Below are 125,345 nucleotides of genomic sequence, written 5' to 3' on the forward strand. Positions count from 1 at the left end.
TTAAAGAGTATATTCGACTAGTCCCAAAGTGAAATAGATTTTGCACACGTCTCATTTTTTATCACATCTGTTGCAAAGTTTGATTTGAATCTGTAGACCGTCCAATTACGACTAATGGAAATTTTTGTGATTTTCAAAATACAATATCGCCTTCCTATAACTCTAGACTAAAATAGTAATAAAATACTATTATAATGGAAGAGAAACTCTGAAAATAATTCTGAGTCAAATAACAGGTTTGGGTTTGAAGTACTATAAGTTAATACTTCGGATTAGAGTTTTGTATGCATCAACGATGAAATTCGGAGCTATATGATAAATAGTTCGCTTTGTTGTTTTTCTTTTTACAGAACTATTATATTTTAAGGATTTCAATTTTCGTTTGTGACATAAATCTAACTGTTGACAAAAATGTTTGACATACAGACAATGAAACCTCATTACCTCCCCCAGATCGACTAATTTAGACCAATTTGAGTTGGGTATGTATTTTTCAATAATGCTTAATTGCACGTGAAGAGGATTTAGAGGATGCCAAAGACCCGTCAGTATTTCTCATATCACTGTGGGCTCTCTTTATTTGGTGGGTAAACCTTGATTAAAAATTGGTCCTGTAAATTGACTGTTAAATCCCCTTCGGAATGGGCTATCAAAGAAAATTCAGCGCTTTAATTGTTTGCAATTAGGTCCAAATATACGCCATGGTCCACCAAAACTATTAACTTTTTTATTCTTCAATTGTTAACGAACTTGACATGTTCGGAATTTGCAAGTTATGAAATGTGAAAAAAGCTTGAATGGAAGAAACTGCTTCCTTTTTATATCTTATTAGATTTTTATCAGATAAATTGAAGCTACTCAAACATGTCAAGGGAAAGGAAAGGGGACAAGGATAGAGTTAAGAGAGAGAGAGAGAAGGTGGGAGGGGTGGGGGGGGGGTCATTATTTTGATTCCCATCCTCTGCTTTCATCCAATCAAGTTCATGTTACCTCTTACATGTTTTGCTATAGATATAAGACTACGGTCGTTGCCATTAGGAGGCTCACGACTTTGAAATGTCATAACTTTCGTATATTTCAAATCGGATTCTGATGAAACTTTCATTATTTTAAATGTCTGTATATATTGTCGTTGTTTTCACATTTTTAAAGGCGATGTAATAAAATCAAGTTGTTGTTAGGAAGAGAATATTTAATTAGTAACAGTACAACAAAAGACAAAAAGTTATTTAAAAAAATTAAAAATGGGGGAAACTCTCCACTATTAATTATTCTTTAGATAAGTAAATTAAAAATCAATATGGATGGAATTCAATTTACAAATAATGAATACAGATCATTTCATTTTATTTTGTTTACAATTTGAGCTAAAACGTTTCAAACATACTACGTTCATATTATCTACAAACAAGGCTAGCTGGAAATTATCCTCTCAAACATATAAAATCAATTTGAATCAAACTAATGGTATATTAAAATGGAAATACAAATAAATGCACAAAATGTACAATTTAAATAAAATGGAATGAAGGATTGAAGGAAACATGAACTTTATTTAAAGAAAATACTCTTTTTAGATCATTGCATTATTTTGATGAATACTATGTATTTGTGTTTGAGATATTGTGTCTTACTATATAGGAGATGGGGAGATTGTTCCATATAATCGAGCCTTTATAAAATGGAAGATTATGTTATTGAGATACGATGAAAAGGATGGTGAATATCATGGACATTTCTAGTATTGTATTACGGATGGGATTATTCATGGTATCAAATATGCAAATATATTCACTGAATGTAGTTCTTGAAAAATACATTTCTCTACCATAAGTCTTGCCTTCTTTGCAAGATTTAAAGTGAAGTAAGACACCCCAACTGAAAGTTTTTTTTTATCAGAAGAATAAAAAAAGGATTTAATTCGGCCTCACGTTAAACTACCAAAGCCGGTAGCAGTTATGATTCAGCACAAAGTAGTAACATGCTCATCCTAAAGCCCGTAACACAAAGTTTAGCAATGATCGTAGAACAAGTTTCCACGATCATTCACTACAATGTACAATACAATCGTAAAGATCAAGCATACGATCAATTGCTAACCTTTGTTCTACGGGACCCTGGAGCCCATAACACAAAGCTTAGCAACGATCGTAAAACAAATTTTCACGATTGATTGTATTGACTACAATGTACGATCAATCGTAAAAATCAAGCGTACGATCAATCGTTATGCTTTGTGATTCGGAGCTCTAGCTGCGATTAGATAAACGGTATCATTACCATGATTACTGTCATATGCAAAGAAACAAACATTGTACAGATCAAACAATGTAAAACAAAAGATATGTCTATATCAACGTGTTGTGAAAATAACTGGTGTGTGAAAGAAAAAATAAGCGTAATTTTTAAAATCTTTCTTAATTTACATTCAGTTGTGAAGAGATTTTCAGCGTTTTATTTCATTTTCATTATTTTAATTTAAATCAACTTTTAGTTGCTTTTTGAGTCTATTGTTCTTAAAAAGTAATTTGGCTCATCCTTGCAGTTGGTTCTACGTTTAGACAACAAAGTAATATTTTTAAATATATCTTCTATTTTTTACTATCGGTCGGACTATGAATTGGGATTACGCCCTCATTATGTACCTACATGTGTATGCGTGTTTGATTGGCTGAGATGTAGTATATCACGTGATTAATGCCGAGACGCCACATTTGTCATGGTCAGGGAAGAACGTTACACAGAACGATATGTATGACTGTGAAATACAATTATATCTCGTCATTCCGTTGATACCCACAATAATATAAAATGAATATTATTGCAAATCAAATAAGTTAGTTAAGATAACACGTGTCCTCCAATGTTTCAAGCCATATCCCTCTTTCTGCTTTCTTTCTTCCTCTTTATTGTTTTCAAGTTATCAAATCTTTAAAAGATTTTTGATGTCATCACAACATTATGTGAGAGTTGGTTCCAGTATTTTATGATACGTCATGGCTGTAACATCAGATATTCCTTCAAAAGTGAATCTTAATATGTTGATGAATTTCAACTTTATATACTTTATAACTTTTTAAAATACTTTTTTAATCATCCATTTTTCCCCATCCAGAAGCAAACTGATTTGATCAAAATAATATTCGAAGTAAAACGATGACACTTTCACCAAAAACAGATAATCAGTATAAATAAGGAAATGATTGAACTTAATGTGCATAGGTTTTACTGAGTTTTACAGAAGAGTTATGTAAATGAAAACTGTTGATATGCAAGAAAAGAGTTAATGTCACACAATTTCATATTTGGAATATTTGGAATATCTGATGATTTATGATACCAATAACATGCTCAAGGGAATCTACATAGTTCATATTTGATATACCAAAATATATTTTTAAAATTGCTCTTGATTTTGAATATATTAGCTTTAGGAAAGATGATGGAACTTCATTGAAGCGATTTAAAAATTGTTCAACCCCCTTAGAAAAAAAGGATCTTTGTGATCATTTAAAATCATTCCAAATTGAAAGCTTCAAATTCAAAGCTTTAAATTATTGATTTGTCTTTCCAGATATAAACTGTGCTAAAATAACAATAGATGAACATTATGAAATCTATGACATATAATTACTTTTAATGTCATATGAAGATGATGAAGACATTTATTTTATATCAGCTCCACCCTACACGGGAAAGAACGCCGTACTTCGTAGTGTGTTTATAATTTGTACACATGTGGACTCTTTGAAGACGTGATTCCCACTGCTCTATTAATGATGTCACATTCTACACTGATAAGACCACCTGATAGGACTCTTTTCCTTCCAGCAAAGAATCTCATTCTTTTGTTTTTATGTCTGTTGTAGAGGAAGAGGGTTAGATTTCAACCTTTATTATGGTTATAGGTTGAGCCCCACTTTGAGCCCCGTTTTGTATCAAAGTAGCCATGGATATAATAAGTGACATTTCTTCGGCAAATATTATGATGCGACCGGAGCTATGGTATTGAATGATTTAATCCATTGCTTCATCCAACTAAGGTTTCGATTTGTTAGACATTCGACTCATTTCCTTTACATCATCCGATTTACATTATATCAAATTTCAAAACTAATACCGCTTTCAAGAAAAACAAAATGGAATATGCCTAATCTCAAATATATGTGAGAGTGGGGGGGGGGGGGGTAACGGTATTTGATAAAGAACAGAAATGTTGCCGATAATACAGAAGTATAAACGAATAGTCAAAGTGGACAGATAACATAGAAAATGTAGACCTTATTCTTTGCCCCGTTACACAGAAGTCAGTTAACAATATCAAACGATAATTCAAAATAGTATTATAATGGGCTTGTAAGAGATATGAAACCTTTAATGATCCCTGGTAAAAATATTGGACGATACGATGCACCTACTATGTATCAAATGTTAACTTAATGAATTAATTATCAATTTTACAACAGATAAAGAAAACGGGGTTCAGTTTATCATTTTTTTGTTGCGTTTAACAGATCAGTATGCCTGGATAGGCCCATGGTAGCGCGGTGGCCTCGCAATCCTAAAGACCCGGCACGACTCGGAGAAAGTTGGTTCGCCATGATAAGTCCCATGGTTAGGCATGTCTTCATTTATGTCCCTTGGATACTATCCCAAGCCAGTGATTGTTTACTCATAAGACAAACATTCCTGATTATTTCTTAGAGGTCAGGAAAAATTACCATGACCCTTAAAATTGAAATTGGGAAGATTTGACCAAAAATAATTCAAAGGTGGCGACTTTATATGTAGTGTGTGTGTGTGGGAGGGGGTGTATATCTATATATATTCTACACTGTAAAAAATGAAGAGCTAATTTAGCACTTACAGGGCTTGTATATTGACTGCACTACGAGTGCTGATTTTTTAGTTTAAATTTGAACTAGAAAATCAGCACTCGTAGTGCAGTCACTACAAGCACCGTATCATTTTTTTACAGTGTATATATTTCAGGGGTATCTCATGACATACACAATTTTGTTTTAAATTATCTTATGTAGATTCATAAAAGGAATTAAGTTTGTAATTAGCTTTGCTTTTGATTATTAATATGATGACGCCCATATTCCATTTTCCCCTGAAATTGCTGCAATTCGGTAATTAGGTAATTTTAAAAATCTATCAGATACAGTAGGTTTGAAAAAAAAGTTAAATGAAGTACAAAAGTTTAGTTCTTTTGTTTTATTTTGTTTTGCTATAAAATCAGATAGCTTGATATGAGTCTTGGCATTGATTTCTTCAATTGTTAGAAAATGTTTAATGTGTCTACAGCACTGTTACAACATTTGTTGCGTGACACGATTGTCTATGCAGTAGCCGCGGATCGATTATGAAAATGTCGAGTTGAGCCAAGGGGGCAGGGGCGGTCTGAAGATGCATAAAAACACAATTTGATGGTAATATATACGTTTTTCTACAGGTTTTCTAATAAGTGGGGGCTCGCCCCCATTTCGCGGCCGAATTATATGGAAATGTTGTGATTATCATCATTTGGATGTGTAACTGAGATTGTCAACGATAGATACCAAAACCCAAGATCAACCCCTTCCTTCTTTAACCATGTTACACCTCTTGTTAAGGGTAATTGAAAGGAAAACTATACAATTTGATTTGGAGACGAAGAGGGGAAAACAAGTTTGAAAACACGAGTCCGGGAGGTTCAAGTTCGCTCGGGGGAGGAAAAGTGTAAGTCATCAGGGAATGATAGGAGCTGACATCGGAAAAGCTTTGATTGCTAGGCCTGTAGCCCCGGGGTGATGATACCCACCAGGCAGCCCAAACTAAGAAAGAGTCACTGCACTGTAAGACATTAATTTCTTAGCCTACCCCCTCTATCGTCGTCAATGTGCATTCGCTTCTATTTTACGAGATATAACAGCCTTCACGTTGGGCACAAGTTCAATTTCGAAAGTTCATTGTTTTGAATGCGTTGATTAAATTTAGTTGAATTTTGAAGAGTGGATGACGTCGTCTTCGCTGTGCAAGATGGTCCTTAGTGCTACTATATATTATCAGTTGAAACAAGGACCTTCTTCCACTATGTTTTTTGTCCGAATCCATGTCTCGCCAGAGTGTTTTGGGACTGTCTATATTCATTTGAATAGATGAGGATGTATTTAACAGATCTTATTTTATTCGCATGGCGCCATGATGCTTTCTTCAGTAATGGGTCACTTCTTCTCTAGCTCGAATACCTCGCTCTCTCACTTTCTCTCTCTCCCGTTTCTCTGTATTTTCTTGTAGCTTCAACTCATAACTTTAAATTTTGTTTTATGTCTATTGTCTAGTTTTCATTACAATATATATTTTGTTTAACAATGTTCTTTTCTGTTGGCAATTATGTTTATAATACAATTTTATCTATTTTATTATGTTCTGGACCTCTAGGCAAAACAGAGTGGTAATAATTACCACTGTGAATGGGCAATCCAGCCATTCATATGTATTCATTTTATTTTGTATTTATATCTGATGTATTTTGTTAGTATTTTTCATGTTTTTTATGAATGGAAAGTAAATACAATACAAAATAATACAATACAATACAGTTCCATTTCATTTACCAATTCAATAATATATTTTATGTATCTATCGTTCTTCTTCTTCTTCTTCCATTTCTACTTCTTTTTCTTCTTCCTCTTCTTCTTCTTCTTCGTCTCCGTATTGTCTCTTTCCCGTGACACGTCAGTCACTCACAATGATACTGGTTAATAATAATAATGATAATAATAATGATAATGATGATAATAATGATAATAATAATGATAAATAACGTTTTATTTACCCCCCAGGGTAGCCACTTCAATCATAAGACTGCTCTTCCAGTGGGCCCTGCCCCTGCATGTATTATTAACCTTCTCCAATCTAAATGCTGAGCGCCAAGCAAGAAGGCAGAAGGTCCCATTTTTACAAGTCTTTGGTATGACTCGGCCGGGGATCGAACCCACGACCTCCCGTTCATATGAGGCGGACGCTCTACCATTGAGCCAACATGCCCTGGTTCAATTTTGATTTTAGTATGCGCAGGAGTGGTTTATACGGTAGTATTTATTTGAAAACTATATTTTGATTGATTTCCTAATAAAAATGTGTCAAAGGTTTGAAATCTGAAATTTGCTGATATCTCAATGAAAAGATTTAACAATAGAACAGATCGAATTGACGCCACATTATGCAGATGATTAAATGATTAATTTGGAGTACTCTTTGTTTTGCTCTCCGAGCGTCTATCTTTTAAAATATGAATATAAAATGCAGCTGTATAGAGCCTCTTATCGGTATTTCTACCTCTTTCTCAGACGCCCCCTGTCGGATTAAAACTTCATAAGTTGGTTTGATGTTTATCGAAGAAAAATTTGTTCGATCAAATTTTTATGAGCGTGTGTGCCTTTCTAACCCCCCTCAATTAGTCGGGAAAGGGAAGTCTGAGAAATTAGTCAAATGATTGGAGGTTGTGATTAACCATGGAAAGCTTGTATAGGCTCTCTTCCATACTCATAACGCCTCCAGTCTTATATACAAAAATATTATGATGCTTAGTCTTGATTCTTTTCCTTGCAGATGGGAGGGATTTTTATCCTGAAAGCGGGAGGAGAAAAAAAGTACGAGTTATGTGGGTCCGACCCTGTCGCGAAAACAGGCCCACGGGTTTTGAACTGTTACAGACGGCAGAGGTCTCCGCACCGTACATCAGCCTTGATAAAGTGTAATGACAAAAGGAAAGAAATGTCGTTGTTCTCGTAACAAAAATGCGCGAGAAATGGCGCATTTGTACGGTGCCGTTCAAGCGGAAGATATGATATTCTGGAGTCGATTGTGTGAGCGATAAAAAGCACGCCTTGTTTGGCTTGAAAAGGAGGTTTGATAAAGCAAACCTCAAAATGGGACCAACGAGAAAGAAAATATAGAACAAAAAGTCCCGCGTACCTATAAGATTGTGGAATGGAAACATTCTGTGACTGAATTGAGAAACAATTGGTTGAAAATAAATGGGTAAAAGAAGGCCAGGAAAATAATGGTATATAGAGCAATGACACGAAGTAAAGTGTGTGGTGTTAAGCTAGTGGTATTTGACACATTGCTAGAGTGTAAAGAGTCGAGGTCTGTTTGCTAACTTCACAAACAACTAAAACCAGACAGACGCCCTGAAATATTTTGGAAGAATTTTCATATGAGACAAAAGTGCAAGGCAAAAGGCAAGTTAGATTTATAGAAATTTGATAGGAGAAAAGGGAAGATACCAAGAGCGGAGAGATAAAAAAAGAGAGAGCGAGGGTTAGGGGGTTGGAATGGGTTTATATTTTAACGTCTTGTCTAAAATAAAACAATATTGTGTTTTAAAATCAAAGCAGTACAAACTAAAAAGTAGTACAAACTAAGATTGGATATAAAGTGTATACAAAAAAGAGAAGGAAATGCAAATTAAAAACAATAATTGCAATATCTCATTCACTGACTCATTTATTGTATAGGTTCAAGTGAATAAAAGAAAAACACGCTACTTACTCAGATTCAATTTTATATCATATGAATTAGAATTATCAAGCAAACAATACAAATAAACGTTTTATTTATTTAAATTTATCAAATTTTCAGGAATACATAAAACAACACTACCAAGGACCTAGAAGCATAACGCAACAATTTTCAAGACAAGTGCACACATGTGACCAAGAAATGACATTAACAAATGCTTTGGGAATAAAAAGTTCTGTCGCGAGGCTCTCCTTTTTATCAAGATTTGATTGAGATATAGGATTTTTCTTATATTGGATTTGTAAAGCTAAACAAAAGAGACAGGCGACAAATCTTGCCTTAATAAACATTTAGGATATTGGGAGGCCAGCGCCTTTGAATGGTTCTAATAGATGAATGGCGCTATGCTCATCATCATCTCCATCATCATCATCATCATCATCATCATCAACATCATCATCATCATCATCATCGCTATCATCATCATCATCATCTTCTTCTTCTTCATCATCATCTTCATCATCATCATCATTGTCTTTGTCGTCATCATTATCATCATATCTGGCCACGAGAATTGGCGTAATTTCAGTATTATTTCAAATAAAGGAAAATATCATTTTAAACTGTAATATGTACACCATTAAAGTGAAAACAAATCTAAAATCGGATCTATTGTCAATTGCAAAGTAAATTCAATTTTTCACCTTTTAGTGTGAAAAACGATTTTTATGAATGTGAATATAAAGTTATAATATCTGTAGAATGTAGCATGTAAAACTATGTAATTTTGTGACAGTTTCGATACCATCCTTACAAGTTTTACAAACCTTCTTTTAGTTTTCATTTCTTTCATTACTTTTGATTTTAAACCTCGGTTAAACTACATACATTGCTCATTTCTGTTTTTTATGATTGAAATGGAATAGAATAAAACTGAAATTTGATGAAAATATTTTTTTAATGTTATCAGAAAACAATTAATTTAATAAGTCTACATCTTATGAAGACATAAAACTATATGTTAGTATACTTGGAAATTTGAGCGTTTAAATGGCTTCATGAAATCAAAGGGACACGGTGTTCGATTTTAAACCATATAATATCTCACTTTTACACAATAGCAACACTAAATTCGTGGAGCAATGGTTGGGGTTGAATAAAAAAAATATCCGATGTAAATCTATTTGCATATGAAATGCATTTACCAAATATATTTTTGTACTCGTCTCTAACTCTTTGTAAAGTTAATACACTATTCAAAGTGGAAGCCATTTTCTGTCCCCATATTTCTGAATGGTTCTGGTCAGACTTGTGTTTTTTGGTCAACCATAATGGTTGACTTTGCCTTCACCTCTATAGCGATCATTGCACTTTCCGGTTTATATACTGACTGTTATCTATCTGCCTGACAGTTAGCATCAACTTAATCTTTCAAGTGAGATTTACTCTCTTTAACCATCCTCAGAATTAAACACTACTCAACAATACCTATTTCCACCGATTAATCCTGCCTCCTCTTCACACAATAATCATTCATCATTTTAATTTTTGTATTGAATTATGGATCCTCTGCAGGCATCCACGCCCGTAAGCGCTTAACAGAGCGGCATCGATAAAATATTATCCTACTTTTGAATAAGATATTTTCCCGGGTTTATTCGGCTTTGCGTCTGTTTTGTTGCTCCTGTATTCCTCAAGGCTGTTCGAAAAAGCTCATGAACCTCAAATTTTTTTGTTAGGATTGGCCTTGTATCGGTCGTGTTCCCCCATTTGTACATTTATTCTTATTGAATTGCTTTCTGTAAATAGTTCGAAAGAGTCCAGAAGCAACAATGACTCGAGTCGGGTATTGTCATATAGGGCTCAGGAAACTATTGGTTGTCAAACCAATAAACCATCCCTATTTTCCTCTCTTTCTATACTAGAGCCTTTTTTTCTTTTGAAAAGAGGGTGGAATAAGAGAATCAATTGCTTTGCACTTCTGAGCTGGAAGTTACTAATAGATGATCATAATAGATGACATTGAGTTCGAATCACTATCCATTTATCATGTCATGTCGTGTCAAACAACACCAACAAATAATGAACTTGAATAGAAATTTAGTCTATCTCAGTCAGACCATAGCTCTAGCTTACTGTTACACATCTATTGTGGTGTATATATGTTTAATTAACTGTGATGTCTTTTTAGTGAGGGCGGTGTAGTATTTAATAAACAGAATGAATGGAAGTTGTATGCCTTTTTAGTAACCGGTGTCATTGACTTGTATGAATGATTCTTATCTGGTTCGAACACGACCGTTCTTAATGTTTTCTAAAATATGGCATAAGGAACTATATCCATGATCATGATGATAGCAGAGAAACATTGTGAAAATTCATCGCAAAAGGCTGTAAGGTTGTCTGAGAAGTTATATCAATTTTGCCATTTCATCTGACTTTATTTCCCTTATGGTGATGATCATGAATGAAATCAGTAGAACCTGAGAACATTTTCATTCCATTCTACAAAAAGTATAATTTTATATCTAAAATAGACCTCCGTTGGTGATAATTCTAATGGAGATTTATATCACAAACTATAAATGAAGTTAAACATTTCCTTTTCTGGAGTAACAGTTTGTCTATCTGGCCAGATCGTATACATTGAAAAGTCATCTCATTCCTTGCTGATGTTGTTTTTTAGGCAGCTTTACTCATTCAGGAATGCTATAAGCTGATCTCTTACAACAACAGTCATAATAGGTTGACCACTCAGCACAGAATGCAGAGACGACCGGGTTCTTCATCGCTATACTTTAGTCGCCAGCGACCAAGGTCTACTGCGGCTACATACGGCAGTACTACGGTCTAGAACGGTCAAGACGGTCACCCACTGACCTTCTTGACCGACACTCGTCTGTTATGTGAAAGAACCTATAGGGACACGGATGACTAGGATTCAAGGTTAAATGGACCACAGCTCATACACTCTGTCACAGCCAATATTTTGTTTTTCTTACTTTACCTCGTCAGTAACTCACGGAAAAGGAATGAAGACTTTTTACCGATATAAATTTATAAATTTTGCGGTCATAATAACTCCCAGGTCAGTTGGAATGGTTTATCTTTTTAATATACACAAAATAAATGAGAGAAGATTTTTTTCCTATCACGATTAAGAAAAAATAATATTACCCTATGAGACTTCTGCATAGTTTTACATATTTAAGAGTTCTATAATGTTCCCTAATCTCATCGTCTTAGCTTGTCATGTTTTACAATCTTGTCTAATCGATATACAGATGGCAGTAAATACCTAACTCTGTACATATTTATGAAAGTACTTTGAAATTATCCTAGTTTGATACATCGTGTGTTTCTTGTTTCTATAGAGCCAATTATTATTAGAAGTGCTTTTCTTGCTGTTTTGGTATTATTATTATCATTATCAATGATATTAATATTTTTAAATTGAATTATCAATGGATGAATACTGAATTTTTAACATATGTGCACATTCATTTTTACTGTCTAAGGTTTATCCATCTTGAACATCTGGAATATGTGCATTTGAGTTGGTCACATGATTATGGTCTTGGTGTTTAGAGTCTTGAGGTTTTTGGTATCGGAGACCCTGGATTTGAACTTTAGTTTGAACAAGATCTAGTTGGGTCTTAACATGAGACTGAATGCGGTTTATGTGGCCGATAGAGGGCACCATCATCATCAATCATATTTGACGATAGCCTGAGGGATAGATGTCAGAACTCGGCTTTTTGGACTCCCAAACCTCTGTTGAATGGGAGTTCCGTAACAATAGCCAGTATGCCTACTCAACAAATGCTTTCTTCTTACCAGCTCGCTTACTTCAGCTCCCCGAGAGAAACGATTCATGCGACTGTAACCATGAAACACACAAAAAGAGAGATAGAGGGAGAGAAAGAGGAAAGAATAAAAAGAGAGAAAAATAGGCAGGAATTTATTGCTTGAAAAAAGGGTAAACGTTCGGTCGTTTTATGCCCGATTCGGTGCTTTTTGTTGGCTGCAACTGCTTGTTGATCCCACTTCTTTGGAACAGTTGTGAAAACTATTGGGGCAAAGTGGGGCATGGAGCGCACTGGATTAGAGCAAGCATTGTGGCGGGTTACTTTGATGCTATAGTCAACCTCCAGAGTTACGGCCGTAGGGCATCCCTCAAAAAAGGGCCTATATAGTTGGACTAGCGAACTTGCATCGCCACCATACACGTACTCCAAGCTACTCATGATCAAACTACCAAAAGTACTTTAGAGGCATTTTGCCCCCTTCTCTTCTCCCTCTTTTATCTTTTAGTTGATGTAAGAAACTGGGAGACGATTAGCGGGGAGGTAACATGGTTCCAGGGCTTTAAAAATACAAACTTTCCGAAAATAATCCGCAACTTTTGAATCTTTTGTGCCCCTTTGAAATCATAAGTGTTTAGATGTTTAATACTTCCGCACTTGGTGCAACTGACGAGTAGATAAGAAGCTTTGAATGTATGATAGAGATCAAATTTCAACAAAAAGTGCAATTTTTTTTGGAATCTGTGATTTGTTTATTATTTCTCTGTTAGTGTATGTGTTGATAAGTCTTATCGGAGTACAAATTGAATTACAGTTTAGTGACTCATGTGGCACAGCCCTCTTTCATTTTGATCGAAAAATACAAAACAAAATAGAAAAAAGTAAGACTAAAAACTTTTGGACTAAATAAGTGCATATAGATCTTTGACAATATTTTTTATTTCCATATCAAACCATGGAATGAACATTTGTGTAAGTTGTGCATCTCAAGAACATTATAATAATAATCATAATAATAGCCAATTTTTAAAAAGCGCTTTTCCCAGAATGGCTCAAAGTGCATATCATTACCCCGGTCATTGGATTCATTTCAATCCCGCACGAAAAGTGCACAATTTCCACTCCCTGGGGAGCATTCCTTGCACTCATCGCAGCCTCATTATGGCGCTGGCAAAATCAAACATACAATACCTTTGGCATCCTACCGGGTACCCATTTAGCACCTGGGTCGAGAGTGGCAAAGTGTGGATTAACGCCTTGCCAAAGGACGCTAGACCGCGATGGGATTTGAACACACGACCCTCTGTTTTCAAGGCGAGAGTCAGGACCACTACATCACGGCTCTTCCACATTATACATGTATTTTGAATAGTAATGATGAAGACAGCTACGATGATGATCCTGATGCTAATATCAATACTAATAATGATAACAATTACATTATAGTCAAGATAATATTTTGATCACCGTATATGCAACGGATATACGGATAATAAACAATGATTTCAATTCTCATTAATAAAGCATGATTTACAAAGTCCTTCGGATATGGAATGTGTAAGCTATGTATTCATAATAATCTCAAACGGATCGCAAATCAGATTTGATGGAAATATCACATCATTGTTGTACCTGTCTTTTGAAACCTAAATTTTGAGTGTTTTTTAAGTTTTCCAAAGAGCAAAGCACTTATAAAAAAAAGCCGTGTGTCCAGGATCTGTTACCATGGCTCCTTTAGGATTCAGCTCTTAATACTTCTCATTATCCACATATCATTTTGTGTGGAATTTGAATCAGAAAACTTACATTTGAGTCAATTGTTATGTATGCTACTTGAATGAGGGTAGGTAACGAGCAACTGATCTTCGAAGATCTAATTCTAAAGAATATTTTAAAGAGCAGGAAAAAGGAAGAAGTGGTAAAAAGACGTAAAGGACCATATTAAAAAGAGAGTGATGAATCGTGTACCTTTGAAAACATTAATATATGATTAAGATTGATTGATTGAATGGTTTATTTATTTCAATACAGAAAAAAATCACCTTTAGGTTGCTCTGCCCCCTAACTCCAGTGGTGGATCCATGGGGAGGGGGTACGTCCGGCCAGTGCCGCCCCCCCCTTGAGAGCAATAATCAATATTTGTAATGTAAATATGTCGTTTAGTCAAGTGTGCCCCCCTTTAGAGAGTCCTAGGAAACATTTTAATGGGAAGATATCGTTCAAACACGAGTGATTTTTTTTTTTTTTTGGGGGGGGGGCTTTTCAAATTTGAGAAGGGACAAAATGACCTTCATTTTTTGTATTGAAACCTTTTTTTGGGGCGCTTGTAAAATTTTCATAGGGGAAATGTGCCCCCCCCCTCCTCTTTGGATGGATCCGTCCCTGCCTAGACCTGACACCAAAAGAATTTACAATTATTCCATTTCTATTAATTGTGAAGGATACACAACAAAATTTGTTTTTATGCATGTTCTGTGAAAATAATGGAGACATTAAAAAAAATGATCGCATTCATTTTATGCCTTTTATTGTTGATTCTATCATCATCATGTCTATGAGTAGCCGACCCAGCAAAGATATAAAATATATTCATGTATCAAAGTTTGTTTTCCTCTTTAGGTACAATAAGAAGCCAACAAACTGTTAATTTATTGAGCTACCCCGATACCAACAACGTCGTTGTTAGTTCAGTCACACTAACAGATTCTATTGTCTGTCATTTTCAAGGGATCAAACACCAAACTCTTTGTGCTTTTAATGTTTGCTTATTTGTCACACGAGAATGATACATGTACTTCATTAAAGCCATACAACATACATTACCCATGTATGATTCCATGCAGTCAAGTCCCGTACATTAAAATATCGTCAATATAATAATACAGTAGTCTTGAGGCAACCTTGATCAAATTACATTAGAATGTTTTGATTTATAAATGTTTTCTTTTTGTCGATTTCACAGAATTGAATGTATGGAAAACAATCTCTATAATATTGATATCATAATATATAAGGCACACGAAAATGAATATCTGGCTCCTGTTATAACATGATTAAGGTGTGAATGATCAGATCAAGAATTGAAAACCATCGTTTACTATGGTGAGGTGAGTAGCCTGTTATAGGCAACCTTATTTTGATACAGAGTAATTAGGCTCGATAGATCCACACATATATACCCTTCCTACACACACATTCATGCATCCCCACACAAACTAAAATTGAACGTAAATCTACACAAGTCATGACCAAATGAACATTACATGTTAGTACTGTAAACTTTTAGCAACATAGTAAATAAACTTCTGAAGGCATTTCTACAGCAACAAACACATTTAATGTATGCAGATTTTTGCAAATTAATATTTTTTTGGGTAATATTTAAGCAAACGGATATGTGTAAATACTTTAAACATTAAACCACAAGCGTATAGAAGCGAGGAAGGTCTCTACGCGGTCATGGTATTATATTTACAACTGCATGTTCAGGGTGCGACTATATAGAATTGACTTTTAAAAAGACAAAAGTCTTTGCCAAACAAAGTAAGCCACTATCTGTTTGATGATGGTAGGTTGTTTGAATACATGATCGTCAAGGCTCGTTGATTGATGGCGGTTTTTCAAATGACCTAGCACAGGTGTTAGTCCCATCCGGTTACATCTATCTAAACTAAGTTTTAACTTTAATATGATAAGGAACGAGAAGAGGTCACGTGATTACTGACCCGGTAAGCTCCCCCATATAGCTTGCTATTACACAGTGAGATATACAATGGCTTGTTTTGTGAGCCTTTTGTAAGGGATCAATTCAAAACTTCAATTAATCTAAACGGTAATCAATAAGTCTATGAAAATTATGGTTGTTTATACATAAACATTATTTTCCCATAATCTAATTCTTGTGAAAAATGGCATTCAAAACGCATTCAATTGAGATCATGAAATGTGTATACGATCCAACGCCATCTTGGTGAAATCATAAAAATGATATCATACATGTAGCTCATTAGTGACACAGTGACCCAGTAACAGTTTGCGATACACATGTAGCTACAGCATGTGAATTTCTCAAAGAGCCATTTGAAACTTAAATTGTATTCATCAATGGACAAAAAAATATTTAAGAGCATAGTAAGATAAGAAGGAAGGTTTCGCTTAGTTGTGCCATCGAAGCACTGCTATTCTATGGAAGGTTCTAGCTACGGATAAAATACATTCAAATCCACCAATTTATTACATTATTAGTAGCACTACTAATACACGGAATCAATTTTTTATCGGTTGAACTCGGTACATGTCTGATTTACACATATTGGGAAACAGTGCTCCATGAGAGTAATTATGTGTCCATCCAACATTGGGCATTTCTTTTGGGGCATTTTTATTTATCCAGTGGGATTAAAATTTTGCCCACTCGATAAAAGTAATTGATGCTTATTTTTATTAGCCTTACTGGACAATATGCTTCCCGCATCGTGTAAAATACATGCCCCAAATTGGTTGGACACATAATTACCTTCGTGGTGATAAAAATTTCACCCAATATTTTGTAGAATAATCTACTGTAGATTTGAAACTAGTGGATGATAAATGTTTACAATCGAGGAAGATTAAACATCATACTTACACTTTTAGAATAGAGTATTAATTATGTTATTTTAGTATTGGTCGAATAAGATTACAAAAGTATAATACATTAAGTTTATTGATGTAAGACATTATTCAGTTAATGTAACTTGAGGAAACTGAAAATGGTTATTTGATTCTTATTATTTGTTTTACAAAAATATATACCACCGATTGTGGACTAAACGAGTGAACCGGGTAATTCAAAGGGTCATATTTGTGAGTGAGTCAATGTTCAACATCTATAAAGAAAAGTTGAATTTGATGGACATGAGCATCCAAACCAAGTCTATACGAAGCTAATTTTGACAGTGTATTACAGTAACAAAACTCTTTGCAATGTGTGACGAAAGAAACAGATTATTTTCGAATGGCATTATAACAACATAATACAGTTAAAACACTGTTGTCTGATTTTGTGTGTATGGGTGAGTCGATGTGGGCGAGAAGAAAGCTAACAATGGCGGTACCATGAAAGGATTCAACATGAGACAAATAGTCTGCATAGAAAAGGTGAAAAATATTTGGTCTGGTTATGGTTTACTGGCCTGTGTTCGTCAACGAGACCCGATTGCTATTATGTGTTATTTTCTGCTCGGTGGATCACAACCAATCCATAACTTTAGAAGGTAGCTTGCTTTATTTTTACATTCACTCTTGCTTGATCAATTCACAGACAAAAAAATCATGCAAAGACTTGAAAATAATAACGTCGGAGAAAGAGAATGAAAGGTATAGATAGAGAATGAAAAAGAGATTCATGAATTTTCTGATGGAAAAGATCGCGCTTAAAATGAATCAGATTGAACGTGTATTGAATCATATTCATTGTTATCTCTGATTTTATCGTATGCCCAATGAGATGTGACTTTGTATTTTCATTGTGAATAAAATTTGTCAACTCTTGTATGATATTTGAAACCCTGATTGTATAGCTCAAGATTGAATGATGTTCTATAAGATGATCAATAGCCAGCTGATGGTTTGATTTTCGTTTCCTGGTTACTGTGAATGCACCACAATCACAACAAAATGATGTCAATCTGTAACAAGGATGGGGAGCTATAGGGGGGTGGGATCTTAACGTTCCTGGGGGGGGGCGAGGGGGAGGAATGGGGGTGGACTGGTTGTATCCTAGATATGTTGAAATGTGTCCAGTGACAAATAGATGGCTGTATTGCCCCCCCCCCGCTGAAATGATACATTGACAGCAAATTATTTCACAGTCTCAGACTTTGAGATATAATGGCTTCAGGTAAATAAGTTTGAAGACTGCTAAAGTTCAACGGTTATAGAACAAGACTCAATATAGATAAATTTTATAGATTTAAAATAGATGGGTATTAAGATTAACCTTTAATTGATCGTGATAAAAAGTTTGGTTGAATTCTGGCTCTTCTTGTTGTTCTATTATATTTGATTTCGTCATTGGAGATAACGAGTGGTATTATTATTTATTTTCCATATAACAATATTCAAAACAGGGTAAAGGTATGTACCAAGAGTATATTGAAATGGCTGGATAAACTCATCCAGTTTTGTTAATATATCATTGATGTTCTTCCCTGGGGTCAAGAACATTTATAATAAAAGTAAGATTCTTGACATAAACAATAATGATGAAAAAGAACAACAATGCAATAAAATAACCCACCCTCGCCCATCCCTGACATCAGCCCTCCACGATGATCTATACATGCACCCCCGCATTGTCACACTATTCCTTTTACATGATATGTGATCATAATATTACATTACTAACACAAAGAAAACAGGAAAAACTGGGGGGAAAAATGACTTAAAATAGTGAATGACAAATTCACTCTGTTTACATGGTTTATGCTTGCAAGAGCCATGGTGATACACATTCCAAAAATTCTTTTGAGCATGCCGCCATGATTTGTTTTTAATCTTTCATCTTTTTTGTATGAAATGTATTTGCAGGGTTTTATTGATGAAGATAGTGTATTTTAACTAGCTCCTGTACACACTTTAATTCAAGTAGCTGATATCTTGTATTTCAGACATTTTGTGACGGTAAAATACAATCTTAATCGATTAAAGATAAGCCACATCGACTGTGTTAGTGATCAGCCGAATTCAAATCATTATGAATTTGAAATAAATCTTTATTATTCGAATCAAACCCAGTGTTCGGCTGGTCATTAACATTATTAACTACTGAAGATCTGATGTTGTTTGAAGGCGGACAGTCAACCTGTCTGAAGACGGACAGTCAACCTGTCCGAAACGTCGAGTCTCTCTATACTACTCATCATTTCTACTAGCCGACTCAAGCCAGCATCTCCTCATCAGCTATACTATTCAAGCTATTCTCACTCAACATTCCTTCCGGTTTACAGTCCTTTTCAGGACTATTTTCAAGAAAGAATACTCTACTCTCAAATCTCCACTTTCTCGCCTATCCACTTCTCTTCTTCTATCCACTATTTCTATAACACTCCACATGTTGTACCGTAAACCAAATCAGCAATTGTACTGAAGATCTGCATTTATTCTAAATCCCGGTAAGTTAAAGTGTAAAACATTTATGTGAACTAGAGTCCTTATTATCATTTTCTTTCACGTATCACTATGAAAATATGAAATTCATAATGAGTTATATTGAGTTTGACGCAAGTGTATCATTATTTCGAGCTTTCTTCTGATCAATGCATACTGACCCTGATCAAGAATGTGTCTATTTTTGTCTTCCATTGAATTACTGCACGGCTGATTGAGGGAAAGTTGGTTGACTGTTGTTTGGGGGTCATGAAGGGTCGTTGACAATGACCACCCTTGGTTCTCCTAACGTCGGAGACTGGGTGAAGTTGACAACTTGATGTGGTGGTAAAATAAGGTTCACTGTAACATAGGGTGTATATTGGAGTGTGTACTATAGGGGTAAGCGGTTATGTATTTCATTAACATCCATGTTGCATTTGGCATATTTAAAGTCGAATATTTATAAATCAAATTGTTGTCATTGATTAAGTTTAATGAATATTGTTGAGAATATGGAGTACTAATATTGGACAGGAATACCTTGATCAGTATTTAATTACTGGCCATATCAAATAAATTGGTCCTAGCTTATTAGTAGTGAAATACCATTTTGTGTAAAAATAGAGATTGTAGACCTATATTCCTTATAGATTTAGTGTAAAGCTCAAATTCACCCCAGAAAGATGTTGATTTGAATCAATAGACAAAAATCAAACAAGCATAACGTTGAAAATCGGATGTTAAATAAGAAAGTTATGACATTATAAAGTTTCGCTTATTTTTCGGAAAATAGTTGTATGCACAACTCAGTGATTCAATTGTTTGAATTATGCAATGTTTCAAGTTTTACAGATTTGACGACAATAATGACCATCTCGACTGGACCAGAAAATGTTGATGCAACTCCACATGTCCGTGAAAAAAACCAAAACTTTGTTTCACATTACAATGGGGGAGAAAATTGAAATATTTCATATTTCATATAATGAAATATAATTGAAATAGTGAGTGGGTGATGTCATGCATGTTTGCATAACGACCAGGAGGTGCATCCAACTGTTTTGTGAAGCTAAACTTTAAAATAGTTATAACTTTCTTGTTTAACATCCGACTTTGATTAGATGAGTGTTATGCTTGTTGGATTTGTTTTTTTTTAATTCAAATCAACTCTCTGCTGGGGTGGATTTGTCCCTTTAATAATTAGATAGTCTGATCTAGCTTTGAAAGAAAAAAAATGTATGATCTCTTAATAATCTTTCATCATTTATCCCATCTTCTGCATATTTTCATGATGAATTTTGTTAGATGAGGGATGAGGTTGGTATATAGACGGAGGCTACTAGACCCACAAACCTAATTATTATCCCACCCCATCCTACAGACTTTCACCTATCGACCTCACTCTACGGGGCGGTCGGTCCCCCATCCTAGCACCTGTTTTCAACCGATCCTACTCGCGTGGCAGATTAAAACCGACGCGCTCGCATAGTTTCTCTCATATCCCGTACATGACCGAACAACTATTTGCACTTTGATTCACCGCTCGGTCGTTGAAGTCTGACCCCAAACTTGGTCACTTTCTTCAGCCTTCTTGACCCATTTTATGTACATTTCGTTCACTCAATACATTTTATATGACACATTATCAATGTATGCATTTTATTTAGTTGAGTGTACATTGTTTCCATCATGATTAATGTTTCATGTGTCTATTTTCAATGTAATTATCTTATTAATGTTATGTTGATATTTGTTCTAATTCGTACTATTCTCTGTATAAAGGAAGTACCTTGCTCGACAAACACAGGGGCGGATCCAGCTTTCGTTAATGGGGGGGGGGGCGATTTTTTAAAAACCTATATATTTTCCCCGATCAGCCGCTCAAAGTTGAGTTTTATTTGTTTCTTTAAAGGGGTAATCCTAACAGTCACTTCTTAGCTTTATTCTCACAAAACATAAATAAATAACAATCTCATATAAGCCCTAATTGAATTGTACGAGTGCGGAGCGTGAGTTATTTTTTTAAAGGGAAATTTCATGTATTTTGTCCTGAAAATTGAACATTCTGAGCAAATGATAATAATAACGGTATATTTACCCAGGGTAGCCACTTCAGTTCCGAAAACTGTTCCCCCAGCGGGCCCTGCTATTATTATGATCCGGCTAACTACCTAGTCAGGTGCACACAGCTTTTTTGAAGAATTACTTGCCGGTAACCTTTTACCTCACCTGGGTCGAGTGCAGCACACTCAGCAAATTCAGCATTGATTGTGAACAAGATGTGTGTGTATCTAAATCGTTACTGCGAGCGAGAATCGCGAGCAGTAAACAGACATTAAGGACTGTTTGCAGTTACCTATGAAATCGATAGATATTTCAACAATCAAATAATGCTCGCGCGAAGCGCGAGCTGAACATTTTTTGACATTTTGACCTAAAAATTTGACATTCTAAGCACTTTTTGTAATCATAAACAGGATAAGTAACTAAACATTTCATGCGAGCATGAAGCGCGAGCTAAAAGGATGACTAATTGGGTATCTTTCTATATTAATAATGCGAGCGCGAAGCACACGAATAACATTTTTTTTGTATTCTGGTATTAAACTAGATATTCAAGCACGTTTTGAATAAAGAACAAACCTTGTATCTTTGAGATGTAGACATAGAATCAGCATGGGCATTCTAAATACATTTATTTCATTAATCAAAAATGCTCGAGCTGAAAAAAATGATGGCGATCTGAAGAGGGACAATCACTATTTTAAGCATCGTAGGAAAATTGTAAAGTGAATATGAATCGCATTTCACAAATGATGCGAGCGCGAAGCGCGAGCCGATTTAAAAAAAATATTTAGACCAAGCACCCGGAGAAATTGTAAGAACGTTTTGCCATCATATGAAAATGACTATTTTCTCATTCCTCTTCCTAAGCGCGAGATGAGACTGGTCGATATCGATGTACCATTTTGAAAAAGGGAAAATTTTATTTTTAGGAACTTGAATCATGAAACTTTTCAACGTTTCTCTCAAGTTAAAAGGAACTTTTTGGTAGCCAAATAATAGGGGGCGGGGCGGCTCGACCCCTCCTTGGATACGTTCCTGAAGCGCAATCTTTTTTAATTGCTACCTGTTTTTTACCTTTATACATCTTTTTATTGTAACATCTGAAAAAATAAATAAATTAAACGTCGAACATATTACCACACGTCACATCAAGTTCTTACTTTCAAACGATTTGGATCCATCGCAACTCTTCATAGGTTTATATTTAACATAATACTAGCACACAAACAAAACACTTCTCGGTTGTCGAATGTACACGACGGGCATGTTTTCTAAAATTACTCTTCATTCCTTATTCCTCGAACATTATAGTTTTTAACTTTTCTTGTACAAGTTGTCTGTATGTATAGAGACTCTAAGAATGCTTTGTTTTATCCTCAATTCTTCTAGAACTCACGTCCCCTAACCATCGGCCATCCCCTCTGAAAGAGACCAAATCGTCATCCCTCCCCTCTGATCATGCCCATAGAGAGCTAACCATCGCCCCTCCCACAGGAACCTAACCATCGCCCCTCCCAGAGAGACCTTTCCATTCCACCTGCCCTCCCACAGAGACCCAGCCATCGCCCCTTCCCCTATCATTCTGACCTAACCATCGCCCCTCCCCTCCCACAGAGACCTTACCATTCCACCTGCCCTCCCACAGAGACCCAGCCATCGCCCCTTCCCCTATCATTCTGACCTAATCATCGCCCCTCCCCTCCAACAGAGACCTTACCATTCCACCTGCCCTCCCACAGAGACCCAGCCATCGCCCCTTCCCCTATCATTCTGACCTAATCATCGCCCCTCCCCTCCTATAGAGACATCACCATCGCCCATCCCCTCCCCTCCCACAGAACCTAACCATCGTATCCTCTCCTCCCACACAGACCTTAACCATCACCCCCTTTCTCTCTTACCATTGCCCCTCCCCTTAGTGACCTATCCATCGCCCCTCCCCTTTTATAGAGACCTAACCATCGCCCCATCCCCTCGGCCTCCCATTGAGACCGTTGTTTACACTATAACTTCCTGTCAATACTTTTTTTTATATTTATGTATACCTGTTAGAGATTCGGTTTGGATTCGAGGTTGTGTGGTTACCAGAAGTGAGAAAAACAAATTTTGAGCAAACATACCGTATTCATGGATAAAATATATGTAGGTTATATTTTAATGTTACACGGGTGTCTATAACTGTGAAGAATCTTCTATACAGAGAAAGACGGGAGAAAGACAAGAAGTTCAACATTGTTTTCTAAGGTAAAAGAATTTAATACTTGCAAAACATTGGAGGTAGCAACTGAGTAAGCAAAGCTTTGACGAGTGCAACGTGACATATAGACAATTGACAAAGTACATTACATTACAAGGGGGAAAACCGAAAACAAAACAGAGCAACTTTATACGCATTACATCAAATGAAGCAGCAAATAAATCGTCAAACCAATCACCCCACAACTGGAAGTTTTAAATGATAATATATTGATATAATAATGTAATTATACACATTTGCTGAGGTAGTTGGTACTCTTTATTTCATATCACAATTAAATGTTATTGATCCCGAGCCTCGAAGTTTTTATTTAAAAGAGAAAGATAATGTTTTTATTAATAAAAACCTTCTCTTCTCTGTATACCTTAATATAAATGCAAATACCAAATAATCACACATGAAGGAATTATTTGATAATGATTTTTATTAACTCCATGATGACACTTTTCCCTAAGCCTATATTCTGCAAATTGACAAAAGACGCACTTGATCATTGATCATCCAGGCTACATAGTAGGCCTAATCCACGTAGAATTTGCATCAAAATTGTTCTATTTAAATAAGAATAATAATAAGACATTGCTTATATAGCGCATGCAATGTTGATATAATCATGTCTATGCGCTTTAGAAAGAAGAATAGAAATACTGGAGAAGAAAGAAAAGCCTGTTCACAGAGGAGCAAAATATAATCAATAAATAGGTACATGTATATCTTATTTTACAAAAAGGAATGTCTTCAAAATGGACTTAAAGGATTAGAAAAAAACAACATGGCTTTCACATGCTTCTTTGTAACTAGGTCGCTTTGCTCCCTCGCTAACTTATGTTTTGAAAAATTTACATAATCTTGATCCTTCTCCCCGGAAAAAAAATGCGTTTGGCTACGAAGCCCCATGCTGAGGAAAAGACCCTTTTCTGATCCTTTTTTTCTGCAGTCACGTCACATTCACGCACACCAAAAACAACGACTGTAGCGTTTCAGAAACCATGAACGTGCGTGCATCTAGACCATGGTATATAGTGAGTGATGGAGGTGGAGAGGAAAAGAAAGAAATACATATCTTCTTCCTTCCGATTCCTTGATAAATATCACATGTAGTAATAATCCCAGAGCTTTAGTCGGCCTTGCCATGGGTTAGCCCGCCCTATGGAAGCAGGAGACCGTCAAAAACACGGATATACGTCGTGTCGTAATTCAATTTACTACACGACGTAAATAATTACGTAGTGTAGTAATTCGAATTACTACACGACGTAAATAATTACGTAGTGTAGTAATTCGAATTACTACACGACGCAATTCCGAATTACTGCCCAACGATTTAATGTCATGACGTTAAATGAATTAGTGTCGCTACATCAAATAATTAAGGTCGTGTAGTAATTCGAATTACTACACGACGTAAATAATTACGTAGTGTAGTAATTCCAATTACTACACTACCTAAAGAATTACGTCGTGTAGCAAATAATTACTACACGACGTAATTCCGAATTACTGCTCAACGATTTAACGTCATGACGTTAAATCAACCAATGAGACCGTTCGTTATATGAGCGCAATGCGAAGAGCTGAGACTACAGAGTATTGTACAGGAACGTACCGGTAGGAAGTTAGTTGGATGTCCTGACTAATCTCTTGGTGCCGCCAGTGGATAGAGTAAAAAAAAAACAAGGAGAGAGAGATTACATAATAGGAGAGAGAGAAGCGAAAGGGGGAGATTGGAAAGAAAAGAAGGGGGAACGGGAGAGAAAGAGAAGGGAAGTTAGTTGGATGTTCGATATTCGATATTCAAACTGTGAAGTTGGTTTGATATTCAGGTTCGATATGCAAACGCCTGTGAAGCTGGACCATTTTTTTTTTGGTGTGAAATCGCCATTTTGTTTCCGCTCAAGCGCGATCGCATCAATTGTATAGGTGTATACCCATCGTGTTCATGATTACAAAAAGTGCTTAGAACGTCCAGATATCATCCCCGGATATCAAAGCTCTTCGGCTCGTGAGATATCATTTTCATGGACCAATTAATTATGCAAACTGCTAGTCCTTAACAGGTCCCTTTTCAAGTCACTGATTAGAGACTACATTTAAAATAAAATTTAGCTTGCGCCCCACGCTCTGTTTTTTTAAAAAAATGTGTGTCACCCTCCCCCTAGCTGGCCCCAAAATGTTACTTTGTCTCCTCCTAGGTTAAAAACCTTGGTGCCGTCACATGCCACGGACCCGATCCGCATAGCACTGCCCCCCAAAAAAAGTTCTACAACCGAGAATAGGAAATGATAATAGGAAAGAAAGGAAAGAAAGATGAAAGATACGTCATTTTATGCATACCATGTCAAAATCAATCTCAAAGTTAAAGTTTTTTTCTCTCGCTGGCTCGAGACTTATTATTAAGCAAATTTTTGCTGCATGCGCCATTGTGTGCCCCCTCTTTTTGTTCTTATAACGCACTGAGCTTGGGGCTTCGCCCTATTGCTCGGGGCACAATCATAAAACATCCTGTTCATACAATGATATGGCCCTCCGTTCTCCCTTCTCTTTCTCTCCCGTTCCCCCTCCTTTTCTTTCCAATCTCCCCCTTTCGCTTCTCTCTCTCCTATTATATATTCTCTCTTTCCTTGTTTTTTTTTTACTCTATCCACTGGCGGCACCAAGAGATTAGTCAGGACATCCAACTAACTTCCTGCCGGTACGTTCCTGTACAATACTCTGTAGTCTCAGCTCTTCGCATTGCGCTCATATAACGAACGGTCTCATTGGTTGATTTAACGTCATGACGTTAAATCGTTGAGCAGTAATTCGGAATTACGTCGTGTAGTAATTATTTGCTACACGACGTAATTCTTTAGGTAGTGTAGTAATTGGAATTACTACACTACGTAATTATTTACGTCGTGTAGTAATTCGAATTACTACACGACCTTAATTATTTGATGTAGCGACACTCATTCATTTAACGTCATGACATTAAATCGTTGGGCAGTAATTCGGAATTGCGTCGTGTAGTAATTCGAATTACTACACTACGTAATTATTTACGTCGTGTAGTAATTCGAATTACTACACTACGTAATTATTTACGTCGTGTAGTAAATTGAATTACGACACGACGTATATACGTGTTTTTGACGGTCTCCTGCTTCCATTGGGTTAGCCCGCCCGTCTCACCGGGCGATGATACCCTTACAACACCGCTTCAGGTGGGCTCCATATGTTGGTCACAATGGTTTTCCAAAAGGAATGGTGTTCTAACTGAGCATGGTTTATATATCGTATCATTCTCTTAGTATGGATGCAAACATCCTATTCTTCCAGAAAATTGGAATAGGATTGTGGGTATATTTAGTTGACCGTTTTCGAAAGAACCCCCCCCCTAAACATACAATATGGTCCTTAAAAAGAACGCTGAACATGGTTGATTTCTGGTATTTGATTTTGAAAATGGACTATTCAGATTTATATCCATAATTTATTCATACTTAAACAATTCAAACATTACAGTGTGTATCAAAAAATGTAAAATTATATATTTGTTATATCCTGAAAATTTTTCCACATTTTATCATTGTTACAGATCTTTTCAAGCAAATGACGATAACTGTCGAAAAATATCTCCGCTTGAGTGAGCACTACTTACTTTTGAAAAGTTAGTAAAAAAGTGATTTGCGTAGAACTTTGAAATAGTTATGCTAATAAAAGTAGACTATGATCATGAAGAACACATGGAGTTTAGCAAGTAAAATTGATTTGAAGATATCTTTTACCCTTTTTAACTTGTTTCTTTGCCCAAAACAATTCGAAGAGTGCCATTGCTCCCCACTCCACCCCACACACTGAGGCCATCGTGACGGTATTTGCTTTACACTGAGCTGTGATTTACATGAAATGGCTAAGACTTGATTTTCATTTTGTTAATCATCGTCAAGCTTGGGAAAAGTGTGGAGTAACAAGTATTAAATGAAAAATGAAATGTAAACCCACTATACATGATAAAAAACTTGGTGAAAAATGTTAGAGATGTCTGATATAAGCTTTTGTTTTATGTCCTCAGATCCAGCTGGCACAAAAAGGTAAAGGTTGTGCTTACTAAGTGTTCAAATTTTAAGTTGGGTGGCAAAATGGTTACAAAATGCTTGAATGTATCTGTTTTATTTCAATTGACTCAAAGTGCAAGGGAAATGTATGAAAAATGTTTCGCAAGGTAAGTTTGATTTCGCCCTTTCCCCATGACACAGCATGAAAACGAGCATTTCTGCGCAAACAGATTTCTGCGAGCTTTACAAAAATATATAGACAGTGCTCACTTAAGTATAATATTCTGCCAAAATTTTTACTTTCATCGGATAGATGAGACCCAAACCCAAGAATATATGTGAAAAAATTACCCACATGTTGTATATATATTTTTAATTCCCAGGGCTTTTATAAAATGTAAACCTTTTTTTGATACGCATTGTAGACAAACATCGACCTGTATACGATTTCATGCATATTAATTACAGGTGTACATAAATGTTCTGAAAACTGTATGAAGACAAGTGGTAGCATATAATGCCAAAGATGTAAAATTGATGAGTAGTGAGAAATTATTCTAAGCACCTTGTTTCAACATGTAACCAGCTTGGTTGTTAAGACTGAGGGGTGCATGAGTCACTCTTCATGTACAAACGTGCAGATCTAAAATTAATAGGTTAAGTCAAATTGAGATAGTTTCATGTAATGATTTTTTTCTGGAAATGTTTATCTCCTTTATAACTATAAACACAAAAACGCGTATAAACACTTATGATAATAGCCATAACTAACCATACGCGTATCTTCCATATGTTTTGTTTGTTTCAATGGTCACGCACAAACAGTGTTTCTTCCTGTGACATTTAGAAGTGTGTTTTAATCAGAACTTAAACTTCTTAATCAATTATGATGGGGGTGGGGAAAGGCGGCGGACACCCCATATACTCCTCTATCGCGATATCAAACATGCATGGATCCGCTTATTCCATGCATGGTGAAAATTTCAGTTCCAATGTTAGCCAAAGTCAACAAATAAACAAAAAGATCACGAAATTTATTCATTTATGTAAAAAAAAATCAACAAAATGTTTGATATGATCGAAATTTTATTTTAAGATTCCGATTTCTCAGTATGTTTACGCGCAGCTTTTCAATCTCATCGTTAGCAATTCAAATCAAATCTGATAATCAGGATAATGTGATTTGAATAAAAAAAATATTGCCGATATCATTTTCGAATTATTTTTACATGAATGTAGGCTAGATAATGGAGATTTGTATATGTCGTTAATGATCTAGGACTATAGTTGCCATAGAAACCAGACATCTAAAAGTAATTATTTTTCCACCATCGTTTCATATAATACGTTTCAGTCTTACTTTCAAAGGCTTAGATTTAATGTTCTCAGTTTGGAATAAAATGTAAACTGCAAAAGACTTGGCTTTAATCCTTCAGTGAAATGGTAAGGCACATCTAATCCATTTCTACTCTCAAATGTGAAATTTGCCTAGTGTGTGATTTTCTTTAAGATTTTAAAGTTCCTGAAACATTAATGGAAATCTGTTATAATAAATTTACATTGAAAGTATAAGGGAAGAAAATTATTCTGAAAGTTTAGTCATATTTTTATGTTCAAGACTTAAGGTGGTGTCACACCTTGGCGTTTTAGACAGCGTATGCCCGACGTATCAAAATTTCTCTAAAACGTCGGCATACGCTGAACTTTGATATTTTTTTTTCAACTCTGGGCGTATACTTAGCGTATTCATAACGAGTTGGACGTATACATAACGTATTAGTAACTTATATCGAACGCTTCGTTAACTTATAAGTAACGTATTCCAACGAATGCTTAGCGATTTGCTGGCGTACACAACTTATGCCCTAACTTACGCATAGCGCGCGGCAGCGTATCGCTGACGAACACGTGTCGTAGCATATAAAAAGGCTGCCGCTCGACTCTTCAAATCATAATCGCACGATACATCACCGTATCAACACCACCGCCATGCCGAAGAAAACTCCTGTGAACCCCACCTTTATATACCAATTCCTATAAACGTTGTCAATACGCCATTATACGGTAGCTGTAAGTTATAAACACGTTCAGTAAGTTTTGTGGTCGTCCGGAGCACGTCTTCATACGTATCATACGTCAATATACGTTGGAGTTAAGTTACACATACGTTCAAAGCACGTTACTCATAGGTCAGTTTTAGGGTACGCCGGACATTATCTCGACGTACATCGACTTATGAGTAATTTACGAGTAACGTGTGTCAACGTGTATCAACGATCGCGTAACTTGCCTACAACTTATGGCCCGCGTATGCGGGACGTATGAGGCATACGCCGGCATACGTCGAAAAATTTTGAGCTTGCACAAAATTTTTCGACGACCTCGCCGTATGACTACGTATACCAGCGAGTTTTAGCGTACTCTTAACGTATGCAAAGCTTACCCGTAACGTATTCGACGTACGCCAGCGTATTCGCCAAATTCCTCATATGTCGGGCATACGCTGTCTAAAACGCCAAGGTGTGACAGCGCCTTTACTCTTAGAGGCTTTGATAATAAATCGCTCATAGGAAAAGAAGGTAGCAACAATCTACAACACACATGTCGTGAGCCTTTGTAGTTGCACTAAAATGAAAAAAAGTATTGAAAATTCTTAATACCTTTTCTACTTCAATTTGGATTTGGGATTATCATGATTTTAAAAATGGGAAGGGGTTGGGGTTAGTTAAAATAAATCCGGAAAAAAGTAAATCCTTCTAAAACTAAGTCTCATCCTCAAGTAATGAATTTAGAAAGAATATATCAACATATCTTCAAATTCATATTGCACAGGGTGAGATTTAAAAGGTTTCGAACATGGAGGAGATATACCTGGAATTGCTTTTTATTTTATGTTACTTGGGAAAGATCTCGGCCTTTGCAAAAAACTTTCTTGATCATGTTTGGTAGTATTTGGAGGACTATCATGAATTTTAATCTTGATGCTGTATATAGGTCCATGTATCATTCATGTCATTCTACTCACATGAGATTGACATGTGAAGGGTAATCCAACTATGGTCATTTATTTCTGTTTGAGAAAGGAGGAAAAAAAGTAACGCAGAACGATTAAAGTTTAAAAGAAATCGGACAAGCATTGATAAAGTAATGGCTGTTTTCAAAGTGACATTCCTATAGACACAAACTGGCAACTGGGTACGTAAATTATGAAAAGTGGTGTGGAAAATTTTCCCATAGGCCATGTATACTTAATTATTACGGATTTGGTTTTCTATTACTTATTCCACCGGGGCAGTAATCAAAATATAACACATGTAGGATATTGTTTTCTATCCTCATGAAATGAAAATATAATTTGAAGTAGAACTTAAAACAAAAATTATGACAATTTAGCCACACTGTAAAGTGACTGCACTACGAGTGCTGATTTTCTAGTTTAAATTTGAACTAGCAAATCAACACTCGTAGTGCAGTCACTATACAAGCACTATGAGTGCTAAATTAGCACTTCATTTTTTACAGTGCATGTTTTATTTATTTGAATAAATGGAAGAGTGGTCCTTGTCTTACATCACTATGACATTTTGAAAAAAATCATAACTTTCCTTTGTCAAATAAACTTTCAATTACACTCTTGTCTGATTTGGGTTTGATTACATTTGATACATTAAAATAACACACATTTATTTCTTTGCTTTATTACATTTGCATGAAAACTATAAAACTTTGGGCACATGGGTATGTAGAATTTCCATACGCATATGAGTTTTGTATGGAAGCTTAAAAGTGCCACCGAGATGTTGAGATAATTATCTCGGGAAGTCGACATCTTGATAGCAAAAGATAAGATGACGAGATCCCAGATCTCATTATGTCGACATCTTTTAGAAGAAATGATGAGATGACAAGATCCCGAATCTCATCATGTCAACATCTTTTAGAAGAGATGATGAGATGACAAGATCCCGGATCTCATCATGTCAACATCTTTTAGAAGAGATGTTGAGATGACAAGATCCCGGATCTCATCATGTCAACATCTTTTAGAAGAGATGTTGAGATGACAAGATCCCGGATCTCATCATGTCAACATCTTTTAGAAGAGATGATGAGATGACAAGATCCCGGAATTCGTCATGTCGTCATCTTTTAGAAGAGATGATGAGATGACAAGATCCCGGATCTCATCATGTCAACATCGTGTAGAAGAGATGATGAGATGACAAGATCCAGGATCTCATCATGTCAACATCGTGTAGAAGAGATGATGAGATGACAAGATCCAGGATCTCATCATGTCAACATCTTGTAGAAGAGATGATCAGATGACAAGATCTTCGATCCATGATCATGTCATCTAATCATCTCTTCTTAAAGATGTAGACATGACGAGATCCAAGATCTTGTCATCTCATCATCTCTTCTAAAAGATGTTAACATGATGAGTTCCGGGATCTTGTCATCTCATCTCTTCTACAAGATGTCAACATGATGAGATCCGGGATCTTGTCATCTCATCATCTCTTCTACATGATGTCAACATGATGAGATCCGGGATCTTGTCATCTCATCATCTCTTCTACAAGATGTCAACATGATGAGATCCGGGATCTTGTCATCTCAACATCTCTTCTAAAAGATGTTGACATGATGAGATCCGGGATCTTGTCATCTCAACATCTCTTCTAAAAGATGTTGACATGATGAGATCCGGGATCTTGTCATCTCATCATCTCTTCTAAAAGATGTTGACATGATGAGATTCGGGATCTTGTCATCTCATCATCTCTTCTACAAGATGTCAACATGATGAGATCCGGGATCTTGTCATCTCATCATCTCTCCTAAAAGATGTCGACATGATGAGATCTGGGATCTCGTCATCTTATCTTTTGCTATCAAGATGTCGACTTCCCGAGATAATTATCTCAACATCTCGGTGGCACTTTTAAGCTTCCATAGTTTTGAAAGACCTTTTTTCTGAGCATGCCAAAGATCTTGTTATATTCATATCAATGTCATTGACCTTCTACGCCATGGAATAGATGAGATTAAAATTGAATGAAATAATGAAACCACCAACGGAAAACGAAATAAAAGCATTCTCTTGTCTTTCATTTGCCGTTAGATGTCATGGATGTGAAAAAGAATTCGCGGAGACAAAATAGCGGCAAGGTTTATATAAAACTACTGTCCTTGAATTTCAATTGGTGGAATAAATTATGTTTTTTTGGCGTAACACGGTTGGGATTGACGCACGACATGTATACACCCTTAAGCAAAAGATATGATCGTGACTTCGGACTTGTCTGGGGAATTACAATCTCACCTTTCTACGAAGAAAAAAATCCGAAGGAGGTACTTATTTCAAGGTTTGCGAATCTATCTTACATTACTTAAAAAACACGGGAAGTATCACGGTACAAGTACCTTGCTGAAAAATCAACAACTTTAAATGTTTGTTTTTTCTTTCCTTTTTCAAAGTCCTCTTACTGAGTGTAAGTGACCGGAATTATAGTCACCGCGGGATAGAACGCGTGCGTTAATGGATTAATTCGTTATAACACATGCCAAAGGGTTAGCACTCGCGAGTTTCTGAGTGCTTGGTGGATGTAAGAGGGTTACAAGGGGGCATTAATATCTGGAAGTAAAATCAATCTCTGAGATTAAAGTAACGCAAATTCAGTGGTAGAGAAACATCTAAGCTCCATCACATTTAATGATAGGAAAACCCGAGGAGTGTGTAATTCTAGATGTTGTGAGCTAGGGTTGTTAGTTTAATCATGTATCTTTCCATCTCATGATTCGATTTCTATCATAACATCTCTTTCTTTGAATAGTGTACAGTTTCTTGCTCATCAAATCTAAAACCTAGGATATCATGCTCCCTCTCTTCCTCCGTCCTCTCACCATCCTTCAGTTGGTGCTTCAGACATCAACCGATACACAATCCATAAAGTCGTTTACACGTAGAACTTTATAATTAGGTATACCATTACAGAGACTAGTCCCTAATGCCTGCTAACCATACAAGGTTGACAGCGTCGATACTATAACTGATGACGGAGAATCATGTCTGGTCGTTATTTCTTTGGGTATAAAATATTGTAATACACAACTCACAAATTTGAGAGTCTACAAGCGAGTTTGTGACAGGAATATTGATCTTATGATCTGCCTGATTCTAATGATAAAGATTAAACACCACCATCAACACTCTGGAGCGTGGAGCGTCGTGGCCCAGTGGATTAGTCTTCGGAGTTTGAAACGGAGGGTCGTGGGTTCAAATCCCAGCCATGGCGTAATTTCCTTCAGCAAGGAATGCATCCACATTGTGCTGCACTCGACCCAGGTGAGGTAAATGGGTACCGGCAGGAAGTTATTCCTCAAAAAGCTGTGTGCACCTGAATAGGTAGCCTAGCTTAGCCGGGTAATAATAACAACAGGGCCCGCTGGGAGAACAGTTTTCGGAACTGAAGTGGCTACCCTGGGTAAATATACCTCTATTATTATTATTTTTATTACTCTAGCACCATCATGAGCATAGATCAGAATAATCGGGATTATAATATGATTCTAGATTGAATTACATATTACAGCTGATACTTTGCTTCTGCTATCATGATTATGACTGCTCGGAAATGAATTTTCTAGACATTGCAAAGTTTTAATATCTTGATATTGATCAATATTCTTACAAATACATTTTTACCTAAAACCAGAATGAAATTATTTTAAACAATACTGACCTTATTGGTAGATAACTTATTGGTTAAAGCATCGGAGAAAATCTTTAGTTTCACATTTAGACTTCAATAGTTTAGGTGCAAAACCATGCATAACTTCACCAAGAGTCATATGAAACATTCCGTACTTAACTATATAGGACGTGTGGTAATAAATTGATTAACATTCAATGTGTGTTATCAGGGGTAGATGTCGAACAACCGAGTGAAGTATTTCATTGTCTTTGTGTTTTTCATGTTATACGACAGATAAGAAATCACTTTAATCCAGTGCAAGATTCTTCTGCCAGTATTCTGAAGTTAGGTTTAACTTGGTCTAAGTTTGTGCTATAAAATTATGGGGAGCCAAAAAGCCAAATAAAATAATTCTACTTACATTTTTTTTTATATTTACTAGTTTGTTTCCCTTTGCTTTCGTAATGAAAAGAATATTTCGGTTATCATTCTGAGATTCATTCGGGTCATAAGAATTAATAAATTGAACATGTAGTATAGAGATTTGTGCCCCAATTGGCTCTCCGTATTTGAATGACAACTTCAAACCAGGATTTGATTTAAACCCGAGATTAGAATGCGGGCCTTTGTCCTTATTTTCAAAGCTTTATTTCATTAAATTCATTGTCAGATAAAGTGAACGGTTATTTCATAAATCATACCTCAAAGACCTTATCTAAAATATGCATGATACTAGAATGAAAAAGTGAAATGAATATGTCTGAAGTGAAACACGCGCTCTGCATTATAAAAAACGCCGGTGTTAATTCATGTCCACACCTGCAGAGAAGTGTTAAACAACACCAGTTTGGTTTTGGTCTAACACCAAGTAGGTGTTTATACAACACTAATTAGTTTCAAAACAGAAATGGTTTGATTCCAACTGTTATTGTGTCAATACTTCTCTGGTGTGGACATATAGATCCGGGCTAGTGGTTAATCAACACCGGGGTTTTGCAGTTATCATTATTTTATATGAAACCAATAAGCACGGAACTAAGGATACAGTTTAAGCATATAGTTTTCTGATATACGATATAACTTCCAAAAATACTTGAGATAACTGTTCGTATGGCTTTTTTCAAAAAGAGGTAATATCGATAAAAGACGACATGAAGGCCATTCCACTTGCAATATTTGAATACATAGGTTTAATTTTCACTCTTGAAACTTTACCAAAACTCCAATCACACTTAAAAAAGGGAAATTATAATATTCATGAGTATTTCTACTTCTCATCGATAGTAGTAATGGATTAGTTAATTTCCATATACCATTGGAGGACAGTATTTTAAAACGTGCTATCTAAGTCATTAGGGGTTTTTCAATGAAATCGTGACTGGAATCTGATAGCCTGAAGGCTTAGGTAAGATGTGACTTCTGATCAACAAGCTCAACCACCATCTTGATCACATAGTTTTAGCAACCATAGAAGATGTCCCCGAGGTGGATAAGAAGGCGAAATGCTGTAAACAAACCCAGCGTATTCTTCATATGATTGTATTCATTCTGATATCATTTAGATTAAAGTTGAGATTGGTGGCTCAGTGGTAGAGCGTCCGCATAATAAAGAGGAGGTCGTGGGTTTGATCCGCGGCCAAGTAATACCAAAGACTTATAAAAATGGGACCTTCTGCCTTCTTGCTAGGCGTTCAGCATTTAGATTGGAGAAGGGTTATTCAGGGCCCGCTGGGAGAGAAGTTTCCTAACTCAAGTGGCTACCCTGGGTAAATAAAACAACATTATTTTTAGCACACACATACTTCCGGACACCACACACAATTGACATTATGTCAAGAATTGGTGATGTCCATTTTTATATTGGTCACGGAATTAGACAAGGGTAGTGACCTAAATTGATCCAATCAGTCTTATATTCTCCCTTGTAGCAGTTCAGTACGTGTCATTTGGCCACAAAGGTTAGTGGTTTCTCAGACTATTTTTATTTTGTACTTTACGTTTTACATGAGCTTTATTGGTCAAGAAAACAGAATGTGTAGCAGGTAAATGGGGAATCAACTCCAAATCAAATCAGAACACAGTTTAGTTTTATTGACAAAATCCTATCAGATTCAAGATCACTAAAATATTTTTTTAAAGTTTGATTTTTTAATGCTAAAATGTAGATTCAGATAATATCTTACATGATAGATTATTGCGGTACCATGGCCACATTGGGGTTATCCCAATTTCTTTATTCATTTGCATGATAGTAAAAGAAGAATTTTCGTCAAGGCATTTTTCTTTCTGTTAAGATTCTGTTGTAAAAGGAAAGAAAGAAAATGAATAAACTTGCACCATTAAACATGGGTTGCCACAATAAAACAGGAAATATAAAAAAAGCAGATCAAAACAAAATTAAACAATATATATATATATATATATATATATATATATATAAATAAAGTCATACGTCAATCATATTGCATGTTGATTCAAGTACCTAGTACCTCTGTGTTTTACTGGTTGAAACTCTCATTGCCTTCAGTCAGAAATAGTACCAATAAGATGTCAATACTATCAGTCTCTTCCTCTCTCTCTCTCTGATCGACAACGATTAGGACTCCCCTCGGCAAACACTTTGATCTCAGCGATGACATCTGACCTTATCACGTGATCGATGACGTACCAAGGGTCAAATGTACCTGCCGTGAGGTAAGTTCTTCGGTAAGCAATATGGAAACGCTTCTATCAATGCAGTCTAGGAACAGTCGAAACTGAATTATTATTTTGTTATTAAAGCAAACATAGAAAAGATACTTAACAACAAGCATATAAAGTTTATTCCAAATAGATTTTAAAGAATATTTCAGATAGATGTCCAGAGTGCCACACCTATGAATAGGCAGAAATTTGCATTGGTCAGAAAGAAAGTATCATAAGAAAGATAAAAGAGAGAGAGAGGGGGGGGGGGGTGGGGGCGAGCGTGCTCTGAAAAGAAAAGAAGGAAGAAAGGAATAAAGATAAAACACTATTTATGGCAAACAACCTATCTACAAGCTAAGTCTTGAAATCCTTGTATCATGTACAAACTAGCCCCCGATGGATATCATGGAAACATTACTAATAATAGAGCTTGACAGAGAAAAGTAAAACCAACTCGAGTGAATCCCACATCGCTCGTAAGAAGTGATTTCATTTTAATAACTACATAATTGCCTTCCTTTCATTGATATCAATATTCAATATAATTCTGCTCCCCTGTCTGTTGATAGAAACTAACCCATCTTTATTAGTTGGTTGTCATGGGCGTTGTCTTCTCTAAACCTGAACGATTGTATTCACCAAGGAGATAAACCTTAGAGAATAGAGTACATTGCACTCACTTAAGTCATAAACGATGAAGATACTAGGTGTAATACCCTCGTCACACTGCAGCTACAGACCGATCATTGCTATATTTCAAAGGCTTACTCGTGGTCAGTTGGAAATTGCTTTTATTAGTATAGCTACGACATCGTTCATTTACAAAATGACGATGAAAAATAGTAATGTTAACAATATATTGACAAAGAAAAAAACAAATATAGTATCCAATCAACAAAGAAAACAGCGAGCTTGTGTCCGAGGGTGAGTGTACTCGTGTTTGGGTGTATTGGTGTGTTCGAGTACCACCTTAAATTAAACGAAAATCAAAACACTTATAAACAATATAGGTATTCTAGGATATATTGTAATTCCTTCAACTTAAAAAAAAATCGTTTTATTTTGAAACTTCTTGGAAATGAAAAACACTTACGCACACTCACACACACCTGACAGGCTCTGTAATGTTTGTTTTTGAAGAAAATGGAGGAATAATCAATTTCGAAGCAATGACGATTACTTTTAAAAATAATAATCATCTATATAGTTTGAATTACTGTATATTGATGATTTCTGTAAACACGGGTATAACTATATAAATGACTGTTATAGATAGTGAACTTTGACAGTAACATTTCTCTTTGGAATAAATTCCCTCTCGTCGCCTACAGAATATCACAGTTTGACATAAAAATGTAATTGTAAGAGGAGTATGACGGTAACATGTCTTTGACGTTGTTATGAATATACCGATACTATCCCTAAACAGAACAACATATTTTACAAATTCTCAGATGTCAAAGGTGTGATCGTTTGTCTCACCTGTATCTTGCTGTATGATCCTTGAATGTTACACATCTGGTATCTGGTTACATGGATTCAAGCTGAGATACAAAGCTAGGCCGATATGTCACCATATCACATGGTTTCAAGTGCCTCTGTTGCGATGAAGGCCCGATGAAGGTTAGAATGTGAGTGTGGGAGAGGGTGTGGGGGGGTATTATGCATAATATCTATGCACATCGATAATAGAAATTCTTCAAGAAAATCCATAATGACTCGCATACTTCATTAGCATGACGAGTATACATGTATCTAGTAGTAATAATTGAATGTGATATTCATTGAGCTTTTTGTATTATAATGAAATAAAAAAAGATTACACATCGTCAATCGAGGAAGTACATGTATTGATAATAATTACTAAGTCATGTATGTAAATACAGGAATCATTCAGTAAGCAACAAATATCCAGTCGATAGCTGTTAGGTATTCATCCAACCAATCACACTCATACAAAAGAATATGTGGACTAGTCATTTTGCATATTGTTGCATTAATAAAATGCTTGTATTTGTAACTAGGATCACTGCAACATTGATGAATATGTTTCCAGATCATTCTCATCAACATTACCATTCTTCAGTGAACAATCACTACCAAGCTACTACATATTTTATTTTAGATATAAAGGCGACTCCACATGTATTTTGCATTGAATTTGGCTTATCATTGATTTATCATTTAGTTGTTTTGTTATGTTTACAAAGTAACTTTCTCACCTTATTTTGGGCTTTTTACTTATAATTCATCTTGCAATCACAAATCAATCCAAAATCAAAATATCTAAAGAATGTGCAAACCATTAAAGAGAGAACAGAGCAAAAGACATGAAGGGGGGAAACATTTTCAAAGATGTTTACAAATGATTGGCTATAAACTGATACAAAATTGTTTGTCAGTTTACCACTTTCTATCTTTATTTTCTGTTTTTCAGACATTCGAAAAAGTCACAAGGGAAAAGAAGTTTTATTTGGTGTTTTCAGTCAAGAAGGACTTTTGATAGCCGCAATGCTCTAGAATACATACAGACATTCAGTGGAGGATAATTGGAAGTGAAAACCAACAAAGGTTGGACAATACTTAGCCAAAGCTTCTTGGGCAACTCAATCACCTATTATCAGACCTCAATAAGGTATCAGACTCATTGTGTATAAAGCAACAAATAATACCATTATCATTACACGCATCCTAGCCTTAAGCGCCCCCAATCATCGGCCAGACATTCTCAAAAGATTCGATAATTCCACGATTTCCTATAACTCATCTCATTACCCCTCACAAAATGCATTCGTTTCTTCTTTATCTCATTTATCATGATTCCTCTTACAAAATGCAAGTTATAGTATACTGCCGGTTCACATTGATTTAAATTTCACCTTTAATACTCTAGATATCGTCTTTATTCGGACGGAAATACGCAAGATAAGTTGATACTGCATACCATGGCTTGTGTTTCATAAACATGTTTTTGTGTAAATGAGAGCGGGACAAATTTAAAAGTGTGCAAGGCTGAAATTGAGGTTTTGTGAAGAATCAAGCCGAAGGATGCTCTTTGAAAGAATGCAATGTAATTCGGTTTTCTTTTTGTAGTTGTAAACTAGATATATAAGAAACAGAGATATGTCGAGAAGTTGATGATTAAGGTTTATTTGTGGAGTTAAATACCACTTATCATAATCGATGATTCATTGAAGAAGTGACCATCTCTATCCAACATGTCCATTGTGTCACGAATAGGGCCTGTTTCATAAAACTTATTATCATAATAAATAACTAACATTCAATAGTCAGGCATTCTGAGCTGCCTGAAGCTCAAGTTTATATGTCTTTGCTATACAATCCACATTACCACATTATGATCATCATGATCATCATGACCATAGTGACGAGAATAACTGCAGATCACAATCATGCACTGTTCTAACTTTCTCTTTATACAGGTATTTCTGCCAGTTTATTATGTCAAAATAAAAATAATGATAGAAACTCATCAAAATGACTCTTATCTGATTTTATAATCTGTTTATTTGCACTCATGAAAAAAAAGATAGACAGTGACAATAATAGAATCACAAGATGAAATGGCACGGAAACATTTTACTTCCATAATATATAGTGATTTCATTATACCGATATTACTTTGAGATATTTTGTTCAACCATTAAAATAAGCATAAAATATATAACAGCAACACGAGTAATGAACATTATATATGGACAGCGAAAACTTAATTTATTCATAACCTGCAGCCCCTACCACTTCTATATGATCCAGTATACATACATATTCAGGTGACAAAACATTCGCTCCTGCAACAATAGCATCAGATTGCTTACCTTAACAACGAAGTTTAAAATCATATTAAGGAAGTCAGTGATTCTTAAATTACTTAAATAAATTTGATTAATGTTTTTAGTGATAAGTCATCCGGCAATTGATGTGGAATACTTTCACGACTAAAATGAGAAACTCCCTGGCAACTTAGTAATGATAAATTTATCGGATGGTAATTATCATCGGTCAGTTGAAGGAAATAAAGAATGGTTAAATGGATTTGACCTCCTCTTCTCGTTGATCATTTGTCACCCATCAAATAATGGCAATTATTGGTACGCAATGGGATTGGTAACTTCCTAGTCGTATTAAATGGGAGGGGTACAGTGACAATGATCCTATTTGTCAGAAGCTAATGACCACCTTTAAATCACATACTTGTCAATAATCTGTGACTTGAGTGGATGATTTACATGTAAAGTATATCTGGGGTTTAAAGATACAGAAAGGAAGTTATGAGAATTACAAATCTTCATCAGTTATGATTTATATTTGTAGGTTGGTGTATATCTATTATTAAAACTGAAATTCCGGTGAAAGAGGATTTAACTTCTACGCATGTACCTTTTGATGAAACAGCGTTGGTTTTCCAAGAACTTATTTTGGAACTTAGTAATTTGTTATATTAATCATAAAAAACACACATCAATATATTATTCAAACACCTTCAAAGAATGGCTGTTCATATACATGCATACATACATATATATTATATATATATATATAAATATATATATATAAATATATATGTACATATATGTATATATATATATATATATATATATATATATATTATATAAATAGTGTACAATCTATTGTACAATATACTGGATTATATGTACGACAAATATAAAATTATCCCGAGTGCAGGTTTATTTCACCGAGGCCGAAGGCCGAGGTGAAATAGGCGGCACGAGGGATAATTTTATATTTGGAGTTCATATAGTCCAGTAATATTGTATGATAGAACGTTCACTATTTATTATAGTAAATAGATCCCTTAATCTAAGCCCCCCCATCATGGATTTTGCCATCCAAAAATCGAAAGTTATATTGTACATATGTACAATATAACTTTTTGAAGGGAGGTCACGTGGTACAAATTCAGCCAATCACAGCTCGTATTTTACTACCACTATTTACTATATATATATATTAAAAATGTTTATATTCTGATAGAGATAAAGTCATAAAATGAGGAGATATAAAGGAAGATAAAAGATTGAGAGGGGTAAAAGGGTGGTCTCCTCTGACACGGAGTAACCTCGATGACCAACCTTTGTAGTGTTACCGACAAGCCTTCAAAGAGAGAATTCACCTTTTCTCTTCTATACTATCCCTCTACAAATACCAAATATCTTTTCACTCTTCTCTTTTCTTTCTACAAGTAAGAAGAAAAACCACCATATATTATGCAGGAGCACCTACCCCTGCTCTCTTCGTTGGGCTTCTCATAAGCCGCTTTCAGAGCTATCGTTATAATGAGTTTTTGAATAGAATCCTATTGCTCTTACAATACGATTACAATAGTGTTTTGAACGCGATTATAGGCCTCATCGACAGACGGACGAGCCATACCCAGATAAACTATAGAAATACAAACTTAGCTTTTGCGTCAATAATGCAAGATCTTTAATGCCCATCTCACTTATTTTTTTTTATCGCTCACTAGTATCATTCTTATGATCTTTACAAGTATGTTACCGTTTTACATTCGTCTACTTAATATGTCCTTTTAGCTTACGTAAAGCTAATAATTACATTATCCCATTCTCATAATAATTGGAACAGGATAAGACTGATTTCGCTGCCTTGGAGGGGCTGAATAACAAAAGTCAGAGGAATTTCAGTGAAAATTTTCCTCCACATTTTCTTGGGGCAAAATGTGGGTTTATATAATCCGTAATGGAGATAAGAGCTTTGATATTAAAACATTCTTCCGATGGGATATTGCCCTAAATAGCCAGCCGTACCATAACAAGTAGTAATTTCATGTTACTGCAGATGGGAGATTTGAGAGCATCTTATAATTTGTATTCTTTATTGAATATAATTAATCTTGACTCTTGCAAGAAAAGATATTATCAATAAAGTTCATGTTTTCTCCATACCATTCATCCTTATCATTTCTAAAATTCCTTTTCAGATTAAACGTTATCTTTGAAGGTTATATAATAAAGAAAACACAATTCTGTGTTTCAACATAAACAAGAATTAGTAATTTAGATTTAAAATGGAGACAATAACCATTAAATATATTTTGATTTTTTAAAAATTAAATTACACTTTTTACATAATTTTGACAACATAAGTCTAACTATATTTTATCAATTTCTTGGCCCTCAACTAACATACAGTACAATAAATGTATTGTTAATACCCCTTGTAAATGAATACACAATTTAATATGTAGGCGGATGAATACAAAGGGTTGCATCATTGGATTGAATAGGGAAATCTCTTTTTACTTCGTGAATTAATGTTTTACAATCGATATTTTTAATTTCTCTCAGAATTTTACTAGGAAATTCACTGAATAGTACAAAAATCCACACAAGAACAAAAAATCGTGAGTTGTTGCTATTGTATTCTACCCCCATGTATCGAGGGACCATTAAGTGCTACCCCCTTCAATTACCCCCTTCTGACTCTAGATGAAGCAAGGGGGAGGGGCATGGTATCAATAGAGGTATTGATGCGCACTTAAGCGAGTTATTTTCCTCAATCGACCGATAAGTTTTCACCCATTTTCTAGCACCTTCCTCGTGTCTCATACCGACTTCTCTACTGATGATTTAAGTCGCTGGATTAGAATCATATTATTTACACATTTAATAGAGTTAAACCAATTCGTAATATCGTTGTAATGGTTGCATTGATCTGGCAGTGTCTTTCTATATACTTTACACTTTTTGCTGGACGAGATATTTTCATATTTCAGAAGTGTTAATTAACGATATAATTTTGTTGTTAGTAATTGATATTGTTAGATTTAAAAAATATATGATATGTTGATATATTAAAGTACAAGGTTATTTCCGTTCATTTTGAAAGAGTGTTAAATTTAACACCTTTTTTTAGAGTTTATAATAAAAAAGAGGGACGAATGTAAAAATAAAATATGTCCCTTTTTTCTGTTTAAGATTTGTATTTCAAATTTATCGGTTGTGCTAAATATTTCGAAGAAAGTCAGGAGCATAATTATAGGCGTTGCTCTAAAATCTCTTAAGTAGTTTGAAATGATATAAACATTTAATGATAAATAATAAGATTCATAGTGGAGGACTGGTAGTTTTATTTTTTTGTAAAATGTAAATGATCAAAGGTTTAAGGTAAAGGAACATATTACAAGACTCGAATAATAGCATATTGTCATCCATTGGTAAAAGGGTCAAATCAACTAGACACATGCAACTCAATAAAATCACTCTTTACCCCCCCCAAAAAAAAAGGAACCACCCTTTGGAAAATGTTGTTTATCATGTTTGTACCGCAAGTATTGTGGTATTTATTCAAAGTATCAAAATATCGTCGCAGTATAATGTTAAATAGGTGTTCGTCAACACTGCCTCAAGTGTCATTACTCTCTCCTTCCCAAAGGGGTATAATCATCGCTTTGAGTAAATGTTTTAATATGTGTTTGAATTGGAAGACATGTGAACGACCCTGCCTCGTCTCTTTTCTCATTATTCTTAGGTATTGGTTCTGTCCATTTTGTAAAGCGACACTTTGTGTCTATTGACTGATGCACATATCTTCATTCTATTGGATTCGTGATCGTCCTTGTTTTTTCCCTTCTCCAACCAACTTGCTCCCTCTCATCTACCGCCGATTGTCTCTGGTAGCCATAATGTCGTCACTGTTATACCAAACATTCCAAAAGTGACACTTTCCCTAATAATGTAACGTGCTTACTTGCTATTACGATATGAATACTTTCATCCCACGTCTGTCCATGCATGTATCGATTTAAACTATGTGACAATCAAAATGGAAGAAGGATAAAACATTACCGTTTATTCGATCGCCAAATGTTAATGCCCTACCCAGGGGCAGAGGTAGGATGATTTCAAAGGAATGGGTGGTGAGACAACATAACAAGAATCTTTTATATACATGTTTCATCTGTGACTTGCTATTGATCTAATTCAAGGATTTTCATATTTTAAATTAGATTATATCAATAATATGTATCTGGTGATTTATGTGATTTAAAATAACAACGTAATTATTAATGAAGAATTGTAGGTAGGTATTAAAAAAACTGTTTGTACGTATATAACTAGCCCATTGTCTACATTTTTCACGTCAAAACCCCTACAAACGTGTGGATAATTTTAAAGAAATAAATAAAAATATGAAGTTGAACAGACTTTTATCAGTAGATGTGTGGATATACAAGTTTATGAGCTTTTAAATCTTCATTTTAGGTGATGGTCCCGTCTATGGTATAAAAGTTAGTCAGAGTGAAAGTTTTTGTATTTTCGCATTCTATAACCAATGCCCTAAAAGTCCAGAAATTTGCCCAAACGTAAATCATGTTATTTTCATTTATTTCATTCATGCACATTTTAAGTCTAAGGCGGTTCCGATTTCTTAATTTTTATCGATTTAATTTCCTTATTCAGCACAAAAATATGGTTCATGGTATACGTCGTTGATTTTTAATGTAACATTAAAAATTTTTTTTATCAATTTTCCTTGATTTACTTTGTTTATTTTTTATACGAATACAAAGGTAATAAATCTCCTCGAACAAAATTGAACATGTAAACAGTAATATTTGATGTCTCTTATGTATTTTTATTGGTTTGTAAAAACGTTTGAACTAGTTTGTTAAGTAAAAACGAGTGGTAATTATCCAAATCTTAAAAAGATTTATACAACCTCTTAATTTATCATTTTCATGTTTTATTATACATGTTATACATTTTTAATCGTTTTTTTTATCGACTCATTACGTTAACACTGCATGATAACGTGCGTCTCTCCTGTGCGTTATAGGTAGGATTACACTGGTTTTACTCAGATTTCGTCCTCTCAACTCGTATACGTTGCCATTTACCCAGTCTAAACAGTAAATAAAAGAACATTAATCTTGTTACAACTATACCCTCTTTCCTTTCACCTAAATCCCAGCTCTGACCGATATGAGAGAATGAAAAGACCTCTCGACTTGGTCTAGGAATTTTAAATCTTTTCATCGATGAGGATTTCGCTTTTTAACCCTTCTCCTTTCAAATAGTAACCATCAGTGGGTTTTATTTGTTGTTTCTTCTTCTCAAAAGGCATCGAAGTCCTCTGAATCTTGCCTTATGTATTGAAGAAGATACTACCAACCGGTGCTAAGCCCAACGCTCTGGACACTCAAAAGACTAGTGAACAATACTATGATTCTACAGGAATTACTTTTCAATTGTTACTTTGATGTCGGCCGATCAACAATAGCCGACCCGAGACCAAGTGTGTTTTAAAAAGCTTCTTATAGTATCAGAACCTTTAGAATGTAGGCTTAAGTGTACCAATAGTGCTTTAGAAGCTTCACTAGCATGGAGTAAGCCAACGGCTTGCAAGGTGTAATGTAGTTATTGTAAATTGGTTAACACAAGAGAGATAATTCTTGTTGAGGGGGACTCCTTTCATACCCGTTTTTTGCAGACAGGAGAGGGAGGGATTAGAAAAGGATAGCTTGCCTTTTTTGCACGCCTTCTTTTGGCTTTCAAAGGCATAAAAATAGAATAGATCATGGTGAACTTGTTTATCAATTAGAGTGGGCAAAGTAAGCGGATGTGTACTTGAACACTCGTTGTACTTTGCTATTTTGCAGCTTTGTCGATGTTGATAATATAACAATGTAAAACATTTGTAACCATGGTTTATTTTACTAAGTTTAATGGAACTCCGTGATTTAGTCACCTTCATACCATATAGCCGGTGATCTTTATGGGATCTTCCATTTGAGTAGCAGAGATTTACTTTCCTCAAACAAAATTAATGTAACTTCATATTTTCCCCTTTTTCTTTATGTTTTAATTTAATAGATTTGTTCATATTGTATTTTGTTATAAAGAACTGTTGTTTGGCTAGTGCCATTGTTGTCTTTGAACGATGTGTGCTCTCTAAAATCTTCAATATTATTATGAAAACTGAAGCATGTTCCCAATGTTCTCAGAGGTAAAGTGATGGGCATCTTCGAATACTTGAAAAACCCCTCTAATAATGATAAATGATATTACAAGGTTAATATTCACAAAATATTGTAATCAGATAATCAGATTAAGGAATTGACTGATTTGATGCACATTGTTCAGGGGATATTTCTTAACATTTTGTAATAAATATAGTTTTTGATAGCCTGTCCGAGATAATTATGCCAATCAAAGCGTTAACATAGTATACTATATTTTTAGATATACATATTTCTCATTAAATACTTAATAATGCTGAGCATTTTATTTTCAATGTTTGCAAAGAGTGTCCTCAATGTTTGACGATGAAGTTGTCATTTTGTTGCGAGTCTGCGTTCGTAGAGCAGGAGTGGAGCGGGGATAAAGTGGGGTGGCCTTTCTGAAAACGGGGGGGGGGGGCTTTATTAAAGGCTATGTTGAGTAGTGTGCTGAACCACTTATTTATTGTGTATATATGTATTTTTTTTCGTTGGAGTGGGGTTCTAGAACTATGAACTTCATTAATTATTCGAATTAATCAAAAATCAACAAAATGGCAAGTTTTCCGTTTTTCTCCCATACTAATATCATATTATTGTTGTTATAATTATTTGATAATCATACAAACGAATGGTTCACAAAACTATTCAACAGAGTTTCGTGAAAGCTACCCCCTCCCGTTGTCTTGAAATGGTGCAACCTTCCCCACTCCACCCCCTTCTCCTCGAACGCAGACTGTTATCACAATTTCTTGGGTTGCTTCCCTTATATATTTTACGTCATTCTATGACTTTGGAAAACAGTGGATGTAATCATTGTCAGACATGATCTCATTTGCTCGAAATGTATGTTTGAGAGGTATTTGAAAAAATAAATCAAATCAAACTTAAAATTGATTCACTATAAATTTTACTTCATTCATGTGCCCTCTTTACCAGATGACATTGTAAACACGAGCAACACACAGAAGTCACAATATTTTACAATCGACGGTGGTCCTGGCTGATTCTACACAATAACGTGGCGCCACATGTTTCTAAATAAATGATAACATTGGCCAAACCATGGTAACAGGAGACTTGAATTCAGTGAATGTAAAGATTTTATGTTACTGCTCAAAGACATACACCTATCACTGATGTGGTAATGTTATACAATCATTGTTAATAATAATACAGTCTTGTACTTTTATTTTGTGAAGTAATACAGATTAAACTTGAACGGCATGAATGTTCGACATGTTATGTCTTCCTGTCGGCTAAAAAAAAAGGTGATTCGAGTGTTTCCTTTTCGTTTCCTTGAATCAATAAACCTTGTGCTTTGAATTGGGACTTGGGACCACGGTTTATAAGGGAAGTAAATTAAAGTGCAGTCTGTTTTTTTTTTGTTTAAATGTTTAAAACATGATTAGATAGCTTTTATCGATGAGTGCGCAATCTGGGTTATAACGCACTTGAAATGTTTCGCGCTCATGAAGTCGTTTTGCGTGCGCGTTGCGTTCTTCTCCGTGGTTTATTGGCTATGTAATGACCCGTCACGGAGTATCCCTTCACAAGTCAATACCTTCCTTTGTAGATCTTGGTTAATCTAATTTTCCTCTCTACCTCCTTCGCCTGAGGAATCGGATCGATACTTGTGGTAGGTGGTCATACAATACCTTAAGAAAAACCTACATGTATTCTGGTATCTCCCTTCTAACGCCCCATTGCTGAATAGAAAGCGAAAGAAAAAAGGAATGAGATACGTCAAGGAGAAGGGGTAAAGAAGCTCTGCTGAGCAAAGGATTACGAACAATCTTGACTAGTCTATGACTAGGTTTCCATGAAACAAAAGAAATCGGCAAGAGATGAAAGTTGAATTCCTTGTTTATGTCCTTGGGAAACGTATAGCCGTCTATACAGGTTGACAGAGCCAAACCGATTGAAGGTTGTTGGGATTCGGTTTATAGATATTTCATACAGTGACCAACATGTTCAATTATTTTCAAGGGAAAACGTTTTCACCAGATCGCTCCGCCCATAGATAGCTGGATGTGATGTGAACACTATGTATTAAATTAAACCAAAGATTGCAACGAATAAGAGCCGTTATTATAGCCGGTCTGTTGTGATCAGAAGAGCTTTACATTTTGAACATAAATGATAGATTAATTATTAAAGGGGGTACTCCGAGCTGAAAATGGTATAATTTGAATAGGAAAGGAAAATCTGACAAATAAAACACTGAAAATTTGAATAATCTGTCCGAAATCGGACAGATTATTATATTTTAAAGATTTGCATCATTTCTGTGAGACAGTTCTATGTATGACATGTCTTCACTAAAATTCAATGAGCAAACTAATTATGTCATATACCCACTCGTTCTTCATTTATTGAAATTGTGTTTCTTCAAATTTTGTCCTCCAAGAATTAAAAAAATATTATAAGGGAGATATATCATACACATGCATGAAAATATGAAATACTTATATAATTCCATGTAATAACATATGAAAAGGGAATGTGGGGACATCATTAACCCACCTAATGAATATTCAGGGCAATGTGCATGATTGTTTTCGAAATGTTTATCATTAAATTTAGAATTTCAATGATTGTTATTTTTTATCAGATATTGCGAAATTTTCAGCAGTTTGCTAATTTTACTCGTTTTATTTATATAAAATTATTTTCAGCCTAGAATACCCTTTTAACATTGTAAAGAATAGAGATATGCATAATGCGAAATCCCTTTTCCCTCCAGGTTTGTCTAAACATAAAGCCCCTCCCCCTTTTTCAAGATGCTACAATACTCATGGAGTACATTTCAAATATAGTTTTTTTTATAGCAAAGTCTTATCCTTTCTGTTTCTCCATGTATGATACAACCCTATTGATAACACGATCGCAATTATTTCATTCATGTTATTGATAAACAAACAAACAATATACCGTTCGGGAGTCTCATCCCAATTCTTTGTTAAGCCGATTTTCAAATGATCTCATTAAAACCACTTTTGGCCTCCAAAATTAATGGGACCATACGTAAAACGTGAACAGCTTATATATATTTAACATTCAAAATAATTTTAATTTTATTACCTCAATGTAAGATGAAAAGACAGCTTAGGTTTACGAAGGGTTAGTGACATGACGGATCTATTGTATTGATTAGAAAACAAGCTCTAAATTGACTTCAAATTTACAATTGAATTCATCAAGAAATGAATAATATCGCCTCACATCTCAATGAATACAAGTCATGGTTTTAATGAGTTAGCCAAACTAATCTACCCAAAATTAGTTTATCTTCTCTGTCGTCGGCATGTCACAAGGCTGTTTTTTTCTACGTGACTTAAGTGTTGCTTTGGATTGGTTGAAATAATGATAGTTGTAGGTTTTGACAAGTTGCCCACACATTTCTCAAATCCACACTAAAATAATTATATTAATATATATTTTTCAGATACTGTAATGTAACCTATAAGAATGTGTCAAATAGTTTTCAAATTTCAAATTGATTACGCAAGGACTATATATGCCTTCGGCTCTCTTTCTCCATGTGATACCTCTGAAATGCTTTACATTTGCCGTTATCTTATAGCCAAGAGACAATAAACACATTGAAAAGATAGAAATCTTAAGATTATAGCAAACAGCATTTTTAAATAAAATTATCACGCTGACACGCGTCCACAGACATGAAAGGGGAAGCCTGTTTTTCTTTACAGTATGAACCGCCGTATGTTAGAAGAAAGCAGATAAAACGTTCTGTAATTTATGACGTTTCTGTCTCCGGCATTCTATGATAACCCCATAGCCTATCATCTTATGAGCTCTTGTTTGAATTAAAACATGGCTGATAATAAGCTAATTTAATCACTAATTATAAGAAGTGTGTCCTGATAAGCTGCCACGCGTCTTCTGATAAACATGACAGTTTGGAATGTTCTTCCGTTTCGATGAGGTCCTCATCTATTGGACATGTCGGATGCGGAATGTGACGAGAAAGAGTGTTTTTGTAGTATGTAAACATTAACTGCATATAAATGTTAATTCAAATGTTGTATTTTAATCAGATCCTGGTATATTAGATATAAACACGATTAAATAAAAATTTTCATATCCTTTTGACATGTTTGATACGGCATCAATGCACGACATCATAAACAGGAAATCAGTGGCAACGATATGAAATTTTCTTCGGAAATGCTTGCATGCTAATGTTTTTTTTTTCCAAAATACATTTATATAACCATGGGCCTACTACAAATCATAAAACTCATGTCGTAATTATAGCTATAGATGTTCTTAGGATAATAGAAATACCAAATCTTAAGATGACATAATATTATGCGTAGATATTTTAGTTTCGGTGCCGTCAGGTTGAATAACTGGTCTAACAAGTGTATAGTCACGACAATGTTGGTTACATCGAGACCTACTAACGATTGAAAGATCCAATCCTTTGATTAAAATCAGCATTTGTATCATTTTTACTTAATTTCAATGCACATGCAACTTTGAAAAATACATTTTCTTAAATATATAATTTATGAAAAGTAGATGTCCGATGTGTTTTGTTGTTATATATTATTTGATATATATTTATATCTAAATGAATAAAGAAAATTCGCAAAGCAAAATGCTGAAAATATCATCAAAATCGGATAACAAAATAATGTTGAAATTGTTGAATTTTGAAGTGTATAAATATTTTGTGAAAACAGTTATATGCACAACGTCATGAATATTCCATTTTTCTTATGTTATTACATGAAATCTTAAATGTTTCATTTTTTCATACATGTGAAATGATGTGTCTCCGTTATGATGAAATAAATAATGCAATTAACCAGTTGTCCATTCAATTGTTTTAATTCGTGGTAGAAAAAAATGTTTAATAAACCTAATTTCATATATATGATAAAATACAAAAGAGCAAGTGGGGATATGACATCATCAGCCCAACTAATTAATATTCATGACGACATGCCTAGAACTATATTTCAAATTCACATTTTTAAATTCATTATCCAATTTTGATCAAATTTTCACCATTTTGCTTTGTGAATTTTACTCTATTTATTGAGATAGAAATACCTCCAGCCTGGACCATCCCTTTAACATGCTTACATAATTTGCATCTACTACATGTTTCACATCAATTAAATGCAGAAACGATAACACTTCCCTGGTTATGGTATACTTTAATCTCGAGTGGTAGGCCCAGGGACGTGTTCCCTGGTAGGCCTATATCCCTCTTTCCATATAGAACATGAAGAACCAATGTCATTTTCACTGGAAACTATTAAATTACTTTTCCTATTTTTAGAAATATAAAGGATATTTTCCCAATCTTTTCTTTTCTTGCAACTGACTGTGACTGCCGAGTTGCTGATCCTATTAAACATATCTTCTATCTTCTTTGTTTACAAATTTGAGAGCATTGACACCGATACAAGCTTGGTGTATTTTGGATCAATAACATCGGCTTTCAAGCGGGTCTAGTTTTTACCATCACCCTGAAACCACACCAATCCATCGACTTATGTTTGAAAATGCGATGTGGTTCACTCACTATTCCACGGTGGAAAAAAAACTAGTAACAGATTGCGAATGCCATTAAAAAATACACGGATGTTGCGTGTAAAATTTTCTCATCTCTACTTTCTCTATCCCTCGCGCGAGTAGAATCGTGCGGGAATATTATCATAAAAAGGTGGAGTTTGCCTGGATTTCATCGTCTCGCTATTGGTGCATTATTAGCACACAGAGCCAAGGCTTTCATTGTAGCACAAAGAAGAAGCAGCAGCCGTGATTGGTTGGCGTTGAAAATGACAGGCAGTCGCGCAGAGACGACCGAGCGTCGTCTCGCTGAACTTTATGCCCGTGTAATATTTCTGCATTGAGCCACGGCGACAGAATAAAAGAAAGAGAGGGAGAGAGAGAAGGAAAGACAGGAATAAAAAAAAAAGCACATCGGGATAATATTGTATCTATCGTTGAATTCTTCTGCTATAACTGTGTCCTGGCAGCACAGAGCGAACAACTTCTGAATACACGCTGTGTGTTAATCTCTAGACTTTTCTGACCGTGGCTGTTATAGGCTACTGTGCGATTACTACCACCAGATTTTCATCTCAGACTAGGGTTTGCGTGTCTGTCTGAAAGTGAAGATATAATCTTACAACTTCAGCCCATCGAACACACACAAATACCAGTCAGCTGATAACACAACACCACATATTTGGTGTCCACTTCTGCTCTTTCAACGGCCTTCATGGTATTTTGTAATTTTATCCTGCTCTTTTTTTTTCCTGGGAGTATATTGCTACACAGCATGTTTGTATGCTATAAATCGCATCTAGCTGAAAAAACATCGAATATGAAGTGATTCGTAAAACAAATCAAGGAGAAACATACCATCACATCTCTCGTAAAAGAACTCAACATTTCTCTCATATCGGAATGAATTGAATTCTCCTCGTAACCAGAGACTTTTCATCAATCTGAAAAACTTTGCAGAAGGGTTGGTTTTTACTCCAGGTTTTGTTTTGTGCATACAACCAACCCGCTTGAAGCGAGGTCGCTACATGACGAGCCCGAAAGCTACCGGTAAACGCCCGCTAACCTCTCGCCGACAAGTCACGCTGTAACAAGCGGTCACCTGCTGGGCCAATGCCGCCTTATCAAGTGCATCACACATGTTCTTGTTAAACTTGGAACTGAACCTCTGATTTGAGGCCAGCCTACATACTTGTGGACAAATTCAAATAGACGTCAAGTGGAATATTGTGGTAGTTCTCTACTCCACTTATACCACATCGTACCCTTAGCAATCTCAGCGGGCTACTGCCGGCGACAAGCCACTCTCCACAATAGGGTAGCGATCGCAGCGGAGGCGAACGAGAAGCAGCGGCCTTCATGCTTTATCACGCCGATACCAACCCGTTAATCCAACCTTCATATTACGCCTAAGGGGCGTGAGAAACACAGCAAGAAATCTCCGGAAAACAATCACTCATATTCCCCATTTTCATATTTTTTTCGTCGTCGTTCGACGATCTCAAGCGTCATCATTCCTACCCTCGTAGGAATTGGATCGGTTGACGACGGAGCAGGGTGGTCAGCAAAAATGGTCCAAGTTTGTGCGGGCTGTGAACGGCCCATTTTAGATCGTTTCTTGCTGAATGTTCTGGATAGACCGTGGCATGTTAAATGTGTCCAATGCTGTGAATGCAAGGCCAAACTCACCGAAAAATGTTTCTCGAGAGAGGGAAAGCTCTTCTGCAAGAACGACTTTTTCAGGTAAGCTCAGTCCTCAATCATTTTTATCTCACCATTAATTTTTTTAATGACACACGATTTGTTTTGTTATGAATCTCGAGACATGCATTGATCATTTCACAAAATGTGAGCAACACCAACTGACCAAGTAGCATTTCTTCTATTTCAGCAGATTAAAAATGATTTCTACGATTAGCTTTTTGAGCTCTGAAGTTTCAGCATGAATCCTAATATGGAATCGTTATCTGAATTACAGTTGGATTTTGACCACCATTAATGTTTATGGGTTTATTATTAAACTTTAACGATATGGACACAGAAATTTAGGCATAGCCTATTCAATTCTCCAGATTGCACTAATGTGCCGATTGTTTAATATACATAATGATGCACAATCCTTCATAGTCATTAAATGCAACTATTGTAAGAAGTAGTTAAGATGGAGAACGACTGCAAGAAACAAACATAAGCAAAAGATGCGTTTGATACTGTGGATCATTATTAAGCTTGTATCTCTTTGTAATAACAGATAACATTATTTTCACTATAATCAAACGTCTGCTGGAGATTGTGTAAAGCAAGATAAGTTATCAATATTCAACAAATAAAGGAAAGTTGAGGGATATAGAGAACGGAAGTGATAAAAATCCAAACACTTCCTGGTCGTACTAATAAACACAAAGTTTTATTCAAGGGCCAAAACATCACAAGATTGGACATTTCTCGATGTAAAGTAATTAATTATACCTTCGTCGCTGCTTCATCGAGATGCGGTGAAGAAGTTAATGAGAAGGGTCGCAATGTGAATACACTTTATTTTTGCTCTTGTAAGTGCTAATGGTTGAACAAAATACGAATCATAGTTTTATAAATTTAGAATTACAAACAAAATAATATCATTGTACTAATTGCACGCCTTAATAAGATGTTAACGTCATCTCAAATTAGCAGATTCACATTTAAAGTGAATTTCATAAAAGTTTAAACTCATTTACATTACACTTTTACTAGTTAAATTCTATAAGAATGGTCAGTTTAGCTCTTAGATTTTTAGAGGTTATAGAGTTTGATGCGAATGCTTCAAAGTTTGGTTAAAACCAAAGCTTTATAACTACAGTTTTCTCCCTTTTTCATCTCCCGCTTACCACTTTAGTTAACTCTGGTACACTATGCTGTTGTTGTTGTGTTGTATATTGCTTTATGTCTAAAACATAAAGCCAAAGTGATAAGGTCGCATTCATTAACCCGGATCTTGTTTCAAAGCTCCCGCTTATTTTTAAAAGTACATCAAAGCATCATTCGCGTGTTCACAAGGCGTTTTATAGTTTGTGCACAAAGATAAAAAAGTTGTGTACCCTTTCTAATCTCAAAACTGCCCTCTCTAAAGACAATTTAATGTGTTTTGTTTAAACGAATCGCAAATAAAGACTTATCATAGCAGTCAGTGATTATATTGGAATATTCTAGTCAAAAGAGGGTGATATCTGATGATATAATTGGGAGTTATTACTGGTTATTATTATAATAATGTTTACATTGGTATATAGATATGTATCACAAAATTCATTATACACTTTAGACAATAATCAATAATGATAACAGCGTGTTTTTTTAATTGGTGCATTAAAACTCTCTTTCAGACCAAATTAGATTATGCTTGTATATGCAGGGTTAATGATTCTCATAAAAAAGTATAAAACATGTAAGAAAAGCGAAATAAAATAGTAAATTAAGATCAAATCCGTACACGACGAAGGTTTAACTCCATTCTACAGTTTAAGTTTTTTTTCCAGAAAAAACAAAGATGATATTTATTTGTTTGAAATAAAATCAAATTATTATTACTGGAATGGATTATGCACACTTAAACCATGGTGTCAATTATTGATAAATGCACTCTCAAAGGGCTAAGTGTACTATATAAGAGATAATGTAATTGGTAATCAAATTTCATCTTTAAATCACATTTAAAATATGTGAATTACCTTACATTCAGTGGCCTTAGGAACCATATATGGACCGGCGTATGTATTCGAATTGAATAAATTTCTACGAATCATGGGAAGAGACAGACTGTTATTCAATAAACTGATCATGTCAGGTTAATTACTCCCATTGCGCTTTCTAAAATATTAGGAGTATATATGTAATAACCATGATAACCATGGCAATAGAGGGATACATCTTTGTTTTTCTTTTAAAGTCACTATCATTTAATTAATGTTTGTATCTTAGCCTTTAGGTATTTGTTTTATATTTTATTGATGTACAGTATTCGTGCGTTTTTGTTGTTAATCAAGATTGCTTTGTCGGTGAATGAAAAAGTTTCTGATATACAGCTCTGTAAAGAATGCAGATACTGATTTATCGGATTTCATTCCTATATTTTGACATCTCTTGATGTCGTGTAATGTTTATACAAACGTTGTATATATTATTTGATGACTGTGAATCTATAGGGGTAATCCAATTTGATTATGCGAAAGAAAGTATTTTTATCAAGTTAACATTATGAAATTGATTGTGAGATTAAATAGAAAACAAATTAATTTCTTGCAAATCATATTAATATTATAAGGAAGGAAAGGTTTGGATTATTTAATGTTTTGGATTATTTTACTTTATCCAAATTGACTGGAAGTCGGAGGGACCTGTATTCTTATCAAATTGAGTAGACATCATGATTGATGGATGGTCTTTAACTCATTAATTAGCATGCCTTTCCTCAACATCTTACATCCGATAGACATGTATCGTCATTGTCGAGATTACGTTTACAATCACTTGTCATAGTATATTCTCATTGTGTGTATAATTTACATATACAACCAGTAATAGCATTGAACGTTGAATTGTTATTGAAAAATCATGAATTTCTAAAGCAACGTTGTTAACTCAAAACTGTTATGAATTCTCGGAACTTGGAGCGGGGGGGGGGGGGTGTGAAAGTTGTCTAAAATGATACGTCATAATTATGTTGAATTAAGAACATGGTTTGCTTCTATAGTCCTTTAAACTAAACCACATGCATACAGTATATTGACAATTCTAATATTAATGCTATTTATCATAATGAATTCACCAACATACCTGTATTATTCCCCTTGCTTGTACAGTTGAAGCTCAACCACTAATACACTTGCATGCATAATAGGATTGAACTGCTGCCTCCAAATAGCACATATTTGAATCGTTGGGTATATCAAAGCAAAATATTTGGATATCCTAGTTAGGTTACATGGGAGATGTTTGACTAAAAGAACGATGTTGCAAGTTAAAACGGTGACCTGGAATTATACAATGATTTCTATTCATAAATGTGTATACATGAACAATTCTTCTGATTTCGATACTCGTCGTGTTAGGTCTATTTTGACATCTTTCTGTTGAGATGTTTCTTGAAATAGGAGGTTTTTTCTCGAGTAACACTTTTTATTCCGGGTATAATTATGAATGCAATATTATTTTGGAGAACATACATGATTGTGGTCATGACATAACAGGGAATAGAAATGAAACGTTGCTTCTTATTCAGCAACCCTGAATTATTGAACATTTTATACGTCTCCTGAATTTCAGCTTTTAAAATACCATAATATTTCGTTTTGAATTCATTTTTTCACCTGTTGCATTTAATACACATGGACATGTAACGTGACCAAAATGCAGTTGGAAATGCACGGTGTGTATTATTAATACTGGTAAACCACTCTCGACCAAGGGATTTTCCCGTGTAGATGGATACTGCATAATTTCAATTATAAATGAAAGTGGATTTGTATTGATATGAGCTCTTTTATAGCATATCTTAAACCTATGTATTTCTGACTTTGTTGCATAATGTGCAAAATATTACCGATTATCTTAAAAAACCGTTTCGATAAAGAATCAGTTACCTATAACATAAAGATATTTAATAAATTGTGACTTGTGTAGATAGTGGTATTATAGAATCATGCTTGATTGCTTATCTCTATCAAGACGTACATGTAACTTTAGTGTGATTCAGCATCCATTCTCAACACAAATATATATGTTGTGACATTTTAATCTAATATACCTAGCTGCTATTCAAATCTTAATCCATTCGTATTTTTTTATATCTTTGACGGGAAATACTCATAAAATTTATACTTATACTAATTATGGGTACTGCTTTGATTTTCTAATGCAAGGATTGTTCCACGAGGCTATAGTAGCTGTAAGGCTGACAGAAAATATTGCCGGTTGATTATCTAAGTCATTGACTTGCAGTAGTATTCATATGGTTATTAATCATTCAATTTGTTGACCAATTGTCGCTGCTCAGCCTAACCGGTTTGCGGACAAATAAACATACATCATTAAATATTTATTCCCTTTATACCTATCTGTCACCTTTAAAGAGATCAATCGACATATCAACACGTCTCGAGCTATAAGACGGACCGGGCCAGTGACACTAATGATTATAGATGGAAAATTGACTTCTTTTTCACTATTGTTATATAGACCTCCCACTGATAAGATCACGACGTCACAACAACGGAGAGATCTTACTATATTTGTGCAAAAGTATCTTAAAAAGAAATCCTGTAAATATTTTAAGTGGCAATATTATTCATAAAGTTCAAGCACAGAGCACATAAAAAATAATATTTTTGTTTGATTTAAGGTGCAATGTGCTTTGTTTTTGATGATCTATACATGGTGTTTAATGTTAACATTATTTGTGCTTTACATTACATGTAAAATACCATGTCTGGAAATATTTCCATATAAATTATTGGCTAACCGCTAGAAAATGGTGATAAACATGTTACCATTTTCCTTTCTTTATCGAAGCGTGTAATGGATGCATAATACCACTAAAGCGAAAACTATATGGCGAATAATAGTCACATTTATATTTACTCCAAGTAAACTCCACCAAAGTCAAGTTTATAGAGAGAATCAACACGACCCGAGAAGGCAACTTGTACTTTTGGAGAGGTGAAATATGTTACACTTCCATATTCCTGTTGACTTTCTGATAAAGCTCTTTATTTGTGAGGTAGGATTTACCACAATGATATTATATTTGCGCAACAGCAGAAAAAAAATCCTACCGCACGTTTTGTTCTTTGTTTCTCTTCCTCCCTCTATTTATCAGCCTCTCTTTCATCATCATATTTGAACAACTCCAACGAAACGGTTGACAAAACAGGACTATAAATATGTATCCCGCCATGGTGTATTATTATCTTCAATTGTGTCATTTTAAGGTCTATATAACGTCCAGGATGAAGAGTCATCTAACTAGTAGAGGAGAAAAACTTTTTTTTTAATATATAATAAATTATCAAGAAAGGACATGCACTGTATTGGGTAACGTTCGTCACCCGGGCATGCAATGAACGCAAATTTTCTGTACGAATATTGGCTCGACTCTTGGTGTTTTGCTTGGGTATTAAAGCGAAATTATGATTTACTTATTAAGAATCTTATTAGATAACATTTTTTAAAGCGCCATGAGCACCGAAAGGTTGACCTGTGCGCAATATGAATAGCCTCCATTATTATTATTGTTATAACTCTCCAAATGTTGTGAAATGAATGAATACTCCTTGTCATGCTTGTGTGAGAATAAGATTATTTTTCTTATTTTGTTGAATCGACAGGTGTAAATTGTCGAGAACAAAACATTCTCCCCCATTTTTAAAGCATTTTTTATGTAATCACTGTATGTCAGAAGGCCCAGTGGCCAGTTGAGTGGATGACACTTGTTCAAAACCAAGTAAAGTGGGGAGGATACTCTTGGTCATTTGCAATAACATGAATAAAGAACATTCCTGGTTGATGGATAGTTTTGTAATCAAGTTATCATGCATTGATTGGTAGAAATTGTTATTATACGATTGTGTTTCATAGCCTGTGTTGCTTTATTTACCAACATCTACCAGATGATGGGATCTACTTTAGATTGTTGGTCAGAAAATTATCAACTTGATTTCCGTTTTCCCCTCAATACCTATATGATTCTGTATCAATTTAAACAGTAAAATGTAAGTGTATTCCTATGACATATATAATACCAAAATCGGATATTACGAAATGAATTTAAAGATGTATATCAGAAATGACATATCGCTCAAGTTGTTTCGTCGAAACTTGTCGAATCTGTGTTGAGGCTTCCATAATCTCGTCCCCTTGCTCGTAAACGTTGTTTTCATATTGAATGATGTGTCAAAGGTTAAACAAGTTCAGGTGTTCGGTCGGTGCTATTGTGTAGGAGGAAAATAGGTCTAAACGAAATGAAAGAGCGAGAGGCAATGTAGGGAAGGGAAATTAATATATATATCATTGAAGATTTATGGATATTTTTTGCACATCTTTACTATCTTCATCATAAAGTCATTAAATCATCTGATAATTAGCCTCCTTCTCAATAGTATACAGGATTAAATATTGGAGATTTCAAATCAGGGGGGGGGGGGTACTTGCGGTGGTCGAAGGTCATGTAATGTCGTAGGTTCCATGACATTTTCTCCGGTGACAATTACTCTTAGCAATTTCCGCACATTAACAGAACGAACAACTTCAACCCTGCATGATTACCCTATCTTAAACCTAACCCTAAACCTAAATAAAACCCTATTACAACTTTAACCCTATAATCTTAGACGAAATAAAGCACGGGCCAATTGTCGCCGGAGCAAATTTCATGTCACCACGTCATAAAATGTGTGAAATCATTTTGAAATTATTTATAGGCCTGATATTAAAAAAAGGTTTGTGAACAAACAATATTACATTGATAAGCTTTGCAATCCTTTTGGAATTTACTTATATTTTCTCTTACTATTCTGGTAATAATAGTAAAAAAAAAATATTTTCATCAGATCCCGTCAATACATCACCAATGTGATGAATGGTATGTTGATAAAGATTCGAGCTAACACGGTTAGTTTGCTTATTCAGGGTTAAAACAATAGCAAGAAATACTATGAATGAATCTGAGCATCAGAACAGGAAAACACAACACCAGAGATGTGGAATATTCATGTTTACTTCGTCGAATCTAAACATCCGAAGGAGGAAATGGGTCGTTCTCGCGCGTGTATGTTTCTAGAAGAATATCATCTTTTCATTCATTGAAGCAAACATGTATTTGTGAAGATACTCATTATGTTTATCCCTTGATAGAGAATAACATACCATGATGTGTAGTTCTTCGTCATAGTAGACTCTTGTGGCTAAGTTCATCATCAATTTATTCTCTACAATGACAATGTGTCTTAAAGAGAGTTTGTGTTTTACTTTAAACAGGTTTTTTTTTAATACAAGAGAAGTGGAAAGAGAAAGAGAATGTTTGACACCATGGTTAGTGTCAGGTTTCGTGTTACCCTACGAAGATGGGGTATCGATATCATCCCCTGATTCGTAAGAAACCCTTATTTGCTTGTGGCCCTTTTTACTTTAGTTCTACTTTCTAATTGTCAAGATGCTTTACATGTACGGGCTTTAAACTTGTATTATTGTTCCTTTGAGAGGCTTTTAAGGACCTGTTGGCATATTTTTACCCATCTTGTTTGATTATTCTAAAATGAATGCGCTCAGATTACAACCCTATCTGGACAAGTAACCATCATGTTCGTTAATAATTAGTGCAAGCTACTAGAGTGCCAAAGGTGTTCTTCACAAAAAAGGAAAATGTTGATGTTGATACCAAGGTCGTAATTTCTCTCGATTTATATGAGAATAAGAAGGATTCATGCTGCATTTGTAAGGGAAATCACAAGGTTGTTCTGTACATTAAATCGTCATGATTATAACTTTGCTTGCATTTATTTTATATTTCATTATAGAATTATCAGTATTGTTATAGACCTGATAATGTTTCATGGATCTAGTGTAGGCATAACAAAATAACAAAAAAATATTCACCCTGTTGCAAGCATAGAGTTACATCGCCCTCTACGGGTAGTATTTTCCCAATCCTTTGCGAGGACGAAACAGATTGCAAAATTCCAAAATGATAGCATATTACCTGATCACAATATATCAAACTTTTTTTGTTAAAAAAGGTCTCACTTCTAGTCCCTTCCTATAATATTTTAAGTTTAGTATAACGCACTAGTCACACTATGTACTACTCTTTGAAAATATTTTTAATGTGCTTTGATTCAGGAATCAGAGAAGCACAAACAAGGGAGTTTTATGTAAACGGAGGATGAAATTACAACAAACAAGTTATACATACCACTAACAATAAACAAATTCTTAGGCATGATTCACGATTTCTGTAGAATTCCCGCTAGTTTTTCTAAACATGTGAAAACACGGGGGGGGGGCATTTGTTGTCTATATTAAGATGTTATACATGTTATCTTTCTGCGTTTAATATGAATAGAAGTGAGTTTTGTTAGGTGTAATCCTTAGCCTTCAACATGACAAAAGGAATCATTCCCAATGAAGTAACTCTCCTAGCAGCTTCTTTCACTTCATCTGATAAACAATTTCATTCTTTTCATTTTCCCTCACCTTTTCACGCCTGTCTTTCCTCATTTTTTTTACATTATTGTGTACCATTAAATTCTATACATTGCAATCATTTGAGTCATTTATCGTTTATGTGAAGATGGATGCCGAATCTAGAAGCCGCATAAGTCGAGGTTAGTCACACTTAAATTACATAATGATCAACGTGATAATTTTACTGATATTGCAGGCTTAACATGGAAGATTTAGCTTAATTTTCTTTTACCATAATATAGTGGTTTATGATCAAGACAATTCCTGTATTAATAAGTGTTTGGCAACACTGATTTCCAAAGGAAATCAAAAAGAGATACTTTTGTATTTGGAATTCTTATCGCATATTCTCTTTTTTTTCTCCTTCTTGTGTAATGTTATCTAATGATAAAGTTTGTATGTAACATGTGACTTAGGTAGAGGCTCATCTAATGATGAAGGTGTCCATCGCTAGCTAGATGGCTAATTTACATACCTGCCTAAAGGCGCAATCACTGCTTCATTTGTATCGAGATTAACGCTTACACCGACCAAATTCGGAAGCTCTTATTTACGGAGATATCACACCATCAATAAATCGGGATTTTTTCTCGAAGTTTTTGTTCTTCCATGGTTATACTCTTGATTTTCAAACATCATCACGTAAGGAGATCTAAAATGAGAAGAGAAATGACCGTTTTGTTAAAATCCGCTTCGTAATTGTATGCCTCCAGGCATGCTTATAAATTCATGAGGAATGGCTAGGAATCCCCAAAGATGATATCATCGAAGATATCCTACTAACACACTGTAGTCTGAAAGAGGTATACATATCGCCTATATGCCGGGAGCACGTCTTAGAAAATAGTGTACCTTATCAGACAATTCTTATCCAATCTCAAAATACCATTCTAAAGATGCCAAACTGCATATTCTCTGTCCGGCAAGGATTTCCCGCCCTTTTCTCTCGCAATTCACACTGTTTTTTTTTTTAATCTGAATACCGTTTTGAATAATGCTCTGAAGTCTTCAAAGCTGCACAAAAGTGTAATATTATTGTATGACTGATTTTGAAATTTAATGACGTAGGCCTATAAAGATTCCATTCATGGAAGAACCCCCATGGATGAACAGTGGTGTCTTCTTAATACCGCTGTAATGGGCGATCCTCCATATTTTTACATTATATGTTTTGTTAAGTTTGAACATGTATATATTTTATTATTTTATATGGAAATAAATATAAACAAAAAACAATTAAAAACTGAAAATATAATTTGTTTAACTATAAGGTGCTATATAATCATAACACGTACAGTCACAGGCAGATAGCATTTGGTTTCATGGATTTTTTTTAAAATGCGAATTGTTATGACATTACAATTCGCATTAATTAGATAATGTTCCAAATCGTATCATTTTGTCTACCGATAGCGGACAATCCTGTGCTGGAGTAGTTTTTTAAATGGCTAACTCATATTTAACTATTCCTTTATTTTGGTGATTTTATGTAGAAGTTTTATAAATAGTACTTCTCGGGTTATTTTGTACAAGCATCTATTCTATTCTATTTTTTGTTTAACCATTAAATATAAAAACAATACAAACAAGTTGACAACAAAATTAAGGGAAAGTACAAGACAATGATGGTAGGATGACCCCGGAGAAGCAAGGCTTATAAAAAGGGACCACCAAGTAACAAAATTATCAACAATTATCCAAAATACAAACATAACTATCCATAAAATTCTCGTATCTTTTCAGTATTTACGTGTGGTGGGAATTCTGTTATTGTCTGATAAACGATTCAAGTTGAAATGTACATTTCATTACATACCACCAATGCTAAATGAATAGAACGCCTTTGATTAATTCATCCATTTCAACTATTGTAGTACGTCTTTTCTTCTTTGGATGCCGTGTATAAATCATAATAGCTGATACACACCCGTCAAAGAAAAAAAAACGTGCTTTTTTTTACAGGTAAATTATGTGAGATGATGATTCTTCTTCATTATTTTTATTACTATCATTATCATCAATCATCATTATCATTATCATCATTATCATTATTATCATTATTATCATTATCATCATTATCAGTATTATTATCATCATCATCATTATTACTATCATTACTTTTATTATTTTCATTATTATTATCAGTAGTAGTAGTGGTAGTTATATAGTAGTCATAGTTATAGTTGTAAAATTATACTAATCTTGAATTAATATGTCGTCATATAAACTATATGGGCAAACAATCATGCAGTCTTAAGTTTCGCTTATTTTTCACAAAACAGTTATAGTTATGCACAACTCAGTGATATGCAAATGAGAGAGCCGGATGGTGTCCCTCACTCACTATTTTATTTTTTTATTGTTTGAATTATACAATATTTCGTTATTTACAGATTTGAAAGTAAGGACCAACTTGACTGAACCATATATTAGAATATTTCATATAATAGAAAAGAAAAGAAAGAGTGAGTGGATGAGGTCACCAGTCTCCTCATTTGCGTCATATATCTTTCTTGTTTAACATCCGATTTTGATGAAATTTCATTTTTGTGCTTGTTGGATTTTCCCCTTTTAGTAAAATCAATTTTTTGTTGGGTTGGACTAGTCCTTTAAAGCTGCCAACTTGTAGCAAGAAAGGATAATAAAGATGCGAAGGGGGAATATAGACATTTCCTGTAACCTGTACCTTCCTAACTAAAAGTTAGACCCACGGATCAACAAATAAATTGTAAGTGAAAATGAAAAGTAATTTAGGCAGGCAGCAATAGTAAAAACTGAGTAGTTAGCTTTAACAGCAACAATCACGAGAGCTTCTTGGTACACGATTAACCAAACCAATGGTCGATAGTTTAGACCATGAAAACAACTAGGATTTCATTTTACATTGATGATTTTGTTGATGCTCCTTCAAACTGTAAAGCGGTAATTGTAGGCCTCGACAAGACAATGTACCGTTTCAAAGATATTGTTAAGATATTGATATTGATGAACTTTAGCAAAATGTATATTTAGATGAAATTACAATTAACAATACAGGACATGATTTTTTTTAAAATCTCCTTGCTTTGAATAATATAAATCAGTTCTCCTGACATGTATTTTTGTATCAGTATTTTGAATCGGCCTTCTTTACATTGATGAATATCATTATGCAAAAGATAAAGAATGAATCTGACTTCCCTGGATCGTGGTTCAATATACTTCTTAAGGGTTATATACAAACCGAGTATTCCGTTTAAACTACAACGCCATTTTAAGTAAAGCATGGACCCAGATGGTTGTAAGGATAAATAATGACCAAATCCCTTGAAATCTAGAGGGATTTTGTGTTAGATACTGGTCATGTGATGTCATAAGTTGGTTACTATATTTCGGGTAGATGCTTTGAGCATGGACCTATTGCTTTGAGGGAATCCGTCTATTCGTGATTGTAGGATTTGGTCTTGTCGGTAGTAAAACAATGAAAAGTGCATCGCCATGGCTCACACTTAGTATTATGACAACCTCATCAATTTTGCACCGAACTCTTCTGAGTAATCATATAATGTGACGTAGCAGTTAATGTTCGGGTCTTATGAATTTATCTTGCATTCATGTTCTCTTTCCGTATCTGTTTCCAAGCATATATCTACACTTTGACGTCATGTGGTGGTGAAAAGTGATATACATTAAAACTGGACATGGCAATGGTCAGTGAACAGAATGAGGCCAGGTTAAAATGCAGAGATATCTTGAGAAAGAGAAATTCCAGTAGTTGCAGTAAACACTGATTTCATGAGAAAGTCTGTAAAACCAGGCTTAATTGTCAGAATATCATCGAGGATCTAGATCTGGTACAGTTACATAAGCTGAACTTTGTGAAATCTTGAAATCTACGCTGAAAAATGTTCACACTGAAGATCACCAACACATATACGCACACGTGGGACAGTGTATTAATATTGCTGGAATAAAGACCCGACGGAAGTGACGGAATCCGCGCTTATTTTGCTTATTTCTCAGCAATTACACAATTTCTTCCAGAATCCTTTGGCACATATTTTTTATTCATACAAACAGACACTTTGGTGGTCATTATACTAGATTCTGTAAAAAGTCATTTTGAGATCGTTACCAATACTGCAAGATATCTTGAGATCGCTAAAATCATGCATAGTCTCGGTTATGAAGTTTTAAATCAATGCCTTTTAGTCACTTTCTTTATAAATGGTATAACTTTCATATGCATTTAAAATAATCACTGATGCTTGTGTCATGAAGTATAATGATATTAATTAAAGGATGTAGGGGTTGTAGGTACGTCTTTATGAGATTAAAGGCTCCGTTAACCATGACAGACTCCTTACTTCAGGTCAAGCATGAAAGCAGACCAACGTGTTATTGGGCCACCGATCAGCGGCTAGGCTGTTACCATAGTAATGGCTTGGTACACCGCTGAGTTTGTAGGCCGTCACTAAAAATGGCGGGACTGGAAATCCAAGCATTTCAAATATCACTATCTGGTAATCAAGCAGACTAGATCCATATAAATTTAAAGATAGGTTGTGCATTTGTGTTTGTAAATGAAATTTTGGTAGCATTTTTTCTCAATATGATCAAGTGTTAACATGGTTACTAAAGTTAATGCATTCTTTTCTCCCTCTTTATCCAGACGATACGGGACAAAGTGTGCTGGTTGTCTTCAAGGCATCCTACCGAGTGATCTGGTGAGGAGAGCTAGGAGTAAAGTATTCCATCTCAACTGCTTCACATGTATGGTGTGTAGAAAACAATTATCTACAGGTGAAGAACTTTACGTGGTTGATGAAAATCAGTTCATCTGTAAAGAAGACTATCTCACCAAGTGCCAATGTAAGTCCTAAAATACAGTTACACCAGAGAAACAGATTCCAAACCGATCGAGGATAATCCGTTTAAAATAATTCCATGGATTTGATCGGGTTGGAGTCGGTTTCGTTAATGTTTCTGTAGCATTATTTTTATAAACTTGATTTTTTTTGGTGCACAGCAAAAACTGTGGTGTTAACCGGTGTACATAGAGGACCACACCAGTTATTTTACACCGGTGTTAAATTGGTGGTGTTAGTTTTACACCTATAGGTGTTATTACAACACCTTTTGTTGTTACATTTACACTCGTTGGTGTTATGTTTAATCTCTATAGGGTGTAATTTTAACACCTCAGGGTGTGGTCCTATATTAACACCAATTGGTGTCAGTTTCAACACCGCAGTTTTTTACAGTGTGTGTGTGTGGGGGGGGGGCGAATAGGAACATGAATTCCATGGATGTAGTACCATCTACCGATAAATTGTTATTTATCACTCAACTGTGTATGGGAGAGAACAACAAACATTTATCATGAATCAACGAAGGTGTTGTTTTTATTCATACTTTTTAATAAAAAATACACCCCCTCTGACTGTACTCTGCCTTAGTGACAGGGATCAACAAATACACAAGTTCAATGATGGCCATGTACTTCAGATAAATGAGGAAGTCGATGAGATTGATACAAAAGTCAGTACGTGCAACACTTGTCCGATGTGTATTTGTCTTTTCCAAGTTTATCGTTTCACAGATCGAGAGAACGAATAGAGAAAAAAAGTAGAAACATGGACATGATGGAAGGAGAAGAAAGAACAGGTGGGCTGTGGTCAAACATGGGTCATTGCTTTCTTACTCAAAACAACCAAAAATCCTTATGTTGGGAAATATTGATGCCAGTGTAACGGCACACTTGAATACAATTAAATATTGCCATGAGAGATGTATGAATTACTGATAGAAATGATGCATGGAGCCCAAACCTACATCTTATTGACCTTGATTCTTTGGATTCGGAGTGATTGCTTTTTTATTATACGCAGTTTGAAAAAAATTACAAAATGTGCCGGAACATATCTGTTTACGTTGCCAAAGAATTGAATATAAAGAAATTAAACCCCACCAAGGTCGATACAAAGATATTGAAATGAATCATGAATCCATCACATCATTAATTTTTCAGTGAGGCTTGAAATGAAACGAGAATTTATTGAAAAGTTTCTCAAAGTCAAGGACAATCCCATACCATCTACACTCCACCCATATTTGTCTTATTTGATTTATCCATGGACCTACCACTCTGACTGGTAGGTCCATGATTTATCATTGCTTGCGTTGAAATTAATTCATGCACATTTTGAACAGGTTCCCAAGGTTTTGAGGGACACCAATATTGGCATCTATTTTGGGTTCGGATGAAATGAGATGTAAAAGGCAAAGCTGATTGTAGTATATGGAACACTCTTCAAACAATACTTTCATGTCGATAAGAGAGATTGGTAAGATAAGGCATAAAATCGTAAAAAGAAAGTATAGGACTATATAGATGCCAAATATTTAGCCCCGCATGTACAAATTTTGCTTAGTTTGGTGTGTCTTAACATTTCGCACTTGTATGATCAACAGTTTTAATTAAATAGGATTCAAAATACTTGATTTGGAAATATATATTTACAATGTCAGGAATTAAGAAGCAAAGGGAGAGGGAGTCAATATTTATTAATTTGACATGATGGTGTGAAGCCACTCAACCACTTTGATCATCTCGAGTAAGTTCTCTGCAGATCAGAACGTTGTTCCCACCTATAAGCTCTCATGCTTGCCTTGCAAGTAAACACCTGGACCCGTTACCCCTATGGTTTAGATATGATGAAAAAGAAAGGTTGTAACATTCATCAATATAATGATGCCTGATGAAAAAGAGAGAAACTGACAGAAAGAAAAGCCAAGAGGATTGTCGATTTAAAGCGCAAATGACGGGACACGGCATATTGCCAATCTATCAACGATTTACGCCATGATTGTATCAAGTATTGGTTTGGATTGTCTGCTTATGAATGTGTCGGCTAGCTTCAGACTATACTTGGGATGATTCGTGTTTTTGAAAGGAGTTTGAATGGCTAGAAATCTCCATGCATTTGTCATGATTTCTCCTACTGTGCAGGAAGTCATAGCCAAATTGTCATAAAAGTACATTCGCCACGGTCTAAGGTTATATTGACTCGCATTCCAATCCGATTGCGTACTTAAAACAAGCATATTTTGGGATAATCAAAAGTCGACCTTTTCCTGATTTTTTTAAAAGTATACTTTAAAAACAAAATTTTACATTCGTCACATTATAAAGCAGATTTGATCTATTTCGATCGGATGTATGTATATACAAGATTATATCAGCTAATCTATTATATAGAAACAGATGTCATATGTTGCAAGGTTGGAAAAAGATGAAAACTTAAGAATTATTAAGATTTTCTCTTATTTTGTTTGCTGTTATATTAATTTTATATCCATATATCCTTGAACTATGAACAAATACATTTATTTTTCACCTTATTTGTTGTTTACAACCAGTTTATGTTTTCTGAACATTAAAATATGAACTGTGACGTTACCGCCCACCCTCCGTGAGTGAAGGCAATGAGGTTGATGTGTACTATTGATTCCTTTACCTTCTTGCTAACATACACGATTATTCAATATTAAGTCCTTTTGACACAAATATTCACAAAAACAATCTTGGAAACGAGGTGAGATATAATATACAAATGAAGAAAATGGCTTATATTTAAGCTGGTTCCTTTGAGGTTTTTATGCAATCGTGACATTGTGCTTAGTATGTATTTGTTCAGTTTCACTGTTTAAACTCGATCGTAACCAAACTCGGATAGTATTGCGAGACAGAATCGCCCCTTTCAACAAACATGTAGTGATACCAGTGGGAGCCATTGTGTTTCACAGAGGGGTTTAGTGGATGTTTCCTGACATCTTTTCTATTGTCATTGTCAAGGATAGGTTCAACTAGTTAATTATTGTATAATATCTTCATCTTTAACGATTATTAATTTTCCACCAGAGCTTGAGTCTTGTTACATCACATGGACTTGATGTTGATTTCATTCCATATTACGCATTATTTTAAACGATGGAGAAAACATAAGACTTGTCACCCTCGCTCTTTGCTCCTTATGCCTTAATATAGCAACATATAGGATATATGAAATAAAAGAGTGTGTCAAATCTCCCGAAGGAATGACTAGAAATGAATTAGGAGGTGAAGGAAAACGAAGAGGAGGGGGAGGAGGAGGAGGGAGGGAGGGAGGGAGGAGGAGGGGGTAGGTGGAGTATAGGGAGGAGTTTGGTTTGTTAAAGGGGCAGAAGTTCAGGGCTATTGATGTCCCGTTGACAATATTGTAGAGTGTTTGGCCTAGCACGTTGTCCAAACATCGGTACGCTACATCAAACGTACGCCGGTACAGCTCCTGTGACGCTCGCTGTGTCTCTGCCTCACGATATACGGAGTCTCGCTACGGAGGGGTCGCGCGCAAACATTCACTCAAAAGAAAGAAATAAGAGAAGAAGAAAAAGAAAAAAATCCCGAGAGGTAGCCTGTACTATTTTGGTATATAACATCAACGTCAAATATATTTTATATATATCTTTATATATATATATACATTTTTGCTAATATTTAATTATAAACCTAAAAAGTATCGTTAAAGTAGTGGTATTCGACATCGTGGATATGCAGGCCCGATATGAAGAAATATACCCCTTGAACATGTTGAATATATACGCAATTGTTGTTGAATATGTTAGGCAAAAAAAAGAGGTTTAATAAATAAGCGACAATTTGCTCACAATAACTGAACAATCAGTAAACAAACAAGGGTTTCATGAGGAGTCGTCTCCATATTAATTCATCCAAATCAAACGTGAATATATTGCTAAATATCCATATACATTCATTATACACAACTATGATAATAAGCTTATTTTTAGGGAAAAAAGAAAGAAATAAGACCGTACGTAGAGTGGCAAGTTCGCTTGTTTCCCCATGAAATCGAGGTATTTCATTTCATTTTCATTGATTCCTTTTGTGAAAAAAATGCATGTATAATATAGATCGCAAGTTGAAAAGTCGGAAAGCCGATCGGAAATGCGATCAATATTATTTGTTTACATTTTGAGCAATTTTAATTGAGAGGCACATCTGGAATTATCAACACCTTTTACAAATAAAGTCATTTTCGCAAAACTGACGCCTGTTCAAATAGATGAAAAATAATAGAAATAATAAGGCAATATTCCTTTTCAAAATGTTCACAGTCATGTACAGCAATTAGCTCCCTCCTCACACATTCATTCTTATTCAGATTTCAAATACATTTGCTCACTCTGCTCCTTGAAAATGTATAAACAGGCTTTACCTATAATTATTAGGAACATTAATGTATATGAACCAAATATCTACGTTCTATTGGCCTATACAGATAAATCAAACCCCCAAAACATGTCCATATTATCTTCAGAAAATATGCATGTGTTGATTCTCAATATTTTGGTTAACTCACTGTTAATCTGTATATTGATGTATGTTATCATTTAAAAAGAAACACTGTTAAAAAACCCTGATTTTACAGAAAAAAGAGAGATTTTGCAAAAAGCAATGGAAGAATATTCTGCAAATTCACAAAACAGGAATTTTTCTGCAATTTCTGTTTAAAAAGGGGAAAAGGGTGTTTTATTTAAGGAATTTTGTAAGGTTCCATACACCAAATACCAATTTCCTGTATATAATTTTACATGATATAATGTAAGATTACACAATCTGTCTCGAGACTCTGCTGCAAAATCTTCTTTTATTTTAAGGATGAATTTTCTATCAGTGTAGATATCGGCCCATAAGAAGTCATTAGAATATGATAGACCCTATATAGTGGAAGTACTGTGGTCTATTTTATTATAGTCAAGAACTAAAACACACACACTACACGAAAACTATAACAATTTAATTTTCACATAATTGTGTATAAGTAGTGCTAGGGCCAGGAAAAACGACCTCCCACAACTGGAATGGAAAATGGAAGGAAATAGTTAGATACACACACACACACCCTCTCACACACACACACACCACACACACACACACACACACACACACACACACACATATATATATATATATATATATATATATATATATATATATATATATATATAATATATATATATATATATATATATATTAGAGAGAGAGAGAGAGAGACAGGGGGAGGAGAGGGGGGGGGGGTTGAGAATATAATTATTTATTTAGTAAAATATTTTGTCGTGCGTAATTTAGCACGTGTGATTAGCATTGTACGCATTGCATGCGGAGTCAATAATTTCGAAAAACCCCACTTATTTGTCCTCATTATTTCAATTGTCTAGATACCAAGGAGGTATGATAAGTTGATCTATCGTAGAAAGAGTTTGATGTGTCGTAATCATCAAACAAAGTCACATGAATTGATGTGGACAGCATAGACGCTGAGCGGGTGACGCGAGGTTTGTGGGCGCGAGTCAGTCTCACAGCGGGTGATTCGGCTGAAGTGATGAGGAGTATGAAGGCTTTCACCCAGTCTCTATATTTACGGTTTTTCAATATCTTATATTGCGATTGCACGAGGCTTTTACTTCTTATTTGATATAGAAGAAAAAAGCATTTGTCCTTGTTTCTATTTCTTTTCAAATTTTCTTCCTTTTTAAAATTCTTTTTAACTTGTATTTTTTTTTACTTGTATTGTGAAATATTTTACTGGTTTCCTTTTATTTTCTCTTATTTCTTCTGGAATATTTATTTTATTTTTGCTATTAAACATCATTTTCGGTATTAAAATAATGTTTACCTTTTTTCATATTTTTAACTTGTTATAATAAAATATCATACTGACATTAACCAAAAGTTACGTGAGATTTGTACTATTTCTGCTAATTCACATGGATAATTACCACTTTCCATTTTTATAGAGGGAATTTAAAGAATTGCATTTGTTCAAAATACTGAATTCATAATGGTCTAATCAAATAAATATAAATTCAATGTAACGGAAGTGTCACGTACCTGAAATGATTCTAGTTTGTTGAACTGTTATGTGTTTCACATCAAATGCAGGAACTGTACTAGGATGGACGGTTTGGGGAAAAGGGTCGATGAATGGGAGACTAATGATGGCGAGTCACACTGCGTGTGGTTGGTCGAGTTGATGGATACCATACACAATACATGATAGTAACGCCATGTGATACAATTGTTGAATAAATATTAGGTCTGGGTCGCTTGTTCTATGAACTTAAGTCTGAAGCGTAATCAAAATGAATACTTATAAAATGATATTTTAGTCTACTAAAGTAAAATCAGGTGAATAGCCTTAAAACGTATTTTTATTTTTGGTAAATCCTTCGAAAGTGCATGTCAATATTTTAATCCAAAACTAGATTTATGGTTATGATTGGAAGGATATATTTTCATATTTGTGCGCACATTTTAAAATGTATTTACTAGAGAAAACTTATCGATTTTATATCAAAATTTGTTTTGATCCAGCGCCCGCTCAAAATAAAATATTTCTGTCTCGTTTTGATAAAACCCATCCTCAGACATGGCATGGGATGAATATCTGTAGCTTACTTATATCTATAATAATACAATGTGAGTGCTCAAAATAATAAGTAAGTGCTAAAAAATAACGGTGATTATTGAGTAAAATAAAACCAGCATTACAGAGAGAGGATGTTAGATGCCAAATTTGAATTTTAACTGTTGGAAAAAACTTCAAGTTTGCAATATTGGAACTTTATACAGTATATATGAGAATACATGACTTTTTAAATTCACATGCACTGACGCTTTATCAAAGCTATAAGCTTGCTTTTTAGATGTAAAAAGTTATCAGAGGGAATTACATTTATATGCGTTTTTGTGTATGAGATATATCAAGAAGGTAATATCATGAATATGCAAGATTTTTTTTTACTAACCTTATATTATTGAAACATGTTCTTGTCTTCTCAAGTGATGCCTCAAGAGGAAACTCACGATATAATGCATTGACATATTAATGTGTACTCAAAGGTGCAATAATTTTCTTATAGATTTATTATTCTTTACATATCACAGGCTGTGAGCGCAGAAGAATATGACTGAAATATCAAGGATAGAAAATATTGAAAAAGAGTGATGTCAATATGTGGCACTTGACCAGTATTTCAGAAGTGGTGCATGTGGGTATAGGGAGACAATCGGAGCACATCGGCTAATGTAATAACATCCTCGTTAACGCTCCGAGAGGCGCGATACATGATTTCTAAAGAACTTCTGCACAATTCTTGCTCTGCATCGTGTAATATAAATAAAAAAGACCTACTACTTGACGAAATTATGTCCAAAATTAGTGCCATTGTACTGGAGATATGTGGGTCTTGGTGTCCCTGATTTTCATCAAGTATTTCATCTTTAAATGACATCGATTCTAACAATAGATACGCTCCCGCGTAATGTGATGAAAATGTAGTAATATATAGGAGAGAATGGAAAGATATAACATCTACAAATGCGTTAGATACTGGGGAAAAGTCGAATTATTTTCAAAAAATATGAAGGCATCCTGCATGATAAATAAAAGCTATTCGCACGCAACCTGAATAAAATTAGAAATTTCAAACGGGTTTGGTGCAAACATCGACCTAGTTATTTTCAAGCAGACGGGTGAGTCTATACGCGAATGAGAACTACAGCGGAGCATTCAATATTAGATTGCTTAACAGAATTCTAAAGATTTAAATTGATTAATTGTCGGTGAATGGTATCGAAGAATAGTGATGTAAACCTGTACTCCGTTGTGTAGATTTACTTCGATGTTGAGACGTAAATCAACCCCCAAACCAACTCTAACAGACCAATGGAGACTGTTATATCTCATGGTTTTTGTATGTACTATGATGTCATCAAGGATTATTAACAAATGTTTAATCCTATCCAAGAGCCCGTTTATTTAAGATTGACACTAACCAAAATGATCAAGTATCAATATTTTAGTATTATAAAGAAAAAAATAACCTTCTGAATTACTTTACTTTTTATTAATGAATTTGTTGCTCCCATAGTTGTATTAAAGAAAGTTTTTTTTTTAAATACAGTTTCAATAAGGAGCTGAAGCGACATGATGAGGGTGGAATGAGAATTCTTGAGCTTTATAGGGATGTTCAAAATAAAACGGGTTTTTTTTTCTTTTGCAGTTAATATTTTGATTTTAAGTTAAGTGGTACATTCTTCGTTATGTTTTAAGCGAAAAAAAATTATCCGAAAGAACCACTTTCCCTTATCGGTATCTTTTTACGAACAATTGCAAATTCGTATATTATGTTGATTTCAGTTTTATAATATTAAAAGTGCGTGTGCGTGTGAAAAAGAGAGGGGGCAAGAGAGAGGGAGAGGAGGGGGGGGGAGGGAGGGAAAGAGAGGTAGAGGTAGATAGATAGAGAGATGGGACTGAGAGGTAGAGGTAGATAGATAGATAGAGAGATGGGAATGAGAGGTAGATAGATAGAGAGATGGGAATGAGAGGTAGAGGTAGATAGATAGAGAGATGGGAATGAGAGGTAGAGGTAGATAGATAGAGAGATGGGAATGAGAGGTAGAGGTAGATAGATAGAGAGATGGGAATGAGAGGTAGAGGTAGATAGATAGATAGAGAGATGGGAATGAGAGAGAAAAATGTGGTGGAGAAATCATTAATATTTGAAATAGACGATGATTATTATAATAATTCATAGAGATATCTTGCAGTATTTTGAAGACTTAATACTAATAGGGAAACAAACATCTGAATAGGAGCGTGAAAAAGATGTATCTGGAGATGGCGTGTCCATAATGAATGATAATAAGACATCTTCTTCATCTTGCTTTAATCTTCTTCGATTTGTTGTTCGATTCATCAACCATCCTGGCAGTCAAATATTAAAATGCAAATGATATCCGTTCTTATACGACTTTGCATGTTTGTCACATTTTGACGTAGAAATCAACGTCAATACCAGATCGAGATTTGAGTTTGGAATAGAGTTCAAGTCCGTCAGAGTATATCACATGGTGTCCCTTTTTTCCTTTTATTTCTATTTTAATGATTTCTTGTATTCTTTTCTTGACCATGTTGACACATTCATCTAGATTAGTCTTTGTTCAATGATTTGTGACTTTTGAAGACTAAATAATTCTTGTTTTTTTTCTTGTTCGTTTTGATTAATCCCTTGCCATTTTTCTCCAAGTCAGTCGTAGTGATTGGACGCATTTCATAAAGCAATAATAAGTGATTTTAACTGACAACTGTTATAAGCTACTGAAATACTTGTGTCTGATTGCCTCAGAACAAATTAGTTTCAGTGAAAACTACTGATTATTTACTTCATGAAATACTACTAACAAAGGAAACTTTATTTAAAAAAAAAAACGATATTGAAAATGCCCGTTCAGATCATATTGTGTAATATAGACTTGTAGTTTTAGTATCCAAGAAATGTACAGTTAATGAAACGTTATACTCTTCAATATTGAAATTTTTTGACTTGTACATAAAGGAGAATAAGAGGAAGAGAGAAATGGGGAAAAGGGAAGACATTGTTGATGAAAGGAGGAGAAAGCGGAGTGAGATAAGCGTGTAGAATGAATGAGGAGGAGAAGGAAGGAGGAGGTGGAGGAGGAGGAGGAGGGGGGGGGGGAAGAATTGTGATGAAGGAGGAGAGTAGTCAGGAAGTATCGATATGTTGATTGTTTCCGGAGCTTGTCAGCAGACTGCCCAAGGGAAGAAAAATCGACAATCGTGTCTCGACGAATGAAAGACAGACCTTAGAGAGAATATCTCCCTTCCTTTTTCTCCTTTTTCCCATTCTTCCCCTTATCGTTTTCCTTTTTGTGGCTGCCGGTATCTCTATCATCGTTCTATACATTTGTTATTGCTTGAAGTATGTTTATCTTTGTTTCTTGTTTACTCTCTTACATCAAAATATTTAATAACCATTTACTTATGTCGTCGTCTATCATTTCTCTCGAAACATGCTAAATATTTCATTCCTTTCTTTCATCCGCACATGATGACATTTCTCTTCCATCTTTCTGATCGTTTATCCGACCCTAAACAACCACATTATCGATCATTCTCTACCCCTGTTAGTACTGTTAGTAATAATAGGAATGATCGTGACTTTGCTATGGGCACGGAGATTGAGAGTCGAGCCAAGCCGGACAATACGACCAAAATTCATAGCTTTACTGCAAACACAAGACGACGGCGTTGTGCGGTCGTTCGGAATACCGTCTCCAGTCTCTAAAAAGGAATAAAAAGGGCTCCCTTCTACCTCTCCTTTCTCCGCCCTTTTGCCTTTTTCTTTGTGAAGTGTGCCGCCTGCACCCATTCTTACAGATGCATACACATAAGTTGTCGAAAAAAAAGAAAAGAGAAAGAAACGTTGTAAGAGAAACCGAGTTTACACCGACCTATAAAACTATCCCGATCGTCATTTGTAAAGTGCAGATAAACTCTTGCAAGTGTACGGTTTGCAAAAGCAACTTTGAAGGAATTGACGCCGGACAACGGTAGTCGAAAGTGAGGGAGAGAGAGGGAGGAATTGCGCAACAATAATGTTGGCGATCACTGGAATTGTAAAATGACGCAAAAGTATTACATTCTTTTGAGTAAATATTTCAAAGCCAAATACGTTCTTTTAAAACACGTAAAGGCGTTTCCATTATTTGTGCATTACAGACACTCTTTATCATGATGATAATGTATTTAGCTATGTATTTTCAACTAATATAGGCCTACAGATATTGTTGTTATTCAGATGGAAGCACAATAGTTTGAAAGTGGAAATATCGTTGTCGAGGTGTTATCTGTTCTTGGAATGTATATAATTATGAAGCAGCGTGGTTCATCAATCAAGCCGAGAATTATTCCATGAATCAAGGACTTATACTGAGTTTATTTTCAGCCTGAGCCTATATGTTGTTCTAAATCTGTAATACATGATAAAGATGGCACTGTCTTTGATATTAATCTAGATGAAACAAATATGATTTAAGAAAAAATGAGAGACAAAAAGGCTAATGGATAAGAGGGTAAACACATAGCCTGGGGCTATGACACGCTTCTCGGTTTGTGATACTACCGCAATTTCCAGACAACGTTTCTGGCAGAAAGAGTAAAAATCAAGGAATATTAAGACGAGAAGGGAAAAGTATTTCTTTTTTTATATGTGGGTCCAGAGGGAGCCGTTTAGCAGTCATCACCATCATGAAGCTACAAGATTTGAGTTGTTCACTCGGTGATTTGGCCATGCTACTATGTACAGTGACCTAAGTCATAGCTGTCTTTGAACTTTACCGCTATGATGGTTCTTAGCCTGACCTCTCGGTGCCGACTGCGCACAAATCACGTTATAAAAATGACATATTCTGAGGCGTGATACTCAATTGAAACATGCACTAAAGGGTAAAGAAGAAGAGAATGTCTGAAATGAAAGATGAGAGAAGAAGAAAAAACAAGAAGAAGACGGGAGGAGGAAGAAAGAAAAAAAGGCACCCCCATACTATATTATATAAGAAGAACAACAAGATCAATATCATCAGCAACAATAGCTACTACTACTACTACTACTACTACTACTACTACTACTACTACTACTACTACTACTACACTGTAAATACTGTGGTGTTAAAACTGACACCAATTGGTGTTATTAGAGGACCACACCCTGAGGTGTTAAAATACCACCCTAGAGATTAAACATAACACCAAAGAGTGTAAATGTAACCACCATAGGTGTTGTAATAACACCTATAGGTGTAAAACTAACACCACCAATTTACACCGGTGTAAAATAACTGGTGTGGTCCTCTATGTACACCGATTAACACCACAGTTTTTGCTGTGTACTACTACTACCACCACCACCACTACTTTCTATCAAATGATGTGAGATTTCATCTTGTGAAATGTATGTGAGGTGAAAGGAGACACCATTCCTTCACACCACGAATATTAACGCCATCCCTGCTTAAATCAACATCATAAACACACCAATTCAACCTAATAACTACGCGGTATGGTGGCGAATAAGATTATAAAAAGCAATGAAAAATACTTCCCAGCGAGTGTTGTGAATTGGAGCAATACACCAATGATAGCTCTTAACAGATCTTCACGACGGATCACCAAGGTGGTGACTTCAATCTCCTTCTATTCGTGGTCATACTACAAAGTATGGCTCCAACATCGCAAGTTGGACAGTGTTACTGAAGTGATTTGATTCAATCTTATTCTGTTTCATGCTGGTTCACACTGTTCGTAGACTGTCTCTCATAGTGCGAGCCCGACAGAGACGTATAACTCCTTTCCCGCCCCGTAATTGTTGCAAAATGGAGTCGCGGTCAGACTTTTAAAATATTAAATTTCCACTTGAATGGGATCTTTATCGTAATTCTTCATTTTATTTTTTTTTTACAATTTTTTCTTATATAGACCTACATTTTTTTCTAATGAAAGTTTTTGAAATTTTTGTTTATTCTCGTTTTTGTTAAAACTGGAGTTATATGGCCGATATTTGAATTCTATCGAGGAAATATTTGTTATTTTTTTCTTCATAGATTCTTTTCATTTATCTAGATAGAGCTCCGTCGATCGGACGTTGCACAGTGGCTGCCTTGGTTTCATTTATCTAGATAGAGCTCCGTCGATCGCGGACGTTGCACAGTGGCTGCCTTGGTTTCATTTATCTAGATAGAGCTCCGTCGATCGCGGACGTTGCACAGTGGCTGCCTTGGTTTCATTTATCTAGATAGAGCTCCGTCAGTCGGGCGTTGTACAGTGGCTGCCGTGGTTTCATTTATCTAGATAGAGCTCCGTCGATCGGACGTTGCACAGTGGCTGCCCATTATTTGAGGGAAAACAATATTAGGAGTATTTTTATTTTGAGATTTAATTTGTAACAATAAAATGTCAATTTTCATTTTAACTTCAATCTATTTTCATGTTCAGACGGAGAGTGATAGATTATGAATTTATATAAATATTTTCCCACGTAGATAACCCTAACCCTCACATAATATGACATCATCACGTTTGGGAACCACTGGAAATTAATTCCTTGTGCATGAATTAGCGAAGGGATAGATGTATGTTAGACACGGTTTTCGATCATTAATTCATTTACTGCCGATTGAGACTAACCCACTTTCAATTAGTCGAACGTGCTTCAGACAATAATTGATCCAATATGGGGTCAACATACATGAGGTCGTTGAATTCAGGGCGACCTCCTCGCCGAAGAACAAATGTTCACCATATACCATGAAACAGACAAAAGAAAGAACTAAAAATTAATAGAAATGTTTAAAAGTATGTATTGCGTCCAATATCCATCAGGGGATTGTAGGTCGTGAGATTTGTGGTTCACGTCTCACGGCAACATTCATGTCATTTGATCGGTGATCATGGCCATGGAATCCTATACAATCCCTACTATTTTAATACTCTGCATTCTGTAGCCTGTCACAAGACCATAATTATTGGAAACTCCAATCCCTGCCTGTAACGTTTAGAACCGAAGAATACATATAAAAGATTTTAGATATACGTTTTTTTTAATCGTAAATAACATTTTACTATTTACTATTTAGAATAGACTGTTAGCCATTTGACCGATAAACCACATCTAAAAATCAATTTCTTACGTAATGATGTAGGTGTCATGTCGGCGAAAGAAATGCATCCAATCGATGAAAGCTTTAAAAGTGATGCGATTTTAGGCGGTGACTTTGTGATGATTGGAGGTTGTAGGATGATGATAGGTCTTAAATTCCATGACCAAAGTACAGAGTTTAGAAGGCGCCAATAACATAGTTGAAGTCAACATCATATTTTATATGTTTTAAAGCGTAAAAGGGCACGATTATCGTTATTTCACTTTCATGTCCAGGTTAAGTAGGGCCTACTTATTGCGTTTTTATTACGAGACCAGAACGTTTTATGGTTCTTTCTAGTTGGCAGATCAGTTACCGTGGTTACTGGTTTCTTTCACTGTTGGAGGCAGACATTCTTTAATCGGAATGAAGAGTTTGTGTCTTGATTTTAGGTGAAAGACACGTAATAAAATTCTGTTGCGATTCTCGTGTATATAATTAGCGTCCCTGGTGCCATGGACCTATTCCGTAATATAGGTCCATGCTGGTGCCGACCTTATAGAAATAGTAATAATGCACATCTGTTGGATTCCCCAAAGATCATTCAAACATACAATCCGGTACGAATTATTACGGCAAACCTACCAAATAGCAGTAAAAATGACAGGTAATGTATTTGGTAATTTTATTGGGTGTGTCATATCATAATCCTGAAAAGAGGTGTATAACATCGCATAATATAATTAAACCATGGAGCTAATAGCTCTATGATTAAACCTTGCCGAGTGCACTGCCGCGATCGCGACGTAACGCGTAACGTAAGAGCATGAATCGGAACGGCCCTGAAAACTTGATCCCAATCTAAAAGAGTTCGGTGGGCTAGTTCAACACGCTGGAATAGGCCTTCCCTTTAAATGTATTCTTTTATTGACTTTTTTATTTTGCGTAGTCATTTTCAATTTTCAGAATTATAATAATAATATTAATAATAGTAATAATAATCATAATAATAATAATTATAGATAAACGCCTTGCCAAGGACACGAGTGTCCCGATGAAATTTGAACCCCGGACCTTGTGGTTCGAAGTCTGGAGACTTATCCACATTGGCACTTCCTGATTTTTAGACATACATCAGATGAAATTATATCAATCTAAGATTCAGAAAACTTGTCGACTTTGCTGAAGATTTTAGTAAATCCGCCTCCCAGTGAGATTTCTACTTGAAGGAAGCTCAACTGTAACGTTACGTCAAAGTTTGAATTTTGAGGAGCACTTACGAGGTACATACAAATCTGTTATAAGACCTTAGATTATACACCTCTCTGTCGTGGGAAAGACAGTTCGGCTCCCAAGATTCTCTTTGATATTTTATGCTGGAAGAAACAGACTTGTAAAAGATATGATAATAAGATGTGGATGATGGGGTCTTATAAGGCTCTTAAAGCTCAGCGCTCATAAACACTTCGTCTGTATAATCCCTTTTGCATACCATGGACTATACCTTACATTCTCTGTTGTTATTTTTTCAAGAAAATGTTATAATTCCGTGCATTAATAATCCTCACTAAATGGAGAGAGATTTATCCTGAAGTTACGTTAGAGTAACATAGCACTAGAGATTTGCATGTTTAGCGACCCACATGCAAACCGAGATGCCGTACACGAGTAGGACTAATATATATATTCGAAAAAAAGTATATGCAAATATTATTCGTATTGTTCTGGTTAAATGTTATGAGTTCAGGTATAGAAACATTCATGATCATGATGGACGTCTAATAATTATATTCAGTATGTTCAGTTAGTCAATATTTCAGTTTAGACTTGAAATTCCTTAGTGTTTTATATACTACAAGATATGCATTCAAATTAAATACAGAGATATACAATCATGATTACGTGTATGATTTTTTTCTCCGGTAGGATAACGCTTGCAATGAACATGACGGGATTCGGAAAAGGTTGTAATAATTATGTTTAGATTTAGATTTAAATGTAGTCATAAGCAGAGGCGGGTCCAAACATTTTTTTTAAAGGGGAGGCACATTTTTTCCCGATGCAAATTTGACAAGCAAAAAAAAAAGTCCTCACTATCAAGGGGGGGGGGCACTCGAGTATAAACGGCATACTTACATCAAGATTTTTAATTAGGGTTTTCAAGGGTTAACCAAGTGTGTGTGTGTGTTTGAGTTTTGTCAGACGTGTATCATTCAGAAATGATTATTTACGTCTGGGACCGACCTTTAACGTCACCATCCGAAAGACGTGACCACGGATCGAACCTCGAACCTCTGCATCAATTTGTAACTTCCCCACAGCTTGGATTACAGGCGCACGCCACAACGCCCAGTTGATATATTGCCACGTAATGTAGGGTGGTTTAGGAATATCAAATGTCAGTTGGTTCAGGATTTGAAAGTCAGATAAATGTTGGGATAATGATGTCAACTCAATGACTTGTCTTTGACTGTCTTGTCTCATTCTCCTGCCCCCACTCGGTATGCATAGTGCTCCTTTTATTATTCATCCTCGTGCACTCTTCGTGTCATCTTCACTTTAGGAAGGTAACTTCTTAATCAATCTCTCATGTGCAATATGTCAGTCATGTTCTGCTGGTTGACCCACCCGATGCTTGATGTATGTGACAATCCAAGGTCATGGGTATCTACCTTGCTCTCACACCCGCCGGGCTCACCGGGGCCAACATGAACAGACAAGGTCGACTCATCAAACAGCCGCATCAGACACACACATTTCTTTATATTTTCTTTCTATAGCATACATGAACACATCTATTTTATCAAATCAGATTTTACAAGATGGGGAAGAAGAAGCTGTGCCAAATAGAGTTTACTTTTTAAAATGATGTACTACTTCCATGCAGCCCCATCATGAGATTAACTTCCAACTGATATTGACATGTAGACGTGCTATTTACTATTATGTCCATAACTTGGTTCAATAAGATATCGAACAGAAATGTCTGCACCATGCAAAACCATCCTTGTATCTACATGAGCTATATTTTCAGAACTCTTGCGAAAGTAGCTTAAGTAAAATATTTTGAGGATATAATGTATATTCTTGAAACATGATGGTATTATTGTCTTTTATATCATGAGTATAAATTATCTTGTTTCACTTATCTTCATCATTCAGATTTGTTATTTTTTTGTATCACACGTTCTTTTAATCAACATGAAATTACAAATTTTATCAAGGTTTAGTAATGGGTATAATTAATCATATATCCTACAGAAAAAATCAATCCGATTAATTACAAAGTCCCATATGCAAAGTGCTAGTAAACCCCTTTAAAAAAAGAAGAATATTTTACCTCTACATGAACGAATTACTTTAAATACTCTAATCTTTATGTATTCAGTTAAAATCAGATTGTTCCATTGAAGTATTGCAATATGTTTTTACTCAATTCAACTGTTCATTCTTATGCTACGAGATAAAAAGATAATTTCCATGTTCCGAAAGTGAGACTTTCTTCTTCTTTAAATTCACTATATAGCTTTAGTCGGTATAAAAAAATGGAATCAACTCCCAATTCCCTAAAAGATTGTTCAACTGTATCCTGTTTTAAAAAAAATGTGTAGGGCCTACTTAATGGAAGATCTATAAAATTACAGGGTTTGTGTGTGTGTGTGATGGTGTGTCTATGTTTATATATTTGCCTTTATATCTACTGATACAATTTGTGTTTTCTTAGTTTTCTGTTTTTGATTGTAAATTTTGTCAATGCTATTGTTTTTTTTTTTTTTTTGGGGGGGGGCATTCTCTACAAGGAGTTTGCTTTTTTTATGGTCCTAGCCATATTTTGTTCCATTTGTTGTATAATTATTTACACTGTGTGATTTGTTTATACATATTTTATGGTTGAATAAAATTGACTGGAATTGAATCATTCAATTAGTTTGCATTTTTACAAAAATGGGATGATCATAATGATGATCTTACAACCAATTTGTCAAATCATTTTCTCAGTTTTTCATTGGAGGTAATAAATAGTTATCTCATAATTGTTTTCTTTTTTTCCGTCATGCGATATACACACTCATAAAATATAACGTAATTAACTAGAAAAGTAGTGACCCATGATCTATATCATTATTATACAATTATATCAATGATGATGCTGGTCATTGACAGAGGGATCGTCATCATCATCATCATCGTTTCTTTTCTGACACGATTGTCCGTTTACTTGATTTAGAACAGCTGACATGCGGTTTGTCACATTTCCACCGCATCTCTCCCCCTTTTATCTCAAGAGGGAAACTAGATGTCCTTTGACAGGCATGTATAAAAGATCTGTCTTTCTATCTTCTTTTTTGTCATTGTGTTCATGTATGCTTTAATCGTCATTAGAATATTAGTAGTGTTGTAACAATTTGGTCATTAAAAAAATAAGGTATTCATCATTTTTATTTGAAAAAGAGATATTTATCCTTTTTGTGTTATTACTTGATATAATGAATCATTTTTCGAAATGACTAACGCTATACTGACATCGCCATCAGTCTGACGGAATCTTTAAGGTTTTAAAAAAAACCTTTTGATCTTTTAAAATCATTAAATCTTTTAAACTACTATAATGTCAATAGAGTGCATGTTCTATCAGAAGGAAAATATACGAGAAATTAATGAATAATTTAATATAGAAGTGTACATTCCAGACGTGATTTAGAACCCTCCATCTGCATGGGTTCTTCAGCTTTAAGAACCGGATCACTGCTGAACCTTTGTGCTTTTATATCTAGGCCTACCTGGGTTTTTGTGGAGGGACTAGTTTGAGTGACATGTCACTTTGTACGAACCTATCTCCCTCGGTAGGGGGCGCTGTGATTGTGACGTTCATCAAGAGTAACCTGTTGTCACCTGACGATTGGTTTCAAACTTATTATTCTCCTTGAATTTGGTGTCATCAGAGGTTCTCAAAAGAATTAAAGGTATCTATTATCACTGGATGAATTCATACCGTTTGTCGTTTACGTCTGTTGCTTTCAGATAAGTCTGGTAAAAAAGACACCGCATGCTTTTCATGCATACATGTATAGAGCCTCTACTTTTTTTTTATAGCACTCGTCATACAATTTGGTACTGAAGACATACATATAGAAAGTCAAAATGATTTTTATCTTTAAGATTAAGGCCTTCAATGGCAAGCCATGTATTTGTTGTAGTGCCTCTCTGATCCACTTAAGTATGTTCTCCGGTGCTTGAGTGCACATATGCCTGATCCTTAAAGTGCATATATGCCTGATCCTTTATATATTCAATAATTAATCCACAAGTCATGTCTGGTACGTTTCCGTTTTTTTGTATAAATTGAATGCATTATTTATCAGTCTTTGTAATGTCTTTGTTCGATTTCTTCCCCTACACATGTAGTTAGAGTCCCGAGACATAAATATTACCAATTGATTGTGGGACCTATTTTGATAACACACAATAATCAATCGGAAATACTCAGCCCCATGTCCAGGAACCTAGTACATTATCAATGCTTTGCATATTGTTGGTATAGGTTGAGGTGTGCATGGCGTCATTTTCCTTGAGCTAAGTAGACGTTAGTTCCCTTCATACAGTTCTAAGTGTAGTCAATCTATATATTGTGTGTACAGATTCCAACAATTTTTCATGCTTGTCTTCAAGTTATTTTATTTTGGATTGGGCACATTGATGTCTTGGAGCTCACCGTCCTATATTTTGTAAATCGCATGAGTATTTAACGTCATATTGCATTATCATCATTCCTTTACGCATGACATCAATCGAGCTAAAATAAAGGAGATAAATGATAGAATATCCTGGGGGTATGGTGTGTGTCACAGACACACTTTAATGCTTGAATCTGATTGTTTATGCTTAATGTACATCTTCAATTCTCACTGCATCGTAGAACCTAAATGATGTATGTCAAATCTCTTGAGTTTTAATCCCAAAGTGATTCTTTCCACATTCTGTCTGAACTAAAACTTGGTGGTTATTTCTAGTTCTCTGTCACTAGCATTTTAACGTTTCATTGCCATGATGTCTTTATTTGTTAGATGAATTATTAATACTACCCACTGCAGTGTCTTCACTGCTCTAATCAGGTGACTAGTCGCACACGGGTCATTATTCTACTGGACATTTGAAAATGTGATATTTCGAATTCTCGCCGAAAAGGTGTATATAAGGTGATGACATGTGCATCGCTTCTAAATTTGAAATTTGCTATTTTTTATGAATATAACTAGCAACCAAAATAAGTAAAATTGATTTTACAGTAGGAGTAGTTGCGGTATTAATAATAATTTGATTTTTTTAGTCTTAACAATCCAACGTTTTTCATAAAGATAGTATTAGAACCAGAAGCAGCAGTATAACCTTGCTAGTAAGATTGCGAGTAGCACTACTCGAAATTGTATTGAAAATTATAGTTGATGACTAATCTTACTAAGAAAAGAATAAGAAATAATAATGTGATACATGAACTGAAGTTGATGCTTTGAAATGGGTTGATATAAGAACCTTAGAGAAGTGATATTGTTATGATCCATATTTGAGAGTATCTAGTATGATAGGGTTGTATAGCTGACTGCTAGAGGCTCATCACCCCATAGTCTTAGCCACCTGGGTCCCTATACGAATTAATAATTGACTCATTTTCATCGCTGAATAATGCAGAGAGAGAAGGCCTGTTCTATTCTCTAGAGGATTCTTCCTTCATAGTAGACTATCTACCCACATACTGCAATGCTCTTTTATGTTGTGACGAGATTCACAAATATGTGAAACATTTTCAACATTCACCCAACATTCATTTTCTTAATCTTTGCTGAAAATGAGCTTTCATCAAGTCATTGGTTGTAGGTAAGACATGCAATCTCCTGTTGCTTAATAAGATAGATAACCATGTTACAATTGCATATTTACAATAATTAGCTAATAGTTGTCTCCTTTATTTTACAGAGTTAAACCACTATACGACAAACATGAGGTGACGATCTCGCAATATTTAAACAAACATCACTTTGCAGTAACTTGTAACATGTATAATGAAGTTAGCATATTTTGATGTATATGCCTTGCATTATTTTCCCGAAACCCGCCGAAGGTATGAATCGATCTCACTTGATAGTCTGCACACTCTAAAAAGGATTACCCAATATTGGGTAAAATGGGAACATGCATGTTGGTTGGGTAAAACGATACCTAATATCTTGTAAATTTTACGCAATTTTGCGTTGAAATTTACCCTTAAAACACGCATTTAGGCCAATATGGGGTAAAACCCAACAACCCATAGTAAACATGCATGTTCGCCTTCTATACCCAGGTGTAAAATTTTAATCAATGTTTTTAAAGTTTTACTTCCTTCCTTGAGAGATGGGTTGTAAAATGATACTTAAGTAATAATACAGGTATTGTTTATTTAGCTCTATGTTTGAGTTTATCTCTTATTACCACTAGATGACCGTAATGATTATAGGTGATTTATAGGATATAGTAACCAGGTATATTCATTCCTATTACACTTAAAGTATCCAAACGAGTATTACAAATGAGAGGCATAAAGTAGGTTTTTTAAGTATAAAATACTTGTGTAGTTCTTCATTTTGAAAGAAATCTTAAGATAAAATATCTTTCAACAGATTTGACGAGGGTTTTTCTAGAGGGAAGTCATAAGCGTGTAAGAGCTTTTAGAAATGATTTCTAATCTCTCAAGGAACTATAAGAAACTTTGAGGGAAAGTTTGAATCCTGCAGATTTCAGCCAAACGTTAAAAGATTAAGAAGATAATCTGTGTCGTGTGCCCTATCTTTTTTATGTCACCCTCCTAACATTTACTTATATGCTCGTCTTATATATATGTAAAAAAAAAATCGTCTATCCCCTTTCTCCCTTCTGTATCACGCCCTTTCTCTGTCTCTCTCTGTCTGTCCTTTCTGTAGTCTTTCATTTTCTCCTTCCGTTTCACTCTCTCTTTCTTCATTGAAAAAGAATTTAAGATGCCATTAACGCACGGTGAGCGCGGTGTTTTGAAAGGGCATATTTACATTTAATAGTCAAAAGTTTTCATCACTAGTAATGGAAATAATTTCTCTCTTTTCGTTGACCTCTCCGTGATCTTATCTTTCCTTCATATCCGAAAATATGTCAAAAAATATGGAAAACAACCGATGGGAAGAGGCGTTAAAATGAGCAATTTTATTTCATGACAACTCTTAGAATATAGGACACGAAATGGACGGGGGTGAGACAGATAGAGAGAAAGAGAGAGATGTTACGGGGATGTAAGATATAGGTAACTCATGTTCAAATCTTGAAGTATATAGGTGGAAGAGTAAAATTGGTTAAGAAAAAAAAGACATATGGTGAAATTAGAGTGTTCAGATATACTGTAGAAAATCTGCAATAAAATGGCATTATGAACAAGTGTACTAGAAAGAATGAGATTTTGGATGAAAGAAACAACAGACAAAACAACAAAGATATGCTTACAATGCGGTTGTATTTGATAGCATGTAGTTAAGTCCATATAAAAGCTAGCCGCCAACAGAAGTAGCAAAGCTATCCAGGGCGCCCGCCGACTTGATGATATATTAGTTTCGGAAACTCGACCAAGTTTGTTACTGCGGCAAAGACACGATCATGCCACTCTAGCTTTTCATCACTCTCTATCGTCTGTATGCTTGCCTTGATGTGATTTTTTTGACCTGTTTTGGGCTTTCTTCTGTTCCCTTCGGTTTTCTTCGTCTTAATTCTTTTCAGTTTTCCGATCATCTTCGATTCGACTCAGCGGGATTGTTGCAGACATCTGTACTCAAACCGAACACAGTTCATATGGCGTGTAAAGAGTGAAAGTATATTCCCCCTGAAATATTGGCCTAACTGCATAAAAGTTGCCCAGATCTTTGTAAATTAGGAAACAAACAGGCATGATTATATATTTTCGATCTCGTTGGTTAGCGTTATTTCTTTTTTTATCATCGGACTTATTGATATACAAAACAAAAAAACAAACAACAATACCCATAACGAATGAAATTAAGTTATTCACCACAACATTTTCAATTGCAATGTGTGGGACTATAGAATTAAAACCACTCATCCCTGCACAGGCCTGATTATATTGCCTACATAGTAACTGTTTTATAGTCTCATCATTAGCTCTATTTGCGTCTTATCATGCTTATGGTTTTCACAATTTCCACCCTAACCTGCAACGGGGACATTTTATGCGATTATGCTCCTGAATATTTCATTTAATATTTATGCGTCCTCTTTTTTTCTCGCGTTTTCCCCTCTTCCTACCTAGACCCTTCCCACAGAGCCAAAGGCTGATAGTACATCGACCTCCCCATCTAGACTTAGATGTCCAGTCACTCACTACCTTCTATTTTGATTCATTTTCTTTCAAAATATATATATCGATATAAGAATATTCAGTATGATAATCAAAAGAAGATATCACATTTCAAGAACAATCTATATAAACGACAAAATGGCTTACTTCACAGAAAGCAACTCTAGAGAATGTACATTCGAAACAAATTTACGGAGGAAAGGACTCGGTCATTGCAGTTGGAAAGTAATAAGAAAGTCATTTTATCGCTATATGAGTTTATTTGATGATTAATTGAGAGAGTGATATTAATTCATCACTCTGTCTCTTTCCCCTTCATTTCCCTTCCCTTAATTGATAAATTGGCGTGCAATAACACTTAACACGTGACTATTGTAGCTACTCGTCTGGGTAAGTACAGTGGTGATATTTGTAATGGCTGAGCGAGGACGTACCCCTATTGTTGTTTTATTTAAATTGCATTGTTTGATATCAAAACCTTAATCTCATCAATTTTCATCATGGTTGCGCATCTTCTCATTCGTAGTGGGTGACACGAGAGGCCGAAATGAAACAAATCAAACGTAAATGCGTATAATATACCTTTGTATTTAGTGACCGGTGTTTCAGACAGAGTTTGTGTATATTGACTCATATCGAATAGAGGGAGAGAGAGAGAGAGGGGGGGGGGGTAGAAACAACATGCATATCACAATATTAAGACCTTAGTATTCCACATACTAAATTTGTCAAACAAGTTAATCATTCGTTTATGTTCATTTTCAACGTGTTATTGTGTATTAATCATAAACCTTTTTGTTTTGTTTCTTTTACAGTAAGAAGACCAGAGCTCCCTGATAATGATCATTTCAACAAACCTCCTGGGTCCTGCAATACTGCCCTCTCCAGTCACGATTCAAGTTCACCTCCAGAGAGTCCAAGCACTGAAGATATGAGTCTACTGGAAGCCGAAAGTGATGTTACGTCACCATCTCTTGGTGTCATTACTGCTTCGACCCCGGATGACATAGATCGTGTCAAAGAGGCATCTAACATTATGAATAACAATAACAACAGCAACAACAACAACAATCATGATAATGGATTGGAAAACAGGGAGAATGAAAACACGACAGGGATTCCAGTAAGTGGGGCTAAAAGAAGAGGACCTAGAACCACCATTAAGGCTAAACAGTTAGAAACACTCAAGGCAGCATTCGCAGCTACACCCAAACCAACTCGTCATATCAGGGAACAACTCGCACAGGAAACAGGGTTAAATATGAGAGTTATTCAGGTAAGATCATCTTCTCATTTCCCTCTTTATCATTCTCATATTTCCAGTTTCAGGTATTTGAAGAGGAATTTATCATATTAAATTATTCTCTTTGGAATTGTCTTTTGCGGGCAGGCACATCAACCTGTCACCAGTTTTGCTGATAGATGGTACCGGAGAAAGATTGTCAGCTAGCCCATGTTGAATTATCAGGGTGGATTTTATATACTGGTAACATAAGGCTATTTTATAAAGTGAATGTAAAGAAATATTTGAATATATATTTTGCTTTGGTCAGACTCTGTCGGTCGATTTATTTAGATTTAGTTCTGCTTTCATTGTATGAAAAACTACGAAAAATCATCGTGGAAGAGACAGGTGCGAATAAAGTATCAAAATTTTAATCAAAATTCCTTAGAATATTAGCATATAGATTAATCGGAACATCTCATGATTGGAACAGGTTTTCTGCTAAATCTTTGTTTTCTTCGAATGAAACCATGAAGGATGAATGCGGTCAAGAATCGGTCATTCGGTTGTTTTTCTGCGGGAAAACGGAAACTAGACCTCGCAACCTGTTAAAGTTTGACCAAAACCAATTTGTACCAATGAGGGCAAAATACCCCAATACCACTAAAATCAGCTTGAGTGTCCAGCTATTTGTCATCAACCAAATTACATTTTTCATTGATAATAACAAAGCTAGGGTAAGAGTAGAAAGCAATTTTAATTTTCACTCACCGCTTGGCTTGCTGTCAAGATAGTAGTAGCATTGTCACACTAGATAACGAATAGGTACAGCGAGGGTGGACATTACCTAGTTTTAAGCGGTGTACGAATTTGCCGCGTAAACAATTAGTCGTACATCGCGCTGGTCTTGTAAAGCAATTCCACTCGACAGCTTGGAAGATTTATCGACGCCATTTTGCTAAGGTGAAATGAAAACAATTGGTCTAAGGCAAGCCTGCGCGCTCTTTTGGTAAAAAGCCTTCGTCTTTGGTTTCAATGACATCAGATCGCTTGCTATCTGTCAAACCCTTTTGCATGATGTACGGCTGGATGAGAGCTTGGGCGGAGATACGGGAGACATCCTCGCCTTACCTCCCCGCTCATTTACATGCATCATGGGTACGTGTTTGCATAATCATGGCGAATTATTCTATGTATATAAATAGAATGTAGAATTCTGCGTTGAAAATTCAATTTAACATGTTTTCTCATCAGAGTTTCACGGGCAGAATATATTTGTTAGCCATAGACATATATACCTGCAGTAGCACCATCAGTCAAAATAATTGAGGGGTTATAGACTAGTAATGCTGTATGGGGCACTTTGGAGGAGAAACATTTTGACCTTTTTAATACGAAAATCCAATTTGTGACAGATTTTTGACAAAAAACATGTATTAAAAAAACATCACATTTCACCCTCTTTCCATTTCTTTCCTTTTCCCTGGGAATGGGGGCATGGTCCCAACCACCCCATCTGTACGCAAGTGCCCAACTGATATTCACGAATATTTACTAAAGGATTATGTTATTATATTAAATTGTATTGAGAAATCTGATTTTTAAAATTTGTAAATGATACGGCAGACCAATTAGTTAAGATAATGTATTCTAACAATCTACCCCCACTTCGTGGAAAGTGATTTTGTTTTTTACCTAAAAAAGGCATTATTAACGATCTAATGAAGATATCAACATAGGTCATTTAATGGAGAGAGAGAGACCTCCACGCACACCCTCACACATACACAGACAAAGGTGGGAGGGAAAGGAAGGGGTATTAACAAAATATTTCACTAAAGAAAGAATATATATTTGACAGAAATTGAGATCATTCATATGGAATTTTGATTATCTGAGGCACATAATGATTATGTGCATTATAATGGGCAAGGCCAGTGGTCATGTGTTCACCAAGAAGTCGTTTGGCGCCTTACTGTGAGGCAGACGATAATGACGTAACGCTGAATATCGTTATGGGTTTAACACCTTGGGTAGAAAGTACACTCAACTGCTTGAAAGACTGTGAGATGAAACAAAGAAGAGACTGAATCATCATGGGTACGGTTGACCCAAAGGAGACAGGTTCATAGCATACTATAGGAGATCTGTGTGGATGGATGAATGTAAAATAGGCATGTCCAGTGAGGAAAATAGACAGAGAAAGACATATAGAGAAGGGGAGAGGGGGATTAAGGGAGGGGAGGGGGCAGTAAGAGGTGAAATGAGTAATTGATAGAAATAAATGTAACCGCCACTCCATGAATATAGGAAATAGAAAGAGCAGGAGAAAGAGAGAGAGAGAGAGAGAAAGAGAGAGAGGGGGGGGGGGTGGAGAAATAGAGGAGAGTGATATGGGAGTAAGTCAGCCTAATGTAGCATAACGCTGTAATGACGCGTCTTATTCACACCTCTCCGTGGACCCTAATAAGTACCTGGTAAAATGGCGCCACTACTAGTCTTCCGTTCATTCATATTCTATTTATCACTATGCTCAAAAAGAGTGGTTTTCTGCATTGATCGCACATGGATATTTTCATTTTTATAAAGTAAATTTAATCAATTATTAAATGTAGAAGTAATTTTATTTTATTTTTTTACAGTAAATGAAATCAAAGTATTGAGATTTTAATCAAAGATTGAGTCTGAGCAGAAACTAACAAGATTCAAATGGATACCGTATCATTGATGCGTATCGACTCGTAGACGTATACCCCCTAAATGTATCCCACATCAGATTCGCCGTTCTCCATCAATTCTTCAAGTCTCCTCTTCTCTTTCATCTATCCAGGAAGCGACTTAACTTAAAGATGTCTGTATATAGACCTTACTCTCTTCCTATTTCTCTCAATCAACCTGAAAAGGGAAATCGCAAGTGGCGATAGCATAGTTCTCATTTGTACGTCTTCTCTTGTCTTCGGGAGCTGGATCAAAATCAAACGAAAACTCTCACCACTACCCACTTGACTTGTCCTATCCGTTTGAGGTGTAAATGTTTAACTTGCACTTACAAACAACTTATGCATTGCCCTTTCTTGTATGACACCATCATGATGAGTTTGTATGAGAACACTAAACCAAAGGGCTACAGTCAATTAAAGTAAGAGACCCACTACCAAATACTCGTCCTAAATGGAATTTTTTTCATGACGGTCACCATCTTTTTACTTCCAGCATTTTCGGGAAACAGTTTTCTTCAATGACGTAATACATGACGATTTGTTTCAATACATATAGATACTTGATATATATTGATACTTTTGATCGTTTTAATGATAGGGAAATGAATGTATCTCTAGACATGGTTTTGATAAAGGAGATAATAACTATAAACTCTACGATCACAATCAAATCATGATCATGATTATGAAATAATGCCAAGATTGAGATCAAGAACAATCACTGGAAAGCAAAATGACGGTTTGTGTATTTTTTTAACATAACTCTTGTTTACGAATTGCACAGACATCGAAATGTTTTCTTCTCGTTCTGTCTTCATTCCAAAAGTGCTTCCTTCTTCTGCATCCCTTTTGCACCATATCTCTCTCTGTTCCTTTATTTCTGCGCCTTTTGTTCAAAACCCATCATCTTTTATTCTTTCTTTTTCGTCTTTTTTCCAATTTGTGTCGAAAACGTGTTCCCTCCCCAAAGCCCCTCTCAATTTCACCACAAGTGCATTGACACCTCCTCTCATTATTGTTCTATTTCCCTGCCTTTTCTTGCTTTCTCGTCTTCTTTTGTTTCTTATGCTGTTGTCTGAATGATCTGTCTTTTTTTCCCTTCTACTTGCCTTCGACCGAGCTACAGTGTACTTTTACATGTTTTTTTCTTCTTCTCCCTCCTCATCCTCCTTCTCCTTTTCTTCTTTGTCTTTGTACTATTTTATTCCTATATTATTTTTCATTATTTATGTCCATTTCCTCCCAATGTGCAGGCATATTTTCTCTATGATTGTATTCTTTGAAATATTTTGTGCACCCGATATTTCTTGTAAATCATTTTGCCAAATTGAATTAGAGATCGTAGCCAGATGTACGTTATTAGATGCAGTTCATAGATGTACAAACTATTGAAAACCAGAATTCTAATCATTTGACTACAATCTGACTATTATTTGGTGCCCCTTGATGAGGTATCTTTTGCCACAGATGATACAAAGCGCAACTGTTATTACCCCGACTTAGCTCCAGCTATCACTTTATCAGCAGCGCTCAGTCATGTCAGTGCATTCAAGCAATTAACCCTAAACTATTTGCCTCACTTGGGACGAGAGCATCACAGAGTGGATCAATCTTTGAGCAATTTTTATTTCTCGTTATTTGTATAATTACACCCAACATTAAGAGAAACTCCCGTACCTTCCCATCAATGTAAGGACGCTTTTTTATGGACAGATTGTTCTCCCCCTTGAAGGGATATCTGAATGCATATCGTTTCATGGTCCCTCTAGCGGGATGCGTTACACCTCCATTTACATGTCAACCAAATACACAGATCCAAACCAATCTCACCCAGCATGTAATGGTATACAGCCTACACATATTACCTTACCACGATATGTCGCCCTTTTGCCACTTTCCTGCCCTGATTTTCTCCACTGTTTCAAATTATTTTGTACCATTACACATAACTGTTTGTTCCCATTATAAGATGGTGGGCATGCCCCCTCCCACTTTATAGATTTACCTTGCATGTTAATTGTCAATAAACGTGGGCAAATAATTACAAGTAGGTTCTCATGAACTCATCTTGTCAACCTGCAGGTTATGATGGGATCCATTTAATTTCTTGCTTTCAAAATTCATGTCATTGAAATTCATTTCAATACAGTTATAATGATATTTTCACCAATTTATGCCATTTCCTCCCTCGTTTTCTGTCATTAAAAAAATATTTCTGTTTGTTGTCTTTGCTTTATTGTTATACGATTTGGATGTTATTTTCTAGCTATTGTTTCAATGTACATGTATATTATGTGTCTTTTCGCTGCCTGATCTTTGAGGAAAAATAGTTGCCAGCATTAAGAGGGGAGAAAAGAAAAGCTAGTAAATAGTATGTTTTCATCTCTTTCATCCTCTATAAATATTATGAGACTCGAACCGATTTCAGAACAGTATAGCAAAAGAAAATGACTTTACATCCTTCAATACAGAATAACCCTTGGCTTAGGTTCTTCCTCTTCATATTCTGACAACTATACATCGAATCTACTAAACTTTTTTCCCCCAAAGGGGGAGTTTAGTAGATTCGATGTTATAGTTGTCATAATATGAAGAGGAAGAACCTAAGCCAAGGGTTATTCTGTACTGAAGGATGTAAAGTCATTTTCTTTTGCTATACTGTTCTGAAATCGGTTCGAATCTGATAATATTTATGGAGGTGATTTGTGACACCCAAGGGTCGCAGAATTATGACAAATTAGCAACAAGCAGTGCTGTAACTCCGACTTGAATCTTGCATGTGACCAGTATTTTGTAAGTTTGTCATGTGTGACGGAGAGATTGTGACCATTGAAATTAGGATATGGAAAAAAAAAACAGTTTCCTCTTGAAAATATGATATTGAAGAAGATAATTTTTCATTTAGGCAGAGAATTGGGAGTATTCTCAACTCCCTGATGTATATTGCGTCATTATATTACCATTTTCTTATAAATAACCAAAGCTCTCTAAGAAACTTTTAACATAAACATCAAAATATTATTCTACTCTCCAAGGCGATTCCCGCATGCTTGACACCAGTGCGTCATAAAAAAAGTAGATGAAACTATCTTATCTTTTCTCTCTGTATCTCTTCTATTCTTTAATTCACCTTTCTCTGTATCCATGGTATCTTAAAAGAAATCACATTCTTCTCTGCCACGCTCTATTTTTTCCTTTCTTTTTGTTTGCATCTCTTCTGATGAAACTGACTGCATGGGTGACATCAAGGCATTCAGCTAGCCACTCTTTGGTCCAGTCCTAAGGCACATCCTGTATTATAAAATGGTTCTTGTTCAAGTACAACATCTTGGTATATATCATGTTACAACTAGGGCGCCGAACCCTTGTGGTGAAGGCCAGGTGTAGCAGGGGGTATCGCTACACCACGCCACGTGAGCCCTTCTTTACACTCGACACCTTTGGCAAATAGTCTTAGGTGACAAAACCTTCTCATTTTCAGTCTGGCTCCAACCTTCTAGCCTTGAATATTGCATTCATGGTCTTTCTGTCACCAGGTTTTGTTGCAGAAAAACGGAAATGAGATATTCGTGTGTGTAGAAAGAAAATGAGAGGGAGAGAGATGGGGCGGGGGAGAGACCAGTCTCCTTGTTGTATGACGTAATAATCAGACTATATAGCGAACTACCGAGGAATGTTGACTGATTCTTTTTTTTTTTTTTTTTTTTGGGGGGGGTAATATGGGTAATATCTATAATATAATAATATAATATAATAGAATAGAATGTATGGGGATCTATGTGGAACTTTATATGAATAGTGTTCAACCAAGAAGAGCGCATGCAAGTAACGATAAACAAAGAATGGTCGGTGAATTCTCGTAGTGAAAATATCACGAGAGGAGTAGAGTGGAGAAGATTATCAAAGCCAAACACTTTAAAAGAGTTGACATAAAATAACAATATGAAGAATGTCATCTCGTCTTTCATGTAAGACGATACTCATAACATACACTCCCTACGGATCATGTGAACGGAGTCAATGAACAGACTGGTATCCATCCCAGCTAAATTTATTATTTTTCAATCGCTGACAGTAAACTCAGTCGACAGAAATGTTCATATTTTTAGATTTTGTTTAGTTTTTGTTTTATTCGTTTTGTTTCTCTATTTTGTATCTCCATGGGTAGGATAGAGCTTCCTAAATCTCCCTCTTGTGGTACTTGAGATTTATAATAGGTGGATGCTTGGTGATGATGTTCATAGGGCACGTAAGGTCGGGTTTAAAGCGAGCGGGTTACTGCTAGAAGCCCAGCGGGGCCATTGCGGCGCGGTAGAGAACAGAGAATCGAGGCCATGAGGTCACAGAGGGGGCGTACTTGCGAGGTTTCCGAGGTTGCTTTGGGAGGGGTCTTGGATCGAATCCCTATGGGGGCGAGTATGACCCTGTTCAGGGGACCGAGACGCATTGTTCACCAATCCATGTTGTACCTTGGTGAGAGAGATATCAGCTTGTGATGTTCCAGATGGTTCATAATAAAATCTTCTTTTCTCGAATTTATCAGGGAATAAATTTTGAATTAGCTTATCTGAAGAAAAAAAAAGTTTTCAAATACGTGGTCAAAATGAAAGTTATTGTTAATTATCTAGGAGAGTGTGAAGATAATATGATCCCCGCAAATTAACCACATGCTTGATCATATATACATTGAATACATATAGATTTGATTTATATTCAAGTCTTTTTTATAATTTATATTTGTATGTTTCATTATATCATGAAGTCATGACAAGGTAAAATTACAATATTTACAGCTTATTAATACAGATCAGAGTTATTGTGACAAATAACAATAATAACAAAAATAAAGCTTAACAAACAAAACAATAAAATACTACAAGGCAAACACACTAACAATTACAATCATGTCTTTTACTAATAAACATTGTTTGTATTTTTGAATTCATTTAATTTTGATACGGCAATGTTGTCTGTATCTTTTAGTCATTTTTAATCCACATTTGCATCATCGATTGACTTATAGGCTTTGTTGTTACATTTTATACAGCTTTGTACTAATTTTCAGTTACAATCGTTCAAAGTATTCAGTGGATGATATGTCTTTGAATTTCATTCATTATATCTATTAGACATGCCAAATACAAATTAGATATGTATTAAAAATAAACAAAATAATGAAACAAGTTGACTCGCCCTTTCTTCCTCTTTCTCTATCCGTATCTCTTTCCCCATGCTTACTTGCTTCTATGTATCTCCTCTAGTTCTTGGAAGATATATTAGGCATGCCCATTTTGATCGATAAGCAATTACTCCAACTGACACATAGAGATAGGGGTTTGAGAGGATTAGGAATTCTTCTCATGTACTTTGGCATTTATTTTCCTCGGAAGCGTTACCACACCAATATAATCCATATCGCTAGCTTTACCATGTATCAAACCTTATACCACTGATAATGAGATTTATGGAAATTAGACAAGAGGAACAGTTCTCAAGAAAATCGACTTTCCTTCGAGAATTAAAAATAAAAAGCGATCACTTCAGCTTGTTGTATGAGGAATCAACCGCTTCCAATCGAAATTGTTTTTATTTTAGTCATCATCCACAATCAGAGTCTAATGTATAAAATCTCAGTGTAAAACAAGATTTCTGCTTTTTGCTTCTCACCCCCCTCCCACCCCAACTCACCTCTCCCCCTGTATAACCAGATTCTAATGTATATTATCATATTTCATTCAAATCTGTAGGGAGTCATTTTCGGTAAAATCACTCGGATCTTTTTGAAATTCCCCGGATTTACGCTCCAAATCCTCCCCTGTGAATGGGCAGAACTATGTCACTGGCCCCACCCTATTTAGGCCTGACAATACCAAATATGAATAGATGCACCAACACTGCAGACAAAATGTGAACGATTCAAGTTTTACCTACTAGTTCCATGATGGTATAGTGAATGAATTTTTGTTCTTATTCATGGCATCAAGGGGGGGGGGGAGGGTTAGTGGAAAGAATTTTAGTTCTGTATCATGGCATCATTGAGGGCAGTTGACGGGTAATCTTCTCGATATTGGTATCAATCCATGGGATCTAACTTGGACTAAAAGTTGATACCTACTCAGTAATTGGTACATCAATGATAGACCACAAACGCCTCCGAGTTTTTTCTCCATCTGATTTGATGGAGGGATAGGATGAGGGCTGGAGAGAAGGAAAACAGCTATACAAGAAAGAGGGAATGAAAGAAAAGGCAGGAGGGTTATAATAATAGTGAAAGATAGAAGAAGTATCGATTGGGAAAAAGTGATCGGAAAGTGGAGGAGAAATGAAGGAGAGAAATGAAGAAAATAAAAAGGAAGGAATGAAGAAGAAGAAGAAGAAATAAGAAAGTGATAATGAAAAATAATAAGAAATTTATAATATAATATAACAAAAAAATAAGAAACAATGACATAGATAAGGAGACAAGAGAAAAGGAAGAGGAGGAAGATGAAATGAAATACGAGGGTTAGAGAAACTTGAGCGGAGAAGCAGTAAGTAAACAATCGAAACAGTGCAGACAACGCCAGTACACCATCAGGTCTTTGAAATTAAATGTTCAAATGTTGAAAAGCCATGTTTTGATGAGATGGAATGTAGTATAGGGGCTTAATAGTTGACATACGTAAGATCCAACCTAATTAATAAGTCATGCCAAATTATGTTGTTTGTTGTTTACAGTCAAGAATCGGAATTATTTGCAGTCCGTCAACTCTACCTGAATTAACTCTTCTTGAGCTCTACATGAATAAATCCTTGGGGCTTTCCATTACTTGTAAATGGCTTTCTCTTTACCCCCCACTTTGTTCTCGGCATTTTTATAGTGAAACATTGCTGACCAAAATAATGAACCGAATAATGGTTCAAATTCACGCAACGATATCATTTTTGTCTATTAGTCATCGTGGTCATGATTATATAAAAAATGTCTCAAACACCACAACCTTCTAAATTTACTTATTTTATTGTGTCGAATTATCTTCCATGCGGTTATTTAGTTTTACCATGCATTACACACATGCAAATGATAAGTTAACATCTTCTTTAGACGAGGACTCTACTCTGTATATTACATAACCATGATAACGATGTCCCCAAAATATTACCATGATTACAAAGTCTCTTCTATATGGGCATCTACATTGTGTTTCCCTTCTCCACTCCACTTACCCCCCTTCTCTCTCTCTCTCTCTCTCTCCCTCTCTCCATCCCTACTCTCCCTCTCTATCTTATACCAAGGCTCAACGAATTACCCTTGTCATACATCGTGTGAGTGGACATGAAAAACTGGGTTATCTGACTGGGAGAAGATAATACTGTATCGTAAAGGTTTCGGGTCTCGAACTGTGCGGTGCGATTTGCCACCGTCGCTTGCATAAAACTTGCAAGCATAGACCGACTCTTTGGTTTGTTGAAGTCTGTTTGGGCTTTGAAGTTAACCGCGGTGTCACTCATCAGTTTCACCACCCCGTGCGATACCTGGTCTAATCACCCCCAGGGGATTCCCGGTTGGTATGCCTTTACTCTGCCCCCTCACAACCTCTAATCGCCTCCCCCGGGTTACCTAACTCCGATTGAGCCCGGTAGTCGGGGGTTTTGCCCTCTATTATTTTGTCTTTAAACCAATGTTAATTCTACGGAATAGTATCCCTCCCCCTTAAATTCGATGGCAACTACATTTATATTCACCGCTTATTAAAGATTATACTTATTTCGTTTTATCTTTGATGATGATTAGAACGGTAAAGTATTAAATGATTATCAATCATAATTTTTCGTGATATCTTAATTATTGGATCGAATTATCTCAAGATTTTTAAATCACGAAACCAAACTAGAACCAGCATGTTATTGCTTTCAAGACAGCAAGAGAAAGCGCTGAGTCCACGGTGAATAATGATTGTTGCATCAATCGTTGGGAAATCGAGGGAGGGGGGGGGGGCTGTATCCGCAGGTTACCAGAATGTAAAGGGGTTGAAGGATAAGGGAAGAAGAGCGAAGAGATATGTTTCCAAGTTTGTCTGTTTGTGTATGCTTGGCATACCGCCGTGTCTGTCTTCACTCGGCAAACAAAGCACGAGTGTGCCCGAGAACTTCCCCCGAAACTCTGGGGACATGAGTGATCTACAACTGTATCCAGAACTTGTCGACAAGATTTCGTTGCACCGGCGCTAAACGTCCAGATGGGAAGCTCATTTAGCTTCCCTAAGTTTCTCTCTCCGTCGTCTGCTTGTTTCAAAACCCTTTTCATCCCTTCTATTTCAGTATATAATATATTTCATTTCATTTAGCCTCTGTTTTAATCGCCAATTTCAGCCAGTAGACCACCCAAAGTAACGTTTGAAATTATATGATGTATTATGACGGAATCCGGGGGGGGGGGGGGGGTCACTCACGATATCATGTACGACGCACGTGCGTCCTCAAAAAGCGTCTAATGTCTGTTTTCAGCCTTTCGACGTCTCCTGAAAAGGGTGTTTTCAGCTACAAGTGCTGTTTTCGACGTTTAGTGTCAATAGACTTGATCTGAATGTTATGCATTAATACATTTAACGTAAAACTAACGAAATTTTTATGCAATTGGCTAAAAATATCGAAACTGCATGACTTGTGTGTTATCTATCATTTCTAAATCGTATTACCCAACTCGCCAATGAATCTGGTTCATTCTATAATTTCTATTCCAAATCCAATCCTTTCGCTACCTGCAATATAAAGTTTCTCTTATTGTCCATTTACCCCATCCCCGTAGGCCTGTACCCCTTCCATTTACCCCATCCCTTCTCTCTGTAGTTTTTTTTTTTGTTGAATTATTACATTGGCATCGGACCCTAAACCAATGAGTAGTGAATACAGAACAACAATCACCCCTCATCTATTCCCCATGGTGAACGCATGCCACATGCCGAACAAATTGGTAGCGATATAAATACCGGCTTCAAGCGTCTTGACTTGGGCCGCCAGGGGGCGGTGTCTAAGGCCGTTCACCCAGTGTTCATAAGTATTATGACATCTTGTAAAAAAATGTCTCACATAAAAAAGATAATAGTTGGAATTATATTTGTTCATTATATCACATACGGCAATTGAAGCTGTGTAATCAGGTATTGTTAAACAAACGTCCAATGTAGAGAGATTTTTATCGTACAGGCCTACATAAATTATAATCAACCACTACATACTTTTTCTTTTGAATTGTGATACATATCTAGCAGTGAAGTTTTAACAAAGGCAATATAATAATCAAAGTCGTGCCCTTCAAAATATTATGTATCATTTTTAATGGAAATGAAATGAAGAATTGAGAAATGAAAATTTAGGGGGAAAATGGCGTAACTTCGCCAAGTAATGGGTTTACTATCAGAAAATTAACTATAAAGCCCATAATAATAGAGAACCAGTTGCTTCATTACCTCGGACATTATTACCGTATCACGGATGAAATCTGAAGAGACAACGTTAAGAGCTCGTTCAAGTGCACATGTCGGCTCACATCTCAACACCAACCACACATATTTGTTGGCATGTAGGGTACGAACTTGTTTTCGTTGTTCCGTCACAGAACGCGAACCATACGATACGATACCATGAAAGACAGCGGTGTGGACTAAAGGATACACTTTCAAACAGAAACTAAGAGAACTTGAGAGTTTTGGCGACAGCGATTCGCAAGCAAAGCTCGAATCAGGTGACTTTCGATTTACGACTAGTCTAGAACAAGTGTGGCAACATACCTTCATCATTCACGGCTATGCAGGGTTAACTGCATAGATCCAGAAAATAAAAAACCTTTTGTGGAACCAACATCGATTCAAACATGAAGGTGTGGATCATTGTACTAGTAGCTGATTTCAACTTGAAACGTTGTTATTTCATATTTCAAATCTATTAATGGTCATGCCCAAAATATCTTCCTGAATTACTCCATGGAGGCATACCGTGCTCCAGTAGCTCCGTTTGTTCTGCAAATAAACAAAGTCTTAACGGTCAAACAAGAAAAAAAAAACTTTTAGGTGATAGGTCCTTTTCTAGCTCTGCCCCAGGTCTCTAGAATTCTCTTTCAGCTTCCCTTCTTACTATCACCACTATCACATTGTTCAGAATAATATTACAAATTCTTCAAATGGAAAAAAGCATATTCAACATAATTACTCTTTGTTTGATACTTTGATTTTATTATTTTGTAGGCCTACTTTAAAAAATTTATTTACATTTTAAAGCTCTTTAATATGAATTCCATGAAAAAGGCAATGTAAGATAATGATTATTCGTGAAGCCAAATAACACCTAGTATAAAAAGATAACAATGTACATGTATTCCATTCCCCCTGTCTCTTATATCCTCTTTATTTTACTTCTCTTTCTTTTGACCTCCGTGAGTCCCGACCCAAAAAAAAGAGTTCAGTAAGATGTCTGACTCCATGTTGTACTGATGAAAACATTGGACAGTCTGCTCTGCACTATTCGGTACAGACCTGCTGTGAACTACATCTTAATTTCTATAACCAGGAAACCTTTTACCAGTTTTACACATTACAATTCATTTACTCAAGACAAAGACACAGAGATTGGCCTAATCAGAGACAAGACAAATTTACGCGTCTCGCACATTGCGAGACGAGATTTTGTTGCCCATCTAATAATAAAGGACCGCTCTACGCGCCGATCAATAAGATGCGGTAGTAAGCGGAGCGAGCAAGCTGAAATCATACTCCAATACACCTGCTCCTTCCGTCTGTAAACTCATCATCTTCACTCAAAATATCTTACTTCTACCATCAGAGCAAACTTCCATTAAATTTGATTCCCTGATGGACTTTCTTTTCCTTAGGAATCAGACTTTAAAATGAAATGTCTTTGTATGCATTGATTAGGGAGTTATATTAGAAAGGGTCGAGTAATGGTCACTCGTTTTTTTTCAACATAAATCTTTCTTGCTGTCATGGAAATAATATTGAATTATATGATATGAATTAAAAATTATCTTATTTTAGATAAAATCGTATATGAAATAAGAAAGTTATGAAATTTTCAGTTTGTTACAATACAGTCAAAGGGAAAACTTATGCAAATAAGAGAGTTATTGATGCTGTCATTTACCATGTTTATTCGCAATTTCCTTTGATTTTTATTGTATGAATTATACAACATTTAAATCATTACAGAGTTTACAAGGATCCTATCGATTGAACCAAAAAGGTTAAAACAATGTCAATTCTACATGTTAATCATGTTCATAGATGAATAAATATTTGTTTCACATGAAAATGAGGAGAACATTAAAGCAGTTCATATTTATATTAAAATATTTTAAAAAATAGTGAATGGGCGTCGTCATCTGTCTCCTCCTTTGTATATCGACTAGGAAGTGCATGTTATGTTTTTGTGAATTAAGCGAATGTTAAAAACTTTCTTATTTTGCATCCGATTTTGATGAAATTTTCAGTGTTATATACTTGGTTTGTGTGTGTGGGAGGGAGGGGGCGTGTCTAGTGGTTACGACTGTTGTCTTTCAGTCTGAGGGACATTGGTTCTATTCCCAACCATGCCGTGATTTCCTTCAGCAAGAAATTTACCCTTATTGTGCTGCACTCAACCCAGGTGAGGTGAATGGGTAACCGGTACGAAGAAATTTCTCAAATGCTTGAGCGCCTACATGGCGACTCGGCTGCAGCCGGGTTAATGATAATACCAATATTTATTGTTAAGCACAATAGAGGAAACTAATAGTAGCCGTGTCCATATTATAATTATATTATTATTACTATAATTATTATTATTGATAATATTATTTTTTTTTTTGTTATTTCTCTTTGTATTCAAAATATCATTTTGTTTTGGGGGTGGACTTGTCTTTGAGGTCAGTAGAGATAATGGAGCCTTTAATAATTGATTCTACCTCCTGTTAACTTTATTAAATCGACGATTCGTATGTTACTTAGAATTGACTGATGAGTTGTGTCCTTTAAAAGAACATGAGAAAGGCGTCCGTGATGCTATCGATTAAAACGTAGACACAGGCCTTTTTTTTTGTGGTGTCTTGTGATTTCAGACTAAGTCCATTTTCATGATTTACATTGTACAGTATAGTTACATAACCAACCACTATACTTTTTACAGAGAATCAATATTAAAATTGTAATTTCTTTATTTTTTTTAGGTCTGGTTTCAAAATAGACGATCGAAAGAAAGGCGAATGAAGCAGCTGAGTGCGTTGGGGGCCAGACGACATCATTTCTTTAGGAATCCAAGGCGCATGCGCCCTTTACGTGGTCCATTTGATGTAGAGAATAACCCAGATATGATGGGAAGTCCTCCATTTGGATACGATGCAGGTGAGATTATCACTCTTTGTAACAAAAAAGTCAATAAAATGTACATGCAATTATATTGGCCTGATATACAGATTCATGCAAACACAATAGAAATGTTTTATGACATTATATTTCATACCTTTCGATTAAAAAAGTATATCAGGTTATATACTCTTTAAATACGGTACAGCGCTAATTTTAGCACATTCCGAGCGCGTGTATAATATAGTGACTGAATTCAGGGTGCTAATTTTCATCATTAATAGGAATGCGTATGTTTCAAGGTGCTAATTTTTAGGACTTGCTGAGACAGTGCATTGAGTGCATTCGGGTGGAAAATGAATTAAAAAGATGAGAGGACATCTGAAGTTATACCTTAAACAAACGACACGATTGGGTACAAATTAATAGTAAATACATACACCATAAGAACACACACAACACAATACAATTTTGTATGGGGTCTCATATGGATCTATTGTCACCATCACACCAAATCAAACTTTTATTGCCATCATTTCATTCAAGAAAACTTTTTTCTAGTCCCTTTGGCCTTTCATCTGTAGAGAGTACCCCATGAATATCCATTATCTCATAATTATTGGGTATGTGAATGACCTCCTTTGTGTTGAAGAGTTCCTTTGACTCGGCATCATGATTAAGCTTACTTTTTAACACATGTGATCTTTTTAAAACTTTAGACTTTTTCAATCTCACTCGAGTCACATTGAAAGAAAACCACTCGTGTGCAGACGATTTCAACCGATAGCGATACGATTATAATCGACAGCAATCCGATTAAACAATTAGACTAAGAAGATTTGAACCAGTCACACTGTGATGTTTTTCATACGCAATTCGATTTGCGTTATTGGAAAAAACATCACGGATAAGAACAAAGTTATTCAGTAAATTGAATGAATGTCTTTGAAATTTACATGAAGTCTTTAAAGAGCTAGTTTGTAGAACATAGTATACTTATCCGGTTGGTTGAAGATAGTCGAGTTTGTTAGAACATAGTAATACTGTCTTATTCGGTTTGTTTAAGATAGTTGAGTGACATGGTACGTTAAAATCATTTAAACCTCCGAAGTGGCTTGTTGTTGGTTGACATTTTCTTTTAATGGATGATGCGTGGGAAATGAAGTAAAGATGACATCATTTAGGGAAGTAAAATAAAAACATTAACAGAGAAAGTCTTGACTCAAACTTCAAGTAGAAAAGAATGAGAAGTGAATTAGAACTTTTAAAACCATATTTGGTAGACCAAATATTTACATTTTGAATCAACGTGCACTGTACCGTGTATTGGTTTTACTTTTCCTAATAATCTGATGTTATGTATGCTGTAACACACGCCATCAGTCATGATATGTGTTATGCATTACTTTTACTCTGGTAATATTAGACTGATTTGTTTTTATTCATAAGTGTAACTTCTTTGATAATTAATAATAATAATAGTCAGTTCTTGTAAAGCGCATAATTCATTATGAATAACGTCTCTATGCGCTTCCAAAGGACTTGGATATTATTACCTCGGCTTTAGTTGGGCTACCTAGGCGCTCAAGCATTCAAGGAATTTCTTCCTACCGGGTACCCATTTACCTCACCTGGGTTTAGTGTAGCACAATGTGGATCAATTTTTTTTGCTGAAGGAAATTGCGTCATGGCTGGGATTCGAACCCACGACCATCTGTTTCAAAATCAGAAGACTGATCCACTGGGCCACAACGCTCCACAGAGCGTTTATATCTTTAACAAGATATCACGATTTTTATTTTTATTTATTTATTTTTATTTATTTATTTATTAATTTTTTTTTGGGGGGGATTTCTGTACTAAGTGACGATTCTGTTACACAGGCGTTACGAAAAATAATCATTATTTTGGCGCTTCGATGGTTATGAAATTGGTGTACTATTTCCTAGCTCTTAGTTTGTTACGCCGCGTCGCGTATAATGTACCGATAACACTCTTACTTTTCCTGGTTTCTCAGATAAAAAAAAAATGAAATGATATGTGCGACCAGCTCTTATCTTGATGATAGACTATCACCTCAATGACTTTACCCCATTACCATTCCTAACATCCTCTGTCAAACTCACCAAAGGGACAGGTTTTCTCACCTTTTTGTCTTACCAAATTGACCGGATATTTAGAGACGGCTCTCTAGATTCTGTTGAAGATTGTCGAGTGGTGTTGTTTGCTGCTGTCGTCTCACCTTACGATGTGTGACACAGTAAACCGCAAACGAGAGGCTAGAAAGTGCACTGCTCAGCAGCGAAAAGTGGCCTCTTCAGATTCGAGAGGGCTAAATAATAATTGAGAAAAGTACAAGGTGACCCAAGAAAATAAGGAATGCTCGATAGATTGGTCGTTGAATTTTGAGATGACTTTCTTGCTATTGATTATTGAAATCTAATGAAAATCAGTTGGTCTGTATTTCACGTGAAGCAAGGTCGAGTAGAACAGTGTTCGTTGTGACTGTAATATGAGTGGTGTATGAGAGACTCAGTGGACGATCATGACACCATGTTTAGTTCCGGTTTGTTTCGGTTTCAGCCATAACATGGATCAGATTCCCAAAAGACTGCAGCACTGCAGAAGGTTTCATGCAAGTATTACCGCGCGGTAGTTCACGGAGTTGGGTGTCGAAAACGAACGAAAACGAAAATAGCTCATATTGATAAATTCATTCTCATGTTATATTTTATTACTTCTTTGAAACTACTTAATCTATAAGTCCTAACTCGACATCAAGTTGTGTTTTGTATTGATTATTTTAATTTCACGAATACAATCAATTAATGAACAATGACTTCGCCCAAAGATACAATTCGTTTGAAGGAATACCATAAGAGCTGACTTCTTCAGGGTATTGTCGGTGAACTACTCTTATTGGGTGGCGTACATGTCTACTCAAACCCCCCGGGCTATCATAGGCGAGAGACACGTTACGCATCTCGCTCTCTGCTAGGGGAGCTTTCAGCTTCTGGGGGAATATACGTTCTCTAAATACCTATCTCATCGAATGTCAGTGATCATAGAAGTGTGTTCAGATTGTAATGTTTTTAATATAACCAGTAAGGAACATACCACTATAGCTTGACTTTCAAGATACTGGTAACTTAATTGCTTCTTGGCGTTTCGTTGCCTATTCAGGCGTACATTTTTATTTTTTGCGTTGCACAAAAAATCTTGTAAATTATTATCTGAAGAAAGACAAGATAGAATAATTATTCATTCATTTTGATTATCTTAATTTGTTTATCGAATGATTCATTTTAAAAATCAATGCAAATTAGCTAGTTTAAGGTCTACGCACTATTTAGATTGGAATTGATGTTCACAATTATATAGGTTATAACTATTTCAAAATAAATGGGCATGACTATATGATTTGAAAAAGAGAGAACGTAATGTTAACAAACCTGAACGGAATTCTTCATGACAAATACCATATAGATTATTATGAAGGATATGCTTTTAGATGGTATGCACTCGGCATGAAGAACAAACTGCATAACTGTATAATATTTATTCACTTTCCAAACAACTTCCAGTCGGCTGTGGTCGGTCTGCAATCTATCGTGTGTCTTTTGTGTTGGGGTGATGGGGGGATGGTGTGGGGTAGGTTTAATATAAAGATGACACTTCTCTTGAATTTAGAGTAAATGATTAATGAAATGCCTTTGGCATATTTTTTATCCATCTTTTCAAATGATAACGTTCCATATATTTTGTAAAGAGCTGTGTACACATAAAATAGTATTTAGATCGTTGTAATCATGATATATATCAACAGTGGAAACAATGTCCCAGGAAATCAGACAATATAAACAGATAAGAACAATTTAGGAACACGTATCTCGCTGTGATAGTTCTTAGAAGGCTTTCGCTGCTTCCAGGTCCAATATTAGTATCACGCTCTCCACCACATGCAGCGAACATAACTGAAACGACATGATGCCCCCTATCCAGGCATTTAAATGACTTTTCAGTAATATTGTTTCACCTATGATGAGGTTTCTCAACGTCTTACCTGTACCATTTACCTCAGTGGGTGGCCATAAAACGCTGTTTGCCATTGCTTGTATTTGGATGTCAAACATTCATAGTTTTGTTATTTTCAGACTGATAACGAGGTATCACTATATCGATAGCAATCTCATTCAGGTGAATGTTGCCAGACTTCTTAATTTTTTTAGCATAAGACAAAAAATGTCTTGAGTACAGGATCTGCAGAATTAGTCGTATGAACTGCCACCATTACCACAACATCTACCATCACCACCACCACCACCACCACCACCAATGTCACCATTACCACCACCACCACCACAACTACCACAACATCTACCATCACCACCACCATTACCACCACCGCCACTACAACCACCACTACCACAACATCTACCATCATCACCATCACAACCACCACCTCCACCACTACTACTATCACCATCACAATCACCATCGGCCCCCCCTTAAAAAATGAACAGAAATGCAGTATTGCAGAATTCAGTGATGGAAAGAGGATGTGAATTGATAAGAGCACAAACGTACTTTATGCATCCATGGTGGAATAGGGAAGATGTGATGGTGGGTATTGGGCAGGGAGATGATGTGCATTGTAACGGAACACCGAGTACGGCTTTAGAAGCGGGGAGGTGTAAATCTGTTTTAGGCCCAGATACGTGAGGGGATTGGGCGCAAGGAGGTGTTAAGACTTACTGCAATCTCTTTCTCGCTACTCCTTTCATAGAAATGATACCCACTCAATATTCTTAACCCATCTGAGCCCACTACGGAGTCAACTCTTACTCATATAATTCGTTAGAGGACTATCTTGGGGTGGTAGTTCTCTCCGATGTAAGAAAAGGAACGTTGGATGGATATATTTGGTATCTGTTTGCAAACAGTTCCCGCCACACTTTACAGCATCTTATTTGGAAAAAAATACTTCCAGAAAATTAGCCGGCTCTTAACATTGTCAGCGGTACTGCATTTTATTCTCCTTATCGTTAAAATTGTATCTCTGTTGTGGCACATTGTAGTAATGAAAGAAATATATTGTTTGAAGTCAACTTCACCCCCAACAACAAGCATTGCAAGATGGTTTTAAAAAATAAAGTAAGATCAAATACGCAATACAATAAAAAGTTTAGTGAAAATCGGCTGAAAATATATTAATGTTTCACATTTTCATGAGTATTGTTTTTGTTTATCATTATATTCAGATGGTAATCCTGATTACTATGGACCAGCTGGTTATTTTGATTACTTCCATCCTGGTCATCCAAATGGTCCACCTTCATCAGAAGCACCAGTTCAACCAACCGATATGAATCCTTATATGCAGCACCCACCAGTATCACAAGGAAATCATCCTATGGATCATCATATCCCAGTATCTCAAACAAGTCTTGGTGGAGGAATACCTTCTGATGGGGGTGAATATCTCTCTGGTAAAGATATTAATACCAGTCCAGAGCCTATGCAGCATTTACCGCCCGTCTCAGCTAATGGAGATATGTTCCACCATCACCCACATCATCCTCATCCTATGGGAGAAAGATTTGGTCCACCGAGAGGGGGCGCTCATCCACCTCACGTGAACGGTTTCCGGGGTGTACCTCCTCCTCATCAAGAGCTTGTGGAAGGAGTGTGGTGACGAACTTTATTAAAAGACACTTGTCTGCGAACTATATCAGAATTTTATTTCATCCTGGATAAAGAAAATTGATTTATGAGAATATATATCGTTATTGACATTGTTCTGTGACATAGGCTCTTGAAAAGAACTACTGAAAATGTTTTTTCATCATGTCAAAATGTATGTAACTTTCACAAGTATTGAATGTTTTTCACTTCTGCGACTGTGTTACATGTGGACATTGAGGCTGAGTATATTCTTCTAATGGATTTCGGCTGACATCAATACAGCAGTATTATTGTTATTAGTAATGTAGTCATCACGTGTCTTGGACAAATAAACTTCTTTAAATGAGCAGAAAATATGATATTTGCCAAAATATATAGACATACGACTTTCATGACTGCTCAGTTTAATAGTTCATAAAACGCTTTATTTATTTTTGTTTTTTGAGGTCATTATCTCGTCATGGCGTCTAGTAACTCGTATGTGGTATTGATTTCTTTTGTATTAACCGTGATGATCCTTCATATTTTTTCAAAAGTAATTTTAAACATACAGACATTAAAAAACATTCATTGATGTATTCTTGCCCATTTATACCCATCTTAATTTACTCAATGATTGTTTGATAACAATGTTAGCCTTAGATTGTATATTCCACGCCGTGCTTCTTTGCATCAAAATTGAATGTAAATGTGAAAAGAAATGTATTGCTGTCTAGAATTCCAATTAGAAAGTTTGATGCACCGTTAAGTGAGTGAGTCAATGCTTTATCGTTATAATGAAAATGTGCAATTTGTATAGAACATAATCATGCTTGTATTGACTACACAATATAATTTAAATTCTTAAAATTTAAACTTGGTTGAGGAACGCGGCCATTGTCATCTCATTTTCTTTATTCTCTATATTTGGATTCTCACTAAATAAGCGGGATTCAAGTCTCAAGATTGTTGGCCCCATTATTACAGTGACTATCGGCATTGAAATCTCGGTTCTTTCCCTCAATCTCTTTTATTATTATGCTCATACTAGTATATTCATTATAGGACAAAAATATCATCCATGCGTCATTATCCATCAGCCACGAAATCTCGATCTTTTGAAATTCTCTCATTATGACCTCCTCAATCTCGCTCTGCCTCTATCCGCTCCTCTCTCTCTCTCCCTCTCTGTCTTTCTCTCCATGTTTCTCTATTTATGTCTCTATCTGTGTCTATCTTTTCCTTTATCAATCTTTCTCTCGTCAATTCCTTTCTTTTCCTTTTCCTCTCATTTCTTTGTGTACCATCCTTCTTTTATTTTAGAATAGCTTTTATATGATAATCTACATTATTTTATACAGTGGCAGATCCAGGGTGATGGGGGGGGGGGTGTTAGGGAATTTAAATCCCCACCTGGTGCTTCCTAAAAAAATAAACAAGGAGGGAAGTGTGATCAAACTCAAACACCCTTTCCCTTTTCCAAGTGGCGGATCTACAGGGAGGGGGGGGCTGTACTCATCGTTATTGGGTCAACCAATGTGTCGAACCCCTTCTTAGCAAAAATCTATATCCACCACTGTCTCATGTTCATGTAGTATCAATAAATGATAATTTTATTAGCATTTTTCCGTATCTCATGAAATCTGGAGCTGACCAATAGTTAACTGAGATATTTGGGACTATATATTTTTATTACTTGTTCTTTTTCCTTGACAACATTATCGGTGGACCTTGTTATGCATTATTGACATCGACAAATTTAATATCAATATTCACCCTTTTTTCTGTTGAAACATGAGGTTTGATACAGGGTAATTGTATTCAATGAAGTGATGAAGTAATGGAGTTTAAATTCGATTGATTTATTTCCTCTCCGTTAGTTTAACTTCCTATATATCCTTTACCGGGAATAAAATCAATTTATGAACACCACACACTAACCTAAAAACTGTATACTCGTGAGTTTTTCGTGGTTAAGTAATCTCATTCCATTGGGGATATTTGATGCCAAATAAAGTAAAAACTTATATGAATTTTACCATCCTTAGAGATGATTTTTTTCTTCTAAAAATGCAAATGTTCCAGGATAAACACGATAGGGAAGCGAATATGTATAGCACAGAATGCTTAGGAATGTATGGAGTAACATTGAATTCTCACAATGACTTGTTATGTAATAAGAAGAGTCTAGCTATCAGGTTTGGATTCATGTTCGTTATGGAACAAGCCTTATGAATGTTGTATAATATTCTTGAAGTTTAAATGAGGAATTGTAATGATTTACCAAAACATGCCAAATGAATGGTTATGTTTGAATTTTAAATTGATCGGTGAATCTATGCAGAGTCTTCAAGTGAGAGAGAGAGAGATAAAGATAAATGTATTCATTCATTTTCTTCACTTTAAAGCGAGCTTTCGAACAATTTTCTTTTGTATTCAGAATTATCGCCACTTTAGTAGAGTATTCATATTTGTGAAGTATTCCTTCGATTTTTATAAAAAAAAACTTATTTCAACGATTGGCGTGAGCTTTCGAACAAATAACATGTAAGAATGATATATCATGGATATACGAGTAGATTTATAATATTCATTGCTGAAGAATGTTGTAAAACCTTATTTCTTATCATGTTCCTGCGGTTTTAGGCAATACGTCAACGTACTTTCATACACACTGTATTCAATACAGCCAGTGTTCATTTCAATGTTTATTATATAAGGGGACGGAATATTATTATATGGGGTTCAGTTTTTAATAGTGGATCTGAGTAAAATAATTTATCATCTCCTAATAACTTTACTCCTTATGCTCAAGGATGATAGTTAGTGGTAACATGTGGAAGAGGGGAGGGGGGGGGGTAGATCCACCTACAATCAAATGAAGAGAGAGAGAGGGGTAATTGGTTGTTCAGCTGAAAGAGTATCTTAATTAATTTTATATTCTGAAAAAGGGTGCTGTTAAAAACTGGATCGCTATATTTTTATGTTTTATCCATAATTATTTTGGTTAACGGATGGTCCCCCGTAAAGCATAAATATTGTTCCGATTAGGTACTCTTAATTAAACCATAATTAAACTTGTGTTCTTGATATTCTTTTAATCTATGTTTTCTATCTTTCATATCGTAATCAACTCTCTTTCAATTAACGCAGTCGAATTTAATGCAATGTAAATAACAGATGGAAGATTCTTCTCATTGTGCACATGTGTGATTTACTTTAATTACGCAAGAGCACTTTGACTGCGTCATCTTTTTAAGGTAAATGATGTGGTAATGAATACAATAGATGTATTTGGACGAAGATAAAAAATTATATATTTGTTTTATTTCTCAAAATGTTTCAATATATTTTCATGTTGTTTTTTCTCTGTCATTCTTTTCTTTATTTTATTCTCTCTACCACTTTCTCTCAGTATTGTCATGTTTTTGTGAGACAGATTTGTATGTACTATTTGACTTTGTATAATTATTTAATTTAAATGATTAAAGTTACCTGACTTCTTCATTTAAAATCCATGTCTTTAATTGCGTTGTTGAGTCAGTGATAATAATGACTTCACATTTATATGCGTTTGATATTTTCAATGCGTTTGTGAATGAATTTTGTGTATTATAGATAAGAAGAAAATAGTGAGAAGTGGCAAGCTGAAAAGCGATACGTAAACAACTGTACATTATCAATTATATTGTGACAATTCAAATGACTGAAAGGAGAGAGAGAGAGAGGGAGAGAGAGAGGGGGGGGGGGGTGAGAAAAAGAGATGGAGATTGAGAAAAAGAAATGTAAGAAACGATCTAATGAAGATATCAACATAGCTGAAGACACGGAGAGGGGGGGGGTATAGAGGAAGATGGGGGGGGTACAGACAGACAGAGACAGAGGAGTAGGGATGTACGATGATGATGGGGGGGGTTACAGACAGACAGAGACAGAGGAGTAGGGATGTACGATGATGGGGGGGGGGGGGGGGGTTACAGACAGACAGAGACATAGAGTAGTAGGGATGTACGATGATGATGGTGGTGGTTGCAAAGATGGAATGAGACTCACCAATATGAACTGGCCGATCACCGTGAAATTACGTTTCGATTTTTTTCCACCTGAGATTCATTGAACACGATGCTCCTATTCTTCTTTCTTGGCAAGGGGTCGTGTATTATCTTTTGGGTCATTTTAAAGAGATGTAAGATATCTCTGTAAGGGGTCGTGTTAAAGAGATGTAAGATATATTCGTGTGGGGCCGTGTTATATGTGAGATGTCTCCATGAGGGGTCGTGTTAAAAATATGTGAGATATATTCGTGAGGGGTCGTTTTTAAGGGATGTATAAGATTTCTTTGTAAGGGGTCGTGTTAAAGAGATGCAAGATATCTTCGTAAGAGGTTGTGTAATACGATGTCTTCGTGAGAGGTCATGTTAAAGCAGTGCCAGATATATTTGTGGAGGATCGTGTTAGATATTTGAGATATCTTCGTAAGGGGTCTTGTTAAAAAGATTTGAAATATCTATGTCAGCTTCACAACAGTTTGTGATTAATTGTGAAAAAAAAACCATTTGCTTGATTTGATCGTGACACGAGTATTTTCTTCATCCCTTTATCGTCCTCTACTCACGTCTCTCTATCTCCTCTCCCCTGTTTCATAATATACACATTTAGCTAAATTATTCAGTGACTTAAAACAAATGTATTCCATTTTTTTCATCACTTTCATCAATTTCACTCTATATAATTGTCCCAATGCGCGCCCATCTCCCGTATTTCTCTTATCTGTAACCATAACTGTATAGGCCTACCAGTCTTCTAATTTTCACTTTTAACCCTGTCACACCAATTCTCTTATTATTAGAAATATCATGTAAAAATCACGCGATAAGATCCCTTGAATAACGATTTGAAATTGACACAGTAGCATGGTTTTCATAGCTGCATCTACCTTGTCCCCTGAGCAATATCATTATATTGCTCACGATCTTTCTATTCTGTCTGTACTTGCGACAGAATTTTTTTATTTGATCATCAAATATTAATGATCTCGACCCTTGGGGAATACAAATAAAACACAGACGGGCAAATGTAGGAACTATCTGCTAAGCTACAAGAAAGCAAATATTTTTTCATCAATGATTTTTTTTTCGTTATGAGCATACAAATTTACCATTCTGACAGGACGAACCGTGAGAACTTATAAGCATGGACCCTGATATAAAGTAGAGGGATTATTGATTTACATGGTAATCAATCACGTACATGTCTTTCGTCGAATATGGACTTATTCCTTGTTTTGATTTTCTTGTAGATGTCTGAAAGGTTTTATCAGAGCGAAGAGGTCTTCTCGTTGGTTGACGGGACGGACGCGATTGAAGAGGCAAAGAGCAGGTGGTTATAGTGTTAGTTCGCTTGGGGTAACGCGAGCGAGTATCGACCCGTACCTCGCCCGTGTCCTAGTCGTCAATTTCTTGGTAGGAAGAACGCATGCAGTGAAAGCATGTAGACCATGATTAGTGGCGCCGCAATGCGAGTGTGTCATGTGTGAAGAAAAAAAAGAAAAAAGAAAACAGATAGATAAGGCGAACAAGAGGCATAACCCTTTCACGGTGTTGGCGCTCAAATCAATTATATTGATAATAATAATATATAACTCTCTATAAAAAAAAATGGTCATGTGATAGCTTATAAATAAATATTGAAAATATGAATGATTCCCATTGGTGACAATCACTGATATACATGTAACATTCACATCATTGTTTCTAGTATTAATAATGATGATAAATGGTTTTATTCAGGTTAGAGGACAAATGATATAAATGAGAATGATAGATGCGGACGCAAATTATGATACGATAATGAACATATTGTTGAAGATGATGAGGAGGAGGAGGAAGAAGAGTTATAGGAGGAGAAAATGAGGTTGAAGATGATAAGGATGATGATGATGAAGATAAAGGAGAAGAAGAAGAGGAAGACGAAAGAGGAGAAGAAGAAGATGATGATTATGATGATAATGGTGGTGATGATAATGATGATTTGATTTCATTTGATTTGAAGATAAAGGAGAAGAAGAAGAAGGAGGAGGAGGAGAATAAGATGATGATGATTATGATGATAATGGTGGTGATGGTGATAATGATGATGATGACGATGATGATAATGGCGGTGATGGTGATAATGATGATGACGTTGATGATGATGGTGGTGGTGGTGGTGATGATGATGATGATGATGACGACGACGATGAAGACGACGGAGATGATGAGAATAATGGTGATGGTAACGGTGAGAAGGAGAAAGGATTAGGAGATCTCAGACTTTATTCAAAATCTATGGCGTGTGACCAAATATACTTATATCAATTAATTATTTCATATAATTGCAGATTTTATTTGCACAAATATGACTTTAGAAGAAGGCTGTGAAAGCTCTTTGGTGTCGATATCCATGATATCACAGCAAATATTTGAGTTAGCATCAGATCACGTTCGTAAATGAACAATGATTGAGAGCGTTACAATGATCATGACCATGATTACAGCGAGATGAACCGCTTGCACCTCCAATAAATTTTACAAGATTATAGGGATTTTGTGAATTTTCTGATTTTCAACCCTTGAATCGATACTAAGTTTCAGCCAGAAAATGAGAACATGAAATAAACTTCGATGGAAGAGGGTCGAAGCATGCAAACTGAGCACATTAAGAAGAAATGTCTGTAATAATTCTATGAATAAAAGCACCACAGTTCTGAATCGAGTTTGAAAACATTCTTTGGTTCTTTCATTAAGCGAGCGAGTGTGTATTGAATATGAAGGGGGGGGGGGGGGGGTTGTAGTTAAACCACTCTTCATCAATTTAGAGCCCTCAGGTCAAGAAATTGGCGCCCTCGCTCTTTTATTACCCCTTTTTTCTTCTTTCCCCTTCTTTTTTCCTTTCCTTCCTCCCCCTCCCTTCCTCATTTTTCCTTCTCTCTTTCTTCCCCCTATCTCTCCTTTTTTCTTTTCCTCTCTTCTTTCCCCCTTTTTGGCGCCCCTTTTCGCTTACCCGGAGGGCCCGGGCCCGAGGCGCCCTGAAATACTCGCATGTTTACTATCATTCTTATCAACATTGCAATTAACTTGTTTTCCCTGATTTAAGTGCTTTTTACACCCTTAATGATCGGTAATAAATAACGCACGCATCGCTACACCACCAGCGAAAAATGTAAAAAAAAAGTGTTAAAAAAATGCAAGGTGACACTTTAACTTTCTAATCTCTGAAATACACACTTCTTTAACGTAGTGCTTTTTTGGTAAAGCTGTGTATATTCTGTTGGAAACGACTTGACTTAATGTTGGTTCATCTTCTTACACTTTTCCATCCAGCTTATCTTATCTTTCCAGGAAGGATGATCGAAGAGCCTTAAGGTACATTTCATCGCCGTGAAATGAATGAAGTTATAATGCTTGACTACACGTGATCAGAGGTACTAACAGGTGCATGCTGGGGCACCACGTCGGGGTGATAGGTCTATGGTTGGGCTACTATACCGCTCATCTCAGATGTAGTCAAGTCAATTCTTTATGCACTCTGCCACTCATAATCATATTGTTCGAGGGTTGTTGAAATCATTCTAAGAAAAACTGAGTTATGAATTTTCTTTCATTTTGTAATGTCACAGACGGAGTTAGGTCCTTAACATGCGGTCAACATGTTATCATACAAAAAAATGTCATTTTCTAACACAACACAAGAAAATGAAGGCGATTTATTTGTGAAATGAATGTATGATCAGACACGATGTTTCACATCCCCTTCGATGAAAAAAAATATATATTCATGAAGTTTCATATAAAATTGAATTTATGATATTTATATTAGTTATAATATGGGGGAGCTTCTAGCATATGCCATTACAAAATATAACCGCGGACCTAGTAGGCCCATTCTTTGATGGTTTTTCATCGAACAATTACCAATATTTTCTCTATTTTTATTAAAACCAACTTATATCATCAGGTTGCACTTCCCCTTTAAGATGTAAACGACTAAAATACATTATGTTGGATATTATATCCAATGATTAATTTCCCAAGTGAGTATGGTATGTATTCAGATTTGAGCAAATTGTTTTTAGAGTGCAGGCAAGCCCTCTCAAATATGGTTTGCAATGTGTCCTTCCATGTAAAAGACTAACACGTTACGCAATAGTACGTTCAAGGGTCGTATCAAGATGTTAAAGTGCGTGATGAAAAATGATTTACTCAAGACAGGAGAGATATCACAAGACATCATCTATTTTAATCCTCCCATAATTACCAACTTGATTTCTTCTTCTTCTTCTTCTTCTTCTCCTCCTTCTCTTCCTCATTTTCTTCTTCTTCTTCTTCTTCATCATCATCATCATCATCATCTTCTTCTTCATCATCATCATTTTCTTCTTCCTCTTCTTCTTCTTCTCCTTCTTCTTCTTCTTCTTCTTCTTCCTCTTCCTCTCTTCCCTCTCTTTGGATGGGCTGTGATATCGTCCCCCGATGATAACAACAACAACAATAATAATAATGAAAATAATAATAATGATAATAATAATAATGATAATAATAATAATGATAATAATAATGATGATAATAATGATGATAGTAATAATGATAATGATGATGATAGTAATAATAATAATAATAATAATAATAATAATAATGATAATAATAATAATAATAATAATGACACCCCCAAATACGCACACACACACACAAAATCTTCACAGAAAAATGTAATTGTTTTAACCCCCCCCCCCATGAACACCAATCGACACCCATGGAAAGGTGTATTTGATATCTGTTATGTCAAAATCTATCACAAAGTTGATTTGAAAAAAAGTGGTCAACATTTTTCCTCGCTTCTAGTTTTTTTAAAAGAAATTTTGCCCCATAAGCCATGACTGGCCCCTTCAAATTTCTTGGCACATTACCTTTCTGATCGCAGCTTCTCTCTCTAGCCACTTCTTTGTTTATATTTCTTTACTCAGTATAGGCCTACTCATGTACGGTACACACACATATTTCCACCCTTTTCTATATTTTTTTAGAACTTACATGAGTTACTTTCTATATAACTATTCTTTATTATCTGTCATTATTTTTCAGCACAGTTAAATGACATGGTTTTAATTTTTTCTCATTTTATTCATCAAACTAAGGAAATATAGACTAGGATATTCCCTGGCCTGTAAGTACTCTTATCATAATGACGCTGTCATTTACTAATGTGAAAATTACAAGACAAATATTAGTTCTAATGATCAACAATTATTCAAATAGTAATTATCTACCACCTTCATGGTAATCATTTGTCCGCCTCTCTCATTATATGCTCAATGATCTGTCTGTCAGAATATCATACGAAAAATCACGTGATCATTGTGATTAGACGGTACTGTCATACCATAGGTCCCTCCATGGTCATACCTATCATGATTCCAAGTCGCGCAACTCAACTAACGACAAGGATTTTTTTTTAGTGGGTGCAACTGTTTTTCTAGTCATATTTGACTATTTTCTAGTAGTGTTTTACTAGAACAAAGGTATTTGACTATTATGTTAGAAATGTGATTACCGGTGGTTGTCATGTCAGTTGCACCCAGCTGACGACTTGTCCAGTCAATTTGACTGATTTGTTTTAAGAGTATGGGGTGACGACAAGACAACCTTAAAAAGGAGGTAACTTTTTTATTGAATAAGCAAGGGGTAAACCAAAGTTACACGACCAAGGCTTGTGTTTTTGATACTCTTCGATCATTGCCAACTCATTAACCGTTTTAAACATGATTAAAGTAATGTCAGTTAGTGAGAGCGTTCTCATATAGCAACAAAATCACTTTACGAAAAGGGGTTCTTGAAACCAGTTCAGGATGGTCATGATGGGGACGATAGCAAAGTGGTCTTCTATACTGGTTTTCTAAACTGATTTAAGGGAAGCAGCTCAAGAAAGTATTCTGAAAAAGGGTTCTTAGTTGGTATTCTCTGCATGCCTGCCATGCTCATGGTACTTTTGTTGCGAAGCCAACGGGTACCGTTTCATAACAAAGCAACCTTTGTCGAAAATTGTTTCAGAATCAGATTTATTTCCAACAGAACCTAAAGAATGATACAAATCATTTTCACACATTTATAAGAAACATTTACAATACGAATCATTGTCATCGTAATTATGTTCAATAACAGAAATGATAATCAACAAAAAGATATGTACAAAATATGTTACATTTTGTAGACAAATTATAATACATAATTTTAAGTAAAAAAGGGTATCTTTAGAAATGGGAGATTCACTCTAAAGCATAGATTGTATAATGTGAACCCTCCTAACGAAAGAGAAATGAGGAGGGGAGAGGGAGAGAGATAGACGCAATATTTGATATTTGCTATACGAAAGAAACAGGAAGAACTGCGTCCGAAAGAGAGATTAAACTAAATGACGAAGGAAAATAAAAATAAGTTATGGTCTGACAGGGGATAATAAGGTTAGGAAAACTAGTTTTTAAGACCTCTGTAGGATTCAAGTAAAAGCGTTTTCAATTTTCTTTTAACAGAATGTAGAGAATGACTGTTTTATTGTCGAGGGAGTTACAAAATCTAATGCCATCGAACATACTCTATAACATTAATGTACCCTGTGAATCATCCTGGACTCTGGATAAACGACATATTTGCAATTTTTAGTGGAAAAAGATCTTAGAAAGATGTCCTGTTCACCATTTTTCGAAAGTGGACTTTTGGCAATTCATTCTGACAAGTATTTAATAGATCTCTACGTTCAAGAAAGCGTCTTCCTAGTGGTTACAAAAACTGAGAGAACGCGTGTGAAGAGGTGTCATTGAAACAAGGTCACATGACCTCTCAACATGAGCTTCATGATCTCAAGATGATTTGATAATTACCTGTACTACCTCCAAGATAACGAACTGATGAGTGAGAGAGAGGAGGAAGACGGGGAGGGATGGAAGGAGGGATAGAGAAAGAGAAGGGAAGAGAGGTGGTAGGGAGAGGGAGAGAACGGGAGAGAGGGAGGGACGAGAGAGAGATAATTCAGCACAGAGAAAAAGTAAATAAAACGAAAGTGTGGTGATAAAGAAATATTTTATGACCTATTTCGCATTTTATTTATCACGTCATAAGACATGAATTATAGAAATCATGCACCATATTAAAGGTTCTTACTTGCTATAAATTTTCTTTTTATTGATTTCCATTTAATACGATAGAAGTTGCGTTAATATTTATTTAGTCATACGTTCGGCTCACGTGATCTCGCATCGTCACCGAATATGAAATGAAATCCCTTCTATTTTTTTGTTTATGGTACTCATATTCACTTGAGATCCATTATGCTAATTCATGGAGCGTGTAACTGCAACTTAATTGATATCTTGCATTGTTCTTCTCATTGGTAAGCAATCAGTCTTCATGAAAGATGCATAAAGCGTGTTATCTTGATGGTAATGTGTATACCTCTCAATAGATGCCATTTGATATCGTCCTCATCTCGTTAAGTACCATGTACTTTTTACGAGGAACCTATTTATTATAGAATCTTAATTCACTCATGTTCACATTCCTTCTCCATCTTTCCATCTCTCTTTCTACATCTCCCTTTCTCACACCCCCACACTTTCCCATCACACATTCAGTCACTATCTTCTCAATATTCCTTATTATTGTTCACCATCTTATAACCCTCCTCCTTTATCTGATCTTTATTGTGTCTCAATTTAATTTTCTTTGTTGTTGATTCACCCTTTCACCACTAGAGGGTTCATAATGATATTACCCCCTGCGTTCATCTTAATGTTTAAAAGCACCCCATATCCCCCTCTTTTTAAGACACGCGTAAAGCAAGTACACACGTGTACACACACGTAGGGTATCTCAAGTGTGTCGGCACTCCTTCCACATACGATATACGATATCTATAAACAGTGGCGTCGCTTATACCTCGGTCACATTTGATCTAAGGCGACCATACGGCGAGTCGAATACAGCCGTTTTAGCCTTTTGTGTACCAGCTACTTTTAGGTGGTTTGAATTAAGATGAATAAAACGGCTGTTTTCAACTCGCCGTACGGCCGCCGTAGAGCAAATGTGACCGGGTATACATGCATGCGTCGGCTGCAGTGGCGTATCTTTAGATTGCAAGGGGTTTAGTTTGACCATGGTCTAACTTTTTTTGATTCACAAAAGTGGATTATTTCAGTCAACCAGTCCTTGTCTCAATTCACGTAGATGGTTTAAAATTTTGTAGATCATTGAACTAAAAGAACCCCAACTACAATTCATATCCTGGACCATCATGGACTATAATAGTCCACCGTTGGTGAATCGCACAAAGATCTAAATTTTAGATCGGGCTAACTAAATCTTCTTTGCGAATACGGGCCTAGAGATCAATACAATATATTGTGACACGAAGTGTAACAAGACTTTTTTTTAAATTCGCAATAAAAAACTAAAATGATTTATTACTAATATTTTTTTTGGGGGGGTATGAAACAT

General features: G+C 35.5%; 1 protein-coding gene across 1 annotated transcript; it reads left to right on the top strand.

The window, feature by feature from the left end:
* The first annotated feature begins 52,895 nt into the window (after window positions 1–52,895).
* On the top strand, window positions 52,896–116,457 carry LOC121409326 (LIM/homeobox protein Lhx5-like). Its single transcript, XM_041601257.1, has 5 exons — window positions 52,896–54,494; window positions 67,618–67,817; window positions 91,696–92,156; window positions 107,022–107,196; window positions 112,419–116,457. The coding sequence occupies exons 1-5, from the start codon at window positions 54,322–54,324 to the stop codon at window positions 112,850–112,852; spliced, it is 1,443 nt and encodes a 480-aa protein (XP_041457191.1). The 5' UTR covers window positions 52,896–54,321; the 3' UTR covers window positions 112,853–116,457.
* Window positions 116,458–125,345: the final 8,888 nt, after the last annotated feature.

Source organism: Lytechinus variegatus, chromosome 2 (genome assembly GCF_018143015.1).
Source record: "Lytechinus variegatus isolate NC3 chromosome 2, Lvar_3.0, whole genome shotgun sequence".
Lineage (NCBI taxonomy): Eukaryota > Metazoa > Echinodermata > Echinoidea > Temnopleuroida > Toxopneustidae > Lytechinus > Lytechinus variegatus.

Coding starts and splice junctions, on each gene's coding strand:
- LOC121409326 (XM_041601257.1), top strand. CDS start 54,322: ATGGTCCAAGTTTGTGCGGGCTGTGAACGGCCCATTTTAGATCGTTTC. Junction 54,495..67,617: donor TGCAAGAACGACTTTTTCAG/GTAAGCTCAGTC, acceptor CTCTTTATCCAG/ACGATACGGGACAAAGTGTG. Junction 107,197..112,418: donor TCCATTTGGATACGATGCAG/GTGAGATTATCA, acceptor CATTATATTCAG/ATGGTAATCCTGATTACTAT.